This window comes from Dreissena polymorpha, chromosome 11, assembly GCF_020536995.1.
Source record: "Dreissena polymorpha isolate Duluth1 chromosome 11, UMN_Dpol_1.0, whole genome shotgun sequence".
Classification (NCBI taxonomy): Eukaryota; Metazoa; Mollusca; class Bivalvia; order Myida; family Dreissenidae; genus Dreissena; species Dreissena polymorpha.
Genome location: NC_068365.1, coordinates 18088378 through 18232556, shown reverse-complemented (window position 1 = coordinate 18232556; position 144179 = coordinate 18088378). Strand labels below are relative to the sequence as shown.

At 34.2% G+C, this 144179-nt stretch overlaps 1 protein-coding gene and 1 long non-coding RNA gene across 4 annotated transcripts; one reads left to right on the top strand and one right to left on the bottom strand.

The window, feature by feature from the left end:
- Nucleotides 1-65032: 65032 nt before the first annotated feature.
- Nucleotides 65033-69720, top strand: LOC127851048 (uncharacterized). The gene is made up of 3 exons (XR_008035627.1): nucleotides 65033-65199; nucleotides 68979-69135; nucleotides 69218-69720. It is a non-coding gene; the product is annotated as an uncharacterized LOC127851048 (long non-coding RNA).
- A 23624-nt stretch (nucleotides 69721-93344) lies between these two features.
- LOC127851035 (uncharacterized) lies at nucleotides 93345-108465 on the bottom strand. 3 transcript variants are annotated; one of them, XM_052384487.1, is made up of 14 exons: nucleotides 108335-108465; nucleotides 102083-102263; nucleotides 101447-101660; nucleotides 100940-101229; nucleotides 99354-99494; nucleotides 98745-98975; nucleotides 97817-97929; nucleotides 97449-97590; nucleotides 97000-97327; nucleotides 95936-96581; nucleotides 95447-95635; nucleotides 95064-95199; nucleotides 94759-94919; nucleotides 93345-94195 (listed from the first exon to the last, which is right to left on the bottom strand). In XM_052384487.1, the coding sequence occupies exons 9-14, from the start codon at nucleotides 97148-97150 to the stop codon at nucleotides 94009-94011; spliced, it is 1470 nt and encodes a 489-aa protein (XP_052240447.1). In that variant the 5' UTR covers nucleotides 97151-97327; nucleotides 97449-97590; nucleotides 97817-97929; nucleotides 98745-98975; nucleotides 99354-99494; nucleotides 100940-101229; nucleotides 101447-101660; nucleotides 102083-102263; nucleotides 108335-108465; the 3' UTR covers nucleotides 93345-94008. The 3 variants fall into 3 exon arrangements, with proteins under 3 accessions (XP_052240447.1, XP_052240446.1, XP_052240448.1); XM_052384486.1 differs by having other exon boundaries at nucleotides 102083-102278; nucleotides 108335-108427; XM_052384488.1 differs by lacking the exon at nucleotides 101447-101660 and having other exon boundaries at nucleotides 102083-102278; nucleotides 108335-108427.
- Between the last annotated feature and the right edge of the window lie 35714 nt (nucleotides 108466-144179).

Sequence of the window (144179 nt, the reverse complement as noted above, 5' to 3'; positions counted from 1 at the left end):
GGCCAATAACTACGGGTCAGTGGTTTAGCGTCCAGCTCTTCTCCTCTCGCATCATATACAGCTAGTTGGATGCTCTTTCTGCAGCTTGTCCAAGTCTGCCTACAGCCCTTTTCCTGTCACCCCCCTTGATTCCAATGTTGGTGAGCATTCTCCATACTGATTGGGCTGGGAATCCTCTGCACCCTATTTCAACGGGGAACAGCCAGGCACTCCAACCACGACTTTTACACTGTTCGTGTAGCTCAGTGTACTTTCCCATTTTCCGCTCGTAGGACTCATCACACCTAGTCTCCCAGGATTCAGTGAGTTCTATCATCACCAGTTTCTTGTCCTTGGGAGACTATATAACTATGCCTGGTCTCTGTGTGGTATGGACTGTGTCTGGGAATACCAGCTGTTTTCCTAGGTCGACCTTCATCTCCCAACGATCTGATTCATCAAATATAGATGTTGCTGCGGTTCTTGCCTTCTTGTCAGTTTGTCCTTCCTTGACGAATTTCATTGTTGGTATTGCCTTCTTGTTGGTAGGTCTTGTCTTCCTTCTCTCCCGCTCTAGTATGTCTGCTAACTCCTTTAGGACCGTGTTTTTGCCTCCATCTGTATCGGCCTTGTGTAAGTGCTGTCTGGCAAGATGAGAGGGTGTGCTGCATGGTTCCTGGTTTGTCGCACAGCTTACACTTTGGGTCTTCCACTAACTCCCATCTGTGTAGATTGACTGGAGATGGCAGCAGATCATATACGGATCTCAGTAGGAATTTGAGTCGTAGTGGTTTGTAGTGCTAAATGTCTACCCATGTCAGGTGTCTTTCTGTGGTCTGCCAGTGTGTCCATGCGCACTGCCCTCCCATCCCGACTGCTCTGGCGCGCCTGTCTTCCTCTTCTGAAAGCCTGATCTCATACTGGACCATTTGGCTTCTTTCTTTCTTACCGGCAGTGCTCCAGCGTTGTGGTTTTGTACTTCCCAGGCCGTGTCTTCCTATAGCTGTGGTGCCTACGATGTCTTTGTGTCGTAGCCTGCTTTCTGCCTGGGCAACTGCCTGGCTTGCTGACCACTTTCGCCCTGTGCGTGTCTCGATGCCTGCCTTCCATATCATGTCATCTGATGACTCTTTGAGGGTTACCACCAGTCTTCCTTTGGCAACCTTGAACTCTTCAACTAGTAAGGTCATTGGGAGTTGAAGTTGGTTGGTTCTGCCATACAGTCAAATGCTGGTGAAACTAGGAGGGACACCAAGCCATCTCCGGAGATGCCGGTTAATCACTCTCCCGAATCCTTCTACAGTGGTTGTAGCTATCTCGTACAGCATAAGGGGCCACATAAGCCTAGGTAGTAATCCATGTTGGTAGAGCCATGCCTTAAACTTGCCTGGGAGTCCTGTCTGGTCTATAAGCCTTAGGCCATCTTGGAGCTCGTTTTTGACTCTAATGATGTTGTTAGTGTCCTTCAGGCTGGCGTCGTACCACTTTCCGAGGCACTTGACTGGACTGTCAATAATGGATGGAATGTCTTCCACTTGCACCTGTAGAGTGAATCTTTTTGTGACCTTTCCCTTCTTGATGATCAGGCTCCTTGACTTCTTGGGTTTTAACTTTATTCGTGCCCATGTTACCGTGTCCTGTAGGGCTGTTAGTACCCTGCGGGCCTGTACATGTGTGTGGTAGTGTTGTTAAGGTCATCCATGAACCCCCTGCTGGATGGGAGGTGTATACCTGACGCTGTTTTTAGTCCTCTGGTTTCCCTATTCGCGGCATTGATGATCAAGTTCATGCCAATCACGAATAGTACCACTGAGATGGTGCAGCCAGTTACTATCCCCTTCTCTAACCTCTGCCACGGCGGTGTCTGGTCACCGATTGAGAATCCATTCATGATCCTCTGTATATGCTCTAGGATATGATAGTGCTTCATTGCTTCTTCAATAAGCTTGTGTGGTATGGAGCCATAGGCGTTGGCAAGGTCTAACCAGACAACTGTGAGGTCATTGTCGTTCACCTTTGCTTCACGGATGATCTAACTGATGGCACTGGAGTGTTCAATGCAGCCAGAGAAGCCCGGACCCCCCCCTTTCTGTACTAATGTGTCAATGTACTGATTGGTTGTCAGGAACGTGGTCATTCGTCTTGCCAGGACAGCGAAGAATATTTTCCCCTCCACATTCAATAGTGAAATGATTCGGAATTCGGTCACATGTTTGGAGCCCTTTTCCTTTGGAGTAAATATTCCCTCTGCCTGTTGCCAACAATCTAGGACTTTTACTTTCCTCCATATCACCTTAGTAGGGTCTATAGTCTTCGTAGTAGCATCGGGCACATCTTTTATACTTTATAGGGTATACCGTTTGGTCCTGGTGCGGAGTCGCTTCTTGCTTTCTTCACTACATCAGATACTTCCTTCATTGTGGGTTCTTTTATGTTTAGTGGAATTGTGGGTTCTTGGACTGGTTCAATTCTTGGACAGCTTCCTAATGGATTATCTCTCGCTGGATCGGAGTGCGTGTCCTTTAGATGCTATTGTATCTCCTTCATACTGCTTTCAAGCTTCCCAGATTCCTCTTTGTCTAGTAGTCCTTTCGAAAACTTCTATAAATTGGCTATGAACTCAGCTCGCCTCTTGGCTCGCTTCTTCCGCTTGTCTCGGAGTTGTTCTGCCTTACGAAAATCGGTCAGTTTCTGTCTGAGTTCATCTCTAAGCTGCTTAAGTCCGGGTCTTTCCTGTATATTTGCTTTTTGGTAGGATTTCCTCAGTGACTTCAGCTCTTTCCTAATCTCTGTGATCTGTCGTTGTCTTCTATTTTGCTGTGCAGGGGTTCTGTTGGGTTTCCGTTTCACCTCACCAAATCGTTCTCTGCCAATGGAGTGGACAAGATTGGTCAGAGACTTCAGTTTCTTCTCTACCGGCTCTTGGAGTGTTGTTTCCAGGATGGTGTTGAGGTCTTCATCGAACTGTTTCCTCAGGTTCCAGTCACTTGTCTTGGGCCATGTAATTCTCACCTTCTGAGCTGTGGCATTAGTATTGGAAGCTGTATTTCGGGTGTTGTGCTGTGCGTCTGTGTTTGGCCTCAGGTCTTCAGGAGTTCCTAACAGCTCTAGAAGAGGGTCATCTTCTTCGAAGATGTCGCTGACTTGCGAGACGATATCAGGATCTACTGCGTTGGTGCGTGGCTTCTCAGCTGCGTAGAGGTGCCCAGTACTGTGGGTTGAGTCCTGACTAGGATCCTCCAACGTCTCAACAGATGTAAAATCTAAGCGTTGCCGCTGCCTTGCCGTGCTCCCGCATGCCGTTCTCCCTTGATTAACACGCAAGCCTCTAAGGTTCTTGCACACCTTTACACATCTACACTTCACCTCTGCCTTTGTTCCGGTCAATGTCGATTGGACTAGCCGTGTCGTTGTCGTTGAATCCGTCTGATCGAGTCTCTCATCCTCCCCCGTCTGGAAAGACTCTGAGGGTATTCTTCTGTATCGGAGTCTGTAGCTAGATAGTGGGTGTCTTCTAACGAAGACTGCAATCTGGGATGCTACCCCGTCATGCCCCGGGTCCAGTCTGTTCCTGGTGTCATCTGTCTCTCCAGTGTCACTGTTCTATTCTCAGTCGTCATCCAGTCTTTCCTTGAAGTCACTGGTTGCCCAGATATATGGTGGGTAGAATACAGATACTACTGCACTCACTTTATCGATGAAATTCCTCGCTTACTATCAACCAATTAAAAGTTAACTTCCCTTACCGCATTTGGGCCAAGTGAAGGATACACACATTTGTAAACACGATCCTTGTAGTGCGTAACAAACTAACAATGATGTACATAAGAGTTTTATAAACATTCTAGCATACTATTATATGAGCAACTACTTCCCGTATTAAACGAAATAAAAACTTACATAATTTATCCCCTTGTCTACCCTCCTATTACTTTCTTTCGATGGGAAAGTGCCAGACATGAGGTGAGCTATATTTAAAAATACTCCCACGCAGTATAGTGCACACAATAATAAAAGGCCCGCGTTTACCCGATCGTAAAATGTTATACATCTAGTACCTCATCATGTGTTTCGTACTGGTCGTGTACGCTTGATTAAAATGAATATATAATTCTACAATAAATAATGTTATTGTTAAATATACCATATGCCTCATGTAAGAACTTGAAATTAAACTTTAGCTTATACATTACTGGGTAGACAATAAATAATGTGTTTTCATGATGGCTGTTTTCCGTTCTCTATGTTTTACTGCCGAATCGATGTAAACTGTATTTATTTCCTTGCAAATAATGTTGCACTTTTTGTCATTTTTTTTGGTTTTAGACAACAACTGAATATAATCGAGAGGTAATTGACTTCTAATAGATAGTGCGTAAATGGTTCAACAACGGATCTCCTTTTTGTAGTTCCTTTACGTAAGTTCCTTATGTATTGATGTTGCATGTCTAAATGATAAGTGTTGTTGCTGTTGTTGTTGTTGTTGTCCTGTCTTTACTATGTGTTGCTATTATTCTTTTTCTTGTTTTCTTAACATAACGAAATATTGCTGATAAATTACTGATTTTAATGTAACTTATTTAACCTTTATTAACCATATTTTTGTTTATGTATAATGTCGTCTTTGTCTTTGAATCTAAACTTTGACTCCTTTTTGTAACAACAAAGTCTTGAAGTATTTTCACCAGACTATTACTAATCTGGGACGTCTAGTTTTTCCCTTATTTTTATATATCCTAGCGTTACCAGTTTCCGATAATTTAACAATTAAACTCACCTTTAAAAGTTTTCTGTGTTTATTGTCGTCTTTTATGTCACTGCATCATCAAGATGAATGTTTTAAGTGTAATTTACAACCAAAAACGGCAACAAACGAGCCTAAATAAGGGAAGTAACAAATAAAAACAAACGGGTGTCAAAAACTGTAAAACAGAAAGTGCGACACCGGTTTCCGATAGTTCCATGAATAGTCATATCGTGACGTCATTTAAAGCACTGACTTACGACACAGCGGTGCAAACTCACTTACATTTTCAATTAACAAACAATATTCATTGAAATCGCAACTTTAAAACAAACAAAAAAACCTTTAACAACATGGGCATTTGAAAAAGGTGTTTCTCCGGACTACTCTGATTGGTGTGCAGTATTTAAGGTGTGTCCTGTGTATGCATACATCATATTGTGCCCATGTGTAAATTGCAAGAGACCTGTCCATCTTTTAAAGTGTAGTTGTACTTCTTGCATACGCAACATTTCTCATCGTCCGTCACATCTTCATCTACGGACATGGAGTCATCATCCCTGGTCTGTATTGCACGTGATGGTCCTGCTACTTGACTGCCTGTAGTTGTTTGCCTTTTAGCAGTCAATAGGCGGGTGGCGGACTAAGAAATGTATTGACGCACAGCATTAAACGTTTTGTCTTCCGTCATTGCTTTGCCACCAATAGCCTTGTGAATATTTCGGCGGGGTTTGGACACTTTCTTCGAAACTTCAGTGGGGAAGTCACTGAAGAAATTTGGACCGTCCTTTATGTCAGGCTCATGTTGGATAATGTTATCCGCACCAGAAGCCAGCTTTTCACAGGTGGCTGCATACAACTCTGAAGGTGCAATGGCATTGCCTAGACTACTCACCGCATCAATGGCATTCTGCAACGGATAAGTTCAGTCTTCCTGAACGATGCTTGCAAGTTGACAGGCGATAGAGCTACAGTGTATGCTTTGTACGCCAATTTGCAAACATCGTACCGGGTCACACATTGGTGGTGCAGTCTGAAGTATGTTAAATATTCATGGTTGTATTTCGTATGGAATGGACCGAAATAACTGAGGTGGTAGAACGAATAGTATTATTCTGTTCTCTTTTGCCCATGCAATGAGTTCAATGGAGATATGACTCTTGTGGCCATCGTACAACACCAATGTGGTATCTTCTTGGTTGCGTCCCATGTCATATTTCAAGAAGTGTATCTTTATATAGCGAAGAAACACTTCGCTGTTTGACCAACCAGATTGCGTTATAATGCCTTCAGTCCATTCCTTCTTTCCGACCATAAGCTCCAGTAGCATCCGTTGACCGGGCAATACAAAGAATGGCGGTATCTGTTAACCAAGAGCATTTCCTCTGCCGATCACTGTCACCGTTTTCGATAGTTCGGCCATCACCACTTGAGGACGTGCGTCGAAGCCAGCTACAATGTTTAGTGGTCTATATTCGGTATTTATATCATTTTCGTCGATGTTGTACACATGGTGAGGTTTGTTGTGCAACTCGTACTTGTCGAAGATAGTTTTCAGTTCTTCAAAGTAGTTCAGGATCACCTCCTTAGAAGCAAACCTTGCTCGTTGTTCGGAAAGTCCGGATGGCTTAACAACTTTAAGTTCTAGCCACCTGCCCATAAAGCCATAGCACCACTTGAGACTGAGTGGTTTATCTTCCCTTGCCCATTTTCCAAGGTAAACAGCGAAGTCGGACGCCTTGGTGCATATTTATGCGCGAGTGTACCCATACCCGACACTCGCTAGACCTTTCACATGCTCGACCAGTAGCTGTTCCTCACTGAGGCTAAGCAGCGATGCGGGTGCATTTTTCACGCTTTCAACCGACACTCTGCTGTCAACGCGATCGCGCAACGTAGTAAGTATGGAAGGGAATATCTGCCAGCCCATTCATGTCAAAATTGTAATGCATGATGTTGTAAACAGCAAAGTGCCTAATGCCTAATGATTATTGCTTAACGACAAACCGCATCACGTCTCACGCTTGACTGCAACTCGAATACGAAACGAAACTAAATATTAAAAGTTGTTAATATTAAAATTCTGTCCGTGTGGTTTTTGGGCAATGCTGACCGATAAGCCGCAACACGCGTGACTGCAATTCGAATACAAAACAAAAATAATACTTGTCATAACAACCTATAACTGAAACGGTATCGACGTAAATTGTCGCCCTTTAAGTTTGTAAGATGTAGCATGGAGTACTTGACTCGTGTTGACGAGCGGTGACATTAATTAAAGGTTTTTAATTTTTAATGATTCATTTCATAGACGACTCGATTTGTAACGAAAACATAGATAAGCATGGTTGTTTGCCGTAAATCTCGTAAGCTAATTATGATCCCCGAAAACTTGAGGTGGAGCATTTAGTTGCCAGTCTCACTATTGCCGGTAGAGCTTCGGTCCATGCCGGTTTACTAACGCCGGTCGACCGGCGAGTACCATGATGATGGCGTAGAAATTGTTTAACGCGGTGACACTATTTTCCGGTGCTGCCCGGGTATAAGCCGGTAACATCCTGGCAAAGTTCCATTCAACCCCGGACTAGCTACGGTTTATCCAGGTAAAGCCCAAGCAGAGCCACTGTTGTCGCCGGTAATGCCCAGGGGGAGCCCCAGTGAAAGCCGGCAGCGTCCCGGCAGAACCCCGGTATACCGTAACTCCATTGAACTCACCACAAGAGCCACGGCAATGCCACTGTTTAACCGCGATCGTCGCCGGTAATAACCAGGCGGAGCCCCAGTGAATGCCGGTGGCGTCACGGCAGAGCGCCGGTTTACCGATGTACCGTAGCTATACCGGGACTCTGCCGGCATTCACCGGGGCTCAACCGGCGACAACCGGTGCGTTTCCGTAGCTCTGGCGGGGTCTGTATGGGCCCCGGTGGAACTACGGTGCCGTCCTGGTTGTTTCCGGTGCCGTCCGGTTGTTCCCGTTGCCGCGCCGGTCGTTGCCGGTCCTTCCCGGTGACTCCCGGAGGTATTAAACATTTGAATACTTTCCCGGTGGAGCCCTGTATCATCCCGGTCGTCCCCACCGGCATCATGGTGAGACTGGGCCTTTACTTCCTTCCGTCACACTTTTGTTACAGTTTCTCATAGCGCCTTTAATATTTTACCAATCTCTTACATATTTGGCATGAAGGTACCTTGCATGGACCTCTACCTTTTGATGAGGTTTGAGGTCACTGTGGTCAAGGTCACCGAGGCTAATAATAGATTTTCTCAAGGTCATGTAAGCGACCAGTGTTATTTGGTATGGAGTTCCATTTTAAAGAAAGAGTGAGTGTATACTATTTATTTATTGTCATTAATTATTATTAATACCTGTTTACTTTATTATGAACATAAGAGGAGCATCCATCGTTTTCAACGATACTTATTGATATTATTGTAGACGTACTATAAGTTACACTGTTAGCTCGTATGGTATGACATTACTGAGAGTGTATATCCCATACACCATCAGTTACTAACAGTGTAACGATTATATCTCACCAACTACCTTTAAAGTATATAATATATAATATAATATATAATATAATATAATAGGTAATATATAATGTATTAAATATATAATATAATATATCATATAATATATCATATAATATATCATATAATATAATATAATATATAATATAATATATAATATAACATATAATATATAATATAACATATAATATATAACTTATATAAGAGATCTTCTGTAAAATCTAATCTCCCTCTCCTCTCCCCTCTCCTCTCCTCTCTCCTCTCCTCTCTCCTCTCCTCTCTCTCTCCTCTCCTCTCTCCTCTCCTCTCTCCTCTCCTCTCTCCTGTCCTCTCTCCTCTCTCCTCCTCTCTCCTCTCTCCTCTCTCCTCTCCTCTCTTCTCTCCTCTCTCCTCTCCTCTCCTCTCTCCTCCTGTCCTCTCTCCTCTCCTCTCTCCTCTCCTCTCTCTCCTCTCTCCTCTTTCTCTCCTCTCTTTCTCTCTCCCTCTCTCTCCTCTCCCTCCTCTCCTCTCCCCCCTCCTCTCTCTCTCTCCTCTCCTCTTCCTCTCCTCTCTCCTCTCCTCTTCTCTCCTCTCTCGCCTCCTCTCTCTTCTCCCTATGTCTATCCCCCCTCCCCTCTCCTCTCTCCTCTCTCTCATCTCTCTTCTCCTGTCCTCTCTCCTCTCCTCTCTCCTCTCCTATATAATATCCTCTCCTCCCCCTCTCCTCTCCTCTCCAGTATATATCTATCCTCTCCTATCTCATAAATAATATATCCTATCTCATCTATTATATAATCTCTAATATAATATACCGTCTATAATATCTACTATACAATTTATAACATTTAGTATCTAATATATGATATATCATCTATCATAAATCATATCTGATATATAATATATGATATATCATGTATTATGTATAATATATCCTATATCATATATATATATTATATATATTATATATATATTATATTATAAATATAAAGTCATATATTATATACATTATAGTAAATAGTAAACATTATATAGAATATATTATATATTACTAACAATACTTATCTAGCAGTTTATCTAAAAGACGCCATTTTTTACGTTGATAGAAGGATGAAAATTACTCGAGGTGTATGGAAATTACTCGGGGTATATGGAAAATACACCATGGGCACGTGACCGCTCTAAGCCAATCGGATAAGGTCATTTTGTAGGAGGTGAGATATCGAAATATACTTTCATAAACACGTGCTTTCAAAGCGAACAACCATGTGATTATAAATATACATGTGCAAATTAATTGACTTAGTAGCATGTGGGTGATTTTTTTACATAAAACCATTATTCTCCAAATGAAACAATTATTTGTGTAAATCCTTATGCCGTCATGAACACGAATACGTTGGAATTTTTGCGACATCTTGATCCGTTCAAAAACAATGGAGCTGCAAAGTCATATTTTCCGATATGTATTTACATAGTGCGGAATAAAAATCAAGAGGTGGATAGGTAACCTTTGTACGCTTATAACTTTTAATTGCAGCTTTGTTTTTTAAACGGATTTCATATTCGTGTTCAGCGACAAAACGTCATAAAGACAAACACTCAGTCATTCCCTCACTAAGTCGCCCACTCACAGTCAGTCACTCAATCACTAAGACACTCACTCAGTCACTTATTAAGTCAAACAGTCGTTAAGTGTTGCGGATCAAGATTTTGGTATTAATCATCGGATACATTTAGCCCTTAAATAATATTGTAAGTTCGTTCGCACTGTTGCGTTTGAAAAGTCTTTCACTTAGCTGAAGGCAATATTGATAACAAAACGTGTGTGTCTGTAATATTATTACACTGTTGTGTGCAATAATTTTAAAAGTTTCAGACAAAAATCCCTGGGTAGAACCAGTACTAATTATGAATGTATATTAATTGAATATAACAATAAATCAAGTAATTTTCCTGGGTAGGGTTATTAGAACCATTAGTACCAGTACTTACAAAGATTACATATTAATTTAAAAACATATTTACACCATAATAAAGTCACGTTCATGAGTAGAACCAGTACTTGACACAGAAATACATGAATACAACGAGAACATAATAAAGTTTCCTGGGTAGGGTTAGTAGACTCGGTACTTACAAAGTGTACAATTTAATTTTACAACAAATTCACAACATAATAAAGTCACGTTTCTGTGTAGAACCAGTACTGGACATATAAAAAAATGAATACAACGAGAACATAATCTAGTTTCATGGGTTGGGTTAGAAAAACCAGTACTATCAAAGTGTACACATTAATTTTACAACAAATTTACAACATAATAAGGTCATGTTTTTGTGAAGAACCAGTACTCGGCACAGAAAAAATGAATACAACGAGAACATAAACAAGTTTCCTGGGTAAGGTTAGTAGAACCAGTACTTACAATGTATACACATTTATTTTACAACATATTTACAACATAGTAAAGTCACATTTCTGTGTAGAACCAGTACTTTACACAGAAAAACATGAAAACAAAAAGAACATAATCAAAATTCCTGGGTAGGGTTAGTACAACCAGTAGAACCAGTACTTACAAAGTATACATATTAATATTTACAAACTATTTACAACATAATAAAGTCACGTTCCCGGGTAAAACCAGTACTGGACATAGAAATACATTAATACAACGAGAAAATAACATCATAAAATATACAACAGTTTCCTGGGTACAAAAACCAGTACTGTCAGCAGACACGGGTAATATGAACTCAGGGATAACAAACTCTTTGAGACTTTCGCAACTTGCGTTTTTTCTGAATGTTACGTACATTTCGTATCTCATGGAGTTACTTTTCCGAGAGCTGCGCTATCCTAGGTTTATGCTGATCACGTACATCTAAGATGGACACTGTTGTACCCGTGTCGACTGACTGAGCTATCTCCTCTGCAAAAACTAGGCAGATCTCGCGAGTGTCGTCCTCCGAGATTTGCTGGCGGCTACTCTGGCTGAGGCGCGACGAGGTCGTCATAGCGAAGACGTCGTCCTCGTCACTAGACACTTGTCGGAAGCAGCAGACGAAAATGAGGAGGTAGATTTGTCCGCCTGGCGCTGATGGTATGGTCCTCTAGTTCCCCTTGAGCATCCTCGATTTCCCCCTATAGAAAATAAACATAATACGTGTTAATATGTATTTTAGTTTATTTTAAGAAAGTTGAAAAGTGAATAGATTATATGGTAAATAAATAATTGGCTTATCGTACATTTATTATCTTACCCATCATCGTAAATCGTGTTGCATGACATCATTGTTTTTGGAATATCACCGAGCCGCGTGACTTTCCAGTGTCGCGTGACTTTCTAGTGTCAGCGGGTCGTGATTATCGATTACTTTTACAATTTCAAAACTTTTCTGTGGCGACTTTCGCATTTCTCTTAGAATATAATTATCAAAATATAATAATAATCACATACAAGTACTCACATTGGTCTACATGTTTACCGATCGATGTCAGAACTGGTTTAGTCCGAATGATGATCACGAAAATAGGCGTCACTGTCAGCATGGTTAGGGTCAGCCAATGATTAAGTCAATTAGGTATCTCCAACATCCGATGATTTATGCACAAACGGTCACTGCACAGTTCATATTAATTTAAGTAGACATGTATGGATAAATTGCACCATATTTTGAACACTTTATCGTCCTCTAAGTTTTTAGAATTGATAAAAACTGTGTAACTCTCTGTCCCTAAGAAAAATGTCGACCATCATGTTTTGCGCACGTCACGCAATATTGGAATCCATGAATTTGAATTTCAATAATTTCATTTCTATTAGGAATTGATCAATGTACGAAAATAAACAACCGCAACCTGTTTTTAAGAAACTGAGTGAAACATTAAAACGCTTGCTGAACGCAAATTTATAGTTTGATTACGTCCTTAAGTAGAGATGACATCAAGTTAAGCTGCGTTATCGAATTCAGTTTAGCGTATTGAGGTTTACATTTAAGAATTAGGCGATTAGCGGTTGCAATATTGCACATTGCCGATCTAAAACAGACAATATCATAATAAAACACTAGAAAAACGGAATGGAAATTACCGAAAGAAAAGTACATTTACACACATTTCAACAATGTTTGAATAACATTGTTCATAAAAGATAATAAACAAGCATAAAACGTTTGTAATAAGGCGCATTACAATTTTTATATGAATACTGATCCATAGAAACAAGCATAAAGACGCAAGTAATACGCAGTTATTTTGTAACAAATACAATAAAGCGAAATGCAATTGTCATGTAGCAATATGTAATTGTCATTTGTCAACATGAATGGATTGGCGGATATTCTCTTCCATTAGTAAGAGGCAATCCATATATCTTTGTAGCCCTATATACGGGGATATTATCCTCTTTAACTGCCATGTATGCCCTAGTTAGAGTTGTCGGTGAATACGAACGCCGCCTTGCACGCGTGGGTCCCCGGGAAGTCGGAGATTTAAGCTTTACATAAAATGATTTGTTCCCTCAGTTTTGCCTTTTGCTGTATACCCAGCAGAGTAGCAGTATGTGTTGTATGATTTATCAATGTATTGATGACAATTTACATAACTAAAGCCATATTATGAGCAATCGAAATCCATTCCGATATAACAAGTCTAAGCAGAACATGTTAATTTATAACCCGTGTTTACAGTAGGGTGTAGTATTTTACAATAATCATTGAGGAGCTTTACCCATAACATTACAGTGGGCGGAGTTTACGGAACAAACATGGCTGTCGTATTGAGCGTTCATAGTTAATTGATTGTTGAGACCTTGTTTACTAAGTTACAAAAAGTGTACTTGGAGAAACCAGTTAAAAACGTATACACTTGTGATAAGTAAATTTGTTACCTTAATTCGCAGCATTTTTACGAAATTGTCGAGCTACAAAAAATCGCCGATGTCGAACGCACTTGCTTGCAAGATGTTAACCTGTGACGTCATGTAGTAAACAAAAAACTCGCAATATCGGAACCTATCGGAAATAGGTGTCTATCGGAAACATGTAAAGTCACGATAACCTTTACATTCGTTAACTGTAAAATGATACCCTTCTATAATCGCTTGTAACAGTTTAAACTCCAAAGATCACCCCCTCACCAATTTCGTATAGTTTTTCTTTGACAGATTTCCAAATATTTCACGAAACTGTTTACTTACACAATTTATATATGCTCACCTGTTGTCACGATACATGTATGTTCATTGTATTATGTTACCTGTGAAACATAATAAAGATTTGTTCTGTTCTGTTCTGTTATTTGTCTTTATGAAGTCTAACAACTTGTTCACATTTGAAATATTAAATAAACATCGATCCAAAGGCTGTCTCATTTTCATATTGTGCAATACTGTATTTTGTTGAATATTTATAAATATCTCGTTTTTTAAAACAATATTTTGAAAAAAAAAACATAACACAAATAACATATTATTGGTGACTTAAGATTTAATATGATATGAGATTCGTAAACAAAGCGAGTATACGATGAAACACTGTATCGTGTAGTATTTGTTTCTATTCACGAATATCAGTATGATATATTATCAAAACTTGTTGATTACACCAGAGTTATCACACATCATTTGTGTGACATGTCGGCCTTAAATATTTCAAATTAAATGAAGTAGGTGAGCTTGATAAGCCTCATTTTAGAGCAGTTATCTTTTAAAGTAAATACTTCAAGGACGATTTAATTATACCCCCACAATCGAAGTTTAGGGGGGTATATAGGAGTGAGCTTGTCTGTCTGTCTGTGTGTCTGTCTGTCTGTCAGTCTATTGGTCGGTCCGTCCGTATTAAGTGTCCGCTCTCTAATTCAAGTTGTTTTCATCCGATCTTCACCAAACTTGGTCAGATGTTGTATCTAGATAATGTCTAGGTCAAGTTCGAATATGGGTCATGCCGGACCAGAAACAAGGTCACGGGGTCACTTAGTGCGATTCAAATATTGAGCATGGTATCCGCTCTCTAATTCAAGTAGTTGTCATCCGAGCGTCATCACACTTGTTCAGAGGTTATATCTAGATGATGTCAAGGCCAGGGTTGCCTAACGATCATGCCGGGTCAAAAACTATGTCAAGGTGTCACTAAGTGCGTTTTTAAACATTCAGCATGAGGTCTGCTCTCTCATTCAAGTAGTTTTTATAACATCTTCACCAAACTAGGTCAGAAGTTTTATCTAGATTATCTCTACACTAAGTTTGAACATGGGCCATGCCGGGCAAAGAAATAGGTCACGGGGTCACTTAGTGCGTTTTTATGCCCCCTTTCGAAGAAAAGGGGAAATACTGTTTTCGCACTGTCCGTCTGTCAGTCTGTCTGCCTGTCAGTCTGTAAGTCTGTCACACTTTTCGTGTCTGCTCTCTAATTCAAATAGTTTTCATCCGATCTTTACCAAACTTGGTCGGAGTTGTATCTAGACAATATCTAGGTCAAGTTTAAATATGGGTTATGCCGGATCAAAAACTAGGTCACGGGGTCACTAAGTGCATTTCAAGGATTTTGCATGGTGTCCGCTCTCTTATTGAAGTAGTTTTCATCTGATCTTTACCAAACTTGGTCAGAAGTTGTATCAATACAATATCTAGGTCAAGTTCGAATATGGGTCATACCGGGTCAAAAACTAGGTCACGGGGTCTTTTTGTGCATTTCAATGATTTAATATGGTGTCCGCTCCCTAATTGAAGTAGTTTTCATCTGATCTTTACCAAACTTGATCAGAAGTTGTATCAACACAATATCTAGGTCAAGTTCGAATATGGGTTATTTCGGGTATAAAACTAGGTCACGGGCTCACTAAATTCATTTCAATGATTTAGCTTTGTGTCCGCTCTCTAGTTTATGTTGCTTTCTGATTTTTCTGCTTTTTGATATTCTAAGACATGTGTATGCCCCCGAAGGAGGGCATATAGTGATCGGACTGTCCGTCCGTCTGTCCGTCACACTTTGCGTTTAGATTCCAAAAAATGCTGATAACGTCTAAGTTGCTTCAGATAGCAATTTCATATTTGACATGCATGTGTATATGGACAGGCCTTTCTATACGCACACAAATTTTGACCCCTGCGACCTTAACGTTGACCTTAGGGTCCGCGTTTAGGTTTCGAAAACAGCTCAATACTTCTCCCAAGCGTTTATAGGGGGAATACGTCATCCTATAAGTGACAGCTCTTGTTTAACATTCAGCATGGTGTCCGCTCTCTAATTTGAGTAGTTTTCATCCGATCTTCACCAAACTTGGTCAGAAGTTGTATCTAGATTCTCTTAAGGCCTAGTTTTAACACGGACCATGCCAAATAAAAAACTAGGTCATGAGATCACTTAGTACGTTTTACACATTCAGCATGGTATCCGCTCTCTAATTGAAGTGGTTTTCATCCGACCTTCACCACACTTGGTCAGAGGTTGTATCTCGATGATGTGTAGGTCAGGTTTGAACATGGGCCATGCCGGGTAAAAACCTAGGTTACGGGGTCACTTAGTGCGTTTTAAACATTGAGCAAGGTGTTCGCTGTCTTTTTGTGAAGACAACGTGCAAAATATTCTGTGTCAATGCGGCATGTGGAGGTATTCGTCACGTCTGTGACAAAGCTCTAGTTCGCTTTAGTTTGTTTAGTTGTTGCACATTCGCATTTCATCAGTTAAATAATGTAGCTCATTTGTATAATTTTATTGGGTAAGCTGCTTTATACAGAACATTCCAAAGTTGGAAGAAAGCAAAACATGCCTTTTTTGTAATAGGGTAGGGGGAAATAGTACGCTGCAAGATGTGTGAGTGACAGTGTTATAGAGCTTTAATATCGCATTGGTTTGAATGATTTGGGATTTAATTGATTGTGTATGTATTGTCTTAACTGGTTTTGAAACGAAATATGCCTGGTCTAATTTAAAGTTTCCTGTATAATTCTACACCGTTCCTCATAAGTTTAAGTTTTCAACCACTTCAATGACATTATAACCCCCCCCCTCTTCCGAAGTAGTTTTGTTTTGTAAGTGTTAACATTATACACCCAAAATTTGCAATATAAATATAGAATATATACATCTGATTGAACTTAAGCACATTACTTGCCTATAATAGCGATGTCATCAGCAAATGATGTTAAAATCAACACATTATCACCTATATTCAAACCAGAATTTATGTTATCTTGTATATAAAGTTCAAGGTCTTCAACAAATAAGGAAAACAAAATCGGCGACATTACCTCCGCTTGTCTCAGTCCAACCGAATCACTGAAATAACCTGAATAAGATGATCATGATTTAACATGTTACTTAATTTTTGAAAACACATCCTTCACAATTCATCAATAACGGCCACCGGAAAAACTTTGCGAAACCGAAATTTCGCAAACTTAAGTACCCTTTTTCTTAAAGATTTGCTTCTTTGAGACATAGTATGCGATAAAAGTCTTATCGTTGATTAATAATTGGTTATTTTCACTCAAAAAACGCGTTTTCTTCACTATGAAATTTATAAGCAAAGTTGGGGTTCCCATGGGATTTTTGCATTTTCCCATGGGATTTTCGATTTTCCCATGGGATTTTTTTCCCATGGGATTTTTTTTCTCCCATAATTTGCAAATGGGAGAAGAATCCCATGGGATTTTGAACATTTTAAAAAACGTGTTTTATTTGCGTTTGCAAGTATTTTAACGTTATTTAAGGACTGTATATTGGTTTTATGCCAATTATATATAAAAATATATAGTAATAAAAAAATCCCATTTTAAAATGGGAGAAAAAAATCCCATGGGATTTTTTCTTATTTTGAGAGATTTATTCATGAAACTTTCAGAAACATCATATTTTATGAAATGATGAACAACTACGATATTTTAATGCGTTTAGTCGTGTTTAAAAAAAAAAAATCCCATGGGATTTTTAAATCCCATGGGATTTTAAATCCCATGGGATTTTTTCTCCCATGGGATTTTTTTCCAATGGGATTTTTCAGTTTCGTAAGCCAAATAAGTTTCTTAATGCGAAAAACAACAATAAAGGAAATAATAATTATAATTTTGAATAATAAATTGAATAATATAAATAACATGAATATTTTTAAAATGAGTTACAATTAAAGGTTTATGCTAGTAGAACTTATCATTTTTTGTTCGAGCAGATGGTTGAGTCCAATTGGTGAGTATGCCAGCTTAGAACCAGTATAAATGCATCGCAGACAGACAACGCTGTCATACTGTACACACCGCTGAGAAACAATCTTTATTGCATTTCATTTTGCAACAGAAAATGAACTCCGTAGTATAATTGATCTTATATATGCCCTATGCTTTTGAAAGCGTGCAACACATTAACATAACAATAAGTCCATGCCAAAAACTATGTGCAAATTCCATTCAAAGCTATATACACATTATAAAGGTCAGATGACCCGCGTCATGCGAAAATGGGTCTTATGTCATATGCGGCCAGAGTTGGTCCATCCTAGCTTGTCCAACCGCGCAGTCTGGTCAGGTTCTACGCTGACTGATATATAAAGTCAAGCCATGATTCGTGGTCTCATATCCAAACTCGGTAGCTCCTGTGCGAAACTTTCACCGGAAACGACGGCACCGAGACGGGCGCTCGAACTTTGCGGATGCGCGTTATATGTTATATATAATAGCGCGATGTGTTTGTTCTTGCCTCAAATTAGTAAGCCCAATCAGCGTTTTATTGTGTTCTTTGCTTCTACTATTAACAAGAACTTCAACCGATACGAACATGAATTTTATTTTAATATGTTTATTTAATGCTCGGAAAACTCATTGTATATTTAGACTACTACTTATAAAACAAAGTCGGGTTTTCAACATCTGTTTTCGGCATATAAATTTTTATTCCAAACCAGATTTTACGCACTTTACTGTACAAAATACCGTTAGGGCCACCGTGGTTACTCATTAAAATCCAGAGGGCGAGAATGCGAGAACGCGAAAGTACGATGACGACAGTGCGACAATACGATGGCGACAATGCGTTCGTACGATTGCGAAAACGCGCTAGTACGATGACGACAATGCGACAGTGCGACAATACAATGGCGGCAGTGCGATAGTACGGGGGCGACAATGCGATAGTCATATCGTACTGTCGCCGTGGTATCATCGCAATGTCGCCATCGTTCTATCGCATTGTCGCCATCGTATTGTCGCACTGTCGCCATCGCATTTTCGAATTGCCGCCATCATACTATCGCGTAATCGCATTGGCACCATCGTACTATCGCACTGTCGGCTATCGCCATCGTATTGTCGCACTGTCGTCATCGTATTTTCGCACTGTCGTCATCGTATTATCGCACTATCGAACTGTAGTATTGTCGCCATCGTACTATCTCACTGTCGCCATCGTATTGTCGCACTGTCGTCATCGCACTGTCTGATTGTCGTCATCGTATTATCGCGTTCTCGCATTGTCGCCATCGTACTATCGCATTGTCGCCATCGTATTGTCACCCTGTCATCATCGTATTGTCACATTGTCGCCATCGTACTATCGCGTTCTCGCGTTCTCGCCCTCTGGATTTTAATGTGTAACCACGATGGCACTAACGGTATTCCGTAATACTGCTAAAGCACAGTATGATTAGGTCACTCCCAATGCAGAAATCTCTATGTCTATTTTAGTAACAACACATGTCTATGGAAGGATATTTAGGTAAAAGTTACATCATTTGTGGTGAATATTTACATTATGACTGATGCTTATTCTAATTTGCTTTATGACAATTCCAACATGCTTGTTGTCTATTCGTTTATACTTGATGATTGCTGCAACATTACATCATTCATGATGAATATTTACATTATGCGTGATGTTTATTCTAACATGCTTCATGACAGTTCCAACATGCTTGTTCTCTATCGGTTATACTTGATGATTGTTTCAACATGCTTGGTGACTATCCAATGTTTGTGTGTTCATTATTCCTGAAACCATTCATAATCGGTTTTGCCACTAAGCGTCATTAACAACGGCAGTTAGCAACAGGCAGTAAGCAGAATGCAAGTTACTATATTATGACAACAGGTGGCGCGCGTTTATTTTCCGTGTGTTGAATAAATTACTTTTCGGAAAAAAAAGCGAAAACATCCGAATCATTTTGACTAGTAAACTGAATAAGCTGAATTAGTTCCCTTCGTTATATAATCTCCATTAAACTAAATACGTTCATTATTGTCATGAATACCAGTAGGTTTACACAATGAATTGACTGCCGTGAATGTTTTTGATATTCGTAAGATGCAATTGGCACTCAAGAAATTATACATGTATTTTATTAAGAACATAACGGGGCTGATGTGTTGGAATTGTGGCCCTTCCCTAGTCCAAATAATTACAGTAGACGTAATCTACCGATGTGCATTGCATATCGACCTCATATTTATAAAGTAGCCCAAACCCCCATTGCCACAGACCTGTGCGTGAAACTTTCAGATTTCTCTAGTCTGTTTACCATGCTATAATTACAATTTCTATAAACACATATTTATCATTTTATGACTATATAATGTCTGTGGTATAAAGAGAAACCTGAAAGTTACAAGTACTCGTGTCTAGTACTGTACAACTATTGTACTCCTCGTTGAGAAAACAACTACTTCATCTACATGTATTAAAATATCATAAAACATAATTTTCAATCAAGTTGGAAAAAACCAATAAATAAATGTCATATAAACAGGTTTGTCATGAACGTTGACGTCGCTCTTGGTTACCAGAAAAATTCCCACGCACGGATTTCAACCGTCATTGTTTACAATCAATTAAGTGCATAAGTACTTGAATTTGTATAGTGTTTTTTTAAAGTGTCCAGCTACAGGTGGTTAGCGTGTGGCTATAATACTAATTAGTGAAAACATATTTTGGAATGATAAGTAATCATATTATAACGAAAAATCAACTTTTCTTAAAAAAATAAGTTAAATATATATTCAACAAGGTATCCAACTCAAAATCATCCGAAAACGGGATGCATCGTTTTAAACAGCCATTACTTCATCAATTTTGCAGCGATTTTCACGATCTTGGTCTTATTCAACGCAGAAATAAATTTCCTTTCTGGAAATGTATATGTCTTGCAATATTTTTACAAATACTGGGTCAACTTTTAAGAAATAACACGATACACAACTCGCGTGACCCAGCTGTGATCGATCAGACAGTATTCATGACTGAAATCTTCACGGGGAAAAGGGCATTTTCCCTGCAAAGTTCACGAACCTCGATACCATAATTCAATAAAACGTATGAAAAAAAAACATTCTTACCGTGCTTGCCGTAGAATTATGCATCAAAACTAACTGTCCAGCGCATTTTCAAACCTTTATTTACATACATTTCAACCAACTGACATTTTAAACACAAGAGTGATTTCATTGCTCCAATGCGGAGTTGTGTCTTTACAACTGGAGATTTCATTCATAAATACGGTCTGATCGATCACAACTGGGTCAAGCGAAGTATGTATAGCTTTATTTCTTAAAATTTGACCCAGCATGTGTAGAAATATAACAATATATATATATACATTTCCTAAAAGGAAATTCATTTCTGCGTTGAATAAGACCGGGTCATGAAAATCGCTGCAAAATTAATTTAGTAATGGCTGCTCAAAACGATGCACCCCGTTTTCGGATGATTTCGAGTTGGATACCTTGTTATATATAAAACGATAGTGCTTTTTTTTAATAGAAAATTTGATTTTTCGTTTTAATATGATTATTTATCATTCAAAAAGATGTTTTCACTAATTATTATCATAGCCACACGCTAACCACATGTGTGTCCAGCACGTGTGCCGGGAGAACAGGGCTTAATGTATTTTTTGTTAAGCTCTATAATATTTATATCCAATCTGTATGAAAAAATGTCGGTGAACATTATTCCGGTATTAATTTTTGAAAATATTGAGGCATTCGTTAACTATGGATCTAAAACGGAACATTAATCCGCAAAAAAAACACCGGGCATATTGCATATTAGATCGGACACATGAAATTATTTCGAAAGAAAGCAATAAGAGTTTCAATTCTACATGAGTAAGTCTCGCTGTGCACGATTACGCTCTTACTGCTCGTATATATTTGACTCTTGGCAAATACCTAGTGTTTTATTTTGCTTAATCTAAATTGTGTCATGCATCTATATGTACTTAAAGCAGCATGACCAACAGCTCTTTCATATGTGAAAGAGATTGACACGAAATACCTACCCATCTATAATAAAGTTTATATGTGCACTTCAATATTATAGTTTTATAGCATTTTATGTGGTGCAATATAAAAGTACTCTAGTAAATTTGAAATTATGTAATCGATTTCCTTTCAACATACATGCAAAGTTCCAGATAACTTTTTCAGCAAAATCTTGGTTTACACTCTATAATAATCCAGCCTTAAAGTCTATTATTAATTCTTTTTTTTCAGGTAAATATAATTTTTGGCACATCCGCATTTAGGTTTATAGTCTAAGAAGAGCTCATGACAATTGCCGGGTTACAGCAGACTTTTTGCGATAAAAGGACCAGATAATGGAAAACGTTCGGCTTTTCGACTGTTGTAAAGATGGTCTGTTATTCATAATAACGTTAAAGTGCTTTTGATTTCATAATTGTAATGAGGGCCTAGACGAGTGGGAACTCATTGATAAAATGTTTACATTATATGCATTGATATTGAGTTTTACGAATGATCACACATTTTGAATTCTTATTTTATTTTTCCAATGTGTAACCGTACGCACAGAATTTAAGTCTACTTTTTTACTAAATTTAATTCAATTTTTTACGACTTTAAAGGGATCTTTTCACGCTTTGGTAAATTGACAAAATTGAAAAAAGTTGTTTCAGATTCGCAAATTTTCGTTTTAGTTATGATATTTGTGAGGAAACAGTAATACTGAACATTTACCATGGTCTAATATAGCCATTATATGCATCTTTTGACGATTTTAAAACCTAAAAATTATAAAGCGTTGCAACGCGAAACGATTGAATAATTTGGAGAGTTCTGTTTTTGTCGTTAAATTTTGTGAAACTACGACGATTGCTTATATAATGTATAAAATACGTCAAGTATGTGTACTCGGCGGAATAGCTCAGTAGGCTAAAGCGTTTTTACTTCAGGACTCTGGCAGGACTCCAGGGGTCACTGGTTCGAAAACTGCTCCGGGCAATGTTCTTTTCCTTTTTTTAATTTTATTCTTGATTTTTTACTGGAGCTTTTACGATCCAATGTTTACATTTATCAATATAAAGCATTTAATGAATAAGTTAAAAATTGCCAAAATCTGTGAAAAGGCCCCTTTAAGCGTCTTATCTGGGGCTCTGCATACATGCATTAGTAGCATATATTGAAATATATGCATAGACTTTCTTTGGTTATTGAAGGTAAATTACTGTACAAAAATTATGGTTAGTCATTAACCAAAAAAAAGTTAAGTCTACAAACACGCGGTTAATTTCGGTTCAGTAGCAAATATCTTACAAAGGTGCGCAACTTCTCCTATAACATAAAATTTCCGTTATACGCCGTAAATTTCCGTAGTCCTCCGTAGCATTTCGGAATGACTGTCAATTGACATCATTGTATCATGCATGATAGTATGTAGCTTTGTGCTTGGGTGAAACTCACATCTTACCATCGCGTTAATTTATTAAACGCATTAATATTTGATTCCATTATGCACTGCGCCTATTGCACAAGTCTCTCTGCACAAACCAACATACACATATGCAGCATGCAATTAACGAACAAAAATGTTGCATCTGTACACATGCATGATACCATTAAGCAGAATGTAAATAGACATTGGACATCAGGCAAGATGTAAGTGTCAACAAGCATGAAAAGGTGTCTACATACTAATTGAAAGTACCATCAAGAATCATGACACAGTTACAAAGAAAGATGTAATTTTTACCTAAATACTCTTCCATATTTGTCGGCACTGTGTGTTTGCTTAATTTCACTGAAGAACGTCTACTGGTAAATCTTACAAAAAAAGTGATAAATAAGACTGAGTAGCAATTTTTTCGGCGTTGCTGTTTAACGTCAAATTTGGCCTTTCAACGAACTTCTTAAAAGCCCATTGAATTTTAATGAAGAAGTTTCCCGCTTGTAGGTCCGAATGAATTAAATCAAATTTTGCAATTGGCAATTTGATAGAAATCCCCATAAAACATTGCACATAGCTTTCTGAAATAAACAGGCCACATTGAACGCATTCACGATATCCAACAGCTCTCTTTGCAAAGACCTATCTAGTGTTTCTTGGCCGTGTAAGATCTATAATTAGAACATCGTCACCTAAACATCTACTAATAGAAGAGCATATTTTGGGGAAACAAATTCAATAAGAGTATAAAACGTCCACGATCAATAATGTGTAGTTTGTTAAAGATATCACGGCAGTAAAAACATAGCACTTTAAAGAGACCACAATCTGGTACATTTGGTCAATTGTTGCGTCCGTGGCGGACAATACATTTTTAAAAAGAAAGCGTACAAAAAAGCAAACACAAAGTTCTTCGTAAGCTTGTTTTAATCTTAAAAACACATAATCGACAGTCATTCCAGTCAAATACAATACTAACAGTCAGCACTCTAGAGATCAAAATTGCGGATATAAATATTTAATTCAGGGATATCAAGTGTATCAAGTTCGAATTCCGGAAAAAATAGCCGGTAGTCTGGGGCATTAGGTCCCTTACAGTGATAAAAGGTAAATCCCCGCCCGAGCCGTAGCTAATTGATTTATTGTAGTCTTTCTAGTTGCAATTTCTGGTGAGTACAATGCGGAATATTACGGATATTTGCAACATGTCGAAGATTTTCGGAAAGTAGCGAAGAAGTTTTCGTCAGTTAATATTCATGTCCGTGCCGGCCGCTAACTTATCAGAATCAATAAAAAAGAACCAGGAAAAATCGGTACCGATCGCAAATTTCCGGAATTCCGATAAAGCTTCACCATTATTTGTTCTCAAATGATCGCGTACTCGAACGAATCTGTCCCTACGCCTCCAACTCCCTTTAAATCTCATCGGACGTACATTGATCTCAAAATCTATCCTTGACGACTCAAATCATATTTCCTGAATAGTTTGGCCTATTGACGTCCCTGTTATTATAACAATGGTCTTTTGGATAAACAACGCTAAGTTGTTGCAATATAATAACCTTTTAAAATAGTTACCGGTTTTCATTTAATAAAATGATTAAGTCATATTCGAGATTTCAGCGATTGCCAATATTTTGTTTTTGTTTCTCATAAGCATATGGTGCTTGGTATCTGCTATTGACTCCTATGTAGATTGCAAATATTACATAACCCTTACAGCGGCCGAGCGCAGATATCTGCACTTGGCCGCTAAAAAGAAAAATCTTTGCGCATTAATTTAATTCAAATCTCATTATCATAATCAAAATCATCATCATCGTCGTCGTCGTCACTACTACCACCACCACCATCATCATCATCTTCTTCTTCTTCTTCTTCTTCCTCCTCCTCCTCATCATCATCATTAACAACAACAGCAACACCAACTTAACATCATCATCAAACAACAATAAACATCGGTAGCATACAATGTGCTTCATCAACCATACATAATTATATGCGTTAAAACACCATAATAGAACAGCATGAATGAAGCTGTCTATTACTCTTTTATATTTCCTATACCAATATTTTTTTTTCGTTAATTGAAGGACTAGTTGAAATCTTCTATAAAAGCCCCCCCCCCCCCCAAATAAAAAAAATAATAATAACCCTAGCAAACAACAATAAACATAGGTTAGTTAGTATACACTGTGCTTTAGCAACCATGCATAATGAATGTTAATGACTTCGGACCGTTGTGATCAAATTTAAAAAAGCAAGATGGTATGTATGCGGCACACAACACATAGATACTTATAGTTTTATACCTTAAACGTAGTTCATCAAAATAAAGATAAGTTATTATCTATGTAATACTTAAATTAGGTTTATAACGTATGCATATTTGTCTAAAACTTGTGAAATGTGATTCGTAAGCCGACAACAACATTATCATTCGGACCCTTCTCCCCACCTAACAATCGAGATTAAACACCTGTGGAGATCCCGATCTTATCAATGAATAAACCGGTTCAATGATGTCAAGTCAAATAAAACATACTATTACTATCCAAATAAATATCTATCAAAAAATGTAAATTGATATACCTACTTAACTTAAACTAAACTTAAACGATTAGCAAGAAAAATATATAAAGAAGAAGCAGGCAAAGTAGACAAATTAATTGTAACATATGTTTTCTCAGTCTCCCACTGTTGAACAATATAAATAGTATTTATCGCCACCCCAAAAGGGATCTTTATCACACGTTTGGCTCAACTAATATATAATTGTGACAGGACAAACTGTCAACAAATACCTTGTTAATGTTTTATACATAACTCCAATCAAAGGTTAACTTCCAAGGAAACTGCGGCATGTTAAAACTGTTGATTATGACAAAATGGTGTTTAGTACAAATCAGTACAATAGCGTCTGTTATGTGGCCTATACTAATCCAGTTAAATAAAACTTTAATCGCAGAAAAGTTTAGATTCTTTACACCTTTAAGAAAATATATATAACAGTTCTTTCCTGTTTTAACATAATGATACATTTAAAAATAAATTATGAAGCATCGCTAGCAATAGAAGAAAGAGAAGTAGAAGGAGAATTATTATCATTAGTAGCAGTAGCAGCAGCAGCAGCAGCAGTAGCAGCAGCAGCAGCAGCAGTAGCAGTAGAAGAATCAGTAGCAGTAGCAGTAGCACTAGCAGTAGCAGTAGAAGTAGCAGTAGAAGTAGCAGTAGAAGTAGCAGTAGCAGTAGCCGTATCAGTAGCCGTATCAGTAGCAGTAGCAGTAGCAACAGCAGCAGAAGCAGCAGCAGCAGTAGCACTAACAGTAGCAGCAGCAGCGGCAGTGGCAGTAGCAGTGGCAGTAGCAGTAGCACTATCAGTAGCAGCAGCAGAAGCAGCAGCACTGGCAGCGGCAGTGGCAGCGGCAGTGGCAGTGGCAGCGGCAGTGGCAGCGGCAGTGGCAGTGGCAGTGGCAGCGGCAGCGGCAGCAGTAGCAGTAAGAGTAGCCGAAGCAGTAGCAGTAGCGGCTTTTTGCTTTTTTGTTTTAGAAGTGTTTGTCGTATAAGAAGAACGCAACGAAGACAAATTAATTGTAACATGTGTTATCTTAGTCTCCGTTGTAGTAGTATTTGTTGTATCTACACAGCCATTTTTCAGTCACCCGAGAGACATGTTTTTATAAGAGATTTAATTGTGGACCAATACATCGTGTATTAATATCAGTGTACCCACTGTGACACCACATGGGGCGAGGATTAACAGATAAACTAGGCCTTCAATTAATTATGCGCCTAGAGGCAAACAATACTATAACTTACTGATAATTTTAGGATTGGGATGTGTTTGTTTCTTATTTGAAATTAGCTAGCTTAATTTAAAAACTAATTATAGCCTCAATATTATCACAAGAACATCATCACATATTCATTGTGCAATATATAATCATATCACCATCACAATATGCCAGAGCGTTAGTATTTATTGTGCATGCATATCCTACAGCAACATTTACAAAACTTATTACAAACCAACCACTCAAGCTTTAATTAAGATTGATTTCAATTTATATTATGACATACATTAAAGATCACTGTCAATTAATTAAAAAATAGCTTGATGCTTCGTATTCAGCGATTTAAATAAAAGAAACGTTGCGTACACATTAATTGGGGTTAATAAAAAAGTCTGCAATTAAAATAATCAAATTTAAATAATACTAGATTTAGTTTCAAATTGTCGCTCAAAAAATGTATCAGTTATATCAGTTACTAGGGAATCGATTTGTTTAATCTCCGCAATCCAATAATAATTATGGTGTTTGCATGACAAATTAATAGCTATTCGTCATTGAATGTATGATACTCATAAAAATATTGAAACAATAACCACAACAACAACAACATATGTGATTATGTATATATCTTCTTCAGATACTCTGTGTCATACTTTCAAAATTATCCTCATAAGATTCATAATAATAAAATAAACACTATTGCAATCTTAGTAAAAACCAACTTAGCCGTTATGCTAATGATTTTATGTTCAGTATGCGTGTACATTTCAATATTATATAACAACAAGTGTTCACAAATACCTATGTTTAATAAATATTAAAAACATGAGAACCAATGAAGGTATTGCATTTTAATAGACTAGTTTTACCGTGTGTGTACATTCATATCAAATCTTTTGAAAATCACACTTGAGATAATGTCTTTAGGTTTTGCTATTTCTAATCGATTTAAACACCATAAAACCACCGTATTTTCTCTTACATTCTAAATTTTCTTACATTTCCTTTTTAAGCCAAAATATTTATGTTTTCATGATTCTAAATTTTCGGACATACGGATTTTCGTACAGTCAGTTAAACAGCGCTATTTTATCAGATTTTGTCCCTGTTTTTGCTTATCTGATGATCTTCGGTCATGCATTTTTACAACCGGATTAAAGTAATAAAACAGAATCATGCCTAAGGGCAATCGACCATTACATTTGCGTACTTGGGTAAATTACCTTGTAAACCTCTAATAAGCAATGGTTCCTTCCAACAGCGTTTGAAATGATATCGTATTAAGAAAGCCAAACGTTTATTGTTTTTACTTTTTATATATTATTTCAGTTGATTGCAAAGCTGTTAAGTTGTATTTTTAAAGTAAAGAACGAAGGGAACAACACAATAAAATTATGTACACTGATGTATTATTTCTACTTCAATTAAATAATTGACAAACAAACATAACACACTTGTCTCTAAATATTTTTCGTATTTAAATTTTCCAACACGAAAAACAATATCTTTAAGTGAACGGAAACTTATAATTATTACGGCATAGAGTAAAAGCAGAGTTGTCTGAACCATAAGTAAAATAAAAAATAAAAAATGACACAGCTTATTTTTCCCTCAAGTGTTAATGATAATATGGATAAACAATTAAAAATACATAAAGTAAATTGTGTTGATTACTCGTTATTGAAATATTGCAATGCCAATTATAAGACATCTGATTAAAAACAAAATGCATGGTGGAATACCTAATCTGGAAATACAAACTAATGATACTATTAATGCAACAACAACAATCACATCTTTTCAAGCGCAATCAGAAAACTGCTACAGCTTTGTATTAACAAACACAAATATGTTTGTGCTTATAGATTTAGATAAACTTCACATCTTTAAGCGTGCTATGAATTGAATATAATTTATATTTAAAAGTTTTGCTACTCTGTTGATAACTAGCAACAGCAAATAGGAAGATACCATTTTTTATCATCTAATTTTATTTATATTTCATTGTTTATTTGTTTATGATCACAAGGATTGTTTGGATAACAGAGTGTGTCTAGATATACCGGTACCCTTAAAAATATTTTTATGAATTGCAATGAAGCGTAGAAATTAAACAGGCCCTAATACAGACACCATTTTTATCGGAATGCGATTATAGTTTCAATAGCAACTCGTAACGCTTTTTGGATTGAATGTGTAATGAATACTTTTAGCGACAAATTGACTTGGTCAAATACTGCATCTTTAACGGATAAATAAAATTGAAACCATTTATTTTCAATATTATCAACATTATTATTTAGTTATTAATACATTAAGCAGCAAACTCTATTAATCAAAAAGATTTGATATAACATCCGAATTCACTGCAAAAATGAGCTGAGCGATAGGTTTTACGGTTGTTGAAATTGTTCATGATGAGAATGACGATGACGACGATGATGACGATGACGACGACGAGGAGGAGAACAACGACGATAACAATGACGATGATGATGATGATGATGACACTGATGATGATGATCACGACGATGACGACCATAACGATGTTGTTGGTGATAGTGACGATAATGCTGCTGCTGTTGCTGATGACGATGCTGCTGCTGATGATGCGGTGGAGGCGGAGGGGCAGGACGAGGACGAGGACGAGGGCGACGACGACGACTACGATGATGATGATGATGATGATGATGGCGATGATGATGACGATGATGATGACGATGATGATGATGATGATGATGATGATGATGATGATGATGATGATGATGATGATGATGATGATGATGATGATGATGATGATGATAATGATGATGATGATGATGATGATAATGATGAGATGATGATTATGTTGATGATGATGATGATGATAACGATGATAACGATGATAACGATGATGTTGATGAAAATAACGATACTGTAAGTAGTAAATTAACTCATTAATTGTTATTATAATACACAAGCACATGCTAATGGATCTGTATCCGCAAGGCGGTCAAATGAAAACTCACTTGGTATAAATATGAAAAATTGAATCAAAATATCATAATGCGGAGTGTTAAAATGTGTTCAAATCTAGCGAAATTGTTGCAGTACTTTTCTACCGAAACCAATGCTTAGCCCAGTTATTTTAAAAATAATTTCAAAATACCACGATACACGTCAATTGGCTAACAAATACATTTGTAAGTTTTACCTCACTCAAAAACAGTATTTATTGAAGACAGGGCGTCAACAATGTCCGAGTTTCTTCAACGTAGCTTAAGTACCTAAAGTACCTTTCCGTTTGATTTATCGCAGGATCCTGGGTCCGCACCCACAGTCTTTTAAAGTGTCTGCATTAAAAAAGATAATAATTGTTGTTCGTAATAATCTTTGACAGCTCATAAAAACATGTAAATCCTCAATTCGTAGAGTTTCAGTATGATTTCATTTATTTAAAAAATAAAGACGGTTAACATATTTTATACACACATATATTAGTAGCTATACGCCATATAACATAGGACATAATGTATATTATAAATCAAAGCGCTGAAGGCACTGAAGTTGTTCGCTGCTGTCGTCCTTGATTAGCTTGTTCGCATTGCATATGCTTATCATTGTGCACAGGCTAATCTTATTTGACGTGCATTAAGTCTCGTTTTCCATGAAAGCAGCCAGTATGTGCATATTTTAATGATAAACACTAGACTGGCCAATGGCGTTTACAAGCTGGTATATACATTCACTGCTAGAGCAAAATCATTTGTCGTCTGCTGCAGACAGGCAGTGGTAATCGTTCCTAGCAGAGTGAGTTGTGGTTCTTGCCGTACTTAAGTCTTCTAAGCACCTACTGATTTGCATTTATTACCCATTCTCTTGAAACGCCGACTAATAAAGTGCGATAAACCGCCTTTAAGCACTTGGCACATTAACAAATAAGAACATTCCACACCTAACCGAGAACCGACGTCTTTAATCGCGAAACTAATACCAGAAATTGAATACCGCCAGAAACAACAATGAGCTCACTTCCATTAAATATAAATACACTATATGCATTGCGTCCTAAGCAATCAAACATATCAACCGAAAATACCAGCGAATACAGTATTATATATCGCCTCAGACATGCGAGAGCGCCACGATGAGTGAAGAGTGTGTATGAGAGTTTGTTTACAGGTCCTACTTTTTTTTTCTTTTTCATAATTTTTCGATCCTACTGACCTCTTCACGAGATTTGTGTAGCCCGACCTGAATGATGAATGAAATGGATGTAGTAACAGTTATATGAACACGATATATCCGTACCAATATCCATGTGAGCACATACTAATAATAATTAATTTTTTAATCGCCATTAGCTTGAAAATAAACGTAAATAGATACAACAAAGACCAATTCGGAGACTTTAAAGTTTTTAAATTACCTCCCCTGCAATAGAAAATATATATGGAGACTCGCATTCTATGGAATATCAAAATCTCAATATATCTTTCTCCGAAAATTTTTTCTGGTAAAAATCATCTTAAATTTAGCTGTATATTCGTATGTAATTAATTAAACAAGAGTTATAAAAAGGCATCGCAAAAAATATCGCGTTTTACTTGAATAAGTTACCTCCTTTAAGCCTATCGGAATATCAAAAATACGTATATAAACAAAACGCGTTCCTTGCATAAGTGATAATAAAGCGCGTGTCCGTGCCACTCGTCCTCCAAATACTTACTAAATATAGTACAACGTATCTACAATTATTGCGACTAACTCAAACCTCAGTAAATAAGTAATCAGGATAAATATACGTTTAGGTAATTGAGATATAAAACATACATATAAAAATTTACATGTTCCCTGTCTGCCGAACCCGATCCATGGACTATAGCCACAAGAGGTTCCTATGTACCTATGTAGCCGGATTGCGCCCTCAGAGCGCCCAACACCGACACAGATCACGCTACTCTCCGGTCAAACACAATACTACATAGGACTGCTGCCTTTGTCACCATATTATCAGAATCATTAACGTGCAAAATGGAAACTTTCAACTGTCCTTTCACTTCATACATAAGCCATTGCCGATCTTCAATGATCGCTTATTTCCGAGAGATGCATTTTATTTTTTTCAAACTTCGAATTTTGATATATGTTTAACTTATTCATTTAGATTACATTATTTTCACTATAAATATTGACTTTGATCCAATTATCATCTGAAAAATACGATTTCGCGATTTCTTCAAAGATCGAGCGAGCCTTTTTACCTGTTTACTTATATATATCTAATTTAAGGGTACACAGATGTGAAGTTGTCGTGGCCGAGTGGGTAAGGTGATGAATAAGAAATCTTTTGGGATTTTCCCGCGCAGGTTCGATTCCTGCCGACATCGCATACTTTTTGCGACGCGTTTTATTTCTTTTCTAACGTAATTTGATTTAATATAGCACATAAGCTATGTTTATTGTTAAATATGTTAAAAATTGTATGCACATCCTTCAATTTTAAAATAAAAACAACGTTATGGCTAAATTGATTAATTTACTGCTGAAAATACGAATGATGCATGTTGCATTTTTATTTTTATTTCAAAAAGTAAACGGTAAATCTGTCTATTTTTTGGTATTTTTGCTGTATATAGTGTTTCTATAAAAACTTAGTTTAAAATATAACTTAAATGATACTATTTTGAATTTTATGACACTTTGTTTTTAACCGACCCAATTTTTACTTGGCTGAAATCACTTACTTTTCATGGCGCTATTCCATAGATTAAAATTTGTAAAAAATAAATGTCTGTAAAAGAATACTTATTTCATCTTGTTTAAACTTTAAACACCTTTACTGCATCTGTACACACCAACTGCATGCCCATATTTGGAAATTTGAATGAATTATGGAACTTTTATATACCCCAGAGGTGAAAATAAACTGGACAAAAGCCGAGCGTGAGGGTGGTTTTGAAAAAATCGGTTTATTTTTTTTAAGCGTGGAAAGCCTACCTACAAATTTGCATGTAGTTTAGTGAAATGATGCTGATTAGGAAAATAATTAATTAAATTATATTTGGATAAGTGCCCATTAGAGGTGCGCAAGCTTAAAAAGGTAGAATTACCGAAATTCCCGTTCTTACACGTTGTAGCATGGATCGGGTATTGAACACGATACACGTGTGTATTAGCACCCTACTGTAGTCCCGGCGGGGTTATCAACTGCACCGATACACCGGTAATCAACCAGGGGAATATCATATGAAAAAAGAACTATCATGCATGTTTGATTTGTTAAAGTGTGTCACAAAATTTCCCTAACTGCCGATGTCGGCTATAATTTCGGTATAAACATGCAAAGAAATTAACATATATATAATGTTAATGCCGATATGTTATTGGACATTTTGTATGTCAAATGTTCATTATTTGTATTAAAATTAAGACGATTGTATTGAACACGATACACGTGTGTATTAGCACCCTACTGTAGTCCCGGCGGGGTTATCAACTGCACCAATACACCGGTAAGCAACCAGGGGAATATCATATGAAAAAAGAACTATCATGCATGTTTGATGTGTTAAAGTGTGTCACAAAATTTCCCTAACTGCCGATGTCGGCTATAATTTCGGTATAAACATGCAAAGAAATTAATATATATAATGTTATTGCCGGTATGTTATTGGACATTTTGTATGTCAAATGTTCATTATTTGTATTAAAATTAAGACGATGCTTATTTGCCAGAAAGCGTTTATTTCAAATTCAAAACAAGCAATAATCATACATAATACCAAAATATAAAACTAACAAAATGACAACACTCTCGCTTAACGCAACGTTCAGAAGCACGCGCACTTAACAAAATTATTGCAACTAATGCAAGCTGTAATTAATATGTGACTACTTGCTATACAACCAGTATCATGCGAAAATTGATCTTATTTAATTGTGGTTCCCTCTTTAAATTTATGTTGCCTGTCGACTTTTAGAATAATGTGTCAGTAAGAAATGTATTGCTTGCTCTACAACCAGCATCATGCGAAAATGGATCTTATTTAATTGTAAATCCCTCTTTGAACTTAAGTTATCAGTCGACTTTTAGAATAATGTGTCAGTAATAAATGTTTTTCTTCAGTTTCACATGTTTTTTCAAGAAAATTTAGTGAAAGATGCAAATGTGTCTTATTTATTTTTGTCTGTGTCTTCAATGTATCTTATTTATATGTGACTGCGTGCTTATTTTTTTTTCAAGAAATGAAAGATGCAAATGTGTCTTATTTTAATTTTATCCATGTCTTAAATGTGGCTTATTTATATAAGATAAAATGATATACTGCCAGTGTCATGCAAAAAAGGATCTAATTTATTACTATCCACATTCACGCTTTGTTCTTTATTAGCACCGTCTTTAATTAGGCTATCTATTTAAAGTACAGATTACTGTGAACTTAATAATTGTGCAACGGTGATGTTGATCCATTATCGTTGTTAATTTAAAATGTAGACAACAAGTTAGCAATTAATGAAATCAGTTATTTTGGAAGTAAATCTAATTTTTTCTGTACAGTAGCCAGGTGGATGTGTATTGAGCGGATAAGATAGGGATCACCACAACAAGTTTCTAATACACAGTATAGACTTCCCCTATTATTGTATTTGTTATTTACCTGATTGGAATAAATAAAGTGTTAAAGATCATTTCATGTAAAAAGCAGGATTTCTGACATAATTTCAATCGTTTTGCTTTTATACAAAATTTCATGGAACAATGAATATATTGGCGCGATGGAACACAATTTATAAATCAAGCTGACAGTATAGTATCCGTTTTTAATTATGTGTAATTTAATTCGCATCTCTCCCTTAACTCGTTCAATGACACGTGAACTTATATCAATTATAAAACATCACGTGCATCATTAAATATAATTTTTTTAATTATGAAAACATATTATATGTTCTACATGGTTTTGTTTAGTTTTTTTTTCTCAACCAGAGAGACATTACAAAACATTGTTATATATAAAGCCCTTTACTTTTCTACATTACATAAAGATATATCGATTTTTTTGTTAAGTGTACGTGCTTGACATATTTATAAAAAGGCAGTGTTTATTTTTGTAATAAAATCGAAAATTGACATTTAATTTGATGCAATCCACATTGTTTAGCGGCCAAGCGCAGTATTCCGCTCTCGGCGGCCGATGGTGTATTGCAATATATACAATGAAAAGCTGGGTTTCTGACATAATTTCAATCGTTTTGTTGACGCGGAAGTGCTTTTTGGTGGCCAAAAATACTATTGTTCCCTTTATTTAAACCTAAATCAGTATTTTTTTACACTTGAAGGTTTGTACAGCGGGGATTTCGGTACCGGCGCGGGTTTATGTGCTTGTTAAGAATTACCGAAATCCCCGCTAAGAGGCAACATATGCTGATTTATGCTTTGATTAAACATTGATAACTAAATTGCAAAAGTGTATAGCATATTGTAAATAAGGTAGTACAATATCATTTGTTTCATCAAATTTGTTTGGAAAATACTTTCTGAAGACTTATTATTACTATGTCATGTTATATTTACATATACTTTTGTGTAACCAATGTTTTAAATGTACATTTTACCTTTTTTACATTCGTTTACACATTTTTCACATTAATAAACTATTTAATAATGGAAAAAATATTCTGATAAGAGTGTTTAAATGATTAACACTAATATGATTGTGTACAAATCAACATTAATGCAAAGCCAAAACCCAAACATAATGACATATAGACCCTTTAAGGCGTAATATGGGGGATTGGCGTAAACATGGGTGATTTCGGCTCTGGGCGTACGAATGTAGCAGTACCGAAATCCCCGCTAATTATTTTCCAAAAGAAGTAACCGAATGGGAGATAATACATGTCACTGGTTGCTAATGAAAAAAAAAACACTATAATAATTTTGTTGACACTTGAAGGTTTGTACAGCAGGATTTCGGTACCGGCGCGCGTTTAAGTTCTAGTGTAGAATTACCGAAATCCCCACTGAGAGGCAACTTAATGCTGTCAAGAGTGCTTAATAATTAAAATTAATATCATTTTTTTGCACCTTAACATTCATGTGAAGTCAAAAACCATTCATACCGATGACCTATTGACCCTTTAAGGCGTAAATATGGGGATTTCGGTACTAGGCGGGCGAATGTAGAATTACCGAAATCCCCTTTTCATCATCGCACATTAGTGTAACATAAATGTAAACACAATATATGTAGGGAAACTCATATGATTCGCGTAATGTGAAAATGATTATTATGCTATAATTCGACCACGAAACTTGACGTGACTTAATACCGGACATTATGGAATGGAGCTACGCTGGCCGTATTTGACATAAGACCCATTTTCGCATATTATCTTATCAATGCTTATATGAATTTGATTGCTATAACCTAATGCGTATTCGACACGGAATTATTGTCAAGGTTTTTCATTCTGTCAATATTTATCATAGCAGGGGACATTGCTGACATCAATATGGATACTGTTTTCATTTTCTGTCTAGAAATGATATGACTTATTATCAAGATTATTTTATAGTACGGTAGCGTTCTCTACACAAGTGAGATTTATTTGTACTGGTAAATTGCTCTTATACTCACCATTCGGACTCGAAGATCGGCTCGAATAAAAATGTTAGTCGCTTAAAAGTACAAATTCATCATATTGAGCACGATTATTATTATTATTATTATTATTATTATTATTATTATTATTATTATTATTATTATTATTATTATATAGCTTTTAGAAACTTATACCTTAAAAAAAATCCCATTGGAAAAAAAATCCCATGGGAAAAAATCCCATGGGAAAAAATCCCATGGGACAAAAAAATCCCATGGGACAAAAAATCCCATGGGATTTTTTATTTTTTTAAAACACGATTTAACGCGTTGAAATCGCGAGAAATGCTCATCATTTGTTAAAGGTAGTGTTTCTGAAGGTTACATGACTAAATCTCTAAAAATCAGAAAAAAATCCCATGGGATTTTTTTTCCCATAAAAAAATGGGATTTTTTTTCTATCAAATTAAATTGAACTAAAATAAGCACTAATACTTTAACAATGCTTAAAATCGATAACTAAGCACAAACGAACGTGTTTTATGTTTTTGAAAATCCCATGGGATTTTTTCTCCCATAAAAAAAGCTGGAGAAAAATCACATGGGAAAACCAAAATTCCCATGGGATAATGAAAAATCCCATGGGAAAATACAAACATCCCATGGGAACCCCAACTTTGCAAATAAAGTTCATAGTGAAGAAAACGCATTTAACAAGCAAAAATAACCAATTATTAATCACAAGTTAGACTTTTATCTTATACTTTATCACAAATAAGCAAACCTTCAAGAAAAAGGGTACTTAAGTTTGCGAAATTTCGGTTTCGCAAAGTTTTTCCGGTGGCCGTTCAATAAGCCGTGTATACCAGACTGAAACATTTTCAACAAGGGCTGTTTGTAAAACATGCATGCCCCCCATATGGCCTCTCCGTTGTAGTGACAGCCATTGTATGAATAAGTTTTTTGTCACTGTGACCTTGACATTTGACCTAGTGACCTGAAAAACAATAGGGGTCATCTGCCAGTCATGATCAATGTACCTATCAAGTTTCATGATTCTAGAAATAAGCGTTCTTCAGTAATCATCCGGAAACCATTTTATTATTTCGGGTCACCGTGAACTTGACCTTTGACCTAGTGACTTCAAAATCAATAGGGGTCATCTGCGAGTCATTATCAATGCACCTATGAAGTTTCATGATCGTAGATATTAGCGTTCTTGAGTTATTATCCGGAAACCATTTTACTATTTCAGGTCACCGTGACCTTGACCTTTGATATAGTGACCTGAAAATCAATAGGGGTCAACTGCGAGTAATGATCAATATACCTATAAAGTTTCATGATCCTAGGCATAAGCGTTCTTGAGTTATCATCCGGAAACCATTGTACTATTCCGGATCACCGTGACCTTGACCTTTGACCTTGTGACCTGAAAATCAATAGGGGTCATCTGCGAGTCATGATCAATGAACCTATGAAGTTTCATGATCCTAGGCATACGAGTTCTTGAGTTATCATCCGGAAACCATTTTACTATTTTGGGTCGCCGTGACCTTGACCTTTGACCTAGTGACCTGAAAAATCAATAGAGGTCATCGGCTAGCCATTATCAATATACCTACGAAGTTTCATGATCCTAGGAATAAGCGTTCTTGAGTTATCATCCGGAAACCATATTACTATTTCGGGTCACTGTGACCTTGACCTTGGATCTAGTGACTTGAAAATCAATAGGGGTCATCTGCGAGTCATGATCAATCTACCTATCAAGTTTCATGATCCAAGGCCTAAGCGTTCTTGAGTTATCATCCGAAAACCATTTTACTATTTCGGGGCACTGTGACCTTGACCTTTGACCTAGTGACATAAAAATCAATAGGGGTCATCTGCAAGTCATGATCAATCTACCTATCAAGTTTCATGATCCTAGGCCTTAGCGTTCTTGAGTTATCATCCGGAAACCATTTTACTATTTCGGTTCACCGTGACCTTGACCTTGGACCTAGTGACCTGAAAATCGATAGGACTCATCTGCCAGTCATGATCAATCTACCTATTAAGTTTCATGATCCAAGGCCTAAGCGTTCTTGAGTTATCATCCGAAAACCATTTCACTATTTTGGGTCACTGTGACCTTGACCTTTGACCTACTGACCTGAAAATCAATAGGGGTCATCTGCGAGTCATGATCAATCTACCTATCAAGTTTATCATCCGGAAACCATTTTACTATTTCGGGTCACCGTGAACTTGACCTTTGACCTAGTGATCTCAAAATCAATAGGGGTCATCTGCGAGTCATGATCAATGTACCTATGAAGTTTCATGATCCTAGGCCCAAGCGTTCTTCAGTTATCCGGAAACCACCTGGTGGACGGACCGACAGACCGACAGACATACCGACACACCGACATGTGCAAAGCAATATACCACCTCTTCTTCGAAGGGGAGCATAAATATAATGCATTTCGGTTTAATGTATATTAATAAACATCTTATATTTTTAATTGAATTATAATTGCAAAAACTACACATAAAGGATTGACACTTGAACAAGTGTAGCTCCGTCGGTATACAACGAATTTTAATGGTAATTCGTTAATTTTCTATTTTTGATTTTACTGTCGTTGAATCACGTCACTTACTCAGACGGTCATTCGGTAGAAAGTTTTGACATTGAAAGACGTATTCCGTCATTGTTCAATGACATTCGTTTTATACTAGATGCTTGGTCTTAAGGTATAGTATTCTGTTGATTGGTGTGTGTTGTGAACTGCATTCATATTGTTTTGCATTCCTGGAATGTTTTAATGTGTTTTGATGCAAAATCGATATAAATCACATGCTTTCGCGACTGCAAAAATAGCGACCCGATATTACATATGCCTTATGTGTATTTTAAGACAAGTTATACTAAATAACACTTAATAATATTTACATGTGTATGGATTGGCAGCAGGTGCACGTGTAGATTATTTTTTAGCGAACGAAAGAGGTGGTCGATTCTCTCAATCGGTATGGGACATGTATTATATGTAATCAATGATTCTACGATGTCATTGTTTATGACTCGTAATGTCTTATCTTGTTTTATATGATTGTATTGTTTTCGGATGTTTTGTTAGGTTAATTATAAAGTCGATCACTAAGAATGATATAATTGAAATATTTATGTTTTAAATATTATGATTAATTCATTGGATTTTATTGCAGTGTTCATGTGATTAATATTTTGTATTGGTATATATTACGTTAAGTTCTTTTCAGATGCCAAACAAACTCATGGTTCTGCATTGGAATTGCAACTAATTGTTAAAGACACCCTGTTGCCATTATTGTTATAAACCCATCGCGTTACATAATATTTCGTTAATCCGAACTGCGCATCCAACATTATAGCGTTTTTATTGAAAAATATGTAGATATACTTGTTAAAATCGGGATAAATTATTGTGCAAAGCAACGTACTAAAGCAATCCCTTACTTGTAATTAACAACACCTGATTTATGAAATGGATTATAAACCATTCTGTACATTTATCGGGAAAGAAGCCTGATGCAAAAATACCTTTAAATTAATTACACAGATTGGCAGATAATATATCACTGAATTCAATAAAATGTTCGTTCCAAATGCAGTCACTACCATTTTGATTGATTGTGTTTGATATGTTTTATTGCATTATTTAATTGAAATTTTCTTAAGAAATTACAAGGCTAATTTAACTTTAAATCATTATCACTAGAGCTATTAGACTAAAGATTCGTTCAAAACATATATCTTGAGTGCTCAAAACAATAGGACATTACTTCATTATATAGGTTTGTCCGTCAGTATTCCATGACCGGATTTTAACTTCACCCCCGCCGTAGACATACGCTCAAATCAGGGTTTTATCAATGAAGGCGTATCGTATGATAGACGTGTCCGTTTACTCAGCCGCCGAGACTCTTTCATCTTCGGCATCAGTTGTGTTTTTTTTGCTGCAAACCGCTGGAGGGAGTAGCTCGAAGACGCGGCATGATATACCGCTGATGCTTCCGTCTATTCATGTCCATTTCCCTGTCTTTGAAGTATGTAGACTTTGCCAGAATGTTTCTTATTTTACCATGCATCGACGATCCTGGAGACCGGTGCACGTGTTCAAACAAAATCGAGGTTGCTTCTTCCATAGAAAGCTTGAACGCGCTAAACAAGTGCAGAAGCATCTTAACCGCTGTCGTCTCCGGCGTCTCGTTCCCATTTCCAGTTGGCTTTTGCATTGATGCAAAAACTAAAGTTATTGAGCATTGATTATGATTGCATAATAACTAAAATCAACACGCAGGGTATCGCGTGCCTACTCAAGCAGCTGCACCATCACCGCTATTGCCATTACGTGAATGTCTGACCCTTCAACCTTATTTTTCACGTGTGAAACCCGCTCTTCCACCTTCTCTACTCTCTCATCGTGCACAACCCATAACCGTTTCATGTCATTCTTAAAGCTCTCCATTTGCCTCTCAATGAACTACATTACGCTCATTCTCTTCTTCAGACACTCTAAACGACAAAGGTCGGACTTCAACAGCACCACTATCGCGAATAGTTGGTTTATCATACTTGCTTTTCGCCATTTTTTAAATTTTTTCTTCGACTACCGGTTTTACTCTATGGACATCAAGGACTACAAATACACTGTTCTCTAAACATTATACGCTAAAGGGGAGCGTGTTTTATTAAGAATGTCACCTACTGCAAGGTCACCGGTATTGGGGTCCCCAGTATGGTCTCTATGTTGATACATTTTGCTTACTAAAGGGTCATTGCCACTGCGGAATTTTCATGTTTGCTTCTTAGTTGTTTTTTTTATATTGGTATTCGATTTCATTATTGTGAAGTGCAAATCACATTTACACATACCATCTTTGTAGTTTCCAATCAAAATGTTCAACTCGACTCAATTTCCATATTATTTGCCCCGTCGAAAATCCAACTTAAACACTTGGGCAGTATTTATTATAAACTTTATATTAGCAGAAAGTATTTTAAAAAGTTGTTTACGCCATCCGTACGTGGCGTCATTTATTCCCGCCAATATTCTTAATTTAAGTATATAACAAACTCTTTTTCTGACTCACCTTTTACTAGCTGGCATACATTTTTGTTTTCTCTTATGAATAGTTGAAAATCGCGGCATACACGATACATGTGTATATAGCCATCTCTCCAGTTCCATATGAAAACAGGTTTTGTAAGCAGGCAATTGTTTATGGATAAACAAAGGAACGACATGTTCATTAAAAAAATACCATTTAAATTCAGCATCAATATCCATCGAAAAGCAAAAGAACAATGAACTACAGTTATAAGTTTAAGCACGCTTTTAAGTCGCTGACACTTTCCTCAATCCGTCAATAGTTCAACAGAAACTCTTAATTTTAAGCAGATTGTTGATTGAATACATTCTACACTGTAATTAAACGGCCTGTGCGTTTTACGGTGAAATACAGGTAAATGTGAAATTAGCACAGTACATTTCGATATTGCAAACCGTTCATGTGCATGCATGTTTGCAAAGTTCATGAATGCAATTGTAATTTTGAAGACATCTGCAAACTATTAATTACTGTCTATAAATTAACTTAGAATAGAGTTAGGATTTCCTTCTAATAAAACGTTCATAAATACAAGGCGAGAACACGATTACATTCACAAGTACTGTTCTTGTCCGATTTGTTAACATCTTAAAGATTGAATAAAGCATACTCTTTTGTAAATATTGTTCCAATGCCAATTAATATATCTTTGCAACATCAATGATAATGTTCAATGAAAGTCGGCTGTTTTCTCAAAAAGTTTAACGGATCATAATAATCGACACAGAATGGATGCTTGCAAGAATTCTGAATGGATTTATTGAAACATCAAATACGAGTTGCGTTATAATAAAGTAATGAAATCAAAATAAGGGCATGTGTAGATAAAGGGGACCTTGGTGCGACATAATGCCGCACCCCTGTGTTAGGCCATAGTCTGATAGCGACCATTGTTTATTGACAATTCCAGAATCGATAAATTGACCGCCGCCATAATGGCTATCACGTGACCCGCTGCCATTATGGTACTGAAGAATTTGGCAGACCACAGCGTATTCATAGTGTACACCCGCTTTATTCCAAGAAACAGTATTTTATGACTTTGCACAGTAGGTTCGAAAAAAAGGATATGCACCACATAGTTAACCAATAAGAAATATACACGATATAATTATAAAATATGTGTTTCTGCAACAATATCCAGTGATAGCACGTACTGTTTGAGGCCAATTTAGTTTTTTTAAAGCACGCTTTTCAGCCATGTCTTTGCATACAATTAAATTATTTCTGTATTGATTTTAATTCGTCAATGATAATTTTACAGGTTATATCAATATACAAAGAAAGATTTAAGGCCGAGGTTGACATTTTCATTGAAAAGTAGATATCTGCCTTTGTTAAAACATGTAATATTTTATAGTTCCGGAGATACTCGTTAAGAAAATCTGTAAGATTTAAGAACTATGCAGACTTTGTTTTTATTGAATAGTACATTTCTTTGTTTGTCTAAAAATTTGCTATTTAGTTATTAATATTTCCCTTGTTAGTGTCATTTTAAAGGTATTTAACAATCTATAGCCGAAATGGAGTTTTTGATTTTAACTAAGATTGGTCCGAAAATATTTATTAGCGAAACTCTGTAAGAATTCATGTAGAGACAAACTTTTTTAAATTAAAAGTATGTATCTGGTTTAGTTTAAAAATTAAGTTAATTTTAATTAATATCTTTTATTTAAAAATTGCTCTCAAGCTAATACAAATTTCTCTAGCCGGAAATGTTTTATTTTATTTTAAATGAACAAGTACTGAAGCTATTTATTGGCAAATCTGTGTAAGATGTCAGGACATGACATACTTTTTTATTGACAAATCAGCTTTTAGCTATAACTTTATTTTATATTATTATTTAGGTTTTTCAGGTAATATCAAAGTCTATAGCCTGAAATAAGCTTTGTTTGTGTTGTTTTCAATATTTACTTCATTTATTTTATTATTTCTTAAATTTTCTTAATAAAATCTATAAATTTACGATTTAAATGTTGAACATAATTTTTTTTTAGCCTTAACAAAGACCTATATAATTAAATACATAGATTGGAAACTTCGCGCTTGATCGTTCTATCTCGCGGCGTGGTCACGTGGTAAAGTAACCGATAAGATAGCGACGCGTCAGTAGCGATGGCTACGATTATGTTACTGCGCTATAGAAAGGTGGCTATAACTTGGTCGATAAAGATCCGATTTTTATAAAATTAAGTTTCATAGAAACATTATTTATTATGCTTTAATAAAATCTCGATTTTATTTAGATAGAATAAGAATTTAGAATGAGTTTGAATAGTTTATTTTAAGGCTTTTGGTGAGAAAATATTGAATTATTATCATTTCTTTTAAATTATGATAATCCCAAAACAACTTTGTTAAGAACACCCGGTACAATTTCGTTTTCTATTGACAATCGTCGTGTTTATCCTTTATCTTTTTATAGATATTTATAGTGATGTGGGATGTGTGCTCTCCAAGATGTACCGTCGTCACTCTGTCGGGGGCCGCTGAGGGCTAGGGGTCTGCGTGCAAACAGGACACGACGTCGAACGTCACTATGCACGAGCTCGACTTCGACGCTTGCGGTGTCGCAGAAGCGGTGACATTCTTTAAAAACAAATATAAAAATAAATGACAAATTTAATGCAAATGTATCCAGTATACTGACATGATTTCTCAAGTCTGTTTTATAGTGAAAACGGATACATTAACTTAAGCTTAAGATCTAGTCTTATATTCATTTGAAAGAATTCGACAATTGCTTATCAATTGTTTAAAATTAATAATAATGAAGTTTGTCAATTTCACAAATGTCGTAAATTCACCATATTAGATGCATATACAATAATTGGAACAACTGGCGTTTAAGGCTTAAATTACATTATTTGTTCTTATCGCTCTTCATATATTACCAGTGTAATTTGAGGCTCAGGTCGCACATTGAGTAACAATTTCCATTGCCTGTTGATTAATATTCCATTTAGATGAACAATTACTATCCCTTTTTTCGATATGCAAATTTTAGTTTTATTCCGAATTCCCCATTTACACGAGAATTGATAGTTAGAGCTTTTGAAATTACAAATTTAGACTCTCCGGATTTGTGGTATATATTGTTACAGCATACATGTGAGTATAAACGTATCGTTTTTGGTTAAAATATTAATATAAATACAATAATTTATATCATTTATTAATTAAAAAATAACTATTATACTAGCTCAGCCAATTTTACTCCTAACGAAACATCAAAAATCTCCGAATAAGACATGTCTTTATGATTTTTACCGAATGATCTAACATTCTGATGGATTGACTTAATAATCTTCTACATTATACAATTTAGTCATGTCTGCATTAATTGAATCCACAAAGCTTCGTGTATTACAGTATCAAATGCCTTTTCATAATCAATAAAAAGCAATAAAGTGTTGATTAATTATAAATAATGTTCTTGAATAGAGTGTGCAAAATAAAAATGCCATTAATCGTACTACGATTATCTCTTAATGTGTGAATTGTGATAAAAATAATTACAACTTCTGTCATATTTATATGAATTATGTATTCTGATTGGATAATTTGTTCACGTGACCTGTTTTTCATTTTTCGATGAACCCACTTCGTAGGCAAATTTAAACATAAATATTTATGGCGCTACTTTCTGGTCATAAACAAGTTGCCAAAATGACGTTATGTTTTCCGCGAAACTTAATGGCGTTGTTTCTTTATTGGTCAATAGCGAAATGACGTTATTTTTTTGCGCGAACTTCAACGTTTGACGGAGATGAAACCGAAACTGAAAATAGATTCATACGCTTGATTAAAATTATGACCCTTCCCACGATATAATTTCAGCTTTAAGATCATTGTGTGTTATAATTATAAGAATTGAATAGCATTTTTCTGCATTTCATCGGTGTATGAACTGTCGGGAAAAAACACCTAATTTATGCATTATCGCCGTCTGCGTAATTTTCCCGACAGTTTATACACCAATAAAATGCAGAAAAATGCTATTCAATTCTTAAATATAATCATTCTTGTATTCGATTGCGCAATAGAATGAAAAAATATGCTATAATATTTATGTTTGTAATACATCGATTGGGATATGCAGAATTTTTGCGCACTTTATTGTGAATATATGGACGATAGCACAATAACACTATGGTTCAGAATAAACACCTTTCTCGACTATATAATTGCAAATTTTTTAACTAAATACGGACAAATAAACTTGGTACAGTCAATAACAACGTCGGCAACACGTTTAGAGATATCGACGCTTTTATGGCGTTTGAGCTTTGATATTGTTATTTGTATTTCTAGAAATTTAAATTGGCGATCAAGCTTAATAAAATATATATGTTTGTAAAAAGTAGTAAGTCGTTTTGAAACATTTGTTATAAGAATGCATTTCTATGCCAACATACACTTATAATTATTTGGGTCAAATTTAACCAATCAGGATATATAATGGGCCTTACTGATTTATAAAACAAATGCAATGCCTACATGACGATCGCATGATAAGTTAAAAACACGTTTTCATATGTAATAAACCATTTATCCGCTATAATATAAACTGCATAGACATTCAATTATTGAGTTGTTGACGTCAGACTAATCCTACATATAAACGAACATGTATTTCAGTATGCGTCTACGTTTTTATCGTATAGTTCGCTCTCCGGTCATGAGCTACTGTATTCTTTTATTTTTGTAATATGTGACAACGCATTTGGAATGGCTACATAGCGTTAACTTCGTGTGTCGCTGGTGATAAGCTTGACGGGTGTCCTTTACCTATTTAAGCTTACCAAATCAAAGTTTTGTTTTCACAGTCACGTGAAAATTAACGTCAAACACTCGTAACAGTTTGTTTATAAACGAATTTGTAATAAAATGCGTTTACTTCCGTTGTCATGTAGCTTCTACTTCCAAAAACGAATACAAACATGTCTATTTGAAAACATGAAAACACATAAACTTGCGACTGTACAGTTTCGCTTTAGATACTTTGTAAAACACTAAAATGTACAAAAGTTGATATTTGATAGGGTTCAACTTTCGAATCTAATTACGGATATGGCAAATAAAACACGGTTAATCTGTACTGTTGTCTGTTCGGATAATTAGTCCGATTTGTTTATAATATAAAGAAAAAAACACATGGACCTTATATTATTTATTAATAATCGTTCGACAGATCCGTTATACTCTTGCTCAATAAACTTCAAAGAAATATCGTTTAGTTGCACGAATTGATGTAGTTATAAGACTTACGAATGAGGGGCTTTCATGTGTTCAGTAATAGAGCCCCAATATACAATAAGGTCATTCGGCATATATATCCGTTTTGTTTTTCAAAGGTTTCATTGATGAATGTATGACGAAGCTTTAAAATTACTCAAGCCATGCCGGTGTTGTCAACAATTTGAACTACATTGTATGGTCCTAGAATTCTGCTGGCATGCGAAACGTTACACAGGAAATAAGTCCGTATATTCAAGTTCCAGCTTTTACATAGTTTACTGTTTATTCGTTTAACGCAGTTTTTGCATGGGCTTGTTTAAACTTTGAACAAGTCGCTGATAATTCGGCTATCAGTGAATGGTTATGGTATAATGTTATATGAATTTGCTACAACCGATATTTAATTACGTGAATACAGTTATAATAATATTGTTATATGGTCGTTATACATAAATAAAATTGAAAACGTATGAAAAGAGCATAGCAAATATGTTAAAATTATAGTGATAAAAACTTGGGTGCAATGAAAAGCACGGTAATCAATAGATTTCTATAAGAATACAGTTTCTTCTGTTGTAACCTGGACCGAAAATCGGAAACGCTCAATATGGTAGTTTGAAAGGTATATGTTGATAGAACACTTGAAGATGTTAAATCCCATCATATTCAGCAAAATTAACGCGCACGCTGTTGTCAACCCGCTTTAAAGACCGCTCACCAATTCCAGTAATGAATAAAACGGATTAATATTGGTTGCGAAACCGTTTTTTAGACTGCTATATTAGCTTAAAATGGTTATTCGTGTATGGAACACTGTCCCTTATATGATTTTTGCTCCAAGTGAATAATGTAATAGTATACGAATGGTTAAGAAACAGTTTCAAAATTGTTGGGGATACACAGATCTCTAAATTGGCGAAACACGAAATCATTAGTATATGGTTGGTGGTATACTAATGGTCATATGAAACATTTTCAAAATTGTGGTGATAAACAGATCGCAATGTCCAGGGCATCTTCTGGAATCGAGACTTATTCATGGAAGAACCAGCAATGGTTTGTAAAATATATTGGTATATGGTTGGTTATGTACAAATGTTAAGATGATACATTTTAATGGTGAATCAACGATCGCCGAATGGCATATGGTAAAATATGGTTATCGTTTTTTTATCGTTTGCTAGTTTTGGTGATGATCCAAACGGTACAACAGAAGGCGCGGTGGGTTTTACCTATAAGTTTTAAATCACGAAATTCTTAATTTAGGAACCTTTTATGCGTCTTCTACGACCGAGACTCAAACTTGGAAGAAGTAAGGTTAGTTGTTTTTTACGGCATAAGTATATTGGTGATGGTGAATAATCCATATGTAAACTATCATCAAAAGGTGGGTGAGAAATCAATTTACTAATGGTACAACTGCTGGTGATAATTTTTGCTAAAATGTGTTGACGCATAGTTATTGTTATTATGGGAAGTCAGTTTACAAGTAAAATTGGTTTACGCTCGATTTAAATCAAACGCCTAAGATTGAACTTGCTTCTGAGAGGAACCAGCACTTGGTATTTGAGAACAATCTGAGAACGCTCCCAGTAATTTACAGCGTGGTTATACATCAATCGGTTGGTAAATATTGTTCTCATGTATGTCACTAATTTATCACAAATAGTTATTAAATCGTGGTACGTAAACAACGATGCTCAAACGCTTGTGATAATGAGCTCCATGTACACTCAGATAGGTATCGGAAAGTGATGGGGTAATGTTTACGAAGGTGAAGATCAGGTCATTAATAGTTGGCCTAAAAAGTCATGAAATCTGACATCTGATGGCATTTCTTAGGCATGGTTTCCTTTTATGTTATAATGATTGAAAACATATTTAAAAAATATCCTGGAGGGGATATCACTCTCTGAGATGCTTGACGACCCTGTAATTAGGTGAAAAGGTCAATCAGTGCATTTTGCTTTAATTAGGTAACATTGCCAAAATTGTGAAATAGCAGATACTATTACTGATTTTACTCCTGAACTGATTTATAGTTGATACTTAAAGGGTAATCGCATTTTTTAAACTGATTTTGGCTTTTCATAAGTTGGTCAAAGGTCATTAAGTGCACTTTTATAACCCGTATGGAACGTAAATTGTAGTGTATGTTGAAACCAACCAAAGATCCAAGTATTATATATTTGTAAGTTACTTTTCAATGAGAGATGGATACTTTGATGATGAAAAGAGTATTGCTCTGTTGTATCTTAAGTGAATGTTCCTAACTTTGTAAATAACGTTAACTTAATTAAAAGATTGTTTTTCATTTTTAGACTTTTAATACTTATTTATAATATAACAACTTTTAAAAATAAGAACCAAAATTATTTCTGCATTATCCTATCAATACAATTACGAGACTTTAAACAATGAAAGCATAGTTACATAGTTACAAGTAAACATGTGTGATCTACGGTACAGCCTAAATATATATATTGTTTTTTATGCATATTATGCTAAATACTATTTTACATCAACGATTTCAGCTCAAATAGTATACTCTAATAAAGTTCTTAATACTGTACGTTCTATAATGTCATATTCATGCAAGATATGTTATTTTTACTTCACCAAATTAGTATTAATTGTTATAGATATGAATAATGTAAAACAGAAATTATTTTACCAAAAACAGTGATCTATTTAGTGATATATTTCAAAATCTTAAAGTACCATTTATAATATAAAACAAATGTTCGTCTGACTTCAAATGCACTGTTATGACCTACTGTATCATCATGCTTAAGATAATGTCGGTCTTGTGTGATAATTTATTTCACATACGTTACATAAATTCACAGTTTTGTTCCAAAACACGAATTACTATGGCAGTATATGTATCTTTTTATGTTTGATCGTTTACAATAATTATCTAGGGTTTAAACAGTCATTCGCTTCAAACATCCTTGGTCAGATCGATAGCACTTACATCGTGTTGTACTACACTTGGTTTGACAGCCACATGATATTAACTGGACACATGCTGCAGGGACCTTTTGTTTCCTCATCCATACCGGTTTCAATGAAGTTTCCATGCGCCAGTATCAAGAGGATCATCAGGTTAAAAATACCGGTCTGTGGCATTTAGCCATATCTTTGCCTGATAATTTGCCCTTTTAATGTGAAGTTCAAGCGCATCATTTGTAGAGGGTAATAAATGCTAATTCTTCCTGGCTTTCAAAAATAACCGATACCTACATGTGTCAATGTTTGGTGGGGGGGGGGGGGTCCTGACAGCAGCCATACAGCATACACAGAAATTTAGAAACTGCTAGAGCATCACCATCTTTAGCAACACCCTCGAATATATCAGGTTGTGCGATATACTTCACCCAGGCGGTTTTCTTACTTATTCCATTTAGAGCAGACGTGGTGTCGCATCCAGTCAATGCCTGAAACCCCAAAATGTTCCTTCTGACATTGTCACCTAGTTTTTATGCCCCCCTTCGAAGAAGAGGGGGTATATTGTTTTGCACATGTCGGTCGGTCGGTCCGTCGGTCGGTCCGTCCACCAGATGGTTTCCAGATGATAACTAAAGAACGCTTAGGCCCAGGATCATGAAACTTCATAGATACATTGATCATGACTGGCAGATGACTCCTATTTATTTTCAGGTCACTATATCAAAGGTCAAGGTCACAGTGACTCGAAATAGTAAAATGGTTCCGGATGATAACTCAAGAATGCTTACGCCTAGGATTATGAAATTTCATAGGTACATTGATCATGACTGGCAGATGACCCCTATTGATTTTCAGGTCATGAGGTCAAAGGTCAAGGTCACAGTGACTCGAAATATTAAAATGGTTTCCGGATGATAACTCAAGAATGCTTACGCCTAGGATCATGAAACTTCATAGGTACATTTATCATGGCTGGCAAATGACCCCTATTGATTTTCAGGTCACTAGGTCAAAGTTTAAGGTCACAGTGACTCGAAACAGTAAAATAGTTTTCGGATGATAACTCAAGAATGCTTACGCCTATGATCATGAAACTTCGTAGGTACATTGATCATGACTGGAAGATGACCCCTATTGATTTTCAAGTCACTAGGTCAAAGGTCAATGTCACAGTAACTCGAAACAGTATAATGGTTTCCGGATGATAACTCAAGAATGCTTACGCCTTGGATCATGAAACTTCATAGGAACATTGATCATGACTGGCAGATGACCCCTATTGATTTTCAGGTCACTAGGTCAAGGTCACAGTGACTCGAAACAGTAAAATGGTTTCCTGATGATAACTCAGGAATAATTAGGTTTATGATCATGAAACTTCATAGGTACATTGATCATGACTGACAGATGACCCCTATTGATTTTCATTCAGATATTGTGTTCACAGGATAACAGTTTCTTTGTTTGCCTGTACCATATATCATATATACCTCGACGTCAGCACTAAGGTGGTATATAAACAAGAGCAGAACGCCAGTGTCTCTACAATTTACTTCTAAAGGCATGTATACTAGATCAATAGCGTCTCTTGAGTGCAATATCATCCGCGTATCTGCCTCCTCATGATTTACACATAGGTTTGTCGCATCAAAAGTACTCGACTTTGAATCAACATCACCAGGAAATCCACCTCATACAACTATAGTTGATCGTGCTGGAAGATGTTCTGATTGTTTTAGCAATGCGTTTGAGAGAAATTCAGCCAAGTCTGCTTTATTGTCATCGTGTGTGACATACTGTTCCCATATTTGCTTAAGAGGAACGTTTGGACTTGCTATGAGCTTCCTAATAGGTCGACGCTTTCCTTTCGTCCTAACTCTCGATGCTTCTTTGATATATTTACTTCCAAAGTATCGATCAAAAGTCACATCAACTCGGGTAGTGTTTGCGCTGAAATGCCTTAAAACAGATGTTACAAAAACAGTTGCATATTGTCCATATGTTTGACTGTCCTTAGGCTTACCTAAACTCTGTATTAGCGCGTGTCCATCAATTATTGCACATGTTGCATCAGTCATTGTCGGAACAAATTTAGGCGTCACTATATAATTGTCCTTTGGAAGTACTTAGAGTATGTTTGATTTCTGGGTTTCATGCATTTTCCCACTAGCCTTTGAAAATGATAATAGCACCTCAGAAAGTTCATGTTCTAGTACAGATGATGTTTCTAAGGCTCTCCCTAAATTAGCTGCGTTGAAAAGTCTCTGCATTAGCTTTCTGTCAGCCTTTAAAATCTTTGTCACTGTCTGCTTTTGAGTGACTGTCTCCTTATAGAGATATGCAAATGTTCTGGGCTGTACCTTTTGAATTGGAGCATAAAATTCAACATTCTGCTATTTCAGCATTTTCTCTGCAAATTCAGTAATGTTTTACCTCGACTTATATTATAGATAATAAATCATTTTTTATATCATTAGTTGCAACGTCTTGGATGCTATTGAGAACAGTTTGGTCTCTTCATGCACTCCGAATATATCATATCATACATGTATGAACAAAAGAGCTGCATCATTTTCTTGATGCGCTCTGCCTCTGAAGAAACTCTCGAACGAGTTCCATCTGCTCTATTCTTGAATATTCTTCGTCATCATTATTTTGATTGCACAATTTCATGGTACCTCCGTACCTTGGAAACCTCAGATCTTACTGACCATGTAATACTAACCCTATCTCTTGCCAGGTCATGTCTTGTTATTCCAATAATACCCTCTGCCATTTTACACATTATGTTTATACACTCAGAATCTTGATCGACAGGTACTCTGTTGATTCGTTTTCCTTCAGCCTGACTACAAAGTGACCTTCAATAAACACTTTGAACACTTCAGGGGCTGAATATTCTGATGCTTTTATGTCTGCTTGATATACAGGACCCCAACGGGCATAGTTTGTGTGGTCGTACACCATTAGCCACGGTAGCATCTCGGAAAAGGCTTCAATATGAAACAGCAAATCGCCTATTCTTTGGGCTTTAATGACTTTAATAAGGATGTCAACCAAATATAGGTAGGAATTCCAGATAGTAAAGTTCTTCACTTCACCTTTCTCTTTGTCGAATTTATCTAGTAGTTAACCAGGGATCAGATCAGCAGTGTAAGATATATGCAGTTTAAACAAGATGAAGAATGTACACTTAAAACCAATGTAATAAGATAATGAAAAACACAAATGAGTTTCAGTCTTTTTAAAGCGCACGTTGTACTTCATTATACATATATATATATATATATATATATATATATATATATATATATATATATATATATATATATATATATATATATACATATTTGTAAAGTAAAATTAAAAATTAAAAGGATCCATGATATATATATATATATATATATAAATATATATATATATATATATATATATATATATATATATATATATATATATATATATATATATATATATATATATATATATATATATATATATATATCATGGATCCTTTTAATTTTTATTTTTACTTTACAAATATGTTTTTAGAGTTAACAAAAATTAGCAAAAACTATTCCATTGTTTAAAAAATACTTTTTGAATATAATATTTTATTCTGTTGATTTTCAATGCCAATTGAAATGTTTATGTTGGCATAAAAGTGCACTAAATGACCTTTTGACCTATATAAGTGAACACTAGAATAGATAAAATTTTAAATAGATCCAAGCAGGTTCATTTTCAGACAATATTTCTGCCTTAAACTTTTCAATTTTGGATATATATCACAATTAGATGCATTTCATCTCCTAAACAACTGAAAACTTTACCCATTGAACTTTGACCTAATTAAAAGGATGTCAAGCACCTGAGAAGGTGACATCCCCTCTAGATTTTCAGCAGAGGGTATGTAGATACCAAAAAACATAAAAAAAGAAGCCATGCTTAAAAAATGCCAACCAACTTTTTTCCAGGCACATTTCTCAGATTTTTAGGTTAACTATAAAGCCATAATATGATAATACATTATTAAAGATGCTCGTAGCTTCTTAATAGTAAGTTAACATAATCCCGTAGTGTGCTATCTGAAATCATCTGTTTTGCACATTATTTTGTCATATATTTACACTTCAATTAGTCAATTAGGTAGGTGACTCATTTAGATAACGACACGCTTCAATAAAACTCGACAAACACTACATCCAAGTTTAAAGTAATCGTTGCTGCAATGAAAATATGCTGAGATCACTTTGTATGTATCCTTGTAATGCAGATGATCCACTTGCAGATTTTAGGATTTAATATAATTTTTTACATTTTTATCGGTGGGAAAAATAAATTCTGAAAATTATAATGAAGAGTTGCGCATTGCTCAAAGCAGCACTTTGCAAAAGACATTTTCCCTTTGGCCGCGGACGTTTTTTCATAGTTCTCTTATCACAAAATATCTTTTTAGACAGATAGACAGACAGACAGGCAGTTTATTAAAGTCTCATTTCTCTGCATACAGTTATAAATATGATTAAACCATGGTTCATTTAATAAAGATTTAATAAAAATATAGCTTAGCTAAAATATATAAAATAATATATACAATACCAATTTAAGTTACAGAAGACTATTGACAGATTTGCCGTGATATAAACACCATTAAAATATTTTAAAAGGCACAGATAGATAAATGTGTACAAGTATCAAAAATATAAAAAATACGCTGTATTACACTGCAAGTGCATGCTTTGGCAGTGTATTTAACAAAGGACGCATTTGACGTAAACTGACAAAATTGTTCTGAAGTATCTAACGATAATAAACAAGGTTCAATTTTCATAAAATTATCAAACAAATCTTGCCGAATTATGTCATACAAGTTGCAGTAAATAGACTGATCCCGAAAAAGCACGAGTTTAGAAAAACCCACTTATCACCCCGGTACAAACAACGCTGGTCCATTATATCAACCAATGATAGCTTCCTTTAAATAATAACGGTTGATACGGTGTGTGATTTTGAAAGAATTATAAATGGGTCATGTTTATTTGTACCAGCAGATTAGTGGGTTTTTCCAATAAGTTGCTTTTTACGGGATACATATATAACCACATGTTCTTCGTTTTATATATATGTAAGGCAGTGAAAGCAAGTCCGTTCACGTTCGGGAACTCTCTCGGATCTGCCCGTTTCTAATCTAAGTGGTGAAACTCCGCATCCAAATTTAGCTACTGCTAGTGCACTTCTTTTTACCTTTGAAATACTATAACATTTAAAATAGGTTTTATTATCAAAGCTATTTTTACATGTCTTATAAATTATTAATCTAACGACGTTGCTTCCAGAGACTTGATGTTTACGTTTCAGATCTTGATCACATTATCTTATGTAGACTAAAATTATTTACGTTTCAAACTTGATCCTGTTTATAGTGCTCGATATTGAAAGAAATGTGTCGCTCTGCGTTTACAGGACAAATAACATTTCATTGTTTTGTTCGATTAAATTAACTTTAGACGGCATGTGCTCTCGCTTGATGTTTTGTTGGCAGCAACATAAGGTCGATGAGGAAAACCACACCTTTTATGAGTGTTTTGATCCTTGTTTATGTTTTTTTAATTTATTGATTACACGTTTATACTGCCACATGTAGAAATATTTTTTTTCGGTGCATGCGTACTAAACAAATATTTTATTGAATGTACTTTTTTTGAGATGCAAACATAGAATATGTTTAAGCGGAGGTTGTTATTACTATGGTATATATGATGTATTGTCATTTTTGTTCAATGCTCTAAATACAGAGGCAATAGGTAAGTTATTTTAGTGCATAAATAAACAGTGCCGCTATTGCAATATCTTGCAAATAAAATGCTTATGTTTTAGGTATCGTATGTTTTAGGCCCACAAGCATGTTTAACAATACCATTGTGTTTTGTATATACAATACATGTCGATTTAGGTAATAATCTATTCATTAAACATAAGCAGAAACATAAAACACATACAACCCGAAATAAAGAAATCATGCGCATACATACGTCATTTTGAATTGTATTCTATGTTTGTCATATTTTAAGAAATGCAGTTCATGTGAGTATACAAATCATATTTGACATTTCATGTGATTTATCATTAGCAGTATATGGCTCATCAATTATCACGAATAAACGCTAAAACTTTACATGTTTTAAAGAAAGTATTGTTCGTTAATCAGAAAATAAATCAAAAGTGTGCATTTTATAATCAACTCAAATCTAGCGAATCAGATTTATAAAAAGTAAAAACCACTAAAATTGAACTAAACTGTAATATATGTGGATAGTCAATGTTCATTTTAATGAATCGATTTTAATGTAAAAATGTTCGTGACAAGGTATATACGACCAATCATCCGGAATTTTAGCGAAAACGACATGCTTAAAGTAATTAAAGCGTCGTCGTTATCAGCCAGGCCAGAATGCAGTCGTACTGACAGTCCGACCGTAAAAGAAACTGACGGAGAAATTGATTCCTATAATTGTCGGTCTTGTAGGTTTGCCTATCTCTCTCGTTTGTGTGTATGTCTGTCCGTCTATTCGTCCGTCCTTCCCTTTGTTTGTCTGCAAATCCGAAAAAGGTCAACTTATTTTAAATGCTTAGAGGTTATTGCTGCTAAAAAGAAGCCAAGCGACAATGCGACGAGGATGCCTGTGTATATCACAAAAAGAGCGACGTCCAGAAAGTTGACGACTTCTATCCACGAGTATTTCACATCACCATTAGAAGATTCGTCAGACATTCTCCTCTCTGTAGTGAATTGTTCTGTTGTTTCAATCCTGGATCCTTTGGAACAAGATTTGCGTTTCAAACATCGCATCAATGAAACCAGGATGCGAAAAATGGCCACATTTTTATCAAAACTGTACATGCGTAGAAGGGCCAACGCGAGGATAGTTGTCAACGTGCTGCACATAGTTTGGATTATAAGAAAGACCGAAGTCAACGCTACGGAGTCGGAATTCTGTGGCAACGATGAAGACACAATGGTAAGGAAGACAGTGAACGCCAACAATACAGTAATAGAGTAGCCTGCCTTTTTTCCGCTTTCATTCGGCAACAGGAAAATACAGAGGTTCAAAATTAACAACATAATAGGAATGATTGCCGAAAAAATATAGTATAGTGTTTCCGTCTTATTGTGAGGGAAAATCGTATAGTACTGTCATAATCATTCGGGTCTTCCTCAATATTCCAACTTGAGTCAATTATTTCCCAAGCCGAGTTGGGTTTGTATCCGTCAAGATTGAGTCCATTCGATTCACTCTTCATTTCAACCTTAAAATACAAATAATACAAATGTAAACATTCTATCTGAGATACAAATAAACAAACTATGCCAAAGTATCAACAATAGTGTAGATTCATTTGAAATACACATAACCTCCTTTTTTCCATAACTCCAAGGCTTAAACTCCAAGTAGCACGTCTGATAATCGCACGGGAAGTTTGTGATATCAATTTAACACGTAGATTCAAACACCTTCAATCGTAAAATGAAAATACTCAACATTTGTTCATTAGTTGGTTACCCCGTTCCCCCAAATTATTTATTTCTAATGTAATTAAGCATCTACACCTATTGCAAATATATGTATGTTGTGTTAAGGCATTTCATTTTAAATTGTTATACGTACCTAAAAAGGAAACCAAGACTCAGTCCCGTCAGACCAAATGTGAACATTTAATGACGCAACGCCGAGTTCCTTGTACTCCAGATTAGAATTCGTCAAGGCAATGTCAGGCTTCCATACCTCATCCTGTTTCATGATTTATTAAGAATCAGTATCTAATTGAATACTGTGTTAAACTTAGACGTTTAAGTGTAATTTAACGTTTGACAGAGGATGCTATGCGTTTTGACCAGGATCTTATCTGGTAATTAAAGCAGGCCATTTCCTAGCTTAAAATGTACCATGCTTTATCAATTAACGTACCAAAACGATTGTAAATAAAGAAATAATTGCAATGTTTAACTATAAAACGTGTGAGAGGAGATTCTTAAATCAGTTTGGGACCATCCGATTGTGACGTTCATCGCATCAGATGTGTTGATGGCACCTGACTTAAAAACCGTTGTATTGATTTTGTATAATGTACAGACCCATTTCCAAAGGTCAATTTTATTGATAGACCACGTTTTATATATCCGGATAAAACTTAATGAATCGAACGTCAAACTTCATACTTAACAAGATAAATAGAAGGGAGAGTAAAGAGCCGAATGAATATATTACTATGTTGTTTATTTCGTAGATTTTTTTGGACTATTTTCTTTAACTTAACTAAAATGCCTGAATTTATCTTCAAGCATAGTTAAATGATTGTTATATTAGCTCAATGCACCATCATACAAGTTCTAGTCGCGCCAAAAAAGTTGAAATTCTAGAAAATACCTCTTTTCGATTAGGTATAGGTCGCAAATAAGGTATAATGGTGGGGTTTCATTAAAGTCGTTATTAGCGTGCACGAACAAAAACGAATGCAATCATTGTCAACAATGAATGCGTAAAATTTATTCTAATTTAGTTTACGAGTGCCAGGTTAATGTAAGTGAAAGCGGTAGACTTCGTTAGTTCTTCAGTGTTGTTTACTAATGTCAATAAAGTTATTTACAAAGATTTATAGAATTCAACTAATAATATTTGCCTGTGGCCAAGAGGCGTCATTAATTGTAGTATGATCGGTTGGATCTTATGTTAGAAACGCGCCCTGCCAAATGAGATGCAGCTATGCTGTTGTTTTCATCGTTTCTTTGGCTTCGTTCAGCTCATTAATGGCCTGGAGATAAAGGTAAACTCTTATGACTGTAAACAAACATATACAATAAGGAATAGTTTTTCGTAAACACGACATGTCTGGCGTCGATCTTACTTTACCGAAACGCATAAATGTAAAGGAAACTACATGTAAACGAAAAGTAACATTGTTGGGTGCCACTTTTCTAGAAAAAACAACAACAATATTAGTTAATAATGGTATTTGTTTGTTAACGGCACGTCAAAACGATATGTTTTTAACAATTGCTGTTAATTGAGATTGAATCGAACTAAACAAATCTCTTTCTTGCGTTTTATGCATGGAATTCGATGCCGTTAGCTTCTGAAGCATGCAGTATAATTGACTTAATTCTGGGTAAACAAAATAGCAGGTGATACTATTGAGGAAGAACCGATGAAATGCAACCTTACGTGACAAGATAGGCATTCGAAACAGCCCGGAGCACTCTGTCTCAAATATGTCGCAGATACCAGTCAACCAATCGCTTATTAGAGTCGCTATCACGTGAAAGCGCTGCTGTGTGTGGTACTTCTCTCGCTTTATTTTCTTTTCAAAATGCCATTTTTCTGCAAAGTGAAAAGTACCACATTACATGAATAATATTTTTTATTACACAAATTTAACATTCTTCTTTGACCTGAACTTCGTTTAAATAAATAACGGCATAGAATCCCAGAGTGTTCACATTTTCGACAAATAATATAGGCCTCTGTACCTTTTACAATACGGTAATAATTGTAAGTTAACTATATTAATAAGAGTTCTCTCACATCTTACATAAGCTTACTTTATTTCTAGAGGGGTAACTATATTTTTAAGAGTTGTCACATATCTTACTTAAGCTTAATTGAGTGTTAACAACCTTTTTTAATTGGACACGGTTACCTAGTTTTTGCAAGTGTAGATCAATTAAACATTTTGATGAAGTTATATAAAAGAAAATCAACTATTAAAATGCAGTTTGTTCTAAAAATGAATTCCTGTTAAATTATATATTAACAAAATGTGATTAGTAATAACAAAATAGTAATAATTAATACAAGCAAAATCAAATAAGTGATCGTTATTGTAGTTAATACAATCAAATACATTATCAGTAATACATGTCATTGACAAGATATAACTTAAACGCGTGGTGTGTTCTATAATTCTTTTATTCAAGACACGGCTGACATATTAACCACTTAAACTTGAGGAGTTATGCTTATCTTGAACCACTAATACTGGAATTATTATTTAAACTTTGAACAGCCTAAGCTTGCAGAATTTTGTTAATCTTGAATAGTTCAGTATTTTGGGTCGCTTTCGCAGACCTTGTTATCGTATTATATGCCTAAAGTGCCGGGTTTTAATCGTAATGTAGCATGAAACTATTGCTTCAAAGAGGATATATTTACTGTATGTTAAGTATTCAATCTGACATACTAATAATTTTCTACTGGTTTCTCAACTGCATTTTCAGGCAGATATTGTCCATAACACATTTCAACTACGTTTGTATTAACAACCATTTTAGGTCAAACTGTATTAAAAAAATATAATACAATTATAGATAAAACATGTATATGGTAAGGATACATGTATTCACAAAAGTACATTGATTGTTTTGATGTATTGTGTTATTCAATAAAATGCCCTCATGAATATGTTGTTAGGATATTTATGAATGCATGAACATACCAGTATGAGGTCGATTATTTATTTAAATTTTAGGAACTTGTTCAGCGATTTTAGCAATTGTTTGAGTATTAACATTACATGTCTTAAATTGATAGATTTTAACTTCGGAAATAATGAGCTTCAGTAAATTACAAGGAAAAGATAAAAGAAATCGAATGCCACATACACTTATGCCCCAACAACACATGTTTGGACAAACACAAAACCATTATATATTCGTCATTGGAGAAAAAAATAAAGGGCAATATTTCAGCTAAAATTAGTCACAGTAAAAGTTACTTTATTATACATGTAAACACGTTTAGTCCACCCAACAGTAAAAGTTTGAGCAATATTAAGCCAGTGGTAAAAGAGTAGCGAAGAAAACAAAAATTTGGGACTGTATTTTTAATACTGGAAAAAGACTAATTGCCTTCATTGTTCCAACCCTCTTCGCAGCCCAATTCCTTTCTTTAGGTTCATCTTCATTTACGTCATTCAGCTGTGAAATTTGAGCGAGATTCGCCTAGCAGATAAATAGCAATTGAGCACACTACATTTCGAGACTACAATATAAATAAATTCTTGAATAAATTTTATGTGATGTAAAAGGAATTTCAAAATTGCTAACTGAATAAGATTACTGTACTTATAATTCATTATATTTCCAAACTGGCTACTTTGCATGAAAGCTTTCACTCAATAACATACAATGAAAGCAAATTAAAAGAGTTCAATTGTAATTGCGTAACACGACAAATGAACAAGTCTATAGGGCAGTTATGAGAAAATATATTGTGTTGATCATTTGTTCATAATTTCAATTGAAATCGTTTTAACCCTATTCTATGTATTATGAAATATCATCCAAAAAAATATACAAAGCATGTGGATATTTGATAGGGACCATTGGGCGTAAATGAATTCACTGAGATAGGCAATTTCGTGTGAGTTATTGGTATACTCAACAGGAATGTAAAAATAGAGCTAGTATTGTGCTTTTCCCATTTAAAGTTAGATTTTACTGACATGAATGCAATAAAGATAACATAAGCGACGTCCCAGGGGTCCCTTAAATACAGAGGGTGCTTTCGATACACAACAGTGATGTCAATAACTAACACAACTAGGTCATTAAAATAAATTGATTTTCACTCTTTGTTGAGGAGTTCATTCGTTCATACTGCCAAAAGGAATGATATTTGCTCCGGTCAAAAACAAAACAATTTCAAATTATAGAAACATGCGCCTTTTAAAATTACTGTATATAATAATATTATTAACATAGCTTTTTTTCAAAACCTCGTCACAGTCTGAATTCCTTCTAAGTATAATTTTATAAACTTAAGAGATAGAATGAGTTACACCAAGTGTATACTGAAGAGGAATATGAAACTGCATCTATAGAGTTGTTAGTGTGCTTTTTCCATTTAAAATGTATTGAAATCCCTGTAGATATTATAACGTGTAAAAAAACAAAGGGGCGAAATTCTGCCAAAACTCGTCATAGCATGATTTTCTGCCTTTTCGATTATGTGTACTTGAATGTTATTCAACAGTTACAGTTTGAACGAGATCAAATCAGTAGCTAAAAACACATACTCGTCGGGACGAACGGTTGTACATACGAACGATCGAACATGTGAAAAGCTTCATGCTTCCAACTTCGTCGGATCGGGGATGGGGCGCATTACAAATCAAAAATGTATTTGACACAACCAAGATTCGATCCAGCGTACATTCAATGTATAACCTATCGTCATAAAAATCGTCGATCCTTACTAGAGATTTAATTTTCTAGTAATTGAACAAAACTCTTCTTTCAAGACAAAACCCGAAAAACAGTATGTGGCCGCATCAGGAATCTAACCACAAGATCATTGGATTTATAGTCCAGTGATCTTTAACAGTGCTAGCCGTGTCATCATAGAGTCCAGGGTGTTTTCTGTGTAAGGAATAATATCTGCTAAACGAAATCATGAACTGAACGAACCCCAAACTGACACAATGATTTAGTTTAATACTAAAACACCTAAATATTAAAAACAATATAAATGTATTGAACTGTTGGGTAGTAAATTAATTATCGTAATTAAGTTCGGTAGAGATACATCGAAAAACCGCACGCAAAAATTATAATTATATGCCTAATTCTATATTGAAACCATTGTTATTTATAATCCAATGTAATTATCAAAGATATGTCAAAGAGAAGAGGCCACTCATTTTAATTATTGTTTTAAAAATGTTATTCCACTTAAACCTGTATTACGAAGTTGTTGTTTTTTCTTTTGAACATAAATACATAGATTTGGTTCATGCAGGAAATTTGAAACAAGGAGGGATAAAATATTGTACAACAGTGCAGTTCTCTATTACCAGGATGGTCTAAGGATGTATATACAGTGTGCGTTACTCCGTTGATAAAAGACTATTGTTTACATAACTGATCATATTCATCAAAAGATTTTGATTAGAAATCGTTTATTAAATTGCAAATAGCTTACGTGACGGCTTTAATCAACGACGCGAAAAAGAAACTCATCTACCAAATAACTATGCAAGTTTTTTTTTTAAATAAGTGGGTAGTACATTATAATGGAATAAGTTTTCAAAATAAAATATCTAAGGTATTAGTAACAAGAAGTAAATCGTTATGTGAAAAATGGTTACCATCATGCATTTTATGACACCATGCACTTTATATTTACTTGGGTCCGTGTATTGCAATTATTACACATCATACGCTAACCTGTTTTTTTTTTAAATAAATATATATGCAAAGACGACAATACGATACATTAAAAATACGTGTTAATAAGCATTAAACATTGGAATGGTTGACGTCAGAATAATCCTACATATAAACGAAGATGTATTTTCAGCATGCGTCTTCGTCTTAGGTGTATATTTGTATGCTCCCCCAAAATTTATTTTAGAGGGAGCATATAGTCGCCGCTTCGTCTGTCCGTCCGTGTGTCCGTGCGTCCGTCCGTCAATGCACAATTTTTGTCCAGGCTATTTCTCAGCATTAATGACCGGAATTCAATGAATCTTTATGGGAAGCTTCACTACCAAGAGGAGATGTGCATATTATCAGCGGGTTCTTGTCGGATGATTTTTTACAGATTCTTGTCCCCCCAACTACTGAGCCCTTAAGACGTTTCCTTTTATCTGAATATATAGTGCAATATTGTGACAAAAAACAACTTTGGGGAGCATCATCCGTCTCCGACGGTTTCTTGTTCTCATGTGTTACATTATTTTTCCATTCTGTGATAAAGCGTTTGAGTGTGTACACAGCGCTTGCTCGTTAGTTGCTGGTGAATAACTTGATAGATGTATCAATATTTTTTTTCAGAGAACGTATGATTGTGTAATACTGTCCAGAAGACGTACGCACCACTATAGCCAACCGATGTTTATGTTGCTTCATTCTTCTCATTTATGGCCACGAGGAATATATAAACGGTAACTAAACAACAAAATAACGATCATTTTTCTTAGACAGAGCGCCTCTACAAAAAAATAATTTACAAAGTTACTCGTCAATGTAGGAATAACAAGCAAATTCGTTGAATGGATATCCCCGCCAATATACTTCTGGACACAAAAGTCTTCTGGACGGATGGAGAACGCCACAAGCATCATCCTCTTATCCATATACATACTCATACCAAGTTTTAATGAAATCCGTCCAAGCACTTCCAAGAAGCTCCGGACAAACAAAAAACTATTTTTTTTCAATATACAATAACTGCGTTATTATCCGATGGTGTTCAATGCCATTTGGCGTGCATCATCCTCTTATTCATATATATACTCATACCAAGTTTCAATGAAATCCGCCAAAGCACTTTCAAGATATGGCCCCGGACACAAAAGTGCGGACGGACGGACGGACGCAAAGACGGACGGACGGACAACGCCAAAACAATATCCCTCCGCCTTTGGCGGGGGATAATAAACATGGTGTGCACTTTTCGTTTCAATACAACTTAATATGAAATATATGTTACTTCTTTCTATTGTATTAACACTGTTTAAACTTAAATGTATAGAATAATTAAGTTTTCCAACATTTTATAATCTTGCATTTACATGCAAGTGAAGCAAGAACTCTAAAGATCATTTCGGATGCATGGATGCATTTTAACTGATCGTTGCGTTACGAAAATACAATTTAAATATGTTCGAGTGTAATACAGCTTTAAATTATTTAATTAGTTTACACTTATTGACGAAGTTGTTAATTAACTCACTTTAAACGGCATGCAACATTACTGTTAGTATCGTTCCAATGAACAGACATGTGGGACCAGATGATGTATCTTAACATGGGCCTTGATGTGCGAGGCGTGTCAACCACTGAGCAAAAGAGTCAGTATGTTGTTTAAACACATGGATACTGAAAGTATACATGGACAGCTGTTTTAACGCCTTGGATTTCACAGCAACCTGTGAGCGTTATATAACAAGTGAATATTTTAGTCATTTTTACCTACCTTTAATACACCCATTTAGTACAGTTAAAATTTAACATTGTTTTTGTGTAGAACGAAAAGTAGTATGTATTTAAGTCATATGTGCGCTTAGTTTCATAAATAATTATAATTTGAATAGTTTACTCAAGATATGTAAAATATTCATTTAAATAGCATAAATATAATCATTATTGTATAAAACAATACCACAGCAAGCACACTTTTAAACGCTTAACATAAAATGGGTAATGCCCATTCATATAAGCAGAGCCAATCCATATTCACGCCATTTTATAAAACAAACATATGCATATGTTATAGATATTGGAAGATTAAAATGTAGCCTTTAACTAGGCTTCGAATTAGACATTTATATAGTAGAATGACTGACTGTGTTTGATAATGTGTGTATGCATACATGAAATTAGAACACTGGATATTGCACCGGTATAATGTCTCGCTATCTGATGCCATAATTTAGTACGTGAACATTCAATTAGTGTGTATATTTAAATATTTTGATAGAACGCGATAACATACATGTTATACACTATCAAACACATGTGAAGGTCTTGTGTTTCATTGAAAGTCAAATTTTAGTGGAGAACCTTGGAACAATAAGGGTAAGTCGTTTATATTTATTGGATTATATTATATTACATTATATTACATGAATATGAAGTGTTTATTGTTATTTTATGATACTATGTTTGCTCAGAACAACGTTATATATATATATATATATAAGGGACATATTTGCATTTTAATTCGTTTGCCCCCGGAAAAATATCGAACATTGAAAAACTATTTAGTTTCGCTTACTGGCTTCAACAGAGTATAATTTGACTATCTATTAGTTGTTCAAAATGGGAACTATTAACACGTAATTTATATAACTACCTCTCCATATATAGGATAGCATTGTACAGCGCTGGCTAAAAGGGTGCTTTGCTCTCGTCCAAGCACAATTAATGTGAGGGGTTTATTCTGACAGACACTTGTTTAGAAAATAGTTTAGAGGTAGGCTTCACAGAAGTTGTCGGTCATGTTGTCAGTTACGAAAGTTGGTACCCTCCAACTGACTGCATAAGCTGTTAAACGTATGAATGTAAGGGCAACTTTATTTGTATTTTATTTTTAATAAACACAGTATGTAAACTTGTGTAATTCAATCTTAATTAACACATTATGTAAAGCAATACAATCTTGTATAACTTAACTAGCTTAAAGTATGACACATATTGATTGACGTGTCCTTCTGTTATTTCACATACGCTTGCAAAATGAAAATAAAACATGACTTTGAACCCCCGCCAACTAAGGTATTTGCTTCCATAACTATATGTAATTTGTGAAACGTGTTCACCAAGTATTGTTCCGGTTGGTTTCACAGTAGGTATTAGTTTTTATGTCTGTTTTGCTAAAAGTTTAAAACGGGTACCCTACATTGTAAACGCAGTCAATAAATGATCAGCAGTTTTTGTGCTTGTGTGATATGAACTTTTTTTTTTCCACTTGTACATATTGCGTTAAAACATAGAATCACCGCGCATAGGCCATACTGAACAACGTTTGTTACATTGATTAGCCCTTTTGCAACACTAGAATATAAGTTTGACTCTTAGGCCACTGTATTTTATGCTATTTGATACAATCATCATCATCATCATCATCATCATCATCATCATCATCATCATCATCATCATCATCATCATCATCATCATCATCATCATCATCATCATCGTCGTCGTCATCGTCATCGTCGTCGCCGTCGTCGTCGTCCTTCTCCTCCTCCTCCTCCTCCTCATCATCATCATCATCATCACCACAACCAGCACCACCACCATCATCATCAACAGCAGCAGCACCACCACCACCAGCAGCAGCATCATCTTCATCAGCATCAACATCATCATTATCAGTAGCATCAGGATCCGCGGCAGCACGTTTATCGTCATCATCGGCATTATAGTCATGATAATAATCATCATTAGCATCATCGTCATTATTGTTGAGATTTTACCTGAACATTTAAACCAACATTTTGATTAAGAAATATTTCGTGTACGTTATAGTTTGTTGTCGAATAACCCGCGGCCGGAAGTTTTAATGCGTAAGGATTAAATCACGCGTGCGAAGCACGAGTGATTTGAAACCACGCATCTTAACTTCCGACCGTGGGTTATTCGACAACAAACTGTAACGTACACGAATTATTTCGATTCTAACACGGTTTTAACTAAATATTTACACAAGATATCTTATTTTTCTTGCGTACTATTTTATGGGAAGTTCTGCCCATTAAAATAACGTTCGGCTGTTCTGTCGATCGGATCTCCGCCCTCAATAACAACCTTATTGGATTATTACGCTGGTGGACAATATATCGGCATGTTTTGTTTAGTGCTTTCAGTGTATAAGCTCCGCCCATAATTGTTGCAGAATAACCCATAGTCGATTTTCTTCTTTGTATAATATGAAATTTGGCACGTGCCGTGGTAGAATTTTGTTTTACTCCTAGATTGTTATATTAAAATTATCAGATTCAAGGGCTAGGTTTTTGAATATCTTACTTAACGAATACAAAAATATGCCCCAAGCAATGCAAATACATTCTAGAATGAGCATTTCTGGCTCGAATCACCATTTTTGCAGAACATTTAAAGAGGTACCAATCGTAGGAATCAATAAAATATGAATGGTATAATGTTGAAAAGATTATTAAACGAGTGATAAATTATTTCCATTTTCGTGTATGCGTTGGTTCAACATCAGTCCAATTTATCCTATATACATGCAATATGAGCATAAAATTATCTTATAGTTTCCTGGAAGTAGAGAAATAAAATATAATACTGACGTAACCCGCATACGTGTTTTTCTAAACCTAAATATTTAGAACCCAGACACTTAGCCTGAATAATTTAGCAGTAAAAACTTGTGTTTCTATTATGGATTTGTTCTACTTATTTACCTATTCTTCCCCAAAATTAATCATGGGCTCTATGTTTACTTAGATAAAATTTATAACAATAATAACGATATGCTGATTTGAATGCCGGAATTTGAAAAAAAAAAGTTAAAATATCTTAAAAAGGCAAACTTGAGAACTCTTACCTGGTGTGAAATAAACAACTTAATCATCAAGTTTCCTCCGCGACTTGACTGAATCCATTTTATTTTACGAGGACAATTATCCGAAAATTAGAAAAAAAACAATACTTGTCCGAACGATTCTTACAACCAAAAGCAATACAATCAACTATGTCGAATGACGCATGTCATGCAATATTTTTATTGGCACACGAGCTTTAAACAACACTTTTTGAAAATGTATAGCAACCTAACACGAATTTAATTGTCTTAGTTGACGTTATGCGCGAAATGTTCAAGATGTTCTGCGTATTTACAATAAACAAATGTCCGAATGACTCGCAATTGGGACGGTAATATGGCATCACCAAAGTGGCGGAAACCCGAAGCGGGTAACGGAAAATGCCGATTAACCAAAAGCGTTTTTTAGTAGTTTTTGTTGCTGTTTTTCTTCGTTGTAATGATGTCAATCGTCCTAGAATAAATGTATTAGCAACATAAACAACTGTATGAGTCGAGTACATACATGTATACAGTCGTGAACAGACTGTTAATGTTATTTTTTAACTTTGTATACAAATTAACCACTTTTTATGGTTTATATCATTTTGACGTTTTCAACACATGTATTTTTTAGTAAAGTATATCATAAAACTGCATCGGTTTATAATCGTTACGTATGAAAAACGGCATATGTTCTCATCGTGTCTATTATCTATACCGTTTACACTGTTGTATGATCATTAATATCCCGACATTAAATCTATTTGTCGATTACAGCACCTTTTACGTTGTGGAACAATGCAATAATCGAATGCGCATGCGGAGCCTGACTGTCAAGAAAACTTCGTTTGAAGGAATATTTATATCTGATTACCCGTTTTAACGTTTCATAAAATGTGAGTTTCATACCAATCAGGAGAACTTTTACTCAAAAAAGTATTTGTTTCTGAGTGTCGCTTACGATACATACTATCTCACTACTGGCGTGCAACTTGATAAGGTTCATCTGCCCAATACTTAGCTGCGTACTCGTCCTTCGAATATTTAGAAAACCCACTACCCGGTTCAATACTTAATACAAAGCTGTAACTTACAATTGAACACAATATACATGTTGTTAAGAAATGAACGTGCGCCCTGTATGAACATCATTTCTTTCTGACGGAACGTTTATAAATATATACTTTCTATAATACAGAATGTATATATTTATACTCACATTATGTATTATTATATTCATATAAAAACAATGTGCGTAGTATATATAAAAGTATATCTTATTTAGTTAATAACTTTTTGTTCACAGCATGATGACGGAAATCGATGTTGATAAAATGGATTTGGATGATGCATACGACTGGTTAGACAACAAGGATATTGAACATAATCTGGAGTCACTGGATGAAATGAAAGAGCTTATTCGCATAACAATTCAGGGTCAATCAAAGGAGTTTCAAGAACAGGTATATAACTCGTACAATTTTTTTATTATCAGCGAAACATACGACAACATACTATCTGTATAATTATGTTTCTTTTGAACAGATCAGCGAGAAAGTGGAGAAGGCTTTGCTCCTAGAAATATCAATGAAGCAGGATATTTCAGACATATATACATCTTTTATTGATGTGATCGACATGCTACCATCCGAAGTGACAATGGCGGGTTTTGGAAGAGGATGTGAGTGTAAGCATAAATCGCATATATATGAGGTGATTGAGGAGCAAGGCGTATCTGTTAATATGTGTACCTTACTGGATACCTGACTGGGACTGTGAGTGTTCTTTGTTAAAATAGCAACATAATCAACTCATGTTAAGTGCAAACAACTCAAAATGTATAATTGTTCTTTTAACCTCCGACACAGCAAAGTTTCGCATGTCATTTTATTTACCAACAGAGTCGCTCAGAACCAGACTGACCTTCATGTAGTTGAAGGAAAGCATATCGATTCATTCGATTGCGAGCGATTTCGCTCATTTATGGTGATAGTTGTTTCGCAATATTCGACTTTTGTTGTTTAATAAACAAATACATATTCGTTCAATGTTGCCTTGTCTTGTAAATAAATAATTAGTAATATTCACACCCAGTATGCTACACGGAACCCAATTACCGGATGCGTTGACGAGTAACAATACCATTTGTTTCTCAGGGTTTCAATTGCCATTGTATATCGCACATATGTGCATGTAGCAAAGACCGGTCTTTTAATTGATTAAAAATGTTACTCTGCTGTGTGTAAAATTTCAACATTATCAACGTCTGTCAATTGCTTACAATTTAAAATGTATAATTGTTCTTTATCATCCGAGACAATGAAGGTTCCCATGCCATTATTATATTCTGTTGGACTCCTTTTGAACATGATATCCATAGTAGTACTGAAAGTCTTCGTGATTTCGTGTTTAAGTATGGAACAAAAATCAGCAGAATTTGAAGGCAAGGCAATTCATAAAAGTCGTTTATGTTTTATTTCTCAGTATAAATCAGTAAATCACTGAAATATACACATTAGTACACGCATGATAGGTAATCTTGGTATTATTTAATTTTTAGAGTATGTGTAACAATACATTCATGTTTTACTAAGTGTAATAAGCATTCAGTTAAAGAAAATATTTTAAAAACTCAATAGCATGGGAAAAACAACACATGTTTGAAAAGATTTTGCACAATTAAATATTTGCAATGTGAAATAGAACTTAATAATAAGACTTACAATTTTCTATTTATTATTTCAACAACAAAAGACTGAGGTTCCTCCTGACATGCACTCTGGATCAGCAGACGATTTATTTCATAAATCAATCTCTGGGTTAATGGTCGCCATCTTTCGAACTACTTTAAAAAGTACAACAACAACAATAACAGTAGAAGACAAGTTTAATTGCGAAAAGTTGAAAAATTGAGTACATGTGTCACGGTTGTTGAGTGAAATAGTGTTGTTTTCAACTGTGTATGAAGCATGTGAACTGGTAGTGGAATAATCGAATTGTTGGTGGAAATGGAATTTAGAAATATATCTAATAATTCATCATCGTGTAGAATTATCATCAGCATCATTTCTGTGGAACCTTGCACTATTCAAAATACAAGTGTTTCATAGATATGGTGCTTTTGACATAGTTCACTAACCATCAAGACTGAAATGATTCATGCACACAGGTAAAGTAAATAATTGAATTTGTGCAGAATGTTTATTTTTTACAAATTATTATTTAATTTGACCAATTTATTTTAGATTGATTGCACTGAAACTCAAAGTCTAAAGCTTAGTAAGACACTTAAGCCAGTTTTCTGAGAAGAAACAATACTTGTTCAGAGTATAGCAGGCTCATGCGGCCTCTGGTTTATTTATTTGGCCTCGGCCTTTAACCTGGGTCGCTTTGATTTCAGGTGTTTAGCCCCGTATATCAACAAGGCTCTTGACCCTATATGTAGTTATTCATATTGTTTAAAGATTTTGAGAACCCTCACTCGGTGCCAGTTGGGATAAAACAGGGACCTTCTTATAGCTAGATGAATGCATCAAATATGCCAGCAACACTTTATAATCAATAACTTTATAATTGATGATTCTGTTCTTATAACTACATTACTAATTTACCAAAACAATTTGAAACACATTTTTATGCCCCAAAGGAGGGCATATAGTGATCGCACTGTCCGTCTGTCTATCCGTCGCACTTTGCATTTAGGTTATGAAAAAATGCTCATAACTTCTATGTCGCTTCAGATGTAACATTCATATTTGGTATGCATGTGTATATGGACAAGGCTTTCCCATACACACACAAATTTTGACCCCTTTGACCTTGAACTTAGGGTCGGCGTTTAGGTTTTGAAAAATGCTCATAACTTCTATTAAAGCGTTTATCGGGGGCATATGTCATCCTACCGAGACAGCTCTTGTTTTTGCTACTGTCCTCTGCACAAACCATGATATATCTGCATATATGCATCCAACCAAATCAGTAAAACTATTTGTCACTTAATTACAGTAAACTTATTGCATGTTAACTTTTCAACAATATATATATACATGTATATATAATTATATATAACAGATCTTGAAAAAAACACACATCAAACTTCAAATTGTTTTAGTAAATTATAGGCTTTAATTGGTATTGTGACATTGACACCACTCATGCATGCGACTATACAATTATACAACTATGGAACACATTATTTATGAGAAATTCCAATATATCAACATATTGTCTCAGATTTTAGGCAGATAATCTAGTGCTTTTTTGCTGCCATTTTTACTATTACACATATTTTCACTTTATGTTATGATGCATTGATCTTGTTTCTAAATTAACCAAGCAATCATGTTAAACTTTTGAAGAAAGATGTTGTCTGATAAATATAGAAAATATAATCACTACAAAGTGAACAAAATTCAGTTGAATACTGTGACCAACAAAGATTTGCCAAAGAGCCATTCAGATCACGATTTAAATTAAATACAAGTAATATGAAAGTCTGCCTATTGGATCCCAGTTAAGACTTATTTGTCAAATCTGCACATTAATTTTCCCTTAGCCATGTAGAATTGGGGACTAAATACCATCAAGTCATGTAAAAAGGAGCAGGGTATAGCACGCTGCTCTTGATCTCTTGAGCTTTCACATGAATTTTACGGGCAATTTTCATACAACAAATGATATTATATAGTGTAATGATAAAGCATTATGAGCACAAATTATACCTCTTACTAGTGGTGCAAAAATCATTTAAGTGTCACATTTCAAAAGAAAATTTATATAAAAAGGTATTATTAATTGTTAAAACGTTATAAAAGGTTATTTCAATTCACTAAAGCATTTAATTACAAGAACAAGTGCATTTTATGTCCATTACAATACATGTAACAGTATTGGCATTGTATTTATCTGCATTTGATGTGCATTTAATACACTTAAAAATGCAGACAAGACACACTTCTAACAGAAACAAATGTATTTTTTTCTGCATTTTTCCAGCATTAATACTCTTCAAGTGTATTTTTTATCATCCCAAATACACTTTACCAGGAAAAAGGAATGTTAAAATGCATTTTTAGTTTGTTTTAAGTATATTTTCAAATGCATTAAGACACTCATTTCTTTTGCAAAAAATGTTGAACAAAACTTGAAAATATTTAATATACTAAAGTGTAGTAATAATTAAAGTTTTGTATGAGCATCAAAAACAGTGTCAAATTCATACCAGTGCCTATTTAGTAGCAGTAGGCCTTATATGGTCTACTTGTGGTAGAAATAATGCATTTTGTATAATACAACATTCATAAATTAAAAAATATAGCTGCCCATACAGTTCAATACAATGTTCAATTAACTACACTATGCAAAGTTAAAATATGACATCAAGCTTGGAATAATCTTTTCAATAATGAATAATATGCTGTTTTAATTTATAAGTGAAATAGACACTGCATATAAAAACTGATTTTACACCAAAACTAAATGTTTAATTTGATTTTTAGCTCCACTGGCCAAAGGTCCTGTGTCCATCGTGCATCCATGCATAAACTTTTCCTTTAAACATCTTCTCCTAAACTACTGGTCCAATTCTGATGAAATTTCTTAGGAATGTTCCTGGGGTGAACCTCTTTCAAATTTGTTCAAATTATGGGGTCAAATTTGACTCTGCCCTGGGGGTCACAAAATTGAAAATTCGCTTTAATAAGGCCTATTTTGTGAAAACTTTCAAAATCTCCCGTCCATAACCATCGGGCCTAGGGCTATCAAATTTGGTATGTAGACACATCTAATAGTCCTCTACCAAATTTGTTCAAATTATACCCCTGGGGTCAAATTTGACCCTGCCCCGGGGGTCACAAAATTGAACATATGCTTATATAGGGTATATTTTGTGAAAACTTTACAAATCTTCTCGTTCATAACCATTGGGCCTAGGGCTACCAAATTTGGTATGTAGTGGCATCTTATAGTCCTCTACCAAGTTTGTTCAAATTATGCCCCTGGGGTCAAGTTTGACCCTGCCCCGAGGGTCACAAAATTGAACATATGCTTATATAAGGCCTATTTTGTGAAAACTTCAAAAAAATTCTTGTCCATAACAATCCGGCCTAGGGCTATCAAATTTGGTATATAGTGACATCTAATAGTCCTCTACCAAATTTGTTCAAATTTAATCCCTTGGGTAAAATTTGACCCTGCCCCGGGGGTCACAAAATTGAACATATGCTTATATAATGCCTATTTTGTGATAACTTAAAAAAAATCTTGTCCATAACCATTAGGCCTAGGGCTACACAATTTGGTATGTAGTGACATTGTATAGTCCTCTACTTAGTTTGTTCAAAATATGCCCTAGTGGTCAAATTTGACCCTGCCCCGGGGGCCACAAAATCAATTATATGCTTATAAAGTGCCTATTTTGTGAAAATTTTAAAACTCTTCTTGTCCTTAACCATAAGGCATAGGGCTACCAAATTTGGTATGTAGTGACATGTTATGGTTCTCTACCAAGTTTGTTCAAATTATGCCCCTTGGGTCAAATTTGACCCTGCCCGGGGTCACAAAACTGAACATACACTTATATGGGGCCTATTTTGTGAAAACTTTAAAAATCTTGTTGTCCATAACCATTGGGCCTAGGGCTACCAAATTTTGTATGTAGTGACATCTAATAAACCTCTACCAAATTTGTTCAAATAATGCCTCTGGGGTCAACTTTGACCCTGCCTCGGGGGGTCACAAAATTGAATAAACGCTTTTAAAGCGCCTATTTTGTGAAATCTTTAAAAATCTTCTTGTCGAAAACCATTTGGACTATGGCTACCAAATTTGGTATGCAGTAACATCTTATAGTCCTCTACCAAGTTTGTACAAATTATGCCCTTTGGGTCAAATTTGATCCTGACCCGCATGTCACAAAATTGAACATTATATACGCTTATATCTTGCTTATTTTGTGAAAACTTAAAAAATATTCTTGTCCTTAACTCTAGGACCTAGGGCTACCACATTTTATATGTAGTGAGATATAGTAGTCCTCTACAAAATTTGCTCAAATTATGCCCCTGGGGTTAAATTTGACCCAGCCCAGAAGGTCACAAAAGTGTACTTGTGCTTAAATAGGGCCTATATTTAAGTATTTGCACATGCAGAGAAATTTGTTTCAGCCTTTTTTCAGCAGTGGAGAGATACAGGGCCATCATGGCCCTATTGTTTAAATACTCAAAAAAATGAAACCGGTTTCATGCTTGCATGAACACAGTTTATAAATGCTGTCAGAATTATAAAATATGCAATTACTATAAATACAAATGCCAGGGAAAAGTGCTTTTTGTACTAAAAAATTCGAATGAATATTACAATTATACATTCTGAATATTTTAGTATGTAATTAACAGTTTTGTCTGAGAAAATCACTAAATTTTATATATTTATTTAAATTCACATAAATCATATTTCAAAAACACATAATTACTTCAAATCCTTTCATACAATACTGAAAAAAATGCACAGTTTCTGATTGTTATTGATTCTTTATTAATTTAAGCATGTACCATTTTTTAATCTTGATGCATCCTCAATTGTATAATGCACATCTTAATCTGTTTTAACAATTATAATATAAAGATTAAGGCTGACTCAGTAAAATAATAATCCATGATTTCTGCAGTACTTGCAGACAAACTAGGAATACTGCTGTGATATTATCTATCTATCTAATAGGATACAAATTTGGCTTCAATAGAAAAAAAATCAAAGCATACACATGTATGAAATGTGTATGCATATGTTAGTTAAACTTAAATTGATTGACCATCGATAAAAAGATATTATAATATATGTATATATATATATATATCCTTGTAAAACTAAACATTAAATATGTATGTTTCTATTACATCATTTAGGAATTTTATTTTCAGACAAAGTAGAGTGAAGCTTAAAACAGTATCCAATTGTAAAAGTCAATTTTGAGAAAATCAACCTTATAATTATTTTCTGTGTTGGCCAATGTCATAATTGGTATAAAATGTATATTGAACTGGAAGTTTTCTTTATTTTAAATGATAACATTTGCTTGGTCAGCCATAATTGTCACAATCAAGTGGATTTTTACACTGTAGTTTTCTCACTGACTATGGGTTTGTTCCGAGAATGAGCCACACAAAGTATCGTTGGGGAGATGAGTTGTCAATTTTATGTTTATCAGTCTTTCATAATCCAGTATACCTGTAAAAAGGGAATTTGTAACTAATAATCACACACTATACACAATTAAAATTGTATGCATTTAGATTTATTTAGTACTGCACATTAATCATTTTCCAAAAATATGTAGCAACGTTACATTATATAATGCTGCAATACTAAAGTAATTTACTAATTAAAGGTCGCTGATATGTAATGGATGTGGTGTCCACCTAATGATCTGGAGGTCACTGGTTTGATACCCAGTGTGGGAGCATTCTTAAGAAATCTCCAAGAGACACCCAAGTACTGGTTCTAGGCCCAGGAAACGAACTCAAGAGCATTTCACATACATGTACGTAGTTAGTACTTTATATTTAATCGAACTAAAATGGGTTAAAACTAACAACTGAAACCCTTATTAATACATTTTATTTTGAATCAAGCAAATGTGCAAATTCATTAAAAACAATGAGTAAAATTTAAAAAATTTACTTTAAAGTAATCATGATAATTTAGATCATTTTCAGAATATTTAATGATGATAATGATATAATTATATATTCCCTAAATGATAAAAATAAAACATGTAATGTTAATTTATGAAAAAAACGTTTTAATTTTATCAATATCATGTTAATTACAACTAGATACAGGCAATTAGATCAGAAACGTGCATTAATTATATTAATGAACAACCCAGACATTTGTAGTGATTTATGGTCACTATTTGATTAACGTTCTATACATGACCTGTCATAAAAGGTATTTTTTAGCCAGTACTACAATCGGCAATGATAGTCTGTATTGCATACATATTTCAACGTCTATTATCGATTCGCTTCCTCAAACTGAACAAATATTTAATGTTTAAATCGCGAAACGTAATGCATCCAGGAGCCGTATTCACCAATGTACGTAAGTCTCAAATCTTAGACTCAGCTCCAGTTTCTGACTCAGACTCAGACTCAGCCTTACAAAACTTAATTCACGAAACATAAAATGGTTAGTTTTAGACTCAGACTCAGTAAGATAAGTCTCAAATGCTAAGTCTACAATGTTTAGACTTACGCTATACAATCATGACGTAACGTCGTTTGAGCGTTTACTTTACAAAATGGCCGCCGCACGAGCTCCTTGCGTAATAATAATAATATTATTGAAATAATATTATTGAAAGAGTGTATCTAGATCGTACCAACCCTTTGGAGATTTATAGGGATATTGAACTTTACAAACGGTATCGTTTAACCCGACCGGGAATCGTATTTCTTTGCAATATTTGCAAGGAATAGTTGAGCCGCAATACGATGCGGATTCTGCAAGTTCCGGTCGCCCTGGCAGTGTGTACTTTCCCGAGCAACGTTGCAAAAATCATAAAAAAGCGGCATTTAAAGTAATGGTGGCCAGAACTATGTAGACCTGTGCACAGGTCAATAATATTTTGACAGCTAGAGAGTTGAAGTTGTCAAATTTCCAGCTGGTACGACGCCGTTCGTGCAAAACAAGAACTTGGTGCGATCGCTGATACGTGAGTCATTTGCGATGTGTGCATTTTGCAATTGTTCTTATTTATTGTAAACAACTGTCAAATTCATATTTGTCCGCGTTTGTTTGTTGTCTTTTGTGAAAATAATCTCCAAACTTAATGAACGTGAACATGCACTAATTTTATGGATAATACTTGTTGTTTGAATGAAAAAGTAAAAACATATAATTTGCATGTATCATAAACTATAATAATGGATATTCTCTAAAAAGGGAAACCTATTAGAAAACGTTTACAAGACATTTACTATGCATAAATTTTGATTTCATTACTATTACAAATCTATTTGTAGATGTAGGAATTTACCTATAGATATGTATATGCCGAAAAAAGTTACACTGCCATGACGCAGTTGGTAGCGCATCGGTGCTCGTGATTATATTTGACCGACTAGTCGGTGGTTCGAAATTACATCGGGGACTTTTTTTTCTCAACATTTTCAAAATAAATTATGACGATTATTTAGTTATTTTTAAATTCTTGATCTTAAATGTAATGTAAATTAATGTTTATTAATTTAAAAAAAGGTGCTATAATTAATGTGTATATTATACACCCTGTTAAGAAGATATAGGGTACACCTGAATCCATATGTGCATCTGTCCTTGTGTCTGTCTATGTTGTAATTGAGTTCCAATACAAAATGTATTTTTGCGACAAATGCTGTAGAATATGCATTTGTTGATGGCAAGTGCATTGTTGTAATGCACTTTATTTGTAAATTAATAAAACACTCAACAACAGGAATAATATTTTATTCTCAAATGCACATATTATTGCATTTTCAATCAATAGTAAAACGATGACATTAAATTTGATTATCAAGTTAAGACACATCAGCATATTGCATCACTTCTGACATAAGGCAGAACTTTCATTCAATATAATGCACATAAATGCACCGATCATAATCCATTTATATCAATATCTATTTACTTATTAATATTGTAATTTTTCCAAAAAATGGGTCAATTTTAAATGATCAACTTTCAGGTTTTACAAGTACTTTGGGGTGCATCGATTGGACGCATGTGCATATCAAGAAGCCAGTAAACCATGTAGAAGGCTACATAGGGCGAAAGGGCGTTCCCACCATCAACGTTCAGGTATGGCTTAACAGTCAGTTATGTGCAAGTCTAAATGCAATCCTTTTTATTTGATACAACTTTATTTTAAACACAAATATTTAATGAAACAACTGTATGTTAATTTTAACAGTTTGCCATTAGCAAAATAAGAAACATTTTATCAGCATTTTATCAAATACCTAAGAAAAAAATTACAAAAATATGTCTTATTTTGTTAGTGTAATATAACATGTTTTATGTTAACAGGCTGTGTATGATGCCAGCTACAGAATAACGAGCTTCACTCAAGTTCACTGCCAGTTGGCCAGGGCAAAGCATGATGCCAGGATTTGTTGATGTCTAATTTCAAATTCACATAACTGTATCTACCATTATTCTGGAATTTCATTCAGTTAATTGAATGAAGAATTTTATTATTATCAATGATGTATATCTTGTAAGCAAATAATATCAAGAAGTGTCCCAAGACACCGCATTCAACTAATATTCCTCTTTGAATGTAGAATGTATTTTATATGTCAGTAACATAATACAATGACCATATATGATAGAATCATATTTTTATCATAGAAATAATAGTATGCCCCTTTTTGAATTAAAAAAAAATCTTATTATTTTGTGTGCAACTGCCCCATAACTATTATTTTTCATGTAGACTATCTATTTTAGAAATAATAGAGTTATGAAGTAGTTGCACAAAAAATAATAAGATCCTTTTAATTACAAAAAGGCGAATAAATCTACTACTAGTATATTACATGTCAGAGTTATAGCACTTGGTCACGTATTGACACTAAACACATCTTTTTCTCCAAATGTATTATTTCAATTTCTACAGTCAACTTTTTTATTTCTTATTCTAATTTTTCTTAGTTATTTCCCATCGGTTTCTCTGTAAGTTTTGTTAAGGTATCGGCTTGTGATCTCTTGTCGTTCTTCTTTGTGAGCGCTGCAAAAATGGATAAAAAGTGTGATTTGTATAAATGGACTTGTTCTCATATTATGATCTTCAAAGGTTAAAAAATTAATACATATATATCACATAATCTATGTATGCATTGGTACTATGCATTTGGTACTATGTTTTAACATATTTGATGCTAATTATGTTTCAACAAATGCATGACTTTTGTTGCATATTACATAATAACATTATACAGTACTTGCTTTGTCAAATGGTATTGTCAGTATAGTTCTAAGAACTGGAATTCCATCCATGCAAGTTAATTATTAACTCTAAATTAATTGTATGCACTGCAATACCTTCAATTAGAGCTATCTAAGTGTTAAATTTATTTATATTTAATTTTCAAGATTTGTTCCAGACAATTTGAAATCTAAATTTAAAGATATCCAAAACTTACATTCTTTACACTTAATGCCTCTACTTTCATGACTGGTACACTCTGAAATCACATAAAAAAATATAGTGTCACTTAAAAAATCTAAATTAATTTAATCCAGTGATGTTTTCAATGCAATAAAATTGACAACTAATGTTAATATACTATACTTAAGTTAATGTATAATAATCCCAGTGTTTTTAATGCATGTTTTTTTCTTTTATTTTGTGTTTATATAAGGGTGAATTTCTATTATATTGTATACTATGTTGAATGTGATGCATACAATATAAGTCATATGGTTTGCATTTTCAATGTTCTATACATATGGTTAATGGTTTGCATATAAATGATAATCTATTTATTTACCATATGTTCTTCACTGCTGGCTGTTGTGGCACGCTCACTGCTTTGTAACGCATATGAAGAAGCTGCAAAAATTAAACGCAAAAATTAATTCAAACATATAACTTTGTAAAACACTTACGCACATACACTTATGCTCATTAATAATAATAATTAGTTGATTACCAAGAAATACAATGTCTGTATTTGCACTCATTCCTTGAATAAATGAACTCAACAACAAAATTGAAATAGTCAAGAGATTTAAAGTATCTAACAAAAAGGAATAGAAATACTTCCTTAAATGCACAAACTTCATAAGCCGATCTAAATTAATGATCTTAATGTTTTATTTTAATTGTCCTTATACCAAACCCTGCTATATTTACAACAAACAAAGACTCTGATAAAAGTTGCCATTTCATACCATATTTCTGTGAACGAGTTCATGAATATTGTTATTTAGTGCACCTTTGGTGAGCTTACCTACATATTTCCTTGATGAGTTTAATCAATAATCATATGAATTGACAAGTGTCAGATCTTTTTTATAACACTAATTAAATTACGCATTTAAACAATTATTATTAAGTTAAATTTAACGAAAAAAACTGAAAATTGTTTTCAATGCGTGACGTAGCTGTATATATTCTAGCACCATTTCAGCAAAATAATACAGTATCATAAAACATACATTAACCAATGAAAATGCTCATAAGCTTTTTTACAAATTTAAACAATATAAGTAAGTAGGTATTGTGATTATATCACATAGAAAACACATATTAGGTTCGACATGTAGTAATATTGAAACAAACTAATTGCAATTGATTATAGTTTTTCAACAAAATTAATTAAATGAAAGTATAACAAAAAAAGTAATTAACTTACACCGAGCCTTGGAATTTTGGTTCTTCTTCTGGCACTGTTCACCAGTTTTTGCGACCCCAAATTTTCTGAAAGTTTAATAAAAACAATTGTATGATGTATAGCAGTATTTATGAAACACATTACATTTCATGTTTGCCATCATAACTGTCGATTAGTTTAATATAAACGACATACAGGGTAATAGTTATCAATGTAAACGTGTAGTAAATGAAAAGTTCGTTTGGAAATGTGCAGATTGTAATCAGATACGAATAAAACACACATGGGTACGAATCTAACAGGGTACGAGATGAAAACTAAAACAATAGACCTCCTTAAATGGTAAACTTATCCGTGAAACCACAAATATTCATTATTAATACTTAAATAACAATTTACTTGTGCAAATTTTGGAAACAAAGAACGTGCAACCGTACCATAAATTATAACAAATGTTTGAAACTAAAACACATTCCACAATCACATCCGAAATCCGTAAGTACAATTTGCTGAGTGGTTATGCCCCTTGTTTACATAGTGCATTATTCGGCGCTAGTAAAAACGACATCGGTAGCAAATCAAAAAGTAAGCTATTAAATAAAATATTACAACTATAAGGCAGATACGATAATAACATGTAACTTACATTGATATTCTACTCGCCACCTCGTCCCATTTTTTTCTTCGAATAACCAAAATCGTTTCGGCTCCGATCCCCTTATACTCGCGGATAGAAGGTTCCAGCGGTCCCGAACCAGCGCATTAAAAACAATCTCTGGCTCGGACCAATCTGGACCTGCTGGCGCTTCGTTTCACTGTCTTCAACTGCCAAACACTCCATTCAATAAGTTATAGCAAACATGTCCGCTACTATTTTTGACACTATTTGGCGCGTTTTCCCTACTAGAGAGTTCGCTTAGTCGTGACGTCATTAAAAAAACACAATCTTATTGAAGTCTATTTCCAAATGCGTTCGTGAATACGAATCCTGAGTCTGTCTTTAGTAAGTCTAAGCCTGAGTCAAAGTCTGAGTTTGAGTCCAAGTTTGAGTTTATTATTGATGAATACGGCTCCTGTTTCACTTTCGGTTTGGTTGGTTTTGTAAACACCGTAATTTCATCTTAAAAATTGGATGATTGGGTGATTAAATAATAATGGAAAAGTAAATCACTTGGATAATAGGTCATAATGCAACACAAATGAACGTTAATAGTGCTATTTATATCAAAGTTTCGGTAAAAAGTTTGGCGCTAGTTCAACGCGCATCGTATACAGCCTCATAACAATAGACTGACAACCTTTTGGGTAGTAAAGTAGTAATACAAGGCAATATGGCGACCGTTAGCCACGAGGCCTATCTTACGGAGGAATCCGAGATAGCCGATGTGTCACGATTGCCTGACATGGTGATGCAGAAGATTTATTCAAAGCCTACAGCAATACACAAAAAGCATTAAAATTAAATACAAACTTATCTTGTTTAAACAAGTTTGAACATTTTATATTTATAATGAGTTCTGGGAACACAATTTTGATTAACATGATCAAAGATCTAACAGTCGCGTTTGAGTTAAGCAGAGATATTCACTGCTGGAATGTGTTCATTTATGAAAAAATGCAACAGTGAAATTTAATCAATTTAATATTTAAAACTTATTCAGGTTAAATTTTCTTTTGTCTTCGGCAAGTCTGAAGGTTTGTGAAGTTTGTTGTCGCCACTGTTTTATCTAGTAGACATGCAAAAAGGTAATAACACCATCTTAGTGCTAGGATGGTCAAGGTACGTCTCAGGAAAAGAAAAGAATCAAATTTCCGTATTGAATCAGTATCATTGGCATAGCTGTGATCACCCATGTATGTCAGCACTATTTAAAGTCCACAATCTTTTTCAACCATTAACAGTTCTTAATGTGGTAATGACCTGGGGTTGTACACCTAAGTTTCGCTGGCGTCATGATATTTTCCTTTTACGGGGTCAAACTTCCGTCTAAAGAGCAAGAAACCCTCTTTTGCTTCTTTTCAGCGCACTGAAAATATAAAACAAAAAGAATTAGAAACATAAGTATGGCAATATAAGTATATAAATTAAGGCAAAATGACAGCTCTTTAAACAAAAGATAAATATGCTCATTATACCGTATTCAATTATTGACTGATCCTTTCGAAAAAAGCTGCGACATATGTTGATCAAATTGATAGTGGTTACAAAGTAAAAAAATGACAAAATTGTATTGTTTTTGAGCTAATACAAAATTAGAAATTTGTAAAAAAAATGCAAATTAAATTTGCACCACACAATGAATTGAAATGTAACGTTTATAAAGATACCAACATAATTAATTTAGGGCTAGTATTGACTGAGCCTTTCCAAAAATGCTGTGACATATGTTGATCGAATTGATAGTGGTTATAAAATAAAACAATGACTAAAATTGTATTGTTTTTGAGCTTACACAAAATTATGATTTTGCAAATAATGCAAATAAAATTTGCACCAGACAATGGATTGGAATGTAATGTTTGTAAAGATACCCATAAGATTAATATAGGGCTAGTATTGACTGAGCCTTTCGAAAAAAGCTGTGACATATCTGATCAAATTGATAGTGATTACAAAATAAAAAAATACTAAAATTGTATAATCTTTGAGCTGATACAAAATTATGCCTTTGCAAATAATGCAAATTAAATTTGCACCACTCAATGCATTGAAATGTTATGTTTGTAAAGATACCAACATTATAAATATAGGGCTAGTATTGACTGAGCCTTTCGAAAAGAGCCACGACATATTTTGATCAAACTGATAGTGGTTACAAATAAAAATCACAAATATTGTATTGTCTTTGTGCTCATTCAAAATCATGAATTTGCAAATAATACATATAAAAATTGCAACACACAATGAATTGAAATGTAATGTTTGTAAAGATACCTACAAGATTAATATAGAGATAGTATTGACTGAGCCTTTCGAAAAAAGCTGCGACATATGTTGATCAAATTGATAGTGGTTACAAAATAAAAAAATGACAAAAATTGTATTTTTATTGAGCTAATACAAAATTAGAAATTTAAAAAAAAATGCAAATTAAAGCGGGTATATACGATTTTGTCAAATATTTATTAATTTATATAAAATGTGTAAAAAAAACTTGTTATATATATATTTTAATATAAATTAAAATAAAATTTAAAAAGAACATTTGTCGAAAAATGCGAAATATGCCAGATATTTAATTCTGAAAATGAAAACGGCTGTACAGCCGAATTCGCCAGCATGTATATCATACATGTACGATGTGAATATAAACTTAGTTTAACGGTTTATTTGAATTCCTGCAACGATATCTATTCATACCACACACGAACACTAACTCCAATCCGAATAATAAAGACGAATGCTTCGGTTATTGAAGGAAAATATTTACGTCACAATCAACTCGGGCCGCTAATTTGTCTTTGCTGCATTTTATGAAATTCGGATTTAATGTATAATTTTTTTGCCTATTTTGTATTATTGTAACATATTTTATCAATATATTACAATTAAACACATATAAAAAATCGTATTTACCCGCTTTAAATTTGCACCACACAATGGATTGAAATGTAACGTTTGTAAAAATACCAACATGATTAATTAACGGCTAGTATTGACTGAGCCTTTTCAAAAATGCTGCGACATATGTTGAGCAAATTAATAGTGGTTATAAAATAAAAAAATGACTAAAATTGTATTGTTTTTGAGCATATACAAAATTATGATTAAGCAAATAATGCAAATGAAATTTGCACCACACAATGGATTGAAATGTAACGTTTGTAAAGATACAATCATGATTATTATAGGGCTTGTATAGACTGAGCCTTTCGAAAAATGCTGCGACATATTTGATTAAATTGATAGTGATTACAAAATAAAAAAAGGACTAAATTTGTATAATCTTTGAGCTTATAAAAAATTATGATTTTGCAAATAATGCAAATTAAATTTGCACCACACAATGCATTGAAATGTAACGTTTGTAAAGATACCAACATGATAAATATAGGGCTAGAATTGACTAAGCTTTTCGAAAAAAGCCACGACATATGTTGATCAAACTGATAGTGGTAAAAAAAATTAAATAAATCACTAAAATTGTATTGTCTTTGTGATCATTCAAAATCATGAATTTGCAAATAACACATATAAAAATTGCAACACACAATGCATTGAAATGTATCGTTTGTAAAGATACCTACAAGATTAATATAGAGATAGTATTGACTAAGCCTTTCGAAAAAAGCTGCGACATATGTTGATAACACTGATAGTGATTACATAATTAAAAAATGACTACAATTCTATAATCTTTGAGCTATTATAAAATAATGATATTGTAAATAATTAAGTTTTCACCACACAATGCATTGAAATGTAACGTTTGTAAGAATACCAACATGAATAGTATAGAGTTTTATTTGACCAAGCCTTTGGCAAAAAGCCACAACATATGTTTATCGGATTATGGAAGTGTAAACAATGATACGCATGATTTGGTGAAACTACCCATCGTTGTTTTTATTTGTTAATACAAAGCATAGTCGAAAACAAATAAAAAATAAGATGTCTCAAATTCAACAAACCTTTGCAATTAATACTTCTTTGTTGGCAACACTTGGTTAATTTGTAATCTTAATGTGACTAGATCGCTTTGTCACGGTCTCTCTGTCAAAATGGCTGCTGTGAAAATTTGCACCGTCGCGCGAAGTCTCGTTGGGTCGCAAGTCTCGTTTCCGTTTTGCGTAACAACGCGTTAGCGTGTTCATCGGTTCATTGAGTAGCGAATCCCTTTATTTGTATAGGTCCCTGGTTTTGACAACTGACGACACACAAGATTCGATTTACGATGTGAATCTAAATCAAGTTTTAGTGCAGATTCGTTCATATGAAACAAAGACTCTATTTTGTTTTACGGATCATTTCGGCTTAGAGGACTGGGTGAGTCATGTAAAATATCGAATATAATATATATTTTATATAAACAACTGGTAGCAAGATGAGATGCAGATAATTGGTCAGTAACCACATTTAAACTAACTCTTTTGACCTGTTAATTATGTTCAGCTCAATTCAACAGTTAAAAATGCCCATAATATCACTTTAATTGTTAAATTGGAATTGTAATAATAAACCATATGTCACCTAATCAGTCAACAAAGTAACAATACATGAAAACACTATATCCTATTTCCCACCCCTAAAATTACAATAAACAGCTAATCTGTCAGTCATTCAGAGCTGATGAGGGTACTGGTTATCGAGGGGTAGATAAGGCTATTACTGATAGGGGTTGCCTAGAGATAAGGCTGAAGTATGAATACTTAAATAAATATTTTAATTAGTCATGCTATACAATTTAATATTTAATTACTTAATGTAGAACCGTAACTCATGTTAAAATTTTAATAATGTTGTGCAATTTTATTAAATTATTAACTAAATACACAATTGATTCTGTAAAATTGTATTATGACTAATTATTATTGTAAAATTAATAATCTTTTCGTACACCAATGTTTAAATACATGTAGGTATGATAATCATATAAACGGGGTTTATATGATACTAAGCAATACGTATTTGTACTCACGTTAACGTTATTGTTATACGCTTTTTACTTATAATTGTGTGCGCAATAAGTTTTCCATAGGTAACGGGATCTTCATTAATTGCTGTATGACAAATTATTAAATTCTTAATAATTCAAAGTTCTATCAGTCTTAATGTCCTATACATCAAATTACAAATATTAGTGTACATATTGTAAAGCTTTGATAATGTGTGTAAATATTGAAATAAATATTAAAATAAAAGTATATAGATGTATGTCTACTTGTGTACATATTGTAAAGCTTTGATATTGTATGTAAATATTGAAATAAATATTAAAATAAAAGTATATAGATGAATGTCTACTTGTGTAAATGATAACGCTTTGATAACGTGTGTTAATATTGTAATACACATTAAAATAATAGTTTAAACAATATTTTTCAAAAGTACTTTTACTGTCTGTTATAATGTGCCGATAATTTAACTATGGTGTAAACACTCTTTTGTGAAAAAAATGTGTTATTTTGTGAAAATATTGCAAAAAAAAGTATTGAACTAAACTCTGAAAGTATTTTTCATTTGTTTGTATGCATAAATAACTCATTTAGAACCCATTAACACATCAATAGTTTGACTACCGTGCGAGTTGACTTAGGTACAAGTTGACTTCCGTGCGAGTTGACCAAACAACGTGCGAGTTGACTACCGTGCGAGTTGACTTAGGTACGAGTTGACTGTAAACCTTGTATTGTGGAGTCGTCGTGGTTATATTGTTGGTCGTGTGTAGCCTTAAAACAATGTTCATCATCGCGAACATGACTTTAGAGTTCGAAACATGATAATGTCTAGTAAATTGCTCTATTTATGTTAACAGGCTTAACATATTTTGTATATTTTACATTATACCGTAATTTGTTGATAAAAACATTGCATAAAAAAGCATCAATATTGCAAATGTTCGATCATATTCTCTCGTTTCGTTCATATTCGCGAATATGAGTCATATACGCAAATTAGACGGACCCAAAATTTTGAGCAAAACACTTCAAAAACTGTAAAACGGGAATAAACAACACAATAATACAATTCCGAATGACAATAAGTATGTTTCCAATGTTATTGTCTTTCTGAATGGTATTTATCATCACAGTAATGGATAAAAGGAACGTTTGGATTATCAAAAGGTAAATGTAATATATTTTCGAGATAAGTCACTTTATTATTTATACAGTGAGTCTTTCAAAATTATGGAACGTTTAAAATTCATCTTTCCAGAAATATCAATATGTGGGTCTAATCTCTTACAAAAATACATTTTATTCAACGTAACGTACTGAGTTTAGAAAATTCAATAATTATAAATTGATTTTGACTCTTTAAAAAGAAAACATCAATAATTTAATAAAGTTTGGTGTCTTTTACTCTTTATACAATGGGATATATTGCAATGGGTATAAACTGTTTATTGAAGTCTGATCGCCCCCTCCCTTCTACAGTAAAACTCTCATGGGAATTCTTTATAAATTGGAGTTAGACGGGATGCTCCCGTCAAACTTCCATTGAACTTCCATTGGGGTTTATGTTAAATGGGAGTTTGACGGGATCCCCCGTCAAAACCCGTTGGATTTTAATGGATTTGGGAGTTTGACGGGATCTCCCATCAAAACCCCACGGTGGAAGAAAATCTACAAACACTTTATTTTCTTATTAAAGTACATATTTCTTACAATTATAACTTAGCATGTGTATTTGTAAACATTGAAACAGAAAACAAAGCATAATATTTAAAAAAAGACAGTCTGGAAAAATCTGCCGTGGGAGAATTGCAATTCTTAACGGGGGAGACAAAACCCCGTTGGGATCCCACGGGGGATGACAACTTTATCATCAAATGACTCTACTTTCCAAAAAAAACCCTCTTTTTTTCAATTAGATGTGTATGTGTCATTGCCTCCTACAAATATGCGAAAATCATTACAATTGTTCAAGTAATAAAATAAAATCTGGATACTGTTATAATATGATTATTTAACATTCAAAATGATGTTTTTACTAATTAATATCATAGCCACACGCTAATCACCTGTGTTTTGTAACTGAACAAGTTGAATTTTGTTTGTTGAAAATAGTAAATGTTACTAGCATTTTTTGGACATTGCCTGTTGTTTTCAAAATTTTGTCAGACAAACACATTTTGTTGATCTATATACGAAAATTAACAACTGCAACCTTTTTTTAAGTAACTGTGTGAAACATTAAAAAGCTTGCTGAACGCAAATTTATCGTTTGATTACGCAATTAAGTAGAGCTGACTTTAAGTTTAGTTTCGTTATCGAATTCAGTTTAGTGTATTGAGGTTTAGCGTATTGCGGTTTACAGTTAAGCATTAGGCGATTAGCGGCTGCAATATTGCAAAGTGCCGATCTAAAACAGACAATATCATAACAAAACAATTGAAAAGAGGAATGGAAATTACCGAAAAAAAGAACATTTACACACATTTCAAAAGTGTTTGAATACCATTGTTCATAAAAAAATAATAAACAAGAATAACAAGTTTGTAACAATGCGCATTACAATTTAAACATGAATACCGCTCCATAGTATGCATGCTGCCATGTTGACAATGTTTAGATCTGAATCGCATACAACACTTATACCAAAACTATTATTAAAAGGTTGACCTTTTCGGAAAAAACGCAAAATAGAGAAGAGTTGCTATCAAAACAACAAGTGTGTATTGAATGTAATAGCCTAACATTTACAGTAAGAATTTTTGTTATGAAGTTTTAAAAGGCAGAGGCCCATCTTAAGTAACTGAAGAACTGAACTATTTTACTCCATTTTAAACATGAGTAATTTACTCATCTTGCTTAATTTTCCGTTGTTTATTTAGACAAGATATTTAATGTGTATCATGTTTACGAAAACCTGATAATGCAGGTACAGGCAACCGCAGTTAATAAATTAATAGTAGGCTGCTAGATGTTTGTACGTATGAAAAATGAGAACACTTGATAGTGTACTGGTTTAATCTGTCGCTATCTGATGCCATAATTTAGTACGTATACATGAAATTAATGTGACTATCAAAGTTAAATAGAACGCGATAACATAAATATTAAGGGTTTTCTTCAAGCTTAACCCATTTATGCCTAGCGTCTAGAAAAAGGCCTTGGCAAACAGCGTAGACCCAGATGAGACGCCCAATGATGCGGCTCCTCATCTGGGTCTGCACTGTTTGCTTAAAGGAATTTCTGTAAAAAATATTATAAATATAGAAAAACATATACAAGACATCCCTTATTTTGGAAATGAATTGATCAAATTTAGAAGGATTGTAGAGTCCACTAGGCATAAATGGTTTAAATCTAAGTTGCGGACCTTTGAAAACGACTTGCACATTGTTTATTAAAGAAATAATAAATTATTGTTTAACGTCTCATCATCTTTTTTGCAGCATTTGAAATACTGCATGTCGATGACGATGCTGCTGTTGCTGCTTATGATGATGATGGGGGTGATGATGATGACGACGACGGGGAGAAGGAGGAGGCGGACGGTGGTGGTGTTGGATCAGGTTGTGGTGGTTGTTGTTGTGGTGTTGGTGGTGGTGGTGGAGGTGGTGGTGGTGCTGGTGGTGTAGGTGTCGGTTGTGGTGGTAGTGGTTGTGGTGGTGGTGCTGGTGGAGGTGGTAGTGCTAGTGGTGGTGGTGCTGGTGCTTGTGAAGGTGGTGGTGCCGGTGCGGGTGGTGGTGGTGGTGCGTGTGGTGGTGGTGCTAATAATGCTGGTTGTGGTGGTGGTGGTGAGAATGAGGATGCTGTTGATTGTGTTGCTGCTGCTGCTGCTGCTGCTGCTGCTGATGATGATGATGATGGTCGTTCGTACAAAAAATATAACAACAGCAGCGTGTTTTTACATTTAAGTTCCTTCGACAAGAAGTAATATAATTAACGCAGTTCATGCATGAAATTCGATAGAGTCACACGTTTTCAATAACATTTCATGAAACATTTAGCAAACTAAGTTGACTTCATGTGTGATATAATTAAGATCTACTGCGTGATAACAATTAACACATTTCCAAGTCACTGGTTATTGGGACAGTAATACGTCATGACACAAATTTTGCGGCGCGATTACCCCAGTGGGTTACGAAAAATGTCGATTAGCGAAAGGCGTTTGTAAGAAAAAAAGTCTAGTTTTTCTAGTTTGTGTTTGTCATTTTATGATCATTTGAATCTGTATATGACACATTTATCAATGTTAGTATAATTTATGATAGTATTCGGGTACGAATACCGTCTACCTAGTTTGTGTTTGTCATTTTATGATCATTTGAATCTGTATATGACACATTTATCAATGTTAGTATACTTTATGATAGTATTCGGGTACGAATACCGTCTACCTAGTTTGTGTTTGTCATTTTATGATCATTTGAATCTGTATATGACACATTTATCAATGTTAGTATAATTTATGATAGTATTCGGGTACGAATACCGTCTACCTAGTTTGTGTTTGTCATTTTATGATCATTTGAATCTGTATATGACACATTTATCAATGTTAGTATAATTTATGATAGTATTCGGGTACGAATACCGTCTACCTAGTTTGTGTTTGTCATTTTATGATCATTTGAATCTGTATATGACACATTTATCAATGTTAGTATAATTTATGATAGTATTCGGGTACGAATACCGTCTACCTAGTTTGTGTTTGTCATTTTATGATCATTTGAATCTGTATATGACACATTTATCAATGTTAGTATAATTTATGATAGTATTCGGGTACGAATACCGTCTACCTAGTTTGTGTTTGTCATTTTATGATCATTTGAATCTGTATATGACACATTTATCAATGTTAGTATAATTTATGATAGTATTCGGGTACGAATACCGTCTACCTAGTTTGTGTTTGTCATTTTATGATCATTTGAATCTGTATATGACACATTTATCAATGTTAGTATAATTTATGATAGTATTCGGGTACGAATACCGTCTACCTAGTTTGTGTTTGTCATTTTATGATCATTTGAATCTGTATATGACACATTTATCAATGTTAGTATAATTTATGATAGTATTCGGGTACGAATATGTCTACCGTCGTAAAGTATTTGGATTATGCAGACTTGGTATTACTTTACTATATATTTTTTATACAAAATAACCAAAAAGTTTTCAACACGTATATATTTAGCAAAGTATCGTATTAAAAGCAAAGTATCGTATAAAACATATGCCGTTGTTAACTGTTATCTCAGGATCGGATGATAAACTGTATATGTTCTCCATATGTTAAACTATTAAATGTCTTTTTTTTTTGGACATGATTGTTTGGATGTAACTGCGCTTTCTCTTTGTAAAAAATCACGCAAACATGAAATTATGGCAAGGATTGCAAAATTGGATGTCTGAAATAAAGAATTTCAACCAATGGGCCCCTGTTTATACTGCAGATTCTTAAGATTCGTCATATAAATGTCGGTTACCTGTTTCTGCTGCTTTTTTTGTCTAAAATGATTTACATCTTGGTATGAAATCATCTGTTTTTCTGATGAAGTTTAAAGTTGTTTTCAAGTCAAATCCCCTGTCTTAAACATCGTCTGATATATGGTAATATATAAGATACCTTTGTTTCAAGCAGATATCAGCGCGGTTATATGCTTCAATGAAAGTCGATATCTAATTTATGTAATTTAAGTTATGTGAATTTATTAGGGATGGCAAAATTATTCGAATATATTTGAATATTCGATTGAATGGTCAGCATTCGAATAATAGAAATGATATTCGCATATTCGCACTTTTTTCCAAACGTAATTTCACCAATAGTTAATGACCTGCGAATCGCTTACTAAAAAGCAACCGAAATCACCTGGGAGTTACATGTTTGACGTGACGTCAATTTATGTATTATTTTTATCATCTGTTTAATGAAGAATTCACGGCCGATGAAAGCACAAAATTCGCAAGCTACATCACAATTCCTCAGGCCAAACCAACTATGTTGTGTTTCTTGCATTGGGCTGTTTTCTATAACAGATCACCTCGGTAACCAATATAATTTAACGTACTCTTAACGAAAGCCTTGCCGTCGTATACTTACAAAATGAACATTTGTCAAGATATTGTGTCAAACCATTTAGAGATTGACTTACTATAAGGATGGTTTCTCATAATATATTGACAAAAGCACCCAAATGTAATGATAAATTGACTAATTATAAGGATGGTTTGACAAAATATATTGACAAAAGCACCCAATATAATTACAAATTGACTCAATGTTAGGGTGGCTTGACATAATATATTGTCAAATGCACCTCATATAATGACGTATTGACATAATATAAGGTCACATCGACATGATATATGGGTTCGTTGACACAATATACGGGTGGCTTGACATTATATATTGACACAAGCACCCAATATAATGACATATTGACTTAATATATTGACAAAGTGACTAAATATATTTCTATTTGGACACACAATTTTTTTTTTTTCGTATAAGACAGTCATGGCTTTCCATATAATCTTATTTGTTTGTTTATGTTTAACCGACATAGCGGAAAATTAAGCCTTATTCAATCATCAAATACAAGCAAAAAAGAAAGGATTTTTTTATTTTGTAGAACAAAAAACAATGTGATAATTAACTCACGCATATGGCTTTATCATTTCAAATTAGAGGATTACTAAATAATTAATAATGTTGTTCAAATGTAAATGTGTGTAGGGAACAGGTTATTGGCTAATAAAACAGAACATAAATTTTATACCGACTTGTACATAATACCTCGTCATTCTAAACCATGTAATTGTAAACAGGTCATGTTAAAAGAAAGTGAGTATACAGTTTTAAGAATTTAATGCACTGTCTATCATACTATATGGTAGTGGTGGGTAAACACAAAAAAATGGAGAAAGAAAAAAAGAATGTATGCAACAGAGTTGAAATCAGCTATTAGGCTGTTAGCATTTATGGAAACTAAACTATAATCTTTTCAGTGGTGCAAAAACGTATATAATATCAAGTCAACACTACCTATCATTATGGAAATAGTGCGCAAACATTAAGATACTTTGAGCAAACATGCATATGATAGTTGAATAAACATAACAGCTAATAATAATACACATTCCAATACTCTTAACGTGACTTAACATTGTCAATAAACATTCCATTATTAAAAGATAACAACAATTATGAAAAATGATAACATCGGCTCCCAGACGTACAATGCAGATGTATGTTTAAGTTCACAATATCGTAAATACTGTTGATGCTGACAGAATTGATACAACAATTCGAATAAGCGATCATTTTCAACAGTATCCACGTAAGCAGTTGAGAACTGCAGTGACATCTCCTAGGGAAGGTCGTTCTTTTGGATTCTCCTCCCAGCATTTACGGACGATTTGCGCGAGTTTTTCGGGCATAGCGTTCTTCAAATTACAGTTTGGAAGTGTCTCTTGTCGTTCTGTTGAGCTGCAAGTGGGCTCACTTGCCTTTCTGTGTAACAAATAGAAATTAAATATTTTAAAACTATTGCCACTGCAGTTTAACATTTAACATTTAACCATTTGTTCATTTAACATAACTTTATTTACTTAAAAGTGTCATGAAAAAAGATGTTATATAACGTATAATATAAAAAAAAATCATCGTAAGCGCAATAATTGAATTAATTGAATAAAATATATTGAATAATATTTTGGGGTTCTGAAGAGTACCGATATTTTTTCAACGTGATCACATAATAATTTAACTATCACTTCATACGAATTGATAATCTAACTAACGAAACTAACACAATTTTCACTTTACTAAACGCTCTACTCTCCTTGCGTTAACTACAATAGGATTATGCTACAGAATTGTGAGGGAATAATAACGTCATGGCATCAAACTAATTATGACATTCCATCGTGTGAAATAATGAAATACTTGCTTTAAACCAATGGTATTTAGTTATCAAAAACGGAAGGCATAAATGCATTAAACACAACACGTATAATAAGTTGTAATTCATAATTATTGTTTGTTTTTAGTATATAGTATATATAGTACAATACCTTCCATACCACAGCTCCCATAGTAATTTTCCAAGACAGAACACATCCGTCTCTTGAGTGTACTGTCCAGTTGCCAACTCAGGAGCCCTTGGCCATTCCCGTTGAGTTAGTGAAAACGAACCGATCATAGGTGGGTTGATTTTAACGTTCTCATTCTTAATCTGATAGAAAAAAAAACACATACAATAAATAACCGTTAAGCAATCGATTTAAGTCGATAAACAAAAGCAGACATATTGTAAAATTTCATCTTCAAAAATCAGGAAAATTAAGATGTCTCTCTTGACTTCATAAAGATTACTTACCATAATGTTGTTCAGATTTATATAGATGTGCAAAAGTCCTTGTTCGTACATGTGTAGCATTCCTGTACAGATGGCCAGACCAGTTGTGTAAAATAATTTAAGTGCGCTTTTCTCATATGTTCTATTCTGTGTATTTCTGTATGTAAATCGTTGATAATTAAGTCAAGTGCTCATTAAAATTAAGCAGGTTGATGTCATCGCGTGCTTATTACTTTTCTAACTGACACTATCAATTAAGAGTTCGATTTACTCAATACAAATAGCAATATTACTTGTTTATATCAATATGAACAGTAATAGCTGGGATAAGCGTTGCTATTTATACATTTATAGACTTAGTTGTTTTACTGTTCTTTCGTTCAGTATATATTAGCTACGATTACCCGCATTTGAGTTCGTTATGGTTCAGCACGTAGTCTTCTAACGTTGTATCACACATTTCAAAAACTGTCATCAGTCGCGGACATGTTAGTTGAACTGTCGTTGAAGTACAGTCCTCTGACGCGATTGCAGGCCTGCAATCCGTGTAACAGAATCCGATGAAAGCAACGACATTTTCATGGTTGGTCTTTCTAAAATTTACAATTATTTTGAGCACATCATTCAATCCAAATACCGCAATTGGTAACGGCAACGAACACAATACATTTGTAACTAAAACAGACTACTTTGAAGTCAAAACGACGTTTATTGGTAATGTTAACATTTAAATACCGCGTATTCCATATACCGGACTCAAATTTACGATTAAAAATACTTCATGCCATCGATATTGTCTTCAAACCGCCGGAGCTGTTTTAATCTGACGGAAAACCTGCTATAAATATGTTTAAATTCATGGTCAAAAAAACAATTATATAATAAAAACTCACCTGAAAACACTTAATTCTTCAACTGTCTTTAAATATACTTGTATCGGGGCATCTGGCAAAAGTTTGATAACGACTGTACTTTCTTCTTCGTCTGAGCATAGTTTAGCCGCATAAACGGTGAGAGAGTCACTCTTACATATTTCGTGTGTTATTCTGAATCTCCCAACATCAATATTGCATTCTGAAATATGGGTTAGATTGTAGTTCTGTAATGTAAAGACCATACTTCGAACATTTTCCAGGGCTGGTTCATACATTTCTTTAATCTCCTTTGAACTCAGTCGCGTTGTCTCCATTTCTTTTACCAGTTGTTTCAAACTTTTTATTTTTCTCGGAATTTCATTCGAAATATGATCTATTTGTTGTTGAAGCTGTGGAAGATACATTGTTTTCACATATTTATTTAACACATCTTTGTCAATCGTTTGCAACACTATATTCAAACATTCGTCTTTTAATTCTTCCTCGTTTGCTAAGAGGCGTGTAACTGCTTTCGATTTATTCCAAAGCCATGCGATGGAAGCCGGAAGAGTAATTGGTATAAGGGCTATTCCAAGCGCTGCAGCTACTGGGATTCCAATGGTCAAACCAACTCCCACCAGCACCTTTCCTCCAATAGACATCTCGCGTTTTTCTTCAGATGCGACTATTGATAAGAGACCATATATATATGTTAATACAATAGCTCATGTAAATAGTGAATGTCATAAAACATTATTTCAACAACATTTTTGACGTCTTCACTGTTGAATACTTTTTTTTGTACCTATTATAAACAATGAATCAGCCTCTCATTTTTTACATTGTTTGTAAAATAGAAAACGTAAAAAATAGTTTGAACATATATCCTTTAGGTCATTTGCTTCGAAAGCCTAAAACATATTGGCACGGTTTCGAGTACATTACCTTGAAAGAACCAGTACTTGTGTTTTAGGAAGCTATAAAGAGCACCCAACACATGGGGATCTCCTGGTCGCTAATTGGACACCATATCAATTTCGAGAAGGTGACCTCTCAAGTAAAATATTTTATGTAAATAGGACAAAACGATTAAATTGTTATACCTTCAGATTTCTTGTTTTCGATCGACTTTTCAACATCCACTAACTTCTCTATTAGAATGTGATATTTTTGGTTGATTTTCAGTCTAAGCTGATCTCTAAATTTTGCTATAATCTGTTCCCGTTTTTCAAAATCGTTAACTTCTTCTACCATCAATTTATATATTTGTTTTCGTACTGACAATTTTATTTGTTCTTCATCTGATTATATAGCAATGTCAATTCTCTGTTTCAGCTGAGCCTGCACATCACGAGAGTGTATATGGTCATGTATTTTAGCCACCATTTCATTGCATTTCTTGGAGCATTTCAGTTCCATATCTGTATGAATCTGTTGACAAAAATTAAACAATACATAATTATTTTCGTGTATATTTATTATACTTCTGTTTAAGCATTTTTATTTTTAATATCTCCATTTTCGTACCTACACATAACTATAATATACGTACAGAATTCACATCTTTACAAAGGTTTGATAAACGTAAGAACGCATCTTTGTACTTGTTGTCGTTTTCTTCATAATTTATTTTCGCGTCTTCAAGTCTGATTGTTAGATACTTCTTCATCGATCCAATGAGCTCTGTTAGCCACCTATAATTTAAGCCATGTGGTAAAACAAAAAGCACTAGTTTGACTTCGTGTTTTCATAATTTCTACTTGCATGTAATTAATCAGTGCCATTGCACTTAAACAATCAGTTACGTTTAGAATCTGCACATAATTATGCATTGCAGAGGTTCTGTTTTATGTAATGCGTAGAAATAGAATATTACGATAAGCTAAAGGTCTATTAAAAGTGTTCGTTACATGTTCTTACCTACAATGCCTTCTGCAGTTTACCGACATACTAGAAGCCACAAGTTGCTTTAATCCAGTTAACATACACCGATATGTGTCGGTAACCATTCCACAGTTCTTGTATGTGATTGCCTGTTGGAAATTAAATCGTATACATGTAATGAATATCGTAATTACCTAAGAAACAAGCAACAGCAACAATAAATGTTGTTACTTCAACTGCTTCTATGAATATTATAACTTCTACTACTACCTTTACTGCTACGACTACTTCTACTACTACTACTACTACTACTACTACTACTACTACTACTACTACTACTACTACTACTACTACTACTACTACTACTACTACTACTACTACTACTACTACTACTACTACAACAACAACTACTACTACTACTACTACTACTACTACTACTACTACTACTACTACTACTACTACTACTACTACTACTACTACTACTACTACTACTACTACTACTACTACTACTACTACTACTACTACTACTACTACTACTACTACTACTACTACTACAACTACTACTACTACTACTACTACTACTACTACTACTACTACTACTACTACTACTACTACTACTACTACTACTACTACTACTACTACTTACTACTACTACTACTACTACTACTACTACTACTACTACTACTACTACTACTACTACTACTACTACTACTACTACTACTACTACTACTACTACTACTACTACTACTACTGATTCTACACATAACTTTGCAAATAAACGAAGCTGTATGAAACAGTTACACGCAGTTTGGTAAAAGTTATAAAATAATAAAATTGTCACATTAAATACTTTTTTTGTAAATACTAGGGATGAAAACACACATATGATGGTTCGAATATTGAAAAATTACAACTCAGTTCTAATTTAGAATAACTAATGCAAGTTGAAAAACAATATTCGTACATCTTTTATGCTAATTTTATACATGCACGTCTCCCAGGAGAATCCAGTCAGATTTTCTGTCAATTTATCCAATGTGTTTCGCCATACAATGTCTTCTAAATCTGGTTCATAGTTTTTATTTTGTTCAAGTATATCCCATTTGTTTAGGATAAACATTGTGCAGGTTGGGTCAAAGCTGAAAAGGTTCTTGTCTTTGATTTCACTATTCAGTCTGCTGAAAATCTTGCCTAACTGAAAAGAAAGATTAAAAATAAAACCGAAGAAAACATCGTGTATACCTTGTTTAAGCTCTTTATAAAGAACTGAATAACACAATCAAGATTAAAAATACATTCGGATTATAGTTTAAAGACAAATTTTGTTTTGCGAACAGATTTACGAGGAGTGAACCTCACACCTTACAAACAACTATTAAACAGAAATGTCCGAATAAAAGCACTAGTGTCCCTATCACGTTCGATCATTTGTCTTCGTCGGAATCGTCTAAAATCAAAATATCATGGATAAGTTTAAAAAAAAATAATTCGATAAATGTAAAAGGGCTTGAATAAGCGGACTATGAAAATTATGTTGTTAGTTAATCAATATGTACTAAATGTGTAAATATACCTTGTCACCTTGGACTCCACCGCAGTTTGAACTGTTTATTACAAAAATAAGCCCACTTGCATTCGGTAAGAAATTCAATAGGTCTTCGGATAACTCTTGATTGTCGCCAATTCCAGGTGAATCAACTAAGGTCACGTGCGTCTGGTAAATAATTAAGACGGGTAGAAATAATAACGTATTGTTATACTTTCTCGAATTGCCTTGTTTATAGATTCACAATTGGTACATTAGAAATTTAACTTGTTAAGCAATGGTTACCCTTAATCTAAGAAGCTTTTATGCATTTGACCTCTTATATACCTTATACACCTTAAAAAAGTATCAATCATAAATATCTAGTTACATATAAATTAGGATACAGTAACCTGTTTTAAACAAGTATGGCGTTTCAAAATTTAATATAGCTTTAATCCTTCATTCTATAACTTAGAAAATTAATCAAATTAGGGAACACACAGTCCAACAGTGAAGTTTGAACGCACATTAAAAGTACATCGTAATGATTTTCAAACAAAATGTAATGACGTAACAAGCAGGATATTGAGTCACAATATCACATTCATATTAAATTGTAATAACAAATGCGCCAAATTTGACACTTTTGAACTAAGTAATCGCAATAAACATCTTACGCATTTGAGTAACAAAAAATCATATGTTCGAATGCGAAAAACCTAAAACTTATTTTAATAATTAAATTATAAAAAAATAATATGGATGATCGATTCTACTCTCACAATTCGAATTCCAACAGTGTAGCATATTATTCCTTTATAATAATGATTGAACTGTTTGTCGGTGGCGAGTTATAACTTTTTCCCAATGTACATAACCTGTTTGCTTGTGTATCTCATTAAGATATATTTTGTCTTGTCATCGTTATCTCTCCGTCCAATGTTCATAAACACAATACACACAATAATTTTCTAAATATCGTTTACTTTTTATTTCAATTAGAATTTATTTGTGAATAACCATAAAATAGTATATGATACATTTCATTAAAATTTATTAATCAAATTATTACATATTTCAAGAAGTAGTTTTCTGTGTTTTAGTCATTTTGTTGAAGCCTTTCAGGGCGAGACAATACACATTATTTAATATTCAACGATTCTTATTACATGTACATGTTTAATTTGAAATAGTCATATACCCCACGTATATGTATCAGTCCAGTTTAAAAGAGCGCTTGTTGTGATCAATTAAAAAAAAAATTAACTAGATTCATACGGTGTCCACAATAGACACTTTTATAAAAAAAATGTGCAGTATTGTGTGGATATACTACTATTATATACATATTAAATTAATTCCAATACTTAGATGCTTTTTATGAAAAAATGTTTATCATAATATGTTTGCACTAAACGTTTACAACAATATTCTGATAATAAAGCAGCATGTATTAAAAGATTGTAAGTGTTGCCAAGTCAACAATATAAAACATATGACTGTGTGGAACACATCGTTCTGTCCCTGGCAATTTGAAGCATTTTTCTAGACTAATCTTTAGTAGGAAGTCAACAGATAATTGTGTAAACATGCACACGACACTCCATTGTTGAAATATTGAGTAAACTTACGTTGTCGCCCAATAATGGAACATGCCAGTATATGTCTACTATTTGTAATGAAGTGTCATCACTGGTCACACATTCTTCTAAATCTGTAATAAATTTCTCCTTATTTCCATTATATGTGTTATACAATTTGCTTGAACCATCCTCCATCGTGACTTGAAAGTAACACTGACTACCAGCGGGTATTGAGTGTATGTGACACAGCCTTCTTGTCGAACATAACAGGGAGCTATGTAGGACCGTTTCTCCGAGCAGTAGGTTAAGGAAGCTGCTTTTCCCTGCACTGGTTTCTCCTTGAAGTACACATTAAACTTAGCTGACTAGTTATAAAACGTACTTTACATCAAATTGAAGATAGCCATCAAGACAATACTTGATAAAATATGTATTTTAATATTAATTAGCAATTTTCATTTTCCCAATTATTATTATTATTATTCCGTACCGACTCCAATATATACTAAAAACGAAAATATGGATTGTTGCTATAGAATGCCGAGCATGTTTTACCTGTAACAACAATTGAACATTTTTTGTTTGCAAAATCCTCTTTGTGCTTTACAATCTTCTGATCAATGTCCTTGCCATACAGTTTTTGGATGATACTTTTAATATCGTCTGGTAATTTACTACTATAAAAGGCAATAAGTGCATCGTACATGCGCACAATTTCTTCCTTTATCTGTGTGTTATTTGCCAATATTTTTTCAATTTTAACATGCAACTGCAACATACGCAAAAACAATATTTGAGATGTTAAATATTTCATATTGTATTGTTATATACTTATAAGAATATATTCTGAATGCTGCTACTTTAGATTTTAGTTTGAGCTGTAAACATGACTTTAAATGAAAATTGTATCTAATTTTGTATTACTAGTAATTACAAGAATAATAAATTCCCCTATGCATTCATGTTTCACATATGATTCATGTGTAGTGACATTCAAATAAAAAATACATTCAGAAGTAAGATAACCTTTGAATATTTTTGGTTCTTGTATTCTTTCATTAATAGCGACGGGGTAAAAGTGCTGCTTAACGTCCTTGCAGACACATGCCGTTCAATTTAATACCACGTACAGGTTGAATGAACATAAAGCACGCTTGTATAAGGCAGAACATTTGGCATAAAATGGTATACCTTGTTGTATACTTCTGAGCCGTATTTTCTTTTCTTGTCCATTTATGCACGAACAAGATCACGAAGTTGTTCCAAGGATTGTAATCCTCCACAAGAAACATTATTATTGTCCAACCATTCAAGTGCCTCATCAAAGCCCCAACGATTAACATCAGTGCTCGAGTCATTCGCCATTCTTGATCTTCGAGTTAAAATACTAAAGTTTTAAAACATAAATATAACAAGAAACCGTCGGGGACGGGTGATGCTCCCTAAAGGTTTTTTTGTAACAATATTGCACTATATATTCAGATAAAAGGAAACGTCTTGAGGGGCAGAACCGGCTGATAACATGCACATCACCACTTGGTAGTGAAGCTCCCCATAAAGTTTCATTGAATTCCAGTCATTAGTTTCTGAGAAATAGCGCGGACAAGAATTGCACTATATGTACAGTTAATGGAAAATTTCAAAGGGCCATAACTCTGTGAAAAATCATCCGACCAGAACCGGCTGATAATATGCACATCTCCTCTTAGTAGTGCAGCTTCCCATACAGTTTCATTGAATTCCCGTAATACGTTGCTGAGAAATAGCTCGGACAAGAATTGCACTATATGTACAATGGAAAATTTCAAACGGCCATAACTCTGTGAAAAATCATCCGACGAGAACCGTCTGATGATATGCACATCTCCTCTTGGTAGTGAAGCTTTCCATAAAGTTTCATTGAATTCCGGTCATTAGTTGCTGAGACATAGCCCGGTAAAAAATTGTGCACGGACGGACACACGGACGGATGGACGGACGGACGGACAGACGAAGCGGCGACTATATGCTCCCCCCCAAACAAAATTGGGGGGGGGGAGCATAAAAAGGCAGTTTGACATTTTTTGATAGATTTAGGTTTGAACTGGTACTGAGTTTCGCTTATTATTTAAAGCTTCAAGTGGGGCAAAGTCTTTTACAATACATTATTCTTTCAGTAAGGTGTGTATACATGTATGTGCCTAAGATTACTAGATTACTAGATTATGTTATGATTATGTTCATATAACGTATTATTTCGTTATTACTTGAACACTCGATTAGATTACAATCAGTAAACCAAAGTCTAATAAGCTCCCACTAAATCAAAGGGTGTTTTTCACTAATAGTTAAATCGTCAAAACGAACGGTAAGATTTGGAATAACTGCAAAGAGATATACTTTTATTTATTTTTTAATAAATATAAGTCTGTGCAGAATCTGAAATGATAATATCACGCCTATTGTATGGGAGTTGTAATGTGGCGAAGGTCACACACGCAAACTAATATTTTCATTCTTCAGTCAACCGATGTTGAGTATTATTTCTTCACATATGTATGAAAATCACTGTTTAAAGTTGCATCGCCAATTTAAGTACAATCTAACGCATTTTCTTGTGATAATCGGGTTCAACAGCACTTCAGTAATAGCATTTGTTAACATCTATCAATAGTCTGCAATCAACAAACATGTACAAGTTCAGGATATTTCTGAACGTTACATATTTTAAGCAGTATTCATGATAGACTGTATGATAATAATTTCATGTTACTCAAACGTATATATACAGGCACATCTTTTATAAGATATTTAATTTTATATATAGACACCAGTATTATATCAACCAGTTTTGATTAATTTGATATATTTTATAATTGGACTAATATGTATGTGTTTTATACAATAATGTATCGAGGTAAAACAAAAAAAACGTCAGCATAAAAACACAAATACGAAAATAGTGCCCACCAACACAATTCACAAAAAAGAAGTCACACATTAAAGCACACTTAGCTGGCTGTCATAACAACTACAAACTACGGATTTATATCTTTCTTTTATTTGTATTTTTTTATCAACGTACAATTAATATAACCAAAATCATAGCTTTTACTGTTAACGTCTCTATTTATGTCGCACTCCTACTATCCTTGTCATGAGTTTATCTCAGTCCGATATCATGATCGTTGTCATAGTCCTGAGTTTATCTATGTGGTCGTAACAGATATTATCAAACCCTAATGTATATCATGTTACTCGTAGTAAATGTTTGAACAGTTAAACATTGTCAATGAATAACACTTCTGGCTGCGATCAAGTCTAACCAGATCGCCTTGCATCATAACAAAGCGAAAAAATAGTATCAATTTGTAGTTATTTTTAAATCGAGGTGATTGTAGATGTTATACAAAAAAACCATCACGTTTTCGCCAGGATCTGTTGCCACCGAAAGCATATATAACGTCGACGGTCTATTGAGCTGTGTGAACCGTGCATGTCACAGATAGAACTTTTCTTTTGCGAAAACGAACTTTTTATGGCCGCAAGGAGGGTCTTTGCATCCACAACCAAAGAAATTGATGGAACATGTTAATGTTGTTTTTAAAGGGTATTATTTAGGTTTGCTTCAAAGTGAATGCTTGTTATTCTGTCGGTTAAGTTATATTTATATAAAAAACGAATGCCCATAATATATCCACAGTCCATAAAGTGCCAACACTTTGTGTGGATGTTATCTGAATTTCATGTGTCGTTCTACCTCTACGAAACTTAACCATGTTGTGTATGAACATGTGTGCTAGAGCAATTGCACTTTGGGGCAAAACATAACGTTTAGGCAGCTGACTTCCCGGGTCTTTTCAGCGTCCATAATAGGTAATTAAAAAAAAATTGTTGAGTGTTTGTATTTGACAAAATTATATATTGAACCTTCATTTATCATTCAATCTCGGTCCAACATGCATATTTTGTGTAACATAAATACCTCTTGATATGGATAAAATGCTATATTTGACAATGTGCATTTGAGTTACTGCCTTTCTGTGTCCAGAATGACAAAATTTAAATTTCAGTGGCTGGTTATATGTGTTTTCATTCGTTCCAAGCCCTCGCACATAACTTGATGTAAACAATTCCTGCAATAATGGTTTGTCAGAACTGTTATAGTTTAATGAATATTGTAACTGGTTACTTTACCAAAATTGTCACTAACATGAATATATTATATACGTGCGACATAGTCAATATGAAGCATAACAGTTCAAAAGAGCTGTATTTGCGTTATTCGGGTTCGTGGCTTTTTTATGAATACTATCGATTATGTTACGATCCTACTGTCGTGCGATCCGATAAGAGCGCCTCGAATGACGAGACGTAACTAATCTTAGTATTTGTATGAACTTTCGGGATAAGACTCGATGTGATACGTTTGTGGTTGCACGACGTGTCCCTTATGATTTAAATGCAGCCCAGGTTGACACTTGACTTCCGTTATTCTGAAGATCGCATCAGAACGTTAAATACTAAAACGTTTTTTTCTTGCATCATATTGACTGCGATCCCCACTTTTTGGGAGTACGAATAGATTTGTGCTGTCGAATTAAATAGGATTATATCAGATGACCCAGATTAATCCTGAGTCGTATTGATCGAGTACGTCGTAAACAAAGTTAACATTCAACTGTTCCCACATTAACACGATCGACAATGCTGACTATAAAATAAGTTACTAGACAAATCTTTGTAATAGGATCGTCAATTTGAAGATAAAGACAACAATTCCAATCTTGGATCTAATCGTGATATTTGGAACGTGACATGAATATGAAAGATATCGCGATCAAACTCGTATTTAAAGGGATTAGAGCGCATTTATTCTTGGTAAACGTGGGGTTAGGTATAAATTCTAACAATGCATGAAACTATTTTCGGTTTAATAAATACGGTATAGTATTGGTTTAATACGTGTTATTTAGAAGAGAGATTATGGTTATGGTTTCTCGCAAAAAATGCACGGGATTTGTGTATGAGATTTAGCGCGAAAACGCACGGGTTACTCGTTTTGGGGTTTATATGATTTGCAAATCTATTGAGTCGCAGTTCCATCCCCGGAAACCCGATATGCTGTGAGAAGTTGGATGTGCTAGGAGAAGTTGCCGATATATTTCGATGAATTTCGGTAGGGTGAGTAAATCCAGTTCTATAATTGTTTAAAGGCATTTTTGAATTAAAATATATTTTGTTGTATGCAAAGGAGGTATTACTATGTATGTTAGAAAAGTCCTGGTTATTAATATTCCGGATTTATTGAAATATGGCTATTTAAAGTCGACGATGCAGGGATTTGTCCCATATTTAGCACTTTATTTACAAATTTCTTTTAAAATAAGCTGGAAATTAACTTCAGAACGGATATAATTACAAAACCTCAAAGTTCAATGAAAATGATCTACAATACATCAGAGTGGGCACAAATCAGCTGTAATAAGAAGCTTTTAAGTTCATAAATGAACTGCACTCATGTCATATCTCGACATCTTTGTCCAGCACCATGTCATATCATTTTTTCATCAACATGTTGAATTTAAAGTTGAATTTGTCCACCAATACGATTTTTTTTAAGAAACCGTGGCGGATATGTTATTCGGGGACATTGGTTAATATAATTGTCGGTGCAAATTTTTTTCACTGGCATACCTTTAAAGAATTTGTTAAATAAATTGCTAAATATGGGACAAATCCCTGCATCGTGGACTTTAAATAGCCATATTTCAATAAATCCTGAATAGTAATAACCAGGATTTTTCTAACATACATGGTAATGCCACTTTTGCATGAACCAAAATATATTTTAATTCAAAAATGCCTTTCAACAAATATAGAACTGGATTTACTTACCCTACCGAAATTCATCGAAATCTATCGGCAACTTCTCCTAGCACATCCAACTTCTCACATCGGGTTTCCGGGGGTGAATTCGAGTTGTGTATTTGGCAGGAACAATGTATGAACAAGGAAAACGAAAGGGTGATTACCCCGCCTGCCCGCCCTTAATCAACAAGTGTATGTTAAAATAATCGGTTACATTACTTTTACGTGTGTAATGTTGCAATGATAAAGTCGATATTAATAAGTTTATTTTCAGTCCGGTTTTTTAGTCCATGTGAGATGGGATCTTAACACGAACCGATATCTTTACTGTGAAAGTCAATGGGTGTATTTTCATTTAAGTCTGAAGCAGATAAGTTTTCTTGATTTTTTTTATCTTTTACGTCATACTATGTTTGTTATGTGAATTTTAATTTTAAGTTATATTAATGTTTCACATTTGTAAATTTATAGGATTTTAAGCAACCTAACGTGATTGATGAGCGTTGGGGGCGTCCTGTGTGCGCTTTGGGCATCGGCGAGGATCAGTTCATTCAAACTTGAACTCTCAATTTTAGGTTTAGACTAACCGTCTTATTTGTATGAATAACTTTGCACTATGCATGTTTAAGTATACATAATGACATGTCCTACATAATTGTATTAGTATCGTTTTAGTTCTTTAGACATCTGGGCAAGGATGTTGCAACGTTTACATGCGTCTCGCGACTCATCAACTAAGCGGTGCCATTGAGATCGATCTCCGTTGCACATAGAAGACAAACGGGCGTCAATAGAATTGTTTTATGCATTTATATGTCGAAAGTCCTGTCAAATATAAACACCCACTCCTACTTTGTCTTTGAGTTATTATTTGTTTGGAAAACATTTGTTAAGATTAACGAGAATAACAATGATGATTGCATCGATGATTAGGATGAAGATGTCATTAATGATAATGATGTTGATAGGATGATGATGATATGATTGATTATGATGATGGTAATTTAATAGTATTTGAGAAATAGAGAATAATTAATTTAACGTTATGTATGATTGATAATTTTTAAACACTCTAAATGGACCGTATTTAATCGTGACTAAACTTGAGGTCACACCGCAATAGAACGTTGCATTTGTAACTGTCAAAACATGATCAGATAAGCGACAAATAGCTTGCCGATACACATAACGTCGTATCCACAAATACCAAATAAAAATTGATAAATTATTTGTTGACAATATTTGCGTTCGTTGCAGATCGCATGACAGTGGTAACTCCAGAATAAGAATTACTATCCGAGCCATTGCATATACAAAGAACATTACTTTTCACACTCGTTAAGTATCTAAATCTAAAACAGCTTCCCAAACGATTTAACACCTGTGATGGGCAATACGTTCGTGTTCGCAATTGTTCAAGCTTTAGACAAATTTTGTTAGTCGTTTATTAAAAAGCAATATTAGTGATATTTTATTAGCGTCATTTTTATATTCTTCAAACATGTTTAAGTAACTTAAATAGCATGGCATTAGGATATTTAAGTATGATAATTAATCATAGTTCGACCGAAAGTACACAAATAATCAACTTACCACTCCTGTTCCGATGTTAGCCCCTTAAACAATACTTTCAAGAAAACATTTTATTGACAAACGTTTATGATTTAAGGTATAAATACGTTATCGCGTTCTATTTAATTTCAACGCACATCAAAGTCAGTATGCGTACTAAATTATGACATTAGACAGCAAGAGATTACATCGGTGCAATATCCACTGTTTCCATTAAAAATATTATCAAACGAGTATAGAAAGCGATTCACATTTGACTATATATTATATTCAAATATGAAGCCTTTTTAATGATATCGATCAATCTCTATTTAGGTAGTACATTTATATATGTTTGTCATTTAACTTTTCTTGTGCTGTTTACCATGATCTTCGACTTCTCTGTGCTTACCTCCATCGCGTATTCTCCTGCCATTTCATACAGTATGCATGTGCGATCTTGGGGTTCATCGCTTATGCCAGCGAATCTAAAGTTGAATATCGGTATGTCACTGATAGTTATGGAAGTGTGGTGGTCTTGGAGTATCTCCTTCATTATCTTTTCAAGAAGAAGGTTCAAAAGGACGGGATACAGCACACATCCTGAACGACGCTAACTGAATAGGTTAACAATCTAAGAAGTTATTTGCTGTTTGCGTTTCCGTTCAGTTTTCTCCAGGCTTGCACCAGCCTTTCGTAAATATTAAATTCTCTCAGAACCGGACACAGGCCATCATGCTACACGTGGTCGAAAGTCGATGCAGTTGTGGAGAGGCTCACAATGATGTTGCAGGTGTTTCTAAATGATGACTTAACGATGTGTTCATATGTTCTTCGCCCAGCTCTAAATCCAGCATGATTTTCCGCCAATTGTTCGTCGATCTTACTTTTCAGTCAGTTGAGAATAATGCGTAGCATGACTTTGCTGGTATGGCTGATGAGGTGGATGATGCAATAGTTCACACAGAGCTTGAGGTTGGCCTTTCAGTAAGAGGATGACCAGAGACTCGGTATATTCCTTAGGTCACCTCTTCTCCTTCCAGATCTTCTGGCTTTGTGTCGTCTTCGCTGCAATCGTTTCTCTCCCTCAGTGGTCAGCTTGTAAGGGACCCTGCAAGCAGACTGCTTACTGCATCCTCCACCTATCCTGTTAGTATTGGCGGAGTTTCGTCGTCCGCGTCATTGGAATCGTTATGAAGCAGTTTGAGGTCTAATTAAAGCGGTTTCTTATAGGGATCGCTGCAGCATTCAACTAACTTGTTGAGAACTATGTCAATCTTACTCATGAGGTTCCATCAGTGTCTGCTATAACACTTTCCTGTTCATGACTGGTCTTCTCGATGGTCTTGGCGCAGGCCTTCTTACTTCTTCCTGTGGTCATCTTCCTGTCAATGCATTGCCCTTCAATCCACCCGTAAATCGGTACCAAGATTGCCGGTATCGTGCAGCATAATCGTGTACATGAATGTTGTTCACATCGAACTTTGGCATAGACCACAGGCTTATTAAATTTAATGATTCTTAAGTATTTCACATTTCCATAAGCGGCACAAAGCTGTCTTTTATGCACTAGTTGAAACTCTTAAGAAAAATTGTTTTACAAAGTTATTTGAAAAAAAAATGCTCTAATTACCATTGTGTTTACATCCTTTAACGTTTAATTCTGAACCCGACAAAGTCAAGTTATCCTGCACTCTGGATATGCTTTGTTATACACATAGATAATTAAAAGCCAAGCAAAGTTCGACGTTGTTTTAGATAATGGTTTGCAAATAAATGCAAAACAAAATACCATAAACAAATTCCTGTGTAAATAATGTGTTTTTTAAACAGTTAAAAATAATTAATGATAATCTATACTCTATAATTTTAGACCATATAACTGACATATGACATAGTTATGAATTTTCTATTTCTATTTTTCTATGTTATGATTTGAATAAAAAGTGTATTCGTTTAATAAACTATCTATAAAATTTCGTATGAAAAGGCCTAGCAATGCCGATGTAGACAGATGAGTTTAAGTAGATCTTATTGTTGTTCTGTTGGTGAGCTTGGTAGTAGGCTGTTGTTGCTTTTGCTGCTGTTGTTTTGTTTTGTCTGTGTTGATTGCTCCCTTGTGTTTTTTTGACAATGACTTGATTTTTTACTCAAGCTATGTGTTGATTAATCAGGGAAAAAGTTAATAATTTATGAAATAATCATAACGAAATATGTGAAGTGAAGTATTCATTGACAATATAAGTAAATTACAATATCATGTGTATCATGCGTATGGCTTGCTTATTTGTTTATATAAATTGAACAAATAATGTTTAAAAACATAGTTTTGGTTGTTTTCAATACACAAATAATTTATTTTTATCTGACTGTATGAATGAGAATTATTTTTTTTTAATTTGATCACATTCAAGTACATAGATAGTAGTTTGTAGTTCATAAAACACCCCAAGCGCTTCACATCGTAGTCACAGGAGGGAAGCCCATAGTATATTTATAATATTTTGCATATATATGCTATAATAGAAACAAGGAGTGCAACTTCATTTGCCGTAACACTACACCAGATTAACTGTAAACCATGTAACTCGAACAATTTTTAACGAATCAACTACACACCGGTTGCTTTCGAAAGCTAAAAAAATTATTTTTCAGGAAAAATTAACATCAGTACCATTGATCCAGCAGTATTTCGATACCAGCCCTCAGAAGTTGACACTCACATGGTTAACAATAAAGATGGTGTAGTTTTGCGGCGAATGAAGTTGCACTCATTGTTTCTATTACATGTAAAGCACTATATATAAATCAAAGTACTGACAGTACTGGTGTGACGATGCTTTTGAGAGGATGGATATAAAAGCATCAAGTTAAGTTTATCTACATCACCACAATCACCACAATTGTGTATGTTGGTACGAAAAAAAATTTGGTACAAAAATTTTGCGAAAAAAATTTGGGTATGAAAACAAAATTGGGTACGAAAAAATATTTGAGAACAAAAAAATTGGGACCGAAACAAATTTGAGAACGAACAAAAAATTGGAGATGAAAAAAAAATTGGGTACGAAAAAAAAATTGGGTACGAAAAAAAAATTGGGTACGAAAAATTTTAGGTACGGAAAAAAAAATTGGGGGAACGGAAAAGTAGTACCTGTGGGGAACTTGACCCACACTCGCACATTTTCGGCCCTTTCCGTCAAACATCAGATAAGTTCCTCGAAGGCAATAGTATGAATACACATTTCGGAAGCGTTAATGCGGTCCTACCTACGCGCGTCAAAATGTAAGCGAAATATGTATACAAGTCTGTCAGGAATGATTGAATTAACGAAGAAAATCGTGTATTGATGTAAGTTTTTTGAAGAAATGTGCAGAAAATATATTAAACAAGAGCTGTGTTTTTGAAACACAATGCCCCCTGCTGCGCAGCTTTGAAGCCATATATTTTAACTTTGACCTTGAAGGATGACCTTGACCTTTCACCACTCAAAATGTGCAGCTCCATGACATACACATGTATGCCGAATATGGAGTTGCTATCTTCAATATTGCAAAATTTGACCTTTGACCTTGACCTTGAGGGATGACCTTGACCTTTCACCAATCAATATGTGCAGCTCTATGAGAAACGCATGCACGCCAATATTGAAAATGTTATGGCCAATGTTAAAGTTTTCGTACAGACAGACAGACGCTTCATATTTGACATTTGACATTGAAGGATGACCTTCACCTTCACCTTTCACAACTGAAAATGTGCAGCTCCATGAGATGCACATGTATGCCAAATATCAAGTTGCTATGTTCTATATTTAAAAAGTAATGGCCATTAAAGTTTTCGGACGGACGGACAGACTGACACACTGACTGACTGACTGACTGACAGTTCAACTGATATCGGCCACCCTACCGGGGGCATAAAAAGCAATGGCGATATTTTTCTCAGCCACATAATTGTTAATAGTTTGATATCACAAATGAAAGTGAAAGTAGAACTGTCAAAAATGACAACCTGTCAACGTGTTGTTTTTGCTGGCACGAGAGGGCGATTACACTCAATGTGTTCACATTTTGACCATAGGCTTTGTCAATGACCTTTATAGTATGGGTAGCTTTGATATTATTTATTGCTATCATGTAACTGCATGATTGTGTTTATGTTTACAATACACAAAGCATAAATAATGATATAAATATACTGATTGAGCTTATAATAATCTGAGAACTATAGCCAGGTCAATTAAGGACTTAAAATACAATTTTGTGTCCTGATTTCATGAAGAAATGACCATGCATGTCCAAGATTTCAAATTCAAGGCCCTGGTGTGACACATTGGTAGCATTACCGTTAAACTGTAACCAGGCTTATGAAATTAGTTTTTATTGAACTATCTAAGGAAATCTAAATCAGGCACTGATTTTTCTTGTTTTAATACAGTCATAGATCAGTTGTGGCCTCTGGGTAATGACCAATTTTTGCTTACTTGTCACACCCTTAAAACTTTCCACACGTCTATAATAGCAGTTCTGGATTTAGGTGATCTTCAATGGTACATTTAAACGTTAGCTCTGTTACAAGAGTGCTGGTAAAGTCCAGTCACATATTTAAATCTAGGCCATGTCAAAATCAAAGTGTCAAAGACAAATGAAAGATGCGTTCATTAATTATTGTCCAGTTGTTTACTACTGTTGTAAGTTTTTATATAACATGACTGATGAACATCATGTGAGAGAAAATTCACATTATCATTGTATATCAGGTTTAGCAGCCTTTTAGATAACAAAGTATGCTAGTTTTCAATGTCGCTTCTGGGGATCAAACCCGTAAGGCTTTTAGGAAGATTCTGAAATTTTCGATCCCTCGAGAGCAACTAAACCAAAAATTAAGTCAAATATTGCCGACTTGTTTTTTTTGAGTCGGTTCATGAGGGATAATGGAGCTTGATTGGTCATTGTCGGCTCTGGTACTACTTACATGTACCCCGGGTACTCTTAAGTATACTAACATGTACCCTGGGTACTCTAAGTATACTTACATGTACCCCAGGTACGGTAAATAAACATAATTGTACTCGGTCCATATTAGACTGTACCCAATTTGTATTCGCGCCCAAAATCCGATGTCGTAAAACGCGCAACCGATTATCTGAAACACACTTCTCTTCAAAAAACACTGCATCAACATGCTTTTTGAGTATGTGTTCCGATAATATAGAGGCCATTCTACAGAAAATTGACATAAATGTGTAAATATAATTATTACAAAAAAATAGTTGACAACGACTGATTTAGGGTTAAATTTCCCGGGTACATTTTAGTATATTTACCGTAGACGGGATACATGTAAGTATACTTAAGAGTACCCGGGGTACATGTACGTAGTACCCGAGCCGACAATGAACAATCGAGTGATACTGGAAGGTGCAGCATCTCTCACGCCCCCTAGCATCGCCTTTAGCAGTATTTAATTCTCAACAGGAAAGTGCTGGAGTCATTGATCCCGAGGGACAAGAAAAACAATTGATTAATGTTCGAAATAAATAATTTGATTAATGACAATTCTATTATTTGAGCCAGGTCACAGGCAAAGCGCAGTCAAATCAGTATCCAATTAAATTATTTGTTATTGTCAGAAAAAACGCTTTTAAGCAAACAGCTTTCAAGCGACTGCAAGCTGATCTAGATCCAAACTGGCAACAATTGCCTTAATGTCTCTTTTACTGTGACACAGTTCATTTAACTTTAAAATGATAAAAAGTACTAACACTAAGAAATAGTACAAACCAGTAAAGAGTTTGAAATCAATGTTGAATTTCAGGACAGCTTGGTGATCTGCAAATCCCCGATGAAATGTTGATATCGGGTATCATAGTCATTCAATAAGTCGCAAAATGCTCGAATACAATTTATAAAGCGCAATGTGACTTATATTGATAACTAAAAATACCAGTATGCCAGTTTTGCCGTGTCAAGCTGTTACCATCCAGAAAATCCTTCATTCACATCGAGTATATATCCTTCGAATTCCAACTATTGTTGTCATAAGCGGAGATTTAGTGAATAAATAATTCATATATCCTAAATGACAGCTTCTAAATAGCGAAACAAGCCAATTTATGCAGTCAGAAAGTTTTGAATCGAGACTCTCGTAGGGGGCGGCCATTGTTGAATGTTGAAAAACGAACGACAACTCTGCTAGGAGAATGTTATCAATGACGAGCAATCTCCTACGCAGTGGCGAATGCAAAAGGGAAGTAACCTAAAAAATCGAGTTATCTCAATCGGACTAGCTCGGTCTTTTACATAGGTCGCCATTGTGAATTTTTTTAGGTGATTATCAAATCTTGGACGATGCTGTTCCAGCATCGTCAAAAAGTATACTATGGGCTTCCCTCCAGTGGTCATAGTGGGGTTATTTTAACCAAGAAAATCGTTTACTGGACAAGAGTATTAAAATGGCTTAAGAATGTATTGTATAAGGTTATGTATTTGTATTTTGAGTTGTTTAAAGAAGCAAAAATTGTCCACAGTTTTAATGACATAAGAAAAAAAGTAATTTCAAAATGTGAAATTTGCCTAGAACAATATTTTCTGTATTCATCGTCACGTCATGGCTCTTGGTAATTTAACGAAAGGATTAATCGGATTAGCGAAGTAAATGTTTTATTTTATTACTGATTAATTGATTGCAAGGTTGATTTTCACAACACATTACATATACATGTAGCAACATATATTACAACCATGAACCAACTAATAGTCATGACTGTTGCTCTAACACATTATAGAATTTTTGTCTGTCAATAGTATTACAAGTTGTTTTTGAGAGAAGTTAACCATATACAGATGTACAAATTCTTCAAAAAAATCTAAACTAGTTGACGAAGAAAGTACAAGATAAATGTAGCTTAAAGACCTGTCTTATTGCATCAGTGTGTTAAACTCGTGTTGTAAGTTCTAACCGACTCGGATCCCTCTAAAAGTCATCATTTAATCATTCTAAACATACCGCGCGGTTTAGTTGTGTTAATACGTTTATTACTCATACGTTTGTATACGGATCAATGAGAAAACAAGAACATTAAACCCAAGAATACAAATAATTGGAGAAATGAAATTTTATAATCCGTCTGTTAATCATTTGTAATGGTAATTAGTAAAGACTTGTAAAAAGTATTTAATGGATTCCGATGAATAACAATTTGGTCTTTTTATTATTGTTTAATAGGATACTATCTACATATTATTTTGAATGTCGATTATCTGTTTAAAAGACACTATTTGTTTAACGTCATTCATGACAAGTTCGACAACATTTAAGAACTGTGTCCTCAGTGAATAAGGTTTCAAGAGGATTTATAAAGAATATGTGTATTTTCATTGATATTATATGTATCTGTTAACACAACTACATAAAAAACTGCTATAGCCTTAAAATTGGTATTTAGTTTTCCCTTACAGACCAAGATTCTCTGAGAACAATGACTGTTTTCCGATATTGTTTTAACTATCCGGCCATTTTCTAACGTATATCTCATTTTTTTGCTTTAGTTATGTATGCGTTAATTTGTTTGAACGAAAGATCTGGTGGTCATCGTTTGAGTACTGATATTTAGTCTGCGATTCACAAAAGAATAAATTACTGCATTGCGTCGCTCGTCATAAACTCTATTTATTACAGTGAATGAAGAAACAATCAATTATTCAGTCTTTGATTAAAGTTTTATTTGTCTTCACAGAGATATACAAGCAGTTGGATGATTGTTTTAAGGGTTTATGTATTTACAGCGCCGTTCAAATTACTTTTAGGCTTTGGTTGTGTTGAAACTAGATAAAGTGTTATTAACCATTTACAGGATTATGAACATGGTGTTAAAGTGCGCGACCTAGTTGATGAATGGAGTATATATAGACTATGGGGCGAAGAATGTATTTAATGCGAACAGTATATACATGTGAATAATCCTCACAAAAATAAACATGGACATGAAAACTTGACGAAAATAACCTCGTATGTATAGAAATATTAAAATTCTCTACTGCGAAAACTAGAAATGTGTTATTCACTTCAAATGTTGCAAATTCAAAACGTTCAGACGCAGAGTAAGGATAAGTTATAAAAGATGAGGATGCCAGTATCAAAACACATCAACGTGGAAGACTCATCGATCATCAGGACAAATACCGAAAGTAAATCACCTGATATTCGATCATCAAAATTGAACAGGCAGGTACAGTTTTCCTTTTTCATAATCATTACACTAAATTTGCTTATCTCAATTCCGAAACCATTATTGCACTTAAATATATGTAGTATAAAGGTTTCCGCTTTGCCTGCTGATTAAATAGTATATGATTTAGGTACTAAATTATTTCATTAAAGTTGCTTTTCATGATCAAATGGAGTACACAACACATTTTAGAGTGATTCGGATATGAAAAATATTAATCAACACAAACAGTAGACGTAAACACTTGATAAATATAAAAAGACCTAACCATTTAAGAGGGTGATAAAACAAACAAAAAGTAAAACACCATCACATTTTGTTACATTGTATTATGTTGTTTTCCGATCATTCATGTTGTACGTTTCATCAGTTGTGGTTTACTTGTGACTTGTTCAAAAAGAATGTACTGTATAAAAGATTTCCTCGAACGGTTAGGGCTAGTACATAAGTTTGTAAATTTGACAGATTATGTCGTGTATTTACTGCAAAGAACTTAAAAATATTTTTTTTTGCCACATGTGTGTATATTTCATACATTTTATACATCATGCATGTGTAAAGATGTGGGCACTGCATTAAAGTATCGTCGTAGGCTGCGTTTTCTTTTGTTATTTACAAAGGAACATGCTTTGTATTGTATCTGCACATGTCGATCGAGACCACTAATTACCATTTTATCCCATTGTTGCTTTCACGAACTAACAACCATCTTGTTTAATATTGGTGTATTTCAAACATCTCAAATTCGACAAACATGCGCACTAGTTTGACCTATTTTGTTCCTTTCATTTGATGCTTAAGGTAGAACACCCGTAATGGGCACCTATCCAAATATAATCTAATCTATTATTTTCTTAATCAGCATCATTTCACTGAACTTAATGCAAATTTGTAGGTAGTCTCTCCATGCTTTTAAAACAAATATACTGATTTTTTCAAAACCACCCCCACACACGGCTTTTGTCAAGTTTATGTCCACCCCTGAGGTATATGAAAGTTCCGATATTCATCCAGATTTCCAAATATAAGCATGCAGTTGGTCTGTACAGATGCAGTAAAGGTGTTTAAAGTTTAAACAAGATGAAAAAAGTTTTCTTTTACAGATATTTATTTTTTTATCTTGTTATCTATGGAAGAGCTTCATGAAATGTAAATGGTTTCAGGCAAGTAGAAATTGGGTTGGTTAAAAACAAAGTGTCATACAATTCAAAATAGTATCATTCAAGTAATATTATGAACTTAGCTTTTATAGATACACTATATACAGCAAAAATACCAAGAAAAAGTCAGATTTACCGTTTACTTTTTGAAAAAATATATAAATGCAACATGCATCGTTCGTATTTTCAGCAGTAGATCACCCAATTTAGATATAACGTTGTTTTTATTTTAAAAATTGAAGAATGTTTATAAAAAATGCAACATGCGTATTTTGGCATCAGGGGAAAAGGAACCATCCATCGATTTAAATATTGTTCACCGCGTAAGTATACAATTACAATGTTCCCATATTGACGTATCATGTAAACCACATTGTGTGTTTTATGTTTCTTGCACGAAAAATGAGTATAGATACATAATGTTTTAAAGATTCCGTTTAAATTCTAACTATCATTTCGGAATATATATTTAACATAATTTTCCATTTTGGCAAATTAAACTAGATGGAACACAACCATCAGTGTAATAGCATTAAGACATTGTGTATTACCAGATTCAAGAGAGTGTTCATAATGGTGGCCAATCAGATGTCGTTGACTGTCTTTGTGATTGACTTGACGACGATCTAGACCGCCTTCACATGATATCAGCCTGGTAAGTTCATCGTCAGCTCAAAAGTAAAAATACGGGTACCGGTCGGAGATGTGACCGGGAAATATGCTGCCAAACGATGCACAAAATGTGCAAGTATGACAATGTTTTGTTTGTTTAAAAAATTTGATCACAGATTCAGCGTCTTATTTTGTACTTAGACTTCAAAATATTCGTTAAATGTGTTTACACAGACACATCAATATCTGCAAATGTCTACTGAAAAAGTCCCTCCGCATGACGTTTATCCCTATAGTATAAATATATATATGCAGGAAATAATTTTGATGTGAGAAGTATAAAAAAGATAAAAGTAGAAATTCACGCTATGTTTAAATAGCAAAGAATTGCACTTCGCCTAATATCCCTACGTTTGAAAGTAGTATGTCTGAAATGGGTTAGAACATCTCTTGAAGTCACAGTCATGCAAAGAAAATGATAGAATTCCGTAAAAGAAACATCTTTAGAGAAATATTGTTTGTACAATCCACATCCGTCTTATGTTGAAGTATTGCAACAATCCTTTCGATAGAAGTTTACCGACGAGAAAAATTGTAATGTCGAATTACTCTGTAATTGATTTAAAAAAAAATTATTTTATGATTCATATGCATATCATTTTGCTTACTGACAACTATTTATGTTTGAACTGTGCACATAATATTTAGGAAGGTTTGAAACTTTGTTGGCTGGTCTAATGATATGCTTAATACGACGTGTTATTTGTTGCAGGTTAGCGAGGTTGACTAATAAAGTTATTAGAGGAGAAATCAGAGGGCCCGATTACATTCCAGGTAGCAAAGTAGAACCTCGTGGTGAATGGCTTGCGGTGCTCTCAAATTACACATGGATTCTATTGGACCCGTACATCGACGTTCCTGTTTCTATACTATCGCCTAAAACCTCTTCTAGTCATGATGACAAATACTTCCTGTCTTGCGTACACGATATGTTCAAGGACCATGAGCGTTGCATCTTTACCCATTTACCAGATGATGAACACTGGCAACTACTGGCTCGTCAGGTTTTAAGGGAAGAATATCCTGGCCTTCCTGTTGTTCGCGAAGCATTTTTCGATCTCGATCTGAAGTTAAAAAGCTGTTATAAATCTACGATATATAACACTAACCCTGAGTTAAACATGTCACTAATTTACCCAGAGGGTGGTTGTTTGAAGTTTAAATGTGAGCTTCAAGTAGATGATAACTCGATTACAGCAAAACGACTACGTACGTACCAGTTTCTTGAAAATGTATTGATTAAAAACAGTGTAAATATCAGACTAAGATTTCCAAATAAAGGGCACTTTACTTTGAATGTCTTTGCAATGGAAGAAAATAAACGTTGGCGAAATGTATTCACAACGAGAATAATAAATAAGGCAGAGAATACCCAAGAAGTTTATCCAGAAAACCCTCGCGATGAGTGGGGACCCGGCATAGATGCTATGAAAATGGGTTTCGTGCCAAAGTCACCCCACAGCGGTGAAATATGTGTTAGAACCGGTGTCATTCAGATAGTGTTCAGATGCGAGACCTCGTTACACTTTAGCCATTCACTCTTGCGCTGTGATACTCGAATTGATCGTAACTCTTTCAAGGTGAGTGCATTGAGAGACACAAACAATGACGTAACATTGATCGTAGACATTGATACAAAACCCAGGGAATATTCATTTTGTAATTATTAGCAAGGAAAAAAATAGTTTTCAAATTTCTGCAATTTACTTAATCAGAAAGGAGAAGCCACAGTGTATACCTAGACTAGAGTTTGTGAGCAACAATAAGGTCTCAGAGAAAACCTATATCACCGCACCTGAAAGTGGTTGCTTACAAATGACGGTTGAAGCTCAAGGTATGTTTGAGATGGACGTTGAGTTAAAACTGCAGGATAATCAAGAATTAAAATTTTTAGAACATTTCCGACATTGGATACGTGATAATCGCTGTTTCATAGACCTTAACTTTCCAAGACGAGGAACGTATACATTGCTAGTACGTGGAAAAGAATTATATGATGGTAGGATGCGACATATTCAACAAGAAACTGTTATAGTTGACGTGCCTTCTAAACGCTGGTCATGCTTTTCAAAAGTTGGAGTACACTGGAATTCATTTTATCGTATTGAATCTTCGCTTACTCATAACTGGAAGGAAAAGAAGACGTTACTTTTTTAGTAGAAATTTTCTATGCTCAGGATGTCACTGTTTTAGCAGCAAATGGCTGGTACCACTTGCATAGACTTGGTTAAAGTTGGCTTTGGAAAGGACAATTTTGGACTGGACCTAAATCAACTCGATGTCTATTGCCAGCACGATTTCAAATCGGGTCTCCTAAATGGTCCGAATTTCTTTGGTTCAAGGTCAGTTCGAAATGTATGCAAAAATTAAAAAATAAAACTCGTGCGCCATATAAGGTTATTGAAAACAAAAAATACCAGTTGTATACAAGTGTGAAAATAACACGCACAAAAAAGACAAATGCACCCACAGGCAAATCTTAGAGTAAAAATATAAATTTGTGTCACGTATTTTTGTTTTCCCACAAAGATCCATCTTATATTAGCCAGGTTCTAGGCAACGAGCTAGACAATTGCAGTAAATGGCTAATTGATAACAAACTTCTATTTCAGATTTTGGCAGAACATGATTTTGAACGTCTAGAAGAACGCCGGGAAAATGCTAGAGCGTTAGCTTCGAACATGAAATAAAATTATCTAATTTACTCTGATCAATTCTAGCTGAAACACGTACTTTATACTATCATATTAGATAGTTTTTGTATGTTCCAGATTATCGGTGTTGAGGACGAATATAATACACACGTACATTTAAGTGAGCTTTTAAAATCATGTAATAAATGTGATCCACATGTGTTATCAACCCGCAGTGCCATTTTATTCTGGTAAGAGTTTAATTGTTAAATTAGTATAAACATTGATTACACAATACAATACATTTCAGGTATCATGCAGACACTGTTTGTTAATCGAAAAATGCACGCATACACGCGTTATTGAAGTAATGGTTTTCAGTATGAGGTCACATATTGAAATAAAGTGTTGTAACACAATAACTTTTTCAACAAAAAACATCAAACCATTTAATCTTTCATTTTTTTAATGTAATATAAGTTTACAAGCTTTTATTTTGCATACTGTACATATGGTATGGGTCTTAGTATTGTCTTATTGCCACTACATTATTTTTGACACAGAACATGAGTTCAAAAATATAAATAAAAAATATAGTTATCAATGTCCAATCTTTGCTTAATTGTTCAACACACTAGTGTCCTTCTATCGGTTATTCATGTCAAAATTATACATGGTTATATTAAATAAAAGGCAGTATATAAAAAATAATGCAATTGAAAATTAAGTGAACAATAGCACTACATGTAAAACGCATGATGAATATTAATACAGCCAAAAGATTACACATCGTAGAGTAAAAATTAAATTATTTAATGTTTTCGAATATTCAGATGTATAATATTAATAATATTAATTCAATAAATGTGCAATTGTTTATATATATCTCGTCAATAATTTACACATCATAATGTTGTTTGCTTCGTTTAATTAATTACACCCACCCATACACCCATACAAAGGAAATGATGGTATACTGGATGTAGTTTCAAAAAGTGTTGGCTCTCCTTTTCATATAACCTATTTAAACGATTAAATAGTCTTATTATATTGTTCACTTTAAATGCTTTCAAATGATATAAAACATTGCAATAACATGTACAGAACAAAATGCATGATGACGATGTTTAAAAAACAAACACAAAATTCAGAAATCAACATGCTATCATACAAATGACCCAATAAACTCAAAAACTAAGTGAACGTAAAGAACGAAAACGCGATTCCCGACGTAGTGAAGAAATGACTTAAGGGGTGCAATCACATTTCTACACTTTCATCGGAGTGGTTTCTCTTTCAGTTCAAAAAGTGACGCTCCAACTACGTCAATATCAAATGAAAGATAATGGCTCTAACTGCGTCAATATCAAATGGGATAATAATGCTCACTGTGGCTCACACGGGTCAAAAATATTCTTCGGGTCGGGTCGGCGGGTCAAAATAAAAATACCCGAGAAAATGCAGGTTTGGCCCGGTCAGATAATTAAAATAAAACTACATTAAATGTCATGTTCTTGCGTTCTTAAATATTCAACTGTTCGTCAAGTATATTGTTTAGAGTATTATACTTTTTATTGTTTAAATTTATTCAAGTATGAATGAAATACTGAACTGCATATAACTATTTATTAAGTTTACACAGCGATGTTGAAATTAATCAGCAACCGTAAGTATTACTTGGAACAGCGATCCAAAGTGCATGCATAGCAAAAACAACATGTCAAGCAAAAATAAAGCTGGTCTTATTTTGAGGAGAGAAGCCGAAATAAGTTTCACTGTAAGCTCTTACTGCCTTGTCTACTTTGGATTCACTATATTTTATAATACAAGTTTCGTTTTCAATAACGTCGCCATTTTGGTATGTAAATAACAAATTAAACTCATTTCTGCTTTTGGTGCGTCACTTCTATTCATTTATGACAATGTGTAATAAAAACACTGCTTAAACTAATAAAGGATGTTATTTTAATTCACTTGTTTAAAAGAGATGATTTGACTACACGTACAACATGTAATCTTGTACTTCGTAGCTTGCGAACCGAACCGGTATCGTTTCACCCGCGGATCTGGGTTGTTAAGGGTTCCCGTTTGAGCACTAATGCTCACTAGCACCTGGACGTCTTTCATTTATGTAATCATTGGTATGGTCCCTTCAGAACAAGCATAAGGTGTTTATCGAGGTCATGTCTATTAGGAATTGTCGCTGATTACCGTCACCAGCATGAAATTAAGACAAAGTAACCTGGTAGAGTATTTCAAAGCGGGCACGGGGAATACTAAAATGCACAATTCGTATTGTGATTTTCCAAGCAGGTGTGCAGGTAAATAATTCTTACTTTTACCTAATTTGACCAAATTAAAATGATATCGTATTTACCCTAGCTTATGATATAAATGTGATTATGCTTGACCACATTTGACAGACACGGATCTCACAAAATGGTCAGGAGCAAGCGTTTATGCGAATATTTCGATAATTTTTTATCCCGAAGATTGACAACTGTACGTTTCTTCAGATAAAAGCTTTTAAAAAGAATGATTAAAATAATAAAAAATAGCAGCGGCTATATTTTTGTCTTATATATGATATTATTAGTTATATCAAAATGCTAAAAATAATATTATTACACAGGCTTATATTTCTGCTGAATTGGTATATCGGACCTTTAAATATGTATCTAATATTAAAAGCGTATTCCAGTTAGGACTCATTTTCAAACTTAAAAGTAATAAATCAATAACTTATTTATATTTTATTAATAAAACGCAAAAAAACACAAACATTACGGGACCACGTCTTTGTATGTACTTTTGAGTATAAACATTCAGTATGTATATCCTTATTAAGTCTTAACATTGTTGACAACTGTTGCCCTCTATCTATTGGGTTATATAGTAATATAGTAATAAACTGCTCTTGGTTGTTGCTGCGCATGAGAAGAACGTACGGTAGCGAAGTGCAATTACAGATCAACACGTATGAGCCCTTCGTGTAGGCTCATTTGGTTGAGTCTCCTATAACCGATTGCAAAGCCTGGTGTTTATGTATGTATAAATATACATTTTGTGACTTTTTGGTTGGCTATTGATGTTCTTACATTTCTGTACAGTTTTGTTTGTCCATATACAGAATTGTCAGAAAGTAAGACTAGAACCCTTTAAGGGGTTTAAGGTTTATGTTTAGTATCTCTATTTGTTTTGCCTAATGTAAGCATGTGCTGATTTAATTAAAAAAAGTATCTGTATTGATGGGAGCAGTGGTCTTATGGTAGGACGCTGGCTTAGGGATCGAGAGGACTCTGGTTCAAATCCCGCCCTGATCACTGGAATTTCCTTGAGCAAGAAATTTATCCCACATCTGCTCCTCTCCACCCAAGTGTATAAATGGGTACCTGAGAGGGAAATAAGTCAATGTGCCGTGGCTGCATAGTGCGCCAAGATGTTAACAAACGACTTATGACCCAGTGATCAGGGACAAAATGTAAAGCGTCTTTGAACGCACATCTCGAGTATGAAAAGGGCGCTATATAAATGTGGTATAAAAAATAATTCGTGTCCAGTTAATGTCAATAGAAAATGACTCTTTGGTGCGTCATAACTTTATCTCCGTACGAAAATTTTAATTCAAAATCCTAATATTGTAGGAGTGTCGTTTCAGTTCCATACTTCGCAATTGCAAATTAATGTCATGGACTTAAAACGCATCGATTATGATTTCGATTTTTTGTTTGTTTAATCAGCCTGTTACACAATTACTGGTGTCTGGTCGATTTCCATGACAGCATACCTGCGACTTTCAGACTGACATTCAGATGAAATAAAATGTGTATATCGCATTTGTCAAACTTGTGTAGGTCGTATCACTTGTTCTTATTCTAATTTTGTGCTAATGTGTTGCTTGTATTGCTTTCAGCAAAGGACTTTAATGTGATGATTAGATTCATCTCCTACTTGTTCAATTGTTCCATTGTTTACATGGTTTTCTTGTGTATTAATAGCATCGTCCTAAATCAATTGTGAGTTGGGGTCAGATAGTAATCAAGAATATATTATTACTGTTGATACATCTAGAGTATACTACATTATTGTGTAACACGTAAAGATTTAACATATGTATAGGTACATTATTAGTAAAAACAAACCAACATTGGAAATATTAATAATATAATTTATAAACATTTTAATTGAATCATTAATAATCAAACTCAGAACAAGCACATAATAATGTATTGTAAACAATAAAATGGCAATCAAATAAAGAAATGTCAATCATCAACATAAGACATGAATGCACATTTGAAATAGAAAGGATTTACGACAAAGATCGAACATTAGTGTACAAAGCCATGTTCTTCTTACTTATAGGCATCTTTGAGAAGGTTGCACTCTTAACCCATTTATGCCTAGTGGTCTCTCTCATCCTTCTAAATTGGATCAATGTATTTCCAAAATTAGGGATGTATTGTATATTTATTTCTATATTTAGAATATTTCTTACAGAAATTTCTTTAAGAAAACAGCGCATACCCTGATGAGACGCCGCATCATGCTGCGTATCATCTGGGTCTACGCTGTTTGCCAAGGTCTTAGACGCTAGGCATAAATGGGTTAATAACTCTAAAACTATGACAACCATCTTGTTTTCTAATAACCTTCTGGGAGCCGTTTCATCAACGATTTACGACTAGTTGTAAATTACGATTTACATAAATTACGATGTTTCAATGAAATCGCGTTTCATCAAGCAAATCGTAAATTAAAATTACATAAATTTCATACATAAATATACGACTGGGTAAGGGCACCCGTAAATTAACGTAATGGCGGTCGTTTTTGTCATCCACGATGACAGGAGACGAAAAATTACCAATTATAAGGCTTTTTAGGGAGAGAATTGTTCTCGAAAACCTAAGAGATGAGAACATTGCTTCGATATATCGTCTAAGTAAGGGCGGAATAGAGCGATTGTTGGTTTTGATCGGGGAAGACATAGCACCAACTTACCGGCGAGCTCATCCCTTTCATTCCGTCGCTTAGGTATGTAAATAAGGCGAAGAAATCATTGATTTAAACAAGTATAATTATAAAATTGTATTTATATTCAAATAGCAAATAAGTAGCATTTAACCCAAAAACTTTAGAGTAGTTGCCCTTTGTTTACTTAGCATTTGACAACTCTGATTTTGCAAAATGGTTGAAGAATAAGTAATTGTTGTATTTTTCTTAATAAAAGCATTCGATGATTACCGGTATTAGTTTCAGCATTTATTGTTGTGTTTCTTTACATATGACTTTATGTTAAACTCATTCTTTTTTATGTCGACGTGTACTTATCGATGACTTTAAGTGCAGACTGATTTACCCCACCCGCTACGGTTGAACTTGTAGTTGTTCTACTTCTAAATGTTGTGATTGAACAATACTTTACCTCGAAATTGTTGATTATAACATCATGATCATGAAAATGAATATGACATCATGATATTGTTTGTGTTTGCTATTTTTAAACAGGTTTATTGTATTGGTGAGTTAAGTAGATGCTGATGGTACCTTATGTATTTAATAATTGTAGAAAATCACCTTAATTGTTTCTATATTGTTCTCATTTGATTACAATGTTGTTCGATTGGTCTTTGTCAGCTCGGATACTACTTACCTGTACCCCGGGTACTCTTTAAGTATACTTACATGTAGAGCTAACCCTGTTACAGTTAATAAACTTTAACATAGCCGGAAATTTAATGCTAAATGGGTTGTTGTAGGCTTAATTTTTTAAAATTATGTTCACATTAATGTCAATTTTTTTCTCAAATAGTCTTTATATCATCGAAATTTATACTCAAAAAGCAGTTTTTTTAAAAGGTAAGTTTAATTTAGATAAACATTATCGCTTTACATTTATCTGTAGTGCACTGTACCACATCGAATTTTGGGCAGGAATACAACTCGGGTACAGTCTAATAAGGACCGGGTACGTTTAAGTATATTAACCTTACCCGAGGTACATGCAAGTATGCTTAATGATACCAGGGGTACATGTAAGTAGTACCCAAGCTGTGAATAACCAATTGAGCGTGAGTAAAGTAGAAGGTACCTTATGTCTTTAATAATTGCAGAACAATAACCATAATTATTTCTATATTGTTTTCATTTGAATACAATTTATTTATTTGTCAAACTCAATTCTGCAGTGCTATAAATATGCACCCCCCATCCAAAAAAATTATTTCGTGCATATTGATGGGACTTTTTTATTTATTTATTCCTTTTCTGCATTCCTCCCTTTTGTGTTGGTAATGTGAACTTGAAATGATGAGCACTTTCATGTTAATGAATAACTTTAATTTTTTATAGATTTTGGCATATTGCATATTGCCAAGGGAGATGTTTACTGAGGATTCCATGCCATTAATGTGCAGGTTGTTGCTGACGCCAGCATGAGGTAAATGTAAATACAGTATTATGATTCATTACCTTATCATTAAATTTGGTATAAAAGCAGATAAATACCATAAAAGGTTGAAATAAGCGTAATGCTTATTATCTTTGACATCTAATAATAATTAGTTACGTACATGCGCAAAAATCATTTACTACCACAATAAGCACCATTAGCACTGTGTGATCAAGCTTTTGTTCTTTTATGTGTTAGCCAATGCAGCTATCAGTATTATCTTTAAATATTGTCTTAAGTTACATTATTTCATCTAGGTAACTAAAATATAGTGATTTGATAATACTTAAGCTAGTTTTGTGAAACTTATTGAGATGCTTTCCTACATTAATCTAACAATATTAATTGTGGACTGCTGTTTTATCAAAGACAAAGCAACTGCCCAATAAAATATTTCAATTTACAGCAATATCTGAGCACCAATGATGAGGGTCATTTGCTTGGAAATATGGGTATCCGTTAAGGACTAACCTGATGACCCCTTAACCTCATCCCTCCCATGCTGCGGAACAGGCCTACAATGACCATCTTTGTAGAGCGTGGGTAGTAGAAAGGGCATTTGGAGTGTTGAAATCAAGAGATTGGTAACATATTATATAGGTTGTGAAATGTAAGTCTTATTAGTGCGAGATCAACTTACCACACAGTATTTAAATGAAGTATTAGTGTCAATCTCTTTCTTGTGCCTCACAGTGTCTTAAATCAAACGTAACTTCTAAAGCTTGATAACGAACAACTTGAATTATCAAATTTTAGAATTTATATGTAAATTAACTTTTATTATAACTGAGGGTTGTTTGCATGTGTGAATATGTTTCATAAAAAATGTCCGTTTAAATAAACTGATGATTTATTCATTTTATTTTACATCTTAAAAATTCATTTTGCTTATCCTCAGACACTATGTATGAAATACTGTTTACTAGTGCATTTAAATGATATTGTGCATTAATAGTGAATACAGGCACAAATAAAGTGTTTTGTAGGCCATATATTATATATAATTTATATTGAAATTAAATTAATGTCAATGGTATCAGGACAATTTAGTCACTTAGACAAATGTCTATGTTAAAGAAATACTTTTGATATTTGTTTAGATATCTGCATGCCACTGGTGGATGTTGGCCTTTCAAGTCCAATAAGTGCTGTGAAATATCAACTGTGTACATGCCCCTGCATAACCTGTGTCTGGATTCAAACGTTCCACTGATAGAGGAATTGGTTGGAAACGTGATGGAACCGGAAGTTATGAACAACACACCAGTACATCGAGCAGCATATGATAAGAGGCAGCAGCTGATCAAACTGTTTCATAAAATATGTTAAAAACTTATAGTTATAAATTTTATAAAGTGATAGATGGCTTGAGTCTTCTCTGAATAGGCAGAGCTACACTACTCAGCCAAATGGCGTAAAGTTGTGTCATAGCTGATTTGGAAGGATTGGTATTCCTGGTCGTCTAGACACAATAGTTACAACAGCTGATGTTTGCATGTTTTATAATTGTGTATGCATAATTTGTCTGATATTTACTTCAAAGTTATAGGTTTGTGAAAGAAAAAAATGCCAATGTTCTGAGGACCAATAAAAAAGTTATGTGTTAGATATTACCAAGTGCTTGATTTAATATTTATTTTAAAGGGAATTTTTCCTAAATTTTGGCAGATATTTAAGTTTTTCATTAATCGCTTTTATATTGATACATGTAAACACTGAATCTAAAAAGCTCCAGTAAAAAAAGAATACAATTAAAGAAAGATAAAAAGTAACTCATACAGGGCTCAAACCACTGACCCCTGAAGTAAAAGCCTCACAATAAGACCACTTGTCTGTCCATGTTGATACAATGACTGATGTATTTTACACTTTATATAAGCAATCCTCATCGTGTCACAAAATATAACGACAACAACAGAACCCTACAAATTATTCAATCGTCGAGTGTTGCAGCAGTTAGTTGCAACGCTTTAAAATTTTCAACTTTTTAAATCGTCAAAAGATGCATATAATGGATATTTTAGAGCATGGTAAATGTTCAGTATTACTGTTTCCTCACAAATATCATAACTACAACAAAAGTTTGCGAATCTTAAACTTATTTTTTTTAATTTAGTCAATTTACCAAAACTGGAAAAGGTCCCTTGAATATTGAAAAGTTATCTGAGCTCCAGAAAAGATCATATACTCAAGTTACTTTTCCCCATCAACAATTATTCAAGTGATATTTTACCCACTGACTTTCGCTCTAAAATGTGTTCTCTGTAATGAACATTCTCAAAGCCACATTAAATTAAGGGCTGTTAGTAAAACATGCATGCCCCCCATTTGGGCTGTCAGTTGTAGTGGCAGTCATTGTGTGAATACGTTTTTTGTCACTGTGAACTTGACCTTTGACCTAGTGACCTGAAAATCAATAGGGGTCATCTGCCAGACATGATCAATGTACCTATGAAGTTTCATAATCCTAGCTGTCAGCATTCTTGAGTTACCGTCCGGAAACCATTTTACTATTTCGAGTCACTGTGACCTTAACATTTGACCTAGTGACCTGAAAATCAATAGGGGTCATCTGCCAGTCATGATTAATCTACCTATGAAGTTTCATTATCCTAGGCCTAAGCTTTCTTGAGTTATCCATCATCCGGAAACCATCTGGTGGACAGACCGACCAAGCAAAACAATATACCCCCTCTTCTTTGAAGGGGGGCATCAAAAATTGGGCTTGTAAATGTATCGGTACTTTATTATTATAAGTGTGCTGTCTATAAATATGGATATTATTGTCATAAAAAATAGAAGTTTTCCAGTATATTAGATTGTTTCCGAATGTATTTACTAAACTTTACCCCTTTATGATTCTCTGTTCAATTATTTAGTCATCTACCGTTAAAATATGTTGTTTACCTGTGCATTTTTTTTGTATTTTTATTGAAATGTTTATGATAATAATGTTTATGGTATTTGATAACAGTTGCTATGACACTAGTTTTCAATGAATAAAACACAAAGAACATTCACAAATATTTATTATTAATCAGGAAGTACAATATATTAACTGGGGATGGTATTACTTCATATGACAATTTATATCTTACATGATAGTATGTGTAATAATAAGTTTCATAGACTCACTGAACACCATCACATGTAAAATCAATTAAAAGTTCCAGAAACAATTGAGCAATTTAAAATTTCATTTTTTTAAAAGAGAAACCAGTTCCTCATGATTATTGCTTATGTCCCTCTGAATGGCATATCTTTCCCTTGACGCCATTAACATCTCCTCCCGAGTTTTATTACGCTGTTGCTTCATTCTTCACATGTTGCTGCAAGCAGATAAATTGACTAGTTTTTACAGAACTAAATATTAAATACACAACATATGACGCTATGGTAATAATAAGTTAGCATGCCTACATGACCTGGTTTTGTTTCTGAAAGTTGGTTTTTGTATTGCAAAATTAACCTAGCTTTCTGAACTTAAACTCAACATTTGTGTGTGACACTAATACTCTACATTCCAATTTCTTTTTTAAGTACAGTGATGTCGAAAGAATTAAATAAAAAATACATTGACACACAAGTTCATACCCTGGTAAATAGGTTACCGGTAATAAAGTTAAATGAAAAAATGCAGCAATACTTTATCCCCATAAAACAGAGTACAATGAAAAACAAGAGCACCGCATAACAGGTGTGACCGCTTGGCTACGGGTGCATTTTTTAACGAATAAAAGCTTGTCAGAATTATTTTAAGGTCACAGTGAACTTCACCTTTGACCTAGTGACCCAAATATGGGTGAGGCATGTAGAACTCGTCAAGGTGGAGCTGCATATGATGTTTCAAAGTTATAGGTGGAAGCACTTTGATTTTATGGCCAAAGTTCAATACATTGACAAAATGTTAAGGTTTGAGCATGACGCGGACGACACGACACGCTGGCTATGACAATACCTTGGGTTTTCTCCGAAAACGGCCCAGCTTCAAATTGAAAACATAAATTGTAACATTTTCATTGTAGGAAATAATTAGCAGTCAGCTTTACAATAATCTATAGAAAAAAAGTTACTATTTGTTGCTTCTGCCTTCAGTTTTATGTTTTAATTTTGAGTTTTGACACAACCGTGTTCTTTGTCAATTCAATTTTGGTCCTTCAGCCAGTAATAACATTTTGTTTTCTGGAAAAAAACAAAGAAATGAAAACTGCATTTGTGATCTTTACATGTAACACAGTTTTGCAGAGTAAGTAATATAAATCAATGTTGATTATTTACATCTTGTGAATCAACACTATAATAAACTATTGTGGACAATGATATGTATTTAATGCTTTCCGGTGGTTTATAGAGAAATATCGGTGGATTAAAACGGATAATTTCACTGTTTCAAACAATGAAACTTATCAGTGAGAATTATCGATAATGTTCACTGTTTACTGTGAAATTACGTCATTTATTTGACAAAATGACAACATAATCCCAACGACATTCTTAAGTAAAACTCTTTAACAATGTATATAAACTGCGAAAAAAGCATAAAATAGAAAGAAAATTTGTTGGATTCGGTGGAATATTGATTTTAATTCACTCGTGATCATAGAAAATATATTTTTTCACTCGTGGCTGCGCCACTTGTGAAAATATCATTGTCTATGATCACTCCTGAGTTATGACATTTGTAATTACTAAACATGTTGTGTCATGTGAATCTAATACCTTATTGAAATATAATATTTGATAATTGAACACAAACATGCTGACATGACAAACTTTCAATCCATGATGTCTTGTTATTGTCAGCCTGAATTCCAATTGGTCTCTATTAAATTATATTATTAAACTGTTAATTTATCTACACCACAGTCGCATTTCTGCATGGAAAGAACAAAACAATTAATCTTACCAATACATTTTTATTCATGGATAAAGAAAATTAGCAAAAAATAATCTTCATTCTTGTCAATATTAATTGCCGCCTAAGAGTCTTTTGATGATTTTTGCTTTGGCAGACACTTGGCTGAAATAATTCGCGTTCAGATTTATTCTGAACGCGAATTATTTCAGCTGTCTTCATTCATGACCAACAAATTCTCAAATCACATTTCAACCGTCTTCATCCAAAATAACTTCATTTTGCGTTTAGTAACGGAAGGAGAGTGTCGGCCAAACAGCAAACGGTAGCCTTCCACACCGGTCTACACGTCGTTTTCCAGTGTTTGTTTTTGTTTCGATTCACAACTAGCATTGTTTTTGTTAGTCCAAATAATTAGACGTAAATCGACCTCATATTTATAGGAGTATGTTTTTGTGCGATGTTTTTCTTAGCTGACAGAACGCGCGAAAATTACGTCATGCAATTTTTCAGACTGTGTCACTATTTTGTTCGGTTACAAAATACGTATATTTAAGTAGTCGTATTTTATGTATGTTGCATTTACGATTTCGTGGATGAAACGGAGTTTATGTAAAATCGTAAACGACTACATTAATCTCGATACATAATTTACGATCGTATAAAAATACGTAATTATTGATGAAACGGCCCCCAGAAACCGAATATGTTTCTGATTAAACACGGACTTACACATATCAAACTTCCTTGGTTAAAATTTGCAGTTAAATGATAATCGATGCATTTAATCCAAAAGTTGTCATCGAAACAAAATGCCGTTAAGAAATAGTGCACATATACGAACTCGCATTTATTCTTTTAAATATACAAATGTTGTATCTATCTACATTAATAATATGCTTATTAATTCTACCTGTTTGGAAATCTAATAGTTCCATATTTTGTTTTGCTTTGTTTAATTCAATTTCGTATCGTTAAAGATGTTCGTATATTCGGTATAAAGTATTTCGTTTGGATAAACGCGAACGGCTAATGAACAGATTGTATATATTGAATGAAGCCACGGCTGTCTGCCAGTCATGAAACCCCAAGTACATCAACTACAGTATATACAACAAATAAACAATGTTTGACATACATCAACAGCATATTTAATAATCATTTTGGACAATAAATGGGTCTCGATGTTCTCATCTGAACATAAAATGCTTATTTGCAACAATCATTCTTGGCATCAAAATACGGGTGAATGTATCTGGCCTCCTTCTCAAAAACAATAACACAAATATTGGTCCGTCTGTACGTATTAGTATATACAATGCAATTTGTGCACATTCGAGTATGCACAAACAGTACACAATATTGAACACTGTTCTATTTCGCCAAAATACCTTATTTATAGACGTCTATTTTGTAAAATGAATTACTGAATTCGTGACCGTCACTGAATCGGTCCTTACTGGTTTGCGTTAACAGACATTTACTCGTATGAGAAGATCCATGCTGTTTTGAACCATAACCTGCTAAATGCAATGGTGTTCCCCGTTTCTGTGAATACTATACTTATAAGATATTATTTACCATATATCTATAGATACAGAACAGAAATAAACAAGAAGAATTGAAATTAAATTAAAATATACGAGTCAATGGCCACACACGCACCAACCGTACCTATTTGAAATGTTAATAAGCGCGTTCTTCGAACAGACATGTTGTTGTGGTTTTTCGGACATAGATATTTGATTTGATTGTTTATAGTAATTATCATCGCGCCCATGCTTAATATATTGTTTCATATTGCTTGGCATAAACCTATAGATACAAAACAGAAAACCAAAAGAAGAATGGAAGTGTAATTAAAACATATGAGTCAACCGACCACACGCGAAGTATCCGTACATATTTTAAACATTTATATGCGCGTTCTTCGAACAAACCTGTTTTAGTGGTTTGTCGGGCATTGCTATTTGATTCGATTATTAACAGTATCGAGAATCATCGCGCTCATGCTTAATACATTAGTAAATATGGTGGAATAATTCTTGCCTTAAATAAAGGACCAACTAATTGTTTTTAATGAAAATTCAATACTGCTCCAGCAGCTGGAGTTTCACTTCTTTAAATTGTTAAATTAATCAAAAATAATATTAATCATGGTATTGTTGAACACACCTTAAGAATCTATTATTTACATATCATAATTATATCGCTGAATATCTTCATTTAACATATTTTTGGTGTAAAGAAAATTCCAGTTTACCTTGCTCACGCGATAGCGTCTATATTATATAACGATTGTTTTACTGGCCGCGAACTGACCCTGATACCTTGGGGTTGGAATGCAATGCATTAAAGAGAGGTCATGCCTCCACTGCTGGAACGACGGCTTGTTTAAAACTTAATACTTTTACATGTTAAATGTTCGAAAACAATTTAAAATGGCTTGGCCAAAACGAACAACCATTGCGTTGTCTGTAATGATATGCAGGCACATAAAGTGCTCTTAAACAAATAATTGTTGCATTATCGGTAACTAGGTTATCTTAATTATTACAAGACAGGTGCTCTTTTTGTCTGGTTTGTATAGTATCAACATTTAACTGACGATACATTATCAGACCAGCTACTTTGATCACTCACTATACATGTCATATCAGTACGTGTTGTCGGCTATCGTATATTTTAATAAATGATGTTTTGTAAGCATTGGTTTGTTAACGTTTCAGTAAACAGTTAATCCCAAACAAAGTTTGTTTAACTTTCTCACCAAAGGTTCGCTTACGGATAAATTTCTCTGAACTTTTTTGTATAAAATATAGCATGAATAATAATTCATGTACGATTATAAACATGTATATCTTATCATCTGGGACTTATAAACTTAAATATTTACTTCGAACCATTATTGTAATGCATACAATAAAATGCAGAAAAAATAGCTTGGCAAGCATATTTCAATTTTATATAACAAGTACGTCGCAATATAACTTCGCTGATATAACTTCATCTACAAACAGAATGTATGTGACACAGGTTGGCCTAAATAATGCTAACTTTATATATATATATATATATATATATATATATATATATATATATATATATATATATATATATATATATATATATATATATATATATATATATATATATATATATATATATATATATATATATATATATAGACAGAGAGAATGACTTTTAAGGATATAGTGAAGTTTGCAATCTTATCAATAGGGCTTGGTGTTCCAACTGTTTGTACCAACTAAACGGAATAAAGTTTAAACTTGTTTATTTCGACTTACCCGACTTACCCTTATTTTAATGCTGACCCTAAACTTTGTTATTCTTTATTTGGTATTCCAGAGTTAATATTTTATTTTACATTCGATCACAAAATATTTTGTTGGCCTGATAAAGATACGTTATCTTGTGCCCTTTAGTACATTCACGTTTTGATTAGGGGACAAAAACACGCCGTGTCAAGCAGATGGAACCTTTTTACGTTAGCCCATCTTACTGAAATACAAATTTGGTGCACGTGAAATTGTTCCACCTCTTGTTCTTGTCGATCCTTTTTTGGCTACATCTGTTTTGGAAACATTAAAATTATATAGTAGATCGCCCGATTCCAATATTTTGTAAACGCAGCAATTTTCTTCATTTTGAAAGGAACTTTTAATGTCGTTGGCTATTAAATAACATAGAAATAATCTATTCACAGGAGAACAATCTTCGATTTGCTTTTCAAAATCCGAGCATGTCATAACTTAAAAAAATGTTTTAAGTTTCTAGATACGTTTTGATTTTATGTTTCTTTACATTACCCAATGTTTATACGTTGAAAACAAAAGTCTTGAAAGAACTCACAAGCTAGATGTCTCCATCGTAAACTGAAAACTCCCGGTCCTTTACACCACTTTGAAAATTTCATAAGCTTGTTTATTCACGAATCTCCAAAACGGGGTGGTGCCAGTGATTGACACACGTGTTTTCGGCTTATGTTAAACTATCGTCGTCTGCATGGTTTGTTAAAGAAAATTTGCTGTCATTTAAAGGCCTCTTACTTATCGGGCCATGATGATATATTCAGTACATAATGTAAACTAATGTCATAAGTTGCAATTTTTAATTGGAAACAATATCCCAAACATTGCGATAATTAGTATGTGTTATATTCGTAAATGTGATAAATCATCTATGTGCCTTCATTTTCCAATTATAAAAAAGTACTCCAAAGAATTTGAACTATAAATCATCTTTGAACAATGATATATAATTATAAAAAGCAGATCATTAACACTCGGGTTTAATTCGTAATTATCATGCCCTGTAAAGTCAATGCCGTGAATATACAATGCAATTTCAAGTACAGTAAAAACACTAGTTTTGATCCAAAAAGCTTATATGAAGCTTAAATATCATCACATTCTATTAAAATGCAGAAAACGTTGATCGTTGAATACAACAAACGTATAAGTGACGACGAACACTGCTAAGTTTATTAAACTATATTATAACCCCTTGTCGTGAATATCCGATCGATAATGCACAGTTTTTATACTGTTTTTGACGATGCTGCTTTAGCGAAGCAGCTCGTCTTAGTTATCATACCATGAAAACATTCTTCACGATGGCGACCTATGTAAAAGACCAAGCCAGTCCGATTGAGTTAGCTAAATATTCTCATCGGCATACCTCGCTGATAATCATTGATAAGGGTTAAGGCAGCTTGGTTTCCGTCCTCTTTCAAAACCAAGCTGCTTTTACCCTTATCAATGATAATCGAATGATGGAACTAACCCTAGCACTAACCCTAACCCTTCCTGGGCGGAGTTAACACCGCACTTTCAATTGTGAAAGTTCTCTTTGGGTGATGAATCTGTTTGGAATACAATATACTCGCCTATATACAGGTTGTGTTTTGCTAACTAAGCACAATACAATGACACCGTGAAGCGATGCATGCTAACGGCCAATAATTTCACAAGTATTGAATAGGAAGTTATAATTATTGAACAGTGCACATGCTTTAATCTCCTTTTAAAATATGCTTTATTTTAAATCCAAAATCAATACAAATGGATTTATAATCGAAACAAAACATATAAACAAAAGGACTCAGTATATATTTATGGAATAGTTATGGTAATTGAAATTTGCACATTTTCTCAACATGCTTTATCATAATATAAAATTCGTTAGAATCCCATCCATCTTTATAGAATTGATTTACAATAGAAGCTGACTGGGAAATGCAATGTGGAAAGATAAATGCAGATACGTTTCTGTGTGTATATGAATGGCTTAAACCTGTCTTAAGTTCACGAAACAATAACAATATATTTACCATCTCCGTTAAGGCCACCGTGACCTAAATATAACAACAAAATAATGCTATTTAAAACAATATGATATAAATATTAAGCAAACATATGCTTTTAAAACCAATTCGTCTCCAATCTTCATTGACATCGAAATTATGTTAAAGATATTTTAATATTAAATGCCCCGTGAGTTTGTGGCCTTGATAGTTGTAATCTTCATTTCACTGTCGGTAGGAGTATTCCTTCATCATTACTAACAATAATTCTTATTGGTACCTTTTTTAACCTTCGTTAAAGCGGAACTGCACGATTTTATATGTGTTAAATTGTAATTTATTGATAAAAAATATGCTTCAATAACAAAAAATAGGCAAGAAAAAGTATACATTGAAGACAAATTTCATAAAATGCAGCAAAGACAAAGTAGCGCCCCGAGCCGATTGTGACGAAGATATTTCGTACATATTTTCTTACAATAACCGAAGCATTCGTCTTTTTATTATATACCTGTTTAATTCTTTTAACAAAATACAGGTTGTATCAATCGTTGAAATTAAAAATCCCGTATTACGCTACTCGCTGTTTCCAATTCCGTATTACCATGCTAGCCGGACTACTTCGACCCATTTAATGATGTCACATTACACGCATCGAAAATAGAAATATTTTATATTACGAAATATATTACGTAGTACATCGTGTGACGTCATTTCTGTGACAAAACAATAGTTTTATCTTTATAAACTCTGTAAGGACATGTCGGACGTAGTGTTTTTTAACAGTAAACTATGTGTTAAAAACGTACTTTGGAGTTGTGTTTATCATGCATAAATGTATAGGAATAGAATAAAATAGTGTGGTTTAAACTAAGTTTCCATAAAGACATGGAGGATAGAAGTGGGAGTGCATATCGTTTAAACGTTTTTGTTATAAACATCGGATTAAAGTTGTCAACTTAATTGTTATAAAAATTGGATTAACGTTGGCATTAAGGTAAGCGTGTCGGAAACCTGTGTTTTCCCGGTTCGAATGTTTACACGTTAATTTACATAAACTGTATTCATACGCGTCTTAAATAAACTATGGCGTACCGTTTTAGTCATTGTTTTGTCAGTTTTGTTAAAGTAAAAAATACATTTGTTACCTGTTTTTTTTAGTTGTTGTATATAATAAAAGGAATATTACGCTAGTCAATTGTTCCAAGAGTTTGTATCACTCTCGTGGCTTGTGCTATTTCGCATCACACTCGAGGCTCCGCCTCTCGTAACTCTTGGAACAATTGACTAGCGTAATATTCCGTATGTATTAGGATCGGAGTTAGTGTTCGTGAGTCGTATGAATAAATATCGTTGCAGGAAATTAAAATGATCCGTAGAACTATGTTAAGATTCCAATCGTACATGCATGATATACATGCTGGCGAATTCGACTGTACAGACATTTTCGATTTCAGAATTAAATATCTGGCTTATTACGCATTTTTCGACACATGTTCTGTTTAACTTTTATTTTAATTTATAGTGCAATATATGTATAATCATATAATGTGTTTTTTTTTACATATTTTAGATAAATTAATAAATATTTTACAAAACCGTGCAGTCCCGCTTTAAAGCGTTATTATCGTATTAAGTGGTAACCGTTGTTATATAACAAGTCATTTAACCCTTGACCTTTGGTTGACATAAAACAATGAACGTCTTGTTTTTTCCCGAGTAACCAGCTTACTTATTTGGATTATCGTAAGTAAAGCATTCTCTTTAAATCGTGTGAAAATTATATGATTTATGATAACCAATAACAGTTTTTATGTTACAAGACCATGTGGCATTTAACAGCTTGTCAATAAACGTGAAACGAATAAGCAGCATAATAATTTAGATGATAGAATATTAAATCTTTTTAGCATTGATATAGCATTGAAACGAATTCCAAGTCGTTGTACACAAAGGCTTCGACCAATTTACCTCGACAGGTGCTATTCGTTTCCCCAAAATCTAAAATTATTTGGAATAATAATATGCCAATTTGTTATCTACAAATCGTGTGAACAATATTTTCACCTGACTCCTGGACCTACTGCCCTCTACATCAATATGCGTCTTCCAGTTTTTCAACTTATAAAGCATACACACTAACATTAAAAAAACAATGCGTTCTTTACTGAATTTAAATGATCTGCCAAATACATAAATGTCTATCAAACCGAAAGATAGACGGACTTGTTCAAAGTACTATTACCATAATTCGAATGAACCATTATACATACAATCCAAAATGTTTCATGATTAAATATGTCATACCGATAATGCGAGTAGATCCTTCCTTCTAAACCGGAAACTATCAAGCGTCGAAGTCCGTTGAGTACATCCCGGTAATATGGAGTATAGCCCATTTTATGATGAATGTATGTTCGTGCCTGTAACACATTTAAAAGGTCAATGGAGTCATTGAGATTGTTTGGTACAATAATAAATATTATAAACATACTTTATTGGTCCTTTGTAAAGTGAGAAGATTTATTTTTCATTTTGGAAGTAAAAATTGTCAACCCATGCCAAGAAAGAAGATCGTTCAATATCATTTGACTAATAGAAAAACAAATGAAGCAGCACCAAACTGTATACACGATTTGCATGTTAACCGAACGCGGCGATTGCGATTGTAGCAATATTGCACGTATAACTTGCCGAACAGTCATGTCTTTGGATATTTTTAAGCGAAAACCCGTGTATAGGGTATAGCTTTATTGCTGAAGTAATTGCCCTATTAGTTACTCTTTAATGTAAACGTCAAGAAAGTCTGACAATCAACCGTCATTTACTGAAATCAGTTGGGAAAATAACTTTTACAGATGCTCACAGGTTGTCGTATTTAAAGAAATAACATGAACTAACGAACTCAATGCTTAATATGAGTTATTTTTGCGTCTGCATTTGGAAGCTTAATTAATAGTTTACACGAATCATATCTATAGTAAAGCAAATGATATTAGTTCTGCATTTGAATTAATTACCAATATAAATAACGTTTAAGTAATGAATACTGCTACTAGTATCGCGTCACACAAAATTAAGAACAATCATTGATTTTTTTAAAACGGGATCCGTGTGTGTGTGAATAAATTTTAAAGTTTATCTACCTCCTAAGACATAAGACATTAAGACATACAATTCGAAACAGGAAACTATTTTCTCGTTGTTAACCACTATGTACATATAACGTACACCTCATATCTTATACACAATTTACCATTTCTCTAGTCGAATATAATACTAGAGATAAAGGGCTAACTTCTCAGACTGCTTGTTACTGATCTCAGTAGTTTGTTTATATGAACCGCGCAAATCCTAGCGGATTTTAATTTTTGCCTACGTTTCAGCTTTGAAAATCGAACGGAAATAAATCATTTTGCGATCAAATATATATGTAAATTGTAAAATCTTTACTTTCATCATTTTAAGACAGTGTATTTTACTCGTTGAATTCTTGCGACTTACATGTATCATGGTTCTGTGTTTATGTCAGTAGTGTAATGATACAACATTTGTTTGAATTATTGAATTATCTAGGTAGTGCAATGATACAACAAACGTTTGAATTATTTGTTTATATATGACTCAACTCAATTTACAAGAAGTTGTTGAAGATAACATGTAAAACATATGTTGTCGCCGCGATTGCACAGACGTTGAAACCCAGACTGATGCAGTCCATTCTGTCAAACATTGTATTAAAAACCGCATATTAAACTGTGTGTAACGGTGCTGATTGTATAAGACCTGGTCATTGCGTTCTCGCTAAACTAAGTTAATACAAATTGTGCTAACGCACCGAACTGATGCTACGGTCTTGGCGCTTATGCTTTTGTTTAGATACCGGCCATCAAGAGGGTCCGCTATATACGCTGTCTCGTCATAAAAATAACACACTTTCTGTGTTATAAACAAGAGCTGAAATCGTTAATATGTTAAGATTTATTAATAATTTGCTTTATTGAAATGATTCGTGAACAAAATATTTCAATATATTACATGAAAAATATAATAACCATGACAAAGGAAATTAAACGGCCGGTATCTAAACAAAAGCATAATCGCCAAGACCGTAGCATCAGTTCTCTGCATTAGGACCGCGCGATACTTTCGTACGCCTTCATTCCTTACTTAATTTCATTTTTAAAACCATTTTTTCTATCGTATACAGAATTCTATTCTCCTAAGCAAGATGTAAGTTTTAAAACTGAACTTCAAATATAAACGCTACAAATCAGTATAAAGTACGAACATGTCAACCGTAAATCTAGACTCTAAAACGGTGTGATATTTGAAAAAAGGTAAAGTTATAACTCGCCGGGCTGCCCACATCAGAAGAAAAACATAATATATATGTACATATCTGAAAACTACGTAACGTAGGCTTTCTAATGATATAATTTGTCAAAATCAGCCGAGAAATGAAAGTATAATTTAAAAAAAGACGTGAGTGGGTACATCAAAATGTATAACCTCGGCGCTTCGATGTACGCCAATCGATAGCTACCGGTCACGTGACAAATTATCGACAAGCTATTTGCCGATACGGTCCCGTTTCATATCCGTCTCATCTACAGTCCGTGATCTACCTTAACGATTCAAATAGACTAAACTTAATCTAGCTGAAACAAAATAGTGGTATATTACAAGTTGCGTATACTGCTATTCCTCAACAGTTATGTCAATTGAAGAATGGGTGTTCCTTTTAATTGAATTGAGGGATAATGCTGGTTGTTGTATACTTTAATACGTATTTATATCTTAAACGAATAACAATTAAAAGGTAATACGTAAAATTTGCGTCCGGTATATTTATACGTGATCTAAATTACATTGTCCTTTTGCACACCACCGGCGTAAGCACTGTTGATAATGAATATGAATGCTGATGCGTTTGTGAGATATTCATACACTGACTCGGACATTTCTTTACTTTCGCCGATTCCAGGAGTATCGACAAGCGTTGCATGGTACTAAAATATAAAAATATAGTGTTATTCTAAATAAATACGTGTGGTTGATGTTGTAAACATAGTGAGCGCGCGCGCGTGTGTGTGTGTTTGTGTGTGTACGTGTGTGTGCGTTTGTGCGTGTGTGACTGTTTCTATATTCAGATAATTATTTTACCAAGACGTCAATGTTTTCTATTGGCCCGAACAATATTTTAAAAATATAGTGCCGAGTATGGAAGACGTTTCCTGCCAGTCATTTTTCTTGCTTTAGGGCTTCTCTTGTTTTAATATTGTATCGAACACCCAAACGCTTGCTTCTCTCTACTTTACGAGATAATAAAGGGCGGTATTTTCAACTCTAGATGGTAAGCAAATGATACCGCAAAGGTGACCATAATGTCCGGAAATGTGTGTCATTTCAACATACTAGATGAACGTGAGTAGGTTTTGTATTGTTTGTTTGCCACAGTTTTGGGGGAAATATGATCAAACCACGGATGATTTATTATATAAACATACAATAACAACTGATTTCTAAATGCAATAACGTTTATAGGTTGTACCAGGGTGGATTGGGAAAAAAGCTAATGTATAAATGTGCCTACTATGTGAAAAGCAAATTAATTAAAGATTATTATAAACCAGTTACATCACCAATGACACAGACAAATTACACATTGAAGATACAATGGCAAGTTAGAAAGATGTCCGATCAAGCAATTTATACAATGCGACGCTTGAACATTAATCTGCGTTATGGAGCTAGGTAGATGTAGGCATGCATAGAGATGAAAGGAACCGCAAAAGAGGACGCAGTGTTAAAATTCGAAGTTGTGATGTCGTCAAGCATATTTTATTTTTGCGAGAGTTTACCGAATTGCGTGACTCTTTAGTCATGGTAGCATAATACTTACATTATAATCCAGTAGAGGAACCTGCCGATAAATGTCAACGCGAGCATTACGATACCTCTCCTCACGACATACCAACATTTTCTTTAATTTTGTTAACATTTCGTTTTCATTTTGCTTCGAAACGATGTACTTCTTTGGCTTCTTTCCATTTAAATGAACTTTAAAATACCGCGTTGATTCAGGCTCTATAGGGTGGATAAGGTAGATAGTGGATGTTGCGGCTAAGTGCGATGTCGAAAGGACATCTCTTTCCATCAACAGATTCAAGAAACTGCTCTTTTCCGCACTTGTTTCTCCTGTAATTTTTAGCGTGTACGTTTCAATTAAATTTCAACTAAAAAACGTTCATTTTCAAAACCGTATATAATAGATTATTGGTATATGTTAACAGAAATCTTAATATTTTACAAGAAGTTCAACATAATATTAAACTTTTGGAATACCTGCTACAAGAATAATGCAATTCGGCTCTGACAGTATCTGAATATATGTTGCCAACTTCGAATCAATGTTCTTAAATTCTGTTTGAATTGATGTTTTCGCATCCGTTGGTAATATTTTGAGACCTTCGTCGAAATTTTTGTAAATTTCAAAAAAATCTAGTTGCATTTGTTTGCATTTTGACAATGCTTTGGTCATCGCTTCGCT

Excerpts from the sequence above, each read along its gene's own strand:
- LOC127851035 (XM_052384487.1), bottom strand. The coding sequence starts at position 97,150 with ATGGTAGAAGAAGTTAACGATTTTGAAAAACGGGAACAGATTATAGCA. Across the intron at positions 95,636-95,935 it reads GAAGAATTAAGTGTTTTCAG|AAAGACCAACCATGAAAATG; the intron begins GTGAGTTTTTAT and ends TGTAAATTTTAG. Across the intron at positions 94,196-94,758 it reads TGGGAGCTGTGGTATGGAAG|AAAGGCAAGTGAGCCCACTT; the intron begins GTATTGTACTAT and ends TTTGTTACACAG.